Raw genomic sequence first — 144,179 nt, forward strand, 5'->3', positions numbered from 1 at the left:
AAAAACTATATAAGGCCACCTCTCATTTGGAGAGTGTGAGGTTTTTGACATATTGTTGCATGAAGGTCATTTTCGAATAATAAATTGCATGTGTGCTTTCTCTTAAGGCTTTGTATTCTGTATTGTTTGAATGATTAGCATGGTTTCAATTTCCTCAACACTTTAGTTAAAGTTAATTTAGATTTGCTTTCATGTTGTTAGAATTGAATGAAGGATTTGATAAGTGTTAATTGACGGTGTATCTCTGCTCATACTTTTGGTGAATGGATGATTTCTATTTCACTGTGCAAAGTTAGTCTGAGCCTATTCTCTGTGCATGCCAATATTTCCATCATAAGCACAACCCATTGAAGATTGCACCCGCTTTGTGTAGTTGTGCTCAGTGTGGCGAAGCAAAGTGCAGTTTCCTAAGAGCACCCAGTGGATACCGTCTCCGGAGTCCGTACGTTTAGATCAGCTTTCTCAAACCCTATCCCTTTTTCCCTTTTTTGAAAGTCTAAATCTCTAAAATCCCCCCCCAAAAAGAAGAGAGCCTAGAATTGCTAAATCCGTCTAAGTCAAGCAACTTCAAAGACAATTGTTAACGTAAGTCCCCCTTGAGATTTTCAGCAAACACTACCCGAGTAGCTATCCCACTAAAGTCGCTTGTTCGCACATATAGACCTAGGAATCAATAGTGATTTTTTAGGAGAGGATAGAATACCTTTGGGTATCTTATTCTAATGTTTGGTAGATGATAAAACAAACACCAACAATTTGTTACTTCAACAACTTGCATGGTCTTTACTTCTCAATTCATTTTCATGTTATTTAGATGAATGGAAGATCTTTGTGCGTTATCAATGGTGAAACTCCTAATCCATACCACTAGCCTCTTGCTGATTGTAAGTGTGCCTTGCGTGGTCAATTGGAACCTTTGAATGAGCTTAACTTCAATTGCTATTCGTACCTCAATATGCATCATCTTGATGGTATCTTTGTTATTGACAGTGATTCGAACATCATTTTTTACCTTCCTTAGAAGATCGCACTAAGCTTTGTGGAGTTGTTGCTTTGCATGTCAAAGCAAGGCTTAGTGAAGTTGCACCAAAGATTATCCATCGTTCCTACATTCTTAGACTTCCTAACCCTACATCTTTTGCTCTTTTCTTTATTCTCCCAGCAAATAGTTAGATTCTAAGTTCTAGCGATTCAAGCATTCAACAATTCAACATAAGTCCCCTTGTGATTCCATCATAATCACATCAAGCCAACGAGCTTATCCACACGTCGTGACCTGACATTGAAGAACCTTAGAGTTGTCTCAAATGACCCTTAAGCTAATCTTTAGCATTTGAGTAACTTTGTTAAAGAGAGGATAAGATACATTTGGGTATTTTATTCTGTGTTCGCATGTGCATGAAAAACACATCAACATGCACCACCTCAGGCACTTGCTCCTTTTAACTCATCACAAGTGTTTGTGATTCAGGCAATATCTCTTGGTACTCAACATTTCCAAGCTCAATCATGAATGACACGAAGGTAGGAGATATTCCCAAATTGCATCATCCTTGGTGATCAATCTTTCTAACTTTGATTAACTCTTTTGGAACTATCTCCCGTCTTGATCACCTTTGAATCCTCTTATCTTGGAAATGCGCCTTAGTGCTGCATTGGATGTAGACCTTATGATGTTTATGCTTGTTCTTTCCTTCTTGCTGTGAATGCATTGATCATACTACTCCTTGCCTCTTATCTTCACTTGTCTTTGATTCACCATCATCTTGGACCTGATCCTCATCACTTGTTACTAAGTTTTTCCATACCTTGAATCTCTCTCCCTAGCCTCACCTTAAGTATGTTGAAGTGTGAATATTGTTCATCTTCACATGGTTGTCTTCTTGGGCTTGGCCACTATGAGCTGATGTCATGTCCCCACTTCGAACTATAATTTAATAAATAATAATATCAAATACAAAAGAATATAAATTTGATTAGAGTTAGTGAATGATCTATAAGCATAGAAATATAATGTCACAAGAGTGTGTACTACCAGTTGTCACAAACTTACATTTCAAATGAATCCCTCGAACATTGCACGAAGTATGGGCGTGATTGATAATATGGCGAGGAACTTTATGGCCTATTCCAAACAGTCTCTTGAGAGCCAATACAAGACATAATCGTGTTACCCAATATCAAGATATTGTTACAACCATATGGAATAACTATACAAGAAAATGAAAACTAATTATAAGTGAAGAAATCAACTATCTCCTAGTCAGCGCCTACAAGAAATAATATTGGCAAAGATAGCAATATAATACGATAGATATGAAATATTAATCCTGACATAAGGAAGGAATACGATCTGCTAAGGTACCAATGAAGTTATTAAAAGATTGAGATTATTGGACAAAATCGATACCTCAATATTAAAGTATTAGAACAAACCATAGTAATGATATACAAAGATACCGTAATTCTGAAGTAATACAATATGTTGACGCGGTGAAGTAACTAAGGTGAAATCCAATAATACGATCTGGTCAAAGATAATGAAGAGGTGCAATTCATTAGTTTGCTGGAGAATTATTATCCATAGGGTGCGGTCACATAATCTTTAATTAGAGAAAGGGTGCGATGGGTTTAAGAGAGCCTATCTATTGTGAAGAGACGTGTCCCAAGAAATGTTACCAACCAAAGGTATATAATGAATATCAAATCCGTTCTGTAAAGAGGGGGGGATTGGTTTTTATCTTGTTTCCGATTTTGGGGGAAAGAATTCTAGTAAGGCGGAAGGCCCAAATATCGTATGCAGAATCCCATAAATGGAATATGTCAGAGATAACACCATTATTGCTGGCAGCTCAAGGTGATACCAGAGACTACGTCAAGGATACGGAAAAGGATGAAGACGAAAGGACTTCAATCTGAACTGCGGACTTCAATCTGCAGACGACAACTACGGTTTACGAACTTCAACAACAGGCTATGATCTGTGTACAGGTAAGAGGTGTTACGAGTCATAAGGTATATATGTGTGTGGACGTGTGTGCGACACACACACATATATATTAATGCATATTTATGAATATATATATTACTGAATGTTTACTTATATGTATGCGGCAATAAATATAGGTATCCATGCATAATATTTATGTATATCTAGGATCAATAACAAGGATTAAAGAATATGTAAATGTAGACGTAAATTATGGAATGGAAAATGATAATGAATTGTAAAAATGTAATATGAATAATGTGACTATATGATGGAGGCTATAGGAAGGAAATTCCCTTAGCCTAACGGAGGGATTATGATAATCCTTGGTAGGCAGTATATACTGAATATCTATATGCATATATGTTATGGCTTGGTTGAGAAAGTTCATCCAAGAAGAGACGGATCTAGCCGGTCCTCTCTGGTAGACTTGGATGGTGAGATGCATCATCCAAGGCAAGGAATTGATCATATATGATGGTCTTCCTTGGTATGGCTTGGGTGTAAGAAATTACATCCAAGATAGGAATCGAATTAACCTTCGATTTCCTGGTATGGCTTGGGTGTAAGAAATTACATCCAAGACAGGAGTCGAATTAACCTTCGATTTCCTGGTATGGCATGGAACCAAGATGGGTTCCAACAAGGCGAGCTTCACAGCCGCCTAAGGACATGTCCCAATACTGCACTCATATCCTTTTTATTAAATAAGAATTGAGATTAGTGTTAATTAAGTAATTGAAGTTTAATTGCAAATTAGATTAGTTATATATATATATTTGTTGTATTCTAATAGTCTTTTGTAGGACAGTGGTCTCTAACTAGTAGGGACATTACAGTGGTATCAGAGCATGATCCTGCCATCCTGCAGGGTAAAAAGATAAATCAGGAGAAGCACCCTCCCTAGATGAGTAGGATGACACAAAGAAGGTCAGTCCTCTCTAAGTATAAGGGCTCAAGGAAGCCAATATGGGGCCGCATGGCTCAAGGAAGCCAACACCCTAGATGAGTAGGATGACACCAAGAAGGTCAATCCTCTCTAAGTATAAGGGCTCAAGGAAGCCAATCCCTCCAAGTTGCAATACATGCAATAGAAACTAAGTAGTAATCTTTCTAACATTTATCATTACTTTTATTTATATGATTACATGTTTTTTACTACTAACTTGTGTGCAGAATCTACATACAAGAGTTCATTTTGTTTAACTTTAGAAAATTGTTCATTGGATCTCAATTTGATTCGATAGTTGAATCAAATCTTCTCAAGAGACAAGATTGTTGGTTGAAAATTTTGTACACTTGGGGAAATATACAAAATTGTGGTTTCAACCACAACACGTGAGTAAAACTCTCCTAATTAAGGGAAGGCAACCCCTATCTAACTACAACTTTGAAAATAAAATAGGATGGGACAACAATCTTTCTTCTTCTTTCAAGAAAGACAATATCCTTTTCTCTTCACAGAAAAAGATAGCGATTTGATATAAACAACAGCAACCACTTTCAAATGAAATGAGAGAAAGGAAATGAAGTTTCTTGAAAGCGCAAAGACTTCCATCACTTCCTTTGGGATGGGACGACAATATCAAGCTCAAAGGCTTGATTATATGAAGTCCTATCTACCCTTTTCTACACTAATGCTATAAACAACAAGTTATGATAGCTCAAAGACTGAAATACCTTGTTCTTTTCTTCTTTAAAACAATGAGAAGTAGTGTAAGCTCAAAGACTCACAGCTACTACTTCTGAATTCTGTTTAAGAACAAGTGTAAGAACAAAGGCTTACAACTTTTTCCAATAGAACTTCTAGTTTAACTAAATTAATTTTCAATACTTGCAGCTCAAAGACTGCAAATCAAATTCGATTAAGCTCTCAAAGAAACACTTGCAAAGAAGGAAATATGGAACACCAACTCAAGAATGTAGCACAAAGACTCAAAGCTTGAGTAATTTTCTTCTATTCTTTTCAATCTTTCAATTTACACATAAAAGCTCAAAGTATTCTTTGCTTCAAATTTGACAGAGTTTTTGCTTGCTTTCAAAAAGATAAAGATTTCAAAAGACCCCTCAAGTATTTATAGAAGAGAAATCTTGAGAAAAAGGTGGGAAGATCCTAACTAACTTGAGAGATTCTCTCAACCACCAAGACTTATTCAATAACTAACTAAGACCTATTCCAACTATAGTCCTAATTGGACACAACTTGTAGTTGTCTTACATGTAATTACAAAAGTGCAAGTAATGTGTTAACTTGCTTTTTACAAAAATACTTTTAAATGTAACTTGTCAAAACAAAATTACAACTAAAGATTACAAAAGTGGAAAAATACAACTAAGTGTTGAAAACACTTAAGTTGCATTTTGTGAAAACACAAATCCTTGAAATTTCTAGATGCTCGCTTGTAGTTCCTTGGGATTCGGTTCATGGGTGTTCTTGGCAACAACCATGGTCTTCACAATGATAGCGGAGGAGCGCAGAATTGTTTTTATCCAAGATAGATTGGATTTCATGCAGAAAGGCTTGGTGTTTCATCAATGCTTGAATCGAAGCTGCTGAGAATTGTTCGCTCCTCCATTCATTATGAATCCTCATCTGTAAATCAGCAAGAACTTCTTCTTTTGGAATCAGCTCTCCATCCTGACTTACTATGTTGCAAGAAGCGCTTTCACAATGTGAGACAATATCTCGGAAAACTTCACCCCAGAATCTCTTTGCATCACCGATCTCCTCAATGAGGGATTTAAGAACAAGGGCCTTGTTTTCTAGGTGTTCTTCAAATTCCAAGTACATGACCTTGGAAGAGATGATGGGATGCTCCTGTAAAACACTCAGCTGTTGTTGGGGCATGGTACGCCAGATTGTCAAACTCTCTTCAACACTTTCCAGATTCTTTTTGAAAGTATTAGAAGTCTGATCCAGTTTCTCCTCAATGGTCTGTAACTTAGACATCATCTGAAAAATGTCTTTCATTACTTGTGCACATAGATCGTGAAGCTGATCAACCCAGGGATCCAGTGCCTGTACCTTTTGAGCAGCCCTTTCCACTCCACGAATCGATTCTTGGGAACCAGAAGAACCTATGGAGTTACTCCCTTCAGCAACAGGTTTTGTGATTTTATGAATGGCTGCCATAAGTTGTCGGTTTTCCTCTTCTAGCTTGTCTTTCTTTGCTAGAAGTTCATCACACCTTTGTACCAACGAAGCTATGGAAAACTGGGCATCATGTTTAATGACCTCATGCGTTTGTTTGCCCAACTCTATCCTTGTAACCTTATAATCAGCAGTTGACATTTCTTCAAGTGGCTTACCTGCAATGGGTTCTACAATTTCAGCTACCTTCATCTTGTTGCTATCAAGAATTACTTTGGAGATAGTCTTGGGCTTCTTAGCCATTTTGGATCTGGACTGTTTCAATTGCTGATAATCAAAGGCATTAGGTGAGATTTCTTGCTTCTTCCTTTTTAGATTAAAAGCGCTGAGCCATGGAGGTAACAGTCATCAACTCCCCTTTAGTAGCAGCTGTAGGCAAAGGAGAAGCAATTTCTGTTTGGATCACCGTGGTCATCCTGGGAGGAATATTTGTTTGGACAGCGACCACTGTTTGCTCAGTTACCAATGGGCATGTAGATTGCCTCATAAACTCTTCAAAATCAGAAGTGGAAGTATCGATTTCTAATAACTGGATGCAAGGAGGAATATTCTCAGGAACTTCCAACACACTCTCTTGTTGATGATCAGGAGGGGGCTCGTATGCTGAAATGGGAATAGTATTTTGAGGAGATTCATCTACAAGCAAATCAGGAGGAGAAAGAGGCGTCTTAATGGAAACTGGAGGAATGATCTCATGAGGCGAGTCTGAAACTGGAGACTTAGGAGCATCATCAGATTGCTGCCCTTCTTCTGAATTATCTAGATCAACCACCTGAACATGAAATCGTGATTTTTCTTTCCCACGAACTGTCGATTCCTCAGGAGGAAGCACTACAACCCTACTAACTCGCAACTTGATCCTCGTGCCCAAAGACGATGCACCTTCCTTGTTGTCAACTTGAATTTCAGACTTACGTCCAAGAGGCCCAATAGAATCATCTTCTTTTCGAACCTTGATTTTTTTAAGTCTAACAACATTACTTTTCAGCCATGTGTTGGTGTTAGCCAAGTGTTGACGTGTCTAAAATCGCATCGCTACAAACTCCATACGGCCAACGCAGAATAGAATAGCCAACTGATTATCCTACTCTCTCTTGAGATAAGGAAGTCTCTAATGCTGTTTTCTAAGTTTGATCAAAGGAGACAACCTCAAGGTTTCTTTTGTCAGGTCTTGACTGCGGGATCTCTTAGTGGCTTGATGTGTTTTTGCTGGAAACACAAGGGGGACTTACGTTAAACTGGCAATTTTATGGATAAGTTCCCTGGAACTTTTATGATCTTTCTATCGGATGATATTGGTTAATTTGATGCTGTTTTGGTAGGACCGCAGATTTTCTGAATAAAAAGGGGAAAAAGAAGGGAAGGATAGAGAGGGAGAGAGAGACATGAACTGTAAATTCTAACTAAGACAACAAATTCAGTCAAGCAGACAGACACCTTTAGGAAACTAGATTAAACATCATCAGCCATTTAGACACAATGTTTGCATAAATCCAGTGCAATCTTCAAAGGAGAAACTAGATTTTCATATTATCAAGTACGATATTAGAACTTCTACATTCATAGTATGTATTTGATAACTGAACTGAGCATGAAAGGGGTCCAGATTAACCATGCTGAAAGAAAAGCAATCAGCTGTTCTCCAATGGCATGGACTGTAAAGATTCTATCAGATGCTTGATTAAAAAAAAACTGCTATGTAAAATAAATAGACATAACTGAAAGCTTTCTAAATTAAGTGAAGGAGACCATGCACTCACAAGGAAACTTTAAAATAGTCTTAATTCATTGTATTAATTCCTGCAAATTCCTTTAGAGCTTTCGCAACAATCCAAGAACTTCTTACAAAAAAGAGGGAAAACCAGTCCCTTAAATAGGCTTCAAAAAGGATGAATGGTCTAGATTTAATCTAAATAAGTGGCCCAGATTCATCCATAAAGCACTGCTGCCCATACCCATAAATGGGAGGCAAATATCAACAACTACCCCAAAATGGGCAATAACTACCCAAAAAGGGATAATTACAACAATTTGGAACAATCCAAAAAGGTGTATAAAAAAGTTTTACATTTGTTGACCAAAAGTCAACTGTCACCTTTTTGGGCAAAAGTGTATTTTTAAGATTTGGAGGGAAAAAAAACACTTTTGAGAGACTACTTTCTCTATTTCGGTCTCACACTCTTTCTCTAGAAACTGATCCTCGCCATGCAGGTATTCCCGCCATAAATCACGACCTGCTGCTCGTTCCTTGCGAACGTATTCCTAGAATTTGATACACAACTGGAAGAGCAGACTGAATGGAGGCATGGGAGGGTGGCGAATTTTGTACTGCATGCCCTCGAGATACTAGTCCACGTGCTTTAAACCGTCCTTCCAGCTGGAGCGATTACGCTCAAAGGATAATATATCTGCATGGAACTGACCAGCAAAACTCAAGTCCCTAGTGGAATAGGAAATCTTATCCGTCCCCAACCTTTCTTCCCAGCCCGTCTGGATTGCACTGTCGGACAGGTCATTTATCCATCCTGAAACCATTGATCGGAGGATGGTCTTACCTAGTACTTGCATGTTCCCCAGAATTACCTCACATGCGTCACTTTCTTTGTCAATAATTTCTTTGGTGTCATTCTTCATGGTGATGGTCCAGTACCACTCCTGGAGAACACTGATGCTATGAGGATCTAGGATGATAGACAATGTGGGAATTTGGGCATGTGTCCAGAAAAGAGCTCTCATGAGGGGAAGGGTAGAGGCTGCCACCTCGTGCATGTGAAGGGATTCCTTCTTTACCTCTAACAACTTGACTAGAGTGAGCTCTCGATGAAGGGCCATTTCTTTCACCTCCTTAAGGATCTGTTCTCCCCTTTTCTTGACGTCTTGCATCCACTCCTTGACAGCCTTTGCGATATCCCGAATTCCTTCAAATTCAGTTGTGGTCCTTTGCACCAACGTTGTCGGGGGAATATGGGATTCAGAGGGGTTGTGTAATGGCCTTAGGAGCCGATCGATGTATTCCTCAGCTTGCTCGGCACGAGCCCGATACATATCCTTTTCTGCTGTGATCTCTTCGAGTTGTTTGAGTATGTTCTGCACTGAATCCTTAAATTCTTCCTTTTCTTGCTCTTTGGTAGCTCGTCCGATGGGGATAGTTGTGATGCTATAATCTGCCAGTGTTATCTGATCTACTGGCTTGTCTACGGGCGGGGTGGCAATATGAAGAGTGCGGTTCCTTTGCTCATCCTTGGTCACTCTAGAATATGCCCTTGGTTTCTTCTTCCCTTTGGCTTTTGCTTGATCCATACGCGAGAAGATATCCTCTAGATCGATGGGTGCTTTGGTGGCGGCCCTGTGCTGAGCTCTGGCAATCAGCCACTCTTGAGGCACTGTCTGGGTTGATGATAGGGTCAAGTTAGCATTCTGTTCTCCCACGTTCTCAACCAACTGACAGTTCAGACTTTTAGGGGTGCATAGGAAGTTTGGGTTTTTGTAGGTGAACTTGCTATCATCAATAGTGATCGGGCCTTTTGATAGGCATTGACAATGCTTGCAAGATGATCATAGATTTAGCCCTTAGGTGGAAGTGAAAGCTTCCAACCTTGCCTTCTACACCATTTCATTATCTCCCTTGATCATCCATTCAATCAACCTTAAAAATTGCTCTCTTCCACATATTTGGTCAGACTTCTTAAAGCAAACTAGAAATTCACTCAGCATGGTCGGGCTTTTTGGACCCCACCGACAGTTTGTGGATTTCACTCTCAACTGGAAGTGACTTCATTTCTTAACAATTTGATCACCTTTTTGGCTTCATATTGAAATCATTCCCTTTCTTTTAGTAGTATGAACATGATTGATTATGTCTTTGGGCGAGGTTCTAAGGGCTGATTGGAAGTTTCCAAGACAGGTTGGACTTTTCGCCTTGAGGTGGCAATGATATCAAGAAGGTCAGACTTTTTGAGGTCCACTGACAGTGGTCATGGATTTTGTCTCCAAGTGGAAATCCTTCAATGTGGTCGTGATTTTGACCTTCAAGTGGAAGTGGGCGTGTATTTAGGGGTCCACTGGAAGTTCACTCCAAAACATCAATGTTACTTGCTCAATGAGCATTTCAAGGCATTTCCACTTGCTCCTAGCTGATTCTACCAATCTCATACATCATTATCACTCAAAACCCTTATGTATTGACTTCATTAACATCCAACTCACCAAACATATGAGCCTGTCAGCCTGATCGAACTTTGGGTAGGCGACTGGAAATGATCTCAAGGCAGGTCAGAGATCTTACCACCAATTGGCAGTGCTAGAAGATGTTAATGCATGGTAGCTTATGCAAGATAAGATCTTCCTAACCTTCCTTGTTCTATTATTTATCTACATGCTTCATGTCTGATTTATATTACATACTTGCTATCGGATGCATAAACATTGGCACCGACTCACATCTGTTATCGGGCTTAATTATATCGGGCATATTTGTTATCGGGTTTAATGAATACACCGCTTCATTTGGCATTAACATTGGTTAACAAATGCACCGGTTGGATTATATTTATCGTGCACTTTGAATCATTGGTGTTTATATGAACCGATTCATTAAATTGATCAGTCATTATATTATGATATTACAATATGCTATCGGGGGTTTTTGAACCAATAATCAGCATTGTGTTAATGGTATAATTGTAAAGGCACCAATCAATGGGTGCATTGATCGTCATGCCTAAAAGGCATGACCGGTCAATACACCAATTGACCGGTTGCCTAAATGATATATATGCCAATTGAATTCATTTGGAGAAGACATAGAAAATATTAAATGATCTCTCTCCTTCAGACTTGCAGATAAAAATCAAAATTATTAGACACTGACATAATTCCTCATATCCATATATAGCATTCATAGTTCATAACTTGTTCATTAATTAAAATTGAAATAACTTTACATGGTATCAGAGCCAAGTTAATCGAACCTAAGGCTATTCAATTTTGATAAAATTCAAGGACTAAGTTACAAACTACATCACATTTCCATAATGGCCAACGCTATCAGATTCGAAGATAGACTCGGAGGTAGCGAAGATTTTTCAGCTTGGAAGTTTAGAATCAAAATGATTTTAAGAGAAAACAAAGTTGATTCATATGTCCAAACTGAAAGTGCACAACCAGAAGATGTAACTGAGAAATCCACATGGATCGAGGGAAATGATAAGGCTATTAAAATAATAGTGGATGGGGTAAGAAATAATATAATACCCATCATTAGAAAGCAGGAGACGGCTTATAAAATGTTCAAGGCACTTGAAAGGACATTTGACATATCAAATGCAAGTCGTACTCTGGCATTAAAACGAGAGACCAACCATATCAGTATGAACAAAGGGGAGACAATTAACTCCTACTTCATGAGGATATCAAGCCTAAGAGATGACCTAGCTTCCCTTGGATACGACATCCAAAGCAAAGAGTTAACACTCATTGCTCTAGATGGATTGCCTAGTGGATGGAACACATTCGTCCAAGGCATCAGTGTTAGGTCCAAATATCCTAAGTTTGAAAGACTAAGAGATGACTGTCTACAAGAAGAATCTAGATTGAACAAGGTAGGAATAAAACAGAAGAATATAGATGAAGACTTGTCCTAAATACAAACATCAATAAGAAGTACAAAAAGAAACAATTCAGGAAAAGAAAAGCTAAACAAGGCAAGAACACTTTTAAGAAAGACCTATCACATGTTCAATGTTATAGGTGTGACAAATTCGGACACTATGTTGCAAACTGTTCAGAGAAAGGGAAGCAAGCCACATTTGCAAAAGTGAGGAAATCTAGAAGAGAAAATGACTCCGAGAACTATGTCCTCTACTCAGCACTTACAAGCCATGCTTCAAACAAATCTAACTCATGGGTGATCGACAGTGGTTCATCCAGACACATCACCAGCTTTAGAGAAATACTAGACTCCATGATAGAGAAAGATGATGAGGAAGTAACCATCGGAGACGATTCTTCACATCCAGTCAGAGGAATTGGAACCTGCACCATCAAACTGAAGACAGACATGTCACTACGACTTGAAGAAGTACTATATGTTCCAGGCATCAAAAGAAATCTAATCTCCATATCAGCACTAGAAGATCAAGGATACAGAGTGACCTTCATGGAAAACAAGGTGTTGGCTTGGCCAAAGAGATCCTCCATCAAAGACGCTAAGGTCATTGGTCGAAGACAAGGCTATTTGTATGAGCTATGTACAGAGCCCAATCTAGCATTGATCCATGAAACAACTAATGCAAATGAAGTATGGCATAGGAGATTAGGCCATCTGAATTATAGAGCTTTGTCAACCATGGAAAACCTTGTCACAGGTCTACCTAAGTTGAAGCAATATCATTCAGAGGCATGCAAAGGGCGTGCCTTAGGTAAAAATACCAAAAATGCATTTCAGAATAGTACTAGGAAAACTAGAAAAGTTTTGGAGTTAATTCATTCTGATGTATGTGGACCTATGTCCGTACCCTCGCTAGGGGGATTTTTGAACTATGTAATTTTTGTTGATGACTACTCTAGGAAGACGTGGATCTACTTTCTGAAATGTAAAGAATCAGAAGAGATCCTAAGTAGGTTTAAAGAGTTTAAAACATTAACAGAAAATCTCTCTAAAAACAAAATTAAAACCTTAAGAACTGACAATGGGAGGGAATACACATTAGGACTATTTAAAGACTTTTGTAAAAATTCTGGAATTAAGAGGGAGTTGACAATACCTTATAATCCACAACAAAATGGAGTAGCTGAAAGGAAAAATAGGACCATAGTAGAAGCTGCCAAAGCCATGATACTAGATCAAAATCTAAACTTGAACCTTTGGGCAGAAGCAACTAACACTGCTGTGTACATACAAAATAGATGTCCTCATTCACACCTTGAAGATAAAACTCCTGAGGAAGTCTTTACCAAGACAAAACCAGATATCAGCCATCTTAGGATATTTGGGTGTTCGGTCTATATTCATGTACCTAAAGAGAAAAGACTAAAACTAGAACCCTCTGGAAAAAGGGGAATACTTGTAGGATACAGTGAAACTTCTAAAGCCTACAGAATCTATGTACAAGGGCAGAGAAATATTGAACTCAGTAGGGATGTAATCTTCGAAGAAGATTTAGCCTTCAAAAGGGCCCAAAATACAATAGAACCTGAAATTCATAATCCTACTCCTAACCTAGAAGAAGAACCTACTCCTGAGCTTCAGAGGGAGTATCTTGAGGAAACTATAAGTGAAACACAAGACCCACCTATAGATAATCGCAAGAAAAGATCACTATGGGCCACCAAAACTATAGCAGAAGCTCAGAAGTTCGCTGCTCCTTCAGGAACCTTCAGGGAAAGCAAGAGGCCTAATAAATTCATCAACTATGTTGCACTTATGAATGATCTCTCTAAAGCTGAACCTAGCAATGTTTCAGATGCACTCAAACATCAAGTATGGATAGATGCCATGACTGAAGAATATCAGTCCATTATGAAGAATGATGTTTGGGAGATTGCTCCTAGGCCAACCAAGAAGTCTGTTGTGTCTTCTAAATGGTTGTTTAAAATCAAGCATGCTGCAGATGGCAGTATTGAAAAACACAAGGCCAGATTTGTAGCTAGAGGGCTCTCACAGAAGGAAGGAATAGATTACGAAGAAACATTTGCACCTGTTGCCAGGTACACATCAGTAAGAGCTGTCCTAGCCATTGCAGCAGCAAAGGGGTGGAAGGTACATTAGATGGATGTTAAGACAACATTCCTAAATGGCGAGATCGTGGAAGAAGTCTACTTAGAGCAACCTGAAGGGTTTGAAATTCATGATGCAAAATCTCATGTGTGTAGACTCAAGAAAGCTCTTTATGGGCTCAAACAGGCTCCCAGAGTCTGGTATGAAAGAATTGACACCTATCTCTCAAAGCTGGGTTTCTCTAAGAATGATGTAGATCCTAATCTCTACCTCAAAAGAAATAAAGGTGATATGTTAATATTAATTTTATATGTTGATGACTTATTAATCACAGGAGATGATCACCTAATAGATCAATGCAAGAAAGATCTATCCACAAAATTTGATATGAAAGACTTGGGGCTTCTTCATTACTTCCTAGGATTGGAAGTATGGCAAAATTCTGATAATATTGTACTGAACCAAGGGAAGTACACCTTGGACATATTGACAAGATTTGGAATGCTAAACTGTAGACCCATGACCTCTGCTATGGAAACCAACTTCCATAAACTTAAAGAAGCAGCAGCAGAATCAAGACCTACTGACCCCACTCAATACAGACAGATGATTTGGTCCCTGATGTATCTAGTAAATACAAGGCCAGATATCTGCTATGCTGTTAATGCCTTAAGTCAGTTCATGTGTGAACCTAAGGAGATACACCTGGTTGCAGTAAAGCATATAATGAGATATCTACAAGGTACCCTAAAGCTTGGTCTTAAATATGAAAAGGTTGACATAGATCTACATGGATTTACAGATTCAGATTGGGCTGGCAGTGTGACTGACAGAAAGAGCACTTCAGGGTGCTGCTTCAGTTTAGGGTCAGCCATGATATCCTGGATCAGCAGAAAACAATCTTCAGTAGCTCAGAGTTCCACAGAGGCTGAATATATTGCAGCTTCAATGGCTGCCCGAGAAGCAGTATGGCTAAGGAAATTGCTCGTGGGATTATTTGGAGAACCTATGAAACCTACAGTCATTCAGTGTGATAATCAAAGCTGTATAAAACTCTCTGTAAATCCAGTATTTCATGATAGGTCCAAACATATTGAGATTCCGTATCACTATGTACGAGATAAGGTTGACAGGAATGTGATAAAGTTAGAATATGTGTGTACAGGAGATCAGACTGCAGATATTCTGACCAAACCACTTTCCAAAGTGAAGGTTGATCACTTCAAAAAGGGTTTAGGTATGATAGAAAGGTAATCTGCTTTGTAATCTATACTTACATATATTTAAGATGTTTAAGGTGTAAACTTCTTTGTCATGTTTGGACTATCTCTTGGCTTCTTGCCACCTGTGTTCATATCTAAGAGGTGACGATCTCTCAGATACTAAACACTTGTATGTAGACATCATAAGGTGACGATCTTATGATAGTCAAACTAGTAATCATGTTGGATCACTGTAAGTCATGGATGTGCCATGACTATGTTGTGATAAACATTTATAAATGTTATTGCACTTATCACAACTTGGATATGATGAGAAACTAACCTTTCTCATAGACTTATCCTTAAGTATTGCATGTTAGGCAATACTGATATCATGTGTTAGGTGATATCTTGATGAATCTTACAGATCACATGTTTTGGTGATTTCTCACATGATCAGGTGATGATTCTCTTACTTTTATCACATGTTAAAATAATACTTTATGTCACATGCTCAGGTGATGTTCTTCTATTTTGTATCATATGTCTTGATGGTACTTCTCATGTATAAATGATTTTTGGTGACTGACATTATCTTAGTTATGAAAAGGAAATGTGATGCAGGTTGCCTTATCTATCTTCCAAAGCTAAGAGGGAGTGTTAATGCATGGTAGCTTATGCAAGATAAGATCTTCCTAACCTTCCTTGTTCTATTATTTATCTACATGCTTCATGTCTGATTTATATTACATACTTGCTATCGGATGCATAAACATTGGCACCGACTCACATTTGTTATCGGGCTTAATTATATCGGGCATATTTGTTATCGGGTTTAATGAATACACCGCTTCATTTGGCATTAACATTGGTTAACAAATGCACCGGTTGGATTATATTCATCGTGCACTTTGAATCATTGGTGTTTATATGAACCAATTCATTAAATTGATCAGTCATTATATTATGATATTACAATATGCTATCGGAGGTTTTTGAACCGATAATCAGCATTGTGTTAATGGTATAATTGTAAAGGCACCGATCAATGGGTGCATTGATCGGTCATGCCTAAAAGGCATGACCGGTCAATACACCAATTGACCGGTTGCCTAAATGATATATATGCCAATTGAATTCATTTGGAGAAGACATAGAAAATATTAAATGATCTCTCTCCTTCAGACTTGCAGATAAAAATCAAAATTATTAGACACTGACATAATTCCTCATATCCATATATAGCATTCATAGTTCATAACTTGTTCTTTAATTAAAATTGAAATAACTTTACAGAAGAGGCAGATCGGACCTTTTGGGGGTCATTGACAGTGAGTGAAGGCAGGCCGGGGTTGAGGGGTCACAAGAAGTGATGTCTTTTGTTCAATTTCATGGGTTGTGGCACTTACCTTACTCATTTCAAGGGCCCTTCATCATCATCCAAACCTCCTCATGATTGGCATTCATCAAACATCTCAATTCTCCTGATTGACCTCCACACTTACACTTATCATTTCTTCCATCTCTGATGATGATGATCAAATGAAATGATTATCATATATCGTTCATTTCTAAGGTGTTGAGGACTAACTAACTCTTTTCATCCTAAAGAGAAAGACATGACCTGGTCATTTCCTGGCAACCTGGGGCACTGCACCTCCTCAAGTAAAAGGTTAATAACCAGAGACACTGCTAGACAACTAAACAAAGACAACTAACCTAGAAAGATGGAAAAAGTAGGGGTCCCCATTTGCAATGGGACAATGTGTGAAAACATCACAACAGGTCCATATCAAATCTATCTATGAGCCTTTGTGTGAAATCAGCGTATGTCACCACACCTCGATGTCCTTGTGTGATTAACCCATGATGCCACCACTCATGTGCTATACCATCCAAATGGAGAATAGCAAACTTGATAGCTTCATCCTCTGTCATAGGGCTGATTGAAAGATATGTGTCTAGTTTTCAGACCCAAGCTCGTGTAGTGACCTTCTCCGATCCATCAAAAGTTTGAAGGGTCAACTTACTCACCCTTTTTTGTAAATCCAACTTACCCTTTTTTGTAGATCTCTGTTAAATTGTTGCATAGGTTGTCTCCCTCTTGATCCACTTCTAGCATTATGGAATTGTGTGAATAGAATTCAATACCCAACTTCCAGGTCAAGTCTTGAATGCAATGCCTTTGAATATAATTGGTGCAACTGTTGTCAAATTTTTATTCCAAATAATGACTCCAGGTTCATCTTCGTTTTCTTTGACTGTTCTACATGCAAGTTAAAATAAACTACTTTAAAAATCTACAAGTGCTGATGTTAGATTGAATGTGAATTCCTTCCATCCTCATTCTGTCCAGATGGCATTTCAAATTATCATGTTGGCTGTTGATGATGACAAAGTTCATCAGTGCATAAGCATGAACCAACATTGTTCTTGAACCAGCTGGTGCCATGCTATAGTGCTTACATGTTGTCATTCATGCTCTCCATTTTTCTTTGTGCCAGTTTCTTAGAAACCAAATTTCTTTGCAGCTGTGCATCTTTCTTTCGACTTCAAAAGATAGTGAACATAAGCACTTTCATGCTTGCCATGTTGTTCATGCTCTTGAAAGCTGATCAGACTCGATTGAATGTGTTTATGCTTGTGTCAACAGCTCCAGATTCATCAGTTGTTGTGATTAATCTTCCAGAGCATCTATGTAAATGTTATGAAACCTTTCTGCAGCACTTGTGTAACTGCTGCAATTGCCTTTCCATAGTTGTTGCATAGCTACAGCAATGTCTTTTTGTTGGAGTTGTGTACAGTGTAACTGCTGCAAATGTTTTTCTGTAGTAGCTGTAGAACTGTTGGAGGCAGCTTTCAGTAACAACTGGAAGGTTGCTACAAAATGTATTTATACTTAAATAATCACCGATACAGAAGTAAGTACTTCTTTAGTTGGTTCTATGAAGCCTCCCAATGCCCATGCCTAAGACTCTCCAGTTTTGTTTGGGTGATGCAAGATTGCACTATCCCTAGGATGCTCTTGTATCACTAACGATATTAAGATATGTTACCCAAAGTTTCCAGGACAGAGGGATGGGGAAACAGGTTTTCGGGGTTTTTTTTTTGGCCATTTTTTGGGACGGAGGGGATGCCTATATAAAAAATAGGGAAAATTTAAAATATATAGAGAAATTTAAAATATTCATATGATAACTTTGATAAATCATTCATCATATGCATTGTATATAGCAACTGAGTTGAATTGAGAGTTCAAATGAGAGTTGAAATTCATAAATTCATATACACGATGTAACTTAATAGTTAATACATGAGGGGCTGTCCCTTGCTGCCCCCCAATCCCTGGGATGGCCTAGTCTTACCTAGGAAATGCGTCTCTGGGTAACACTGCTATTAAGTTATTAATTACCACCATTTACATTTATTATGGAGTTGTGACATATGATCTCATTACAAAAGAGTTCATTTACACAGCAAAGTTGTTATGTTCCCAAACACAATACTTCTTTTATATCACATAAATGAGCTATTTTGCTTCAAAAGCTCATATTTTGTCACATATATAATATTTACAAAGGTTATGATAGGTAGTGATGGTTGGTAAATTATTAATAGTAGGTAATTACCACTCTTAATGTGGTTATGTAGCTAGCTTGTGTGAGGCTACTAGTAGTTTCATTGTATCTAGTCATTGTGGTTATATAGCAGCTTTTGTTAGAAGTTGCCCCAATTGTTATAGATGTTTATTCCCTCTATGTAGTAATCCATTTTTTCTATCACTGTATAACTGTACATGTTTATTCATCTGTTAGAGGAAGAGTATTTTCTCTCACTGACAGATCAGGTGTGAGTGCAGTCCATTTTTAGAGTGTGCAGGTGTCCCCAACTTTATTTAAGGGCTGCAAGTACAATCACAGCTTTTTTTGCAATTTTCAGTTTCTAGTTCAGCAGTATAGAATAACTATGCCATCTATTTCGCTAGGACATATATCTATTGGTCATTTAGGATAATCTAATTCCTTGGCAGTACTATATGTTATCAAATGAAATTTGTTGTCTTTGGCCAAGAACCAAATGAGTTACAATATATTTGTCATGTCAGTTTGAATTACCTTTTGGACTTGATTTAGTATTTTGGTTAGATCTTCAGAATCTGCAATCTAAATTTAAATTTTACCCTAAGTGCCATATCTGAGTCCATTAAGTGCCATTATAATTCCTCCATATTTTAGTTACTTGATCTCAGGATTAGAAAAATTATATTCTATCTGTTATTTTCCCTTTTATTTGCAACAGAGAATACCACTTGAAAAATGCTTCACATAGGTTTTCAATTTTGGTAAACAAATTAATAGATAAAATATGTGATAACGATGACAACTTCAAGTGTCCTTTAGACCAATTTGGTTTCTTGGACCTTGGAAATCATCATTCAGATGTACAATTTAACATGTCTTTTTTCTTTTGTTGTACAATGTTTCATTGAAGTTTCTTGTTATTGCATTTTCTCCAATCATTGATGTCTCCTAACTCTTTACAGGTGAAATGTCATCCTTGTGAGTTGTCTATATAATGCAATCCTCATGATTTTCTTTGTTCCTCTATGCTATCACATAGTGTCTATAACTTCCTACAAAGGAAGAAGATATACAAGATGGTAGCTACTCATATGCATATGGATGAAATATACACAAGACAGGAAATTCTTTATAATAGCATATACAGTACTCCTTAGGATGGTTTGTTTCTGCACAAACAAGCGGAAACCAGAGACAGAATCCCAGGCTTTTTTCCAATGAACTCGCTGCTTGTCATCTTAATGTATACAATTTGTGTGATATACATGGAGCCTTTTATTTTCTTGTGTGGGTAGAGAAAGAAGATTCCTGAACTAGGAGAAATATGAAAACTACAAGCTTTTCAAATTGTTTTTGAGTTCTCGATGTTCGTTACACAATTGATGCATGCATTTATATGTTTGATGGTTTTACAGGGTGCTTTCCCTTGAAGATGAAGTTTTCAATGCCGTAATGCTAGCTAAGGTAACATATGCCATTCCAGTATTAGCGTGCTTTGGTTCTGAAAAAAGTAAAATAATATTTCTTACTCAATTTATAACTGCATTTTTTAATGGCAGAAATTTGGTCCTGATGTACGTGAGGGAAAACGTAGGCAATTCAACTACATAGGTTAGCAATCATAAACCAAAGCTTCTTATCAACACCTACCTTAGTGCACAGAAGTATTCTTTCTCATAGGCAGATTAACAAGATTGACAGATTTTGCTGATATCTGAATTTTAATATGATATTTACATTATGTATTTTCAGCTATACTTCACATTTTAGAAGCATGTGGTGCCAAAGTCTATCTCAGTACAGATTTTAATGTTCCTATTTCCGTTAAAATTAAGAAAAGTTTTGCTGGCACAGTGTAATGCCCCCTTCCGCTGAGTAGCTGGAAGTGTCCCTTTTAGCTTATTTAATTCCTGTAGGCTAATTTCGGGCTTTATTAGGGATTATTTAATTAATTAAATTTTCAAGTCCTAAGCTTTTTGGGATTATTTATATTTAATTTTTTGGGATTAGTAGGAATATGAAATAAAAGAAAAGGAAATTAAGTAATTTTCTTAAAGATGGGATATAAAAGAGTTGGGAGCCAAAGAGTAATTCATTCTTGACTTGTTATTTCTTGGGAGTTTCTTTGAGAGCTTGTGCTTTCGGTTCAACAACCCTCGGATGGAAATCCTTAAAAAAGCCCATTTTAGCCAACCTTGGTGGATTTGCATAGGATTCACAGGTGCATCTATTGGATTGAATTTTGAAGTTTGGGTGTGAAAAAAATCTTTCTTATAGGTTGAAGTTTTGTTAATTTTTTTGAGGTTTGTAGGCAAATGAAAAATTATCGTTTTCTTTGATTTTGATAAAGATTTGTCATATTGTTGTTTTTTAGGCACCATTTTAATGATAGCCACAGTATGAAGACAGAATGCCAAATTAAGAAGATTGATTATCAGTTTTCTTATCACATTCATTTGGAAGTTTGGAACACCATTGTTTACTGCTATATTTGATAAATTAAATATATGAATTAATAATAAAGATGACAATGCATTCCAGACTAAGTAATTGGTTCGGGTTCGAGGACGTGAACCCAATTCGTGGGTTTGGGCAAATTGTTTTTTCTTTTTGTGTTCGTGGGTTGGGTTCGTCCGTATATATTGCAAATGGGGACCCCCACTTTTTCGCTTTTTAGGCTAGCTGTCTTAGCTTAGTTGTTGGTAGTTGTTATGTCCTTGCTATTAGCCTCTTATTTGTAGTTGCTCAGAGGTTGATTAAGTCTCTTTCTTTAGGATGAAGTGAGGTACAACACTTCCTTTGCCCTCCAAAGCTTCCGATCTGCCTTTCCCAACACTACAAGTGGATGCCCAAACCCGATCGTCTCCCTTCTATCTCTCCTCATTTCCATTTCCTTCATCCTTCATATCCCTTCCATAAACCTTTCCACTTCACCTTCCTAACATTTCATCCATAAACCTCTCCTTCCATTTACCATACCTCCTTTCACCCTACCTTCCTATCCTCCATATACCTTCCATACCCCCATCCCTTAACCTCCTTCACTTTCCTACATACCACTACCTTTCATTTTCTACAACATATCCTAAACTTCATTACCCCTTATACCCCATCCTAACCCCCCTACACCCCTAAACTGACTTCCTATCCCATCCCATTCCATCCCATCTCCTAGCGACTTCCTTTCTGGGAACTACGGGCGAAGCAGTACCTTCTCGGCTAAATGTATGGGTCTTTAACACATCCGGGTGTTTCTTGCATACTTGGTATAATGCTGCCCTACACAATGAACACATTATTTCAGAATGGGCAACATTGTGGACCCTGCACCAGTTAGGTAGAAGCAGGTCTTTAATGAAAATTCTGCAGTTCAAGTGCTGTATTTGTTCTGCGCATTGGTAGAAAAACTCTCTGAAGTTGCTAAACAACTCGTTTTCCTCTGGTGATGATGTCACATCATAATGATCCTCTACAATTCTTTCCAGATTTAGAATTGGATTCGAACATTGAACCAACTTCATTTGTTGAACTTATGGCATCAAACCTTTGGGAACGCTCATGGCACAAAAGGTTGTGGTTGGCACACAACCTTTTTTCCTTGACTTTGTGGTCATTCCATTGGCGAGAAAGGCCTATGATGCCCTCCTCAGAAGAGGTTGGTTGATCATGGCGAAGGCAAATCATAACTGGAAAAGGAACACACTCCATCGAAAGTGAAGGGTATAAATATGTGATTGACTTGAAGAACCAGGCGGTAAGCAAGGAACTGGCATCATTTGATTCTGACTCGGATGACTCGCATAATTGGGAATGGGGTTCACAAGATGGTAGGGAAAAGATGGAACCCAACGACGAAGGGGTATTAGAATTGGAGGGATGCTCAGAGGACGAAACTAGCTCTTTGGGCGGACTCTTCCACTTGCAGATGGAAGACTACGAAGTGTTTCACCCTGATTGCCACATGCTGCAAATATGTGAGATCGAGGAGTACCATGAGGGTGTCGCATGGGTGGATGATACACTTGCGCACCGGTTTGAACGGGATAAAGCCATCAAGGACGAAGAATCCAACGTGAAGAAAGTCAACTTGGGGGATGATGACAACCCAAAGGTGATCTTGGTTGGGGACGATTGTATCCCCGTACTGAAAGGGACAACATTTAATTTGTTTTTGGAATGCAAGGATGTGTTCGCATGGACGTATAGAGACTTGAAGGGAATACATCTAGAACTGTGCGTACACAGAATACCCCTAGTACCTGGCACCCAATCTGTATGGAGGAGGCTGTACAGAATGAATAAGAATTATGCAGCAAAGGTGAATGAAGAAATTGAGAAGATGCTCGAGGCTGGCATCATCTTTAAGGTGGAAACTAGTGATTAGGTCTCGCCAATCATTATCTCCCTGAAGAAAGAAGCAAATTAGATCAGGTTATGTGTTGATTTTCGCTGCTTAAATGCCGTAACAATTAAAGATCCCTTTCCAATTCCATTCATTGACAGTATTTTGGAGGAGGTGGCTGGCCATGAGATATACTCATTTCTGGATACAACCAAATCAGCATTGACAGAGGAGATTTCGAAGAGGGAGAGGATCCGCAGATGCACCAGAAGGCATTGGAGGCGAATAGGATGGTTTAGGAACATATGGGAGGAGAGGAATCTTCCTCTGCTCATGGAGAGGAACTAGTACTTTGGTTGGCGAAGCCGAACCCAATGGACCCACTCGACACCATGTAGCAATGCCTGTCTCAATTGGAGGGAATGGCAAAATTCTTGAATGATGTCAGCCACATTGTGAGGGATGTAGAGTTTGGACATGATCCCAGGGTGGCTCGAGTGGTTGAGCGACTTTTATCCTTTGTCAGGGAGGACTACGTGGGAGATTTTTTCAAATGTTTCACGGCCAAAGGATGGCCAAATTCGGAAACCCTCGAGATGATTAGTGCATGAATGGCCAATGTGATAGTAATTGAGGAGAACTACATTTATGGCTCTTTGCGTGGGGTGGAGACAACCTTCCGAAACCTAGTCCTGAAGCATCAGAGGACGGCAATAGTGAGGATGGAGGCTGTGAGAGCACAACGAGATCGGGCGATATGAGAAGCCAAGGGTGCTAGAAAAACTTTGGCCCGTCACATGCAGAAGAGCCAGGAGCAGTTGGCTCAGGAACACTCTCGGGTCACATCCTTGGAGGAGTGATGTAGAGGGAGTTGACTCTCACCTATTTGTGCTACCTTGTCTAGGTATCTCCTCCAAGCTACACTAGAACCATCCAATGATTCTACACCTCACACCCTCCAAGGGTCTACAAGACTTACCCTCTCTGACCTTCCCAAGGTTCTTAGTCTAGGACAAGCACTTGTTGTTTTGTGAGCTCCATTCTCTTGCTTAGGAGGCCTGGTTTACTAACCCCCTTTCTCACTCAACCTGAGAGTTCAACCCCTCTACCACAGGATCTTCATTTCCCACATCACACACATAAGGATGGATGATTTTGTATGGCTTTCGAACCCTACTCCTTCCTCAAGAAATTTGGTATTTACCGATTCCAAGTTTTACAAACAAACTGCACTTTTAGGCCTAATAGAAGACTTAATTCTTGTAGCCCTGCCAGCAGGCTATTCGACATTTATCTGCTAAACTTCCTTAACAACCCTATGAACTCTTTTACGTTCCAGACACCCTTTTGGGGTTTACATACAATATCTCAAAACCGGAGGTGGGTTTTGTCATTAACATATCTAACCCTTATAGGGCTAATTAGGCCTAATTGCCCCTTCCTAGGCCTAAAAAGTAGGGATTTGCTCAAACACCTTCACTAGTCCTATTGCCTAAGTGAATTGATGATAGTTTTGGGTTTGTACTTCCATGAGGTTTTCCAATCCAACCATTCTTCACCTCCATCCATCGGATTCACCCAGTTAGGGCTTTTTATCCATGTTACCTAATGCTTGCCAACTCAATGTGCCAAGCCTAGGGTATGGTGGCAAATCTTTGGTTTAGCTTCCCCTGTCTCAAAACCTAAAAGAAAACATAGAATACATTGCAACCTAACATTCCACAAGGTTTCAAAGTGAGTATCCACCATAGAATGTTAGGTTGGAGCCATTTTGGTCTCAAAACCCTGGTTTCTAGGACTTTTGAACCTGCCTGCAACAAAATGAAGATTATTTACAAACTGCACCACTTCAAGACTCCAAATCAAAAACAAAATAAAGGTAAGACACCAGTCTAGCAATCCATGTCCATGTTTTGGAAGTGTCAATCCGTATAGGCTGTACAAACTTGCAAAGAACAGGCAATAACTTGGAAGAACACACCAAATGGGGAACCAAACTTGTCTATTTGCTTCAGATCTTCAACAACCGATTATCATCGGTCTTTCCAAGCCTTATACTGGCCTTGGAGTAGTTACAACCAATTGTGACAACCAACTAGCTGTTGGTGTACAAGATTTAGTGAAAATGTTGCAAAGTTGCTATGAGCAACTTTTGCAATTTTTGCCTTGGTGAGCAACTTTGCTCAAACCCAAACTTGGTCACTTTTCAAATGACTCATATGACCTCAACAACTCCAAAATAACACCAACCAACCTATATTAACCCCAAAACAACTTATCCTAGCAAGTGCTCTACTTGGCACCCTGTTGTGACCATTTCACACATCGCCCCATTTGAAATGGGGACCCCCTCTTTTTGCTCTTTTTTTTTTTTTTTTTTTGCTCGCCTTTCGCTTCGTTTTTTAGGGTTTTGTTAGTCAGTCAATTGTCTGGATTTAGGGTCAAGCCTTAGGGTTTTAATTGCCGTCTTTTCAGGCCAGAATCCAGTCAGTTTTGAGAGCTTTTTGAGCCTCCTTTCGTAGGATGCAATTTTGAATGCAATGAATTCGCCAAAATGGTCTATTTTCAATTGGAAATTTTGAGTGCAGAGCTTAAATTTGTCTAAGTGTTGAAGATGAAATGTGAATTTTGTCCAATTGACTAATTTTGACCAAATTTTGACCCTTTTGATTTTTGATCCTAGGCATTTGAAATGATTTGTTTTTGCCTTGTGAAGTGATTAAATTTGTGAAATCTTGATATTTTGGCCTGTAGGAGCAAAATCGCTCCTGTCCCTCAGTGAAGGACCGGAGCTCGTTTTCAAATATCTTACTGTCCCTGCAGAGTCAAGATAAATTTTGAAATGGAAGTGATAGAGAAAGGCGTGATCTTTCCGTTGAATATAAATTGAAGAATTTCACAAACACGGAAATGCCTCCAGGAGTCAAAATCGCTCCTGTCCCTCAGTGAAGGACCGGAGCTACAAATCAAATATTGCTTCGTCCTTGCAGGATTTTGACGACTTGACGATTTGAAGAGATCCAAGGAGATGTGTTTTGCCAAATGAATATAATTGGAAATGCTGTCGTGAAGGAGAATGACCCAAAATGACAAAATCGCTCCTGTCCCTCTCCAAGGGACCAGGGCGAAATTCTTTGTAGCTCCCGTCCCTCTCCAAGGGACCAGAGCGAAATTCTTCATAAGGCAAAATTCGGGCAAAAATCAAGCAAGTTATAAGTTTGAAGGCAAGAAAGGAGGTGAGTTGAACCCGTTGAAGATAAATTGAAGATTATGAAACGTCAACAAGGGACTTAAATGCCTAAGTTCGCTCCTGTCCCTCAGGCAGGGACCAGAGCGATTTTTGTTTTAGACAAATTTCTTGCTAAGTTACAATCAATCCCAAGGCATGGATGAATGAAAGGAGGTACAACGGATCCGTTGAAGATAATTTTCGAAGATGATAAAGTGAGATGAAGCCCACAAGAGCAAGATCGCTCCTGTCCCTCTCCAAGGGACCAGGGCGATATAATGACTATGATGCCTTTTCCTCCAAGTTCAAGACACTCCAAGACAAAGAACAAGGTGGCAAGGACGTTTCGAAGTGTTCCAATCAAGCACAAAGCATCAAAGGTCGCCAACATCGAAGGACTTGCAAAGAAATACCCCAGTTCGCTCCTGTCCCTCTCCAAGGGACCAGAGCGAAATCCTTGTGAGGCTCTAAATTTTGAAAATTTACCAAGTACCAAGCGGCTAAGAAGGATCAAGGGACTTCATCTTACAATATGAAAGTGATTGCAAGTTGGTCGAAACAAGCACGAGCTCAAAATACCTAAGTTCGCTCCTGTCCCTCAAGAAGGGACCAGAGCGATATTAATCATATTGGCTAAATCTCTCAAAAATCACGTGAAGTCAAGGTTTTTGCGGATCACACAAGGTCTAAGGCATCATAACAAGGTGATATGCAAAAGGGTTAAACGTTAAATGATCATCAAATTGAACAAAGAGGCTATATCGCTCCTGTCCCTCTCCAAGGGACCAGAGCGATTTGCATAGGATCCTTCATTTTCCTTCAAATGCATGTCAAGGCAAGTTTATACAAGATCAAGGACGCCCTTTAAGAGGCAATGAACGAGGAACCAAGGTTAAAAGATAACGCATTTTGGCTAGAGTTTCAAGATCGCTCCTGTCCCTCTCCAAGGGACAAGGGCGATGATCCTTCCAAACGTCTAAATGCCTTGTAAAATTCAAGTGGAACAAGTACGGAATGAAGAAACAAGGTTATTATTCGCCTCGTGATGGAAATTTGAGATCAAAGATGCAAGATCAAGGAGAAAACACTAGGATCGCTCCTGTCCCTCTCCAAGGGACTAGGGCGATATTTGCCAAAGCACTTATTTTCCTTCGAAGAAAGTTGCAAAGGGTTCAAAGCGTTGTTTGAAAGGTAATAAAGGGGAGTCGATATCAAGAATGGAGAATTTCAAATGAAAACATTAAGATCGCTCCTGTCCCTCTCCAAGGGACCAGGGCGATATTACATCCAAAAGGCGCTCATTCACACATGCAAGTCAATCTAGCTCGAAGGACCCAACAAAAATAGCAAATTCAACGTGGAGATGGAGACCCTGGACGTAAAAATTGTAAGAATCAAGACAAAGTGATGGATCGCTCCTGTCCCTCAGTCAGGGACCAGGGCGATGAGGTATGTATTTCCCATCTTCAAAATTTTTGGCGCTAAATAAACATTTTTAATTTATTTTAAATGCTAAGTTCGAAGGGTTTTTGAAAAATCAATTAAATGGCATTTAAATATTGCGCTTGGTATTAATTAATTATTTTGCCTTGTAAAAAATCGAAATCTATTAATTTAAATAATAAAGGCATTTAATAATTAATTATTAATTTAAAAAAAAAATCAAATGGAGCGCTAAGATATGGAGGTCGGCCTTTATTATTGATTTAAAATCGTTTTTTTAATTGCTATATTTTTACAAAAGTCGGCCTAAGCAAATTAGAGGTAAGCGCTTATAAAGGGAGGTGAAAACCTTCATTCTTACATCATCGTTTTACCATTCAAGTGCGAGCTTTCATTACAAGCAAAGTGGTGCGAACTATTATTCAAAGGAGTTCGAACTTGAAGTTTACATTTGAGCGAACTTGGAGATCACATCAAGAACATATCAAAGGTGGCGAAGTTGATATTTTAAAGAAGAAATCACGTTGAAGAGAGATCTAACGTCAATTTTGGCCTAGGCGATTTTATTCATTTGCATTCTAGAGTTAGCTCTCTCGTGAGGTATGGCGATTTGGTTTTATTGTTTTAAGTTTTAGATCGTCGTGGCTTAAATTTTGAATTTTGAATTTTGAATTCCTAGCTCAATCGTTTTTTAGGAAATGATAACTCAAAGACTTATCATGAAGTTTCCTAAAATATTCTCTAATCTATGTTATACATTGCAAGATTTAGTTTCTCATTATGAAATGTTGTGTAGGTATGGCGACCCCGAAGGCGGGAGCATCCACCAGTCGTTCAGCTCTGATGAAGGAAGATCAGAAGACCGAAGAAGTGGAGACCAAGATCGTGTCGAAGTGGAGCAACATTGGATATACTAACTTGGGTAACTTCAGCACGATGAAGTTTCGAGAGATCCCTTACATTGGCAAGCCATCACCTGTCGCCCGGAGAATAATCGAGAGTGGCATCATTAAGGCGGCCGGCTTTCCTCCAGCTGTTCAGTGCCATGAGTTGATGATCGAGTGTGCTCGTCACTATGATCCACAGTCCAGAACGATCGTGTCCAATGAGGGAAACACTTTGGCGTACCTTTCAGAGGAAGCTATAAGTGAAGCTTTCCATCTTCCAGAACACAGGGACATGATATACAAGAGCATAGAAGGAGCCAGGTCAATGTACGAAGATGATCCAGATGCTTGTTTAAGCATAATTAATAAGAACTGGTTACTCAAGAGCCGTCCCCGTCTAAGCAAGATCCCGAACACACCGCACAAGATTGATTTCCAGGAGGAGTACAGAGATTTGATCACGATGCTCAACCGAGTTACAGGAGCCCCTCACGCCTTCTACTTTGAGAAGTGGATGTTCTACTTCATCCAGGTGATTGTTCAGGGAAAGGGTACGATACATTGGACTAGGATGATTAGCCATTGCTTGGACGTACAGTTGAGGAGACTCAAGGCTACTAAGTCCTTCCACATGAGTTCATACGTCATCTATGCCTTGATCAGGAGTTTTGAGTACGCAGGACTACCTCACAGAGGAGTGATTGGAAGAGGACCCGGCGAGGTCAGAGCTTGTGATTCCTATGCCTACTTGCATCATCCGCCAGGAAGCAACTACAAGCTAGTTAATGATACCTTCACGATGAACATCACAAGGACATTGCAAGGTGGGATTCACAACAGATTATCTCAAGATGCACAGGAATTGGTGAAGAGGTACGGTGCTTGGTTTATTCAGTTTCCGAAATTCACTTATATTAGAGTGCATGGATGTCCTTTACCTCCATACATGTTGCCGAGATATCCGACAGACAGAATTGTGTTACTTGAAGTAACAAGACAGTTGGCAGCGTATGCGAAGGCATTCAGACACAGACATCAGAATGGAGTTCCAGTACCTATCATTTTGGGCAATTTAGTTGAGGTATGTCCTAATGCTTTAGCTATGGATGACGCAGAGAAGGAGTTAGCCTTGTATTCTTTTTCAACCTTTGCTTTGAGAGAAAGCTTTGATCCACATGGACATTTAGAGGAAACTGTCGGTAGGAAGTTTAAGCATGAGTACCAAATAGAAGATTTTATGATGAATCTCTTAGATGATCTTGAAGTGAAACGAAAAATGCATTCTAGATTGCCTTTGGATTTCATCAGGAAATGCAGGATTTACAGAGTGGCCGACCAAGCACAGGACAGGCACAACAAGGGTCACCAGATGGATCTCTCCAAGATTATGAGTTAGATGAAGATAAAGAAGACAATGAAATGACATCTCCTCCCAGACAAGAGGAAATAGTGCATAAAGAAATTCAAGTTCAAGAGACAAGATCGGCTATCCCAGATTGGTTGAAGGAAAGATTAACCAAGGTGATCGTAGTAGAGGACGAGGACAATGCAATTGATTTAGAGAGCCTTGTTGGACGTTCTCACGAAGTAACAGAGAAGAGAAAGGCTACCAAGATGTCCAAGATGATTCGAGATGAGACTGGATCCAGAAAACTGCAGATAGCTACACCGGCAGTAGACAAATATGAAGGTGAGATCCTGGCAGAGGAATATGATATACAGACTTTTGAGCTAGGACCATCCACAGCAGAGCAGACGTTGGATGATGCCACCGATTCATTTGAAGCATTGAAAGACAAGCTTAGAGAAGAAATGGAGAAGAATAGAAAGCTTGAGAGAGAGGTCGGTGCATGGAGGACATATTTCAGTCACATCAATGAACCTTTGGGACGTCAGGATCCAGCTAGATCACCAGTGCAGGCACTTCCACTTCAATCAATCAATGAGGCAGAAAGATTCAGGAATATGGTCCAGTGTACAAGTACTTGGATGGATAAATCTCATACAGTGGCCATAGAATTTGTAACAAGGATGATGAAGATTATTCATCAAGCTATCCAGGTTCTTGAGATAATCCACAATTTGATGATAATAGTAGCCGCATTTGCCCATACCAAAGATGTTATCATCCCTATCTTGAAAGTAATCAGACACACATCGAGGAAGGTCTTAGCGCAAGAGAAGATCTTGGATGGAGGATCTCACAGTTTGTTTCAGTGGTCAACCTTACTCCATATGAAGAGTGTTTTCTTTGAGGACATTAGTACAAGATGTAGCCAAGTTGAGAAGGTGATCAATCCGATCCAAGACAGAGTATTTGAGGTACTTCGTACCATTCTTGGCAGAAGGATCGAGGTTGAGACAGATGTGGATATGCAGGAATTAGAGGATAGAATCAAGGTCATCTTTTGCAAGGACGCAAATGTTACAGACGAGCAATATGATCAAATGTTTGCCACCATGCTCCTGATTGAAAGAACAAAGGAACTTGAATCTACTTGGGACGCAGCTCTTCTAGATGCATTCGATCAGGTCATCCACTTGGAAGAGAGTATGAAGAATCTTCCCGAGATTCCAATTGCAGAGATTGAAGGAATCGTGTCAAGATTCATTGCATATGCTAAAAAAGAGAATTGGAAAGGGAATAAGATTCTAGATGAGAGGTTGTTATAGATGACATGGCATCTTATTTGTCATTGGTTTATGTCTCCTAGGTTTTTGTGCCAAATTTAATATTTGGCTATGCATTTAATGTTGTTCAGTAAAAAGGAGGCCATTTGTAACAAACCCTAATTAGGGTTTAGGTGTCATGATCTTAACCGTTGATCTACTTTCAATCTGGACCTTTCATTGTAATTGAGGATGCTATTTATACCCTCATTTTCATTTCATTTGAATGGTTTTTTTTTTTTGTAATAGAGAAGAGAGATAGCTAAGAGATTAGAAGTTAGAAGCAATTTTATTTTGTTGCAAGATTGAGTTTGAGGAGAGGAATTCAAGCAATTGTTGTACATGATGACTTTGAAATCAATGAAATATTGAAGTAATGGTGTTTTGTTGCAACTTTCTTGGTTATCTTCATGGTTGTTAAATTTACTTGAATCATGCTCAATCAAAGTAGTGTGTTAATTTGAAGGACATAGTGTGAGACTTGATCTTTGGTAGGATTCGTAATCCAAACCACTAGCTTCTTGCTGATTGTAGGAACGCCTTGCGTGGTCGACTGGAGAATACCTTGAATCACTTAACCTTCAATCATTATTGTGTCTTGGATATGTACCTTCGTGGTAGTGTCTTTGATCTTTGATGCATTGAAAATCATTTTGTTACCTTAGAAGATCGCATCAATTTCAATTGAGTTGTTATCTTATGGCAAAATTGAAGTTGGTTGAATCTTGCCAAGTCTTGTTCACACGAAGTCATTCTTAGGGTTAGACTAGATTATACCCCTTGAAAACCCTATCCTTTTGTTATTTTTTTTGAAAAGTTTCTTTAGTTTAGTAAAATCTTGAACTTTCGGAAGCGTAAGACCCCTTGAAGGATACAACAAATCACATCGTACCGCTGGAAGCTTGTCCACACGTAGAGACCCTACTAACCAGAACCTTGGAGTCTTCCTAACTGATCCTTTATGCGAATCTTCAGCAGTTAGAGGCTTTTTCTCAAGAGAGGATAAGATGCCTATTGGCATTTTATTCTGTGTATGATGGTGTATAAAATACACGTCAACACACCCTTAAGAGCTCACTTGCCAAAATTGGTCAAACAGAGTCTCTTAGGGCCCTAACAATCATTTGAGCACACACTCAATGGCCTCTTGGCCTTATTACAAAGCTAAGAACATGATTCCAACATCCTAGAAACAAACTCAACAAAAATTGCTAAGTGCCCTTGCACCAAGGAGACTATGGCTAATTATGTCCAGGACTTGGAAGCGAGTGGCAAGGAGAAGGCCGAGTTGGCGGCCAAGGTGGCGGTATTGGAAGTTAGCCTGGCATAGAAGGATAAGGAGTTGCACGGACAGGGCGAGGAGCTTCAAAAAGCTCGCAACAAAGTACTTGAGGCGGCCCATATGGTGAAGATGGCACGAGAGCGGGAACTTGCGGCCACCCAGCGCCTGTAGCAGCTTCAGCAGTGGGTTGGCACTTCTCAGTCGTCTGTACTTCCAGGGACGCCCTCTCATCCCTCTCCACATTAGTTCCAATTTTTCTTTCATCAACTTCCATTTTGTTCAATTGTCTAGAAGACTTCTTTTTTGGGAGGGCTGATGTTAGGCGGCAATTAGGAATAAAACTCTTAAGTTATAGTTTATGTTATTTTTGTTATGTGTGGAGTCGGCCATGTGGGTTCTCGTGTCAATTATGATGGTTGGTACCTCGGCCAACTGCTAGGTAGTATATATTGCCATGTAAGGGAACCCCAACAATAATTATGATGTACTAGTTTTTGGAATGCAATATAGGAAACATCTTTCTGCCATATTGTTGTGACTGTTAATGTTAATTTATGTTTTGAATATAATTGGAGTTGCTGTTATATGTTTTGTGTGTATTTCTTGTTTATTCTGTGAACTTGAACAAATCACCGTAGGAAGTAAACAATGCATTATAGTATAATTCCATAAAGGAGATCCTCTATCAACTTTAAATTATTGGTTTTGAGTCTTGTAAACCCCCACCCACTGAACTCAAACTCGTTGCCATTTTGTTTTTTTTGTTATTATAAGAAATTTAACATTTTTAAATTATAATTTAAAAAAAATAAAAATGCAAGATTGTAAATGTAAAATAGACTGTTATTGTTTATGTGCAATCAGATTTACTGTAGCTTTAAATTTCTGTTATATTAGAGTCAGATCAAAGAAATGAAGAACCGATTAAGTCTCTTATCGATTTGCCTCTGTAGGTATGAAGGCAAATGCATATATATGTCACCTATCTTTATCTGTTTTGTTATGTACTACGAACACCAAGTAACAATATGGAGGATGACATATATATGCGATTGTCTTCATGGAATCGTGCCCCCACAGGGGGTCGCGATCCTATGTGGAAACACGTGCTTCCACATAGGGTCATGACCCCTGTGTGGAGCCACAATCCTCTACACCGGCGTTCATAACTTTAACCAACTTAAATGTTTGCAAGGTTAATCTGTTAGTTAAACACTAACTAAATTCCAATCTTATTTAAATCGTTAATAACAGAATTAGTATTCTGTACGCTTGATACAATTTAGTTACGACTGAGACTATAATTTAACAAAGATTACACAATGTAAAAATTAATGGAAGTATGAAAAAACATTATAAAAAATAGTAGAACTTGTTTATCTTTTTCTAAATCATTTTTTTATTTTAAACTTGAAAAATTCGTTAAAAGATCAAATAATAGGGATAAATGATTACCTTAAGTGCTTGAATCTCCTTTGTGCAAGCTCTCCACCTTCATCAAGCACTCCATGAACGATCTCCTTCAAAAATTATCACTTGCCCTTCAAAATGCCAAAATGAAACCAAGAGAGAATAGATGAGCAAATGAAGTTGTTTTAGGTTTCAAATGTATTTAGCAAGGGGAAGATTAGGGTTTTTTGATTGAAAAAGGCAGATTTTTTTATTTTTTTAATGTTTAAAAGTCACTTTATTTGACTTAACCCAGCCGACGAACCTGGGTTCACCCGGGTTCGCTCGGGTGTGACCAGGGTTCACCCATTGCGAACCTAGGGTGAACTAGGATCTATAGACCCGGTTCGGGCTAGAGCCTTCAGATAGGCGAACCTGGTATCACAGATACTAGATAAAGGAGTAAAATATATATTTATTCAGATTCAACTAGATCATATTACTTTCCTTGATGATAAACAATATATTTAAACGACTCAACGGTTGCCAAGAGGAACACAACTATCAACCAACCAACACTTATAACTACCCTATGTCGACAAACACTTAATATGAACGATTAATACATAGCCAGATAACCAATACCATTGAACAGTAGACATTGTACGCTAACTACATCAGTCCCTCTCAAAAAAGAAAGTCGTCTTCTAGACGATAAGTAAACATCAAATAACATGAGGGAAGGCTGATAATGATAGTGTAGACAATGGCTGTACTTTGCAAGCTCAAATCTGGACCATGCTTGGAAAATCAAATTAGTGCAATGGAGGTTTGGGGGCAACACCCCCAGTGAGATGAAGGGTATGCACCTAGCGGGCTCGAGGGGCAGCCAAAGACAATGTCTTAGTAAAAAAGAAGTGCTGATAAAGCTTGAAAGTAGATATTTTGGAGTGTTTAACCAATGTATGCAACATTTAAGGTTGATGTTTCGTGAAGAATCCACTTCACCATACTATGAAGGAAGAACGTCGCCGAGTGGTAAAGACAAACACTTGCTTCTAGATGATGTTATTGAGCGGTCGTAGGATGTTATGACCCCCACGTTGTACATTATGTCAAGCAAGGTGATGAGTGAGGTGTATGACTTGATGTTGTGCGAGGTGAATTATGTGCAATGATACTATGTCTAAACCTTGCCGTATGAAACACATGATGGTTGGTTGCCTTCATCGATGATGTATCATGTGTGAGGGTCGCCATACAATGTGGAAGTGGTGGGTGGTCAATGAAAATAGATTGTGGTTTCTGTACAAGGGGTGGAGACCATACAGTGTGAATGAATGGAGTCTGTCGTATGTTTTGATAGATCAAGTGACTATACAAGGAAGTCTGACATTGCAAATGACACAAGCAAGTCGTATGATGCTAGGCCATTGATGAACAAGGACCAATTTTGTATGTTGGGAATAACACATGAAGGTTGTACGATGTTGAGGATAATAGGTTGTATGATGAACAAGGACCAAGGTTGTACATTCGTTGCCAAAGTCTAAACGCCAAGGGAGATTGACGAACGTATTGTGGAGTGGGATACTTCTTGTACGTTGAGGGAGGCCGAACTTTTCCATATGATGATATGAACTTTCTGCTACTGTATGATTAGTAGTGATGGATGTACGGTGGCAGTGAATGTAGATCGTACAACTAATTGAGTATTTAGTTGTCTTTGTTACATTTTATGTTTTATTTCCTTTTTCGAAAGCAACTTCACTATGCTCTGCTTTATGGATTGATAATTAAGTCATTGCACTTTATAATCATCCCTCTTATATTGTCCACTGAAATTTATTTTTTTCCTTTTCCTTTCCAATATATTTTTTTTCTTCTAATTTTCTTTCTCTCCCCAAATTTTTTGTGAAGTTGATTTCCCTTGACAAGTATTTGTACTCTCCATGTTAAATATTTTGCTCTTCATACTCTTAGACTTATAGTCTATAATTTTGCATGCTTTCATCGATTGCTCTTCACTAAGAGTGGTAGCTTAAAGAGAATTACAAGTTGATGAAAATACATCATAATCCTCTATTTGCTAGTGAAATAGGTCACAGGTAGAATTTGTTTCATCCTTTGAGCATGACTGTAACTCCAAAATTCCTTTGTTGTTTAGTTCCATCGAAAATTGAATCTCTATTCATTCTTAAATAGAGTCTGAAAATGATGAATTCAAGGAAGTTGTTTCCTCACCGACGACTTTGTTCTTTAAAACCCATTAAATACATTTGACCCTTGTTCTTAATGGAGATTGTATTCTTTTTCTAGTTGTGATCGGCTTCGGCTACCAACAACCATCCTCTCTCGAGTAATGCATCATACACTTTCTTTTGCAACAAGATGACCACAAAATTCAGGAGGAATTGTTGGGTCCTATTGCCACTTTCCCTGCCATCAATGTTCTTGATGGCTTGATTTCTTGTTGGTCGATGCTTACTAGTTGGAATTTTGGTGGCCAAAGAGTTGGCTTCTTGAGGCACTTCCATGTATCTTTAGGTAGTACGTTGACTTTTGAGTGTAATGTCCCTTCCTTAGGCATCTCAGACTTTAGTGGAGGTTGACCTACTATTAGGGTCCCGTAGGTCAATAGGGTGGTTTGGGGACCCAAACGGGGTTTGTGGAGCCCAGCTCGGAGCTTTACGAGCCTTTCAAATCAGAGTTCTGGAGTTGTATCCATGATTAGAATTGAAATACTAAAGTTGGCCTTATGTGAATAGTAAAAAGTGAATAGGAACGGAGAAACATAAGATGAATAGTGAAAAGTGCCCCCATCCTAGTAACTTAAGTTGTTTTTTTAAAAGGGGGCCAAATTCACAATGAGGAATTAGATCCTCAATGATATTTTATGTTTTTTAACTAGATTGCCGGTTCGGGTTCGGACACGGATTCGGGTTCGGACACGGATTCGGGTTCGAAGAACCCGGTACGCCGGTACGGCAAAATTTTGAAAAGGGGTTTGGGTTCGTTAGTACAAAAACATGTAAATTTTTTTTATATATATATATATTTTGATATTTGTGAAGCCTATAAGCATGAATTAAAATTTGCATGTCACATAGCATCATATAAACAACAAAACAAACATAAACTTGTAATCATAGCATCATGATCATACCATAATAGCATCATATACATCAAGTTTAATATCAAAATGACAAAATATTCAAGTATCATTGTTTCAACTTTCAACAATATAAACTTAAAGTTTAATCATCAAATGGATCATCTAATTCATCCTCCTCCTCCTCCTCGTTGACATTGACATTAGATGAGCCAATGCCACTTGCACTTGCACTATAAGTTGGCTCAATTTCCGAGTCATCAAGTGTCAATGCAAGAAGCTGAGAAGCAGGAGCATCCAAATTAGTATGCTCTGGCTCTATATCCCACGTCTTTGTTTCCCCTTGTGTGTAGTCATGTTGTTTGTGTGAAAGAAGATGTAGGTTTAAATGCACATATACTAAATTCTCCGCTCTTTTTGATAGCAGCCTATTGCGCTTTACAGAGTGGATGAAAGAGTATGTGCTCCAATTTCTTTGTGAAGCAGATGAACTAGCAACCTATGAAGACAAAGTAAACAATTAAAGTTATACATTAATAAAAATAAAATTACTAGCAACCTATGAAGACAAAGTAAACTATAAATAAACTAAAACTTGTAAATTAAAAATTTTAATTAATTAAACTTACTTGTGATAAAACTTTTATAGCGAGGGGTTGTAGGTGTTGGAAGCATGTGCCATGGAAGTACCACCAGCTATGAGCATCCTTATTGGATCTATGACGAAGTGCATCAACACTTAGACCATTCCCATTTGCGAATTCTATGAACTCATTTGTAACAACATCTCGCAAATCATCATCGGGATATAGTCTAAGAAATGCTGCACCCATCAGATACTTCTAGATCTCTCCATGGTGGAATCCTTCTTGGTTTATCAAGAAACTGATTGCTATAGTACTTAGGTGTCAAGGCATAGGCAAGAAGGTGCAAAGGAGTGGTCATCTTATTCCACCTTTCTACAATAATTACTTCCAGTTCTTTGAAGAATTTCTCCTGAGGATCATTCTCTTTTTCATTTATAGTGACCTTTATTTTTTCAAGCATTGAGTCAATGCCATCATAAATCTCACCTATGCAAGGCCTATCCATGTCTGTATAGCGAATCATGCTCATGATGGGCTCAGTGATACTTAGGAGATATGTAACAAGATCCCACCATTTCTCACTCAATATTCTATCCCTAATTTTTTCTGCCCTCTCAGTGCTACTTTGCTTCCATATAGTCCAATTGGTGCTGATCACCATATTGCTTATTGCCACTCTAACTTTCACAAGTTGTCTTAAGACGATTGTGTTTGATGCAAAACGGGTCTCAGCAACCTATAACACAAATTAATGCCAAATGATTAAAAAATAAAGCCAAACTTTAAAGAAGAATACACAATATAGCTTACACAATGATATTATGAACATTGAAAATTAAAAAAAATCAGAAAATGTAAAATTAAATTACTATTTCACTTACCTTCAATAGCTCCAAATTTGAATAGGTTCTAAAAATCCCTTGAGACATGTGGTGGTTTGTGATGAACATCTGGATGTCTTCAGCCTTTGCATACACATCTCTGATCCATTTTATTTTTTGCCCAATCCTTTGTAGCATAAGATTGAGTGAATGTGTCGCACAAGGTGTCCAAAAGATGTGATCATAGCTTGCTCAACCAACAAACCAGCAGCTCTACAATTTTTTGCATTGTCCGTTATGACTTGGACAACATTGCGGGATCCCACAGACTCAATGCCAGAGATGATAATTTCTGCAATAAATTGGCCATCTTTTATTTGGCCCTCACAATCCACAACTCTCAAAAACATTGCCCCTTTAGGGGACACCGCTATAACATTGATCTAGGGATGGTTTTTAGCATCTTTCCACCCATCTGAAACAATTGTTACACCTGTCTCAACCCGTGAATCCCTTATGGGTTTCAATGCATCTTCAACCCTCTTCACCTCTTTCTCCAATAATGTTCCACGTACCTTCTCATAACCGGGGCCCTTATACCCTTTTGGAGCCTCATTAACACTTTTTATCATTTGCTTCCAATATGGGGAGCGAACAACATTGAATGACAACCCATTTGCATAAATGCACCTTACTATATCTTCGTCAGCATTGTCTTTACTCTCATTTTGGAATGCTGTTTTTAAAGGCCCCTTTGTTCTTTTACATGTCAAGGGTGATTCACTTTGAGGTTCATTTGTGGGAAAGAAGGGGTGGTCTTCTACTACAATAGTGGGATTAGAATGGCCTTGCATTCCCTTTGTTTTCTTTGATGCGGTTTGGTTCAATCTACGGGCTTCCCTCTCTTCTGCTGCCTCATGCTCACTAATATATTTCATCACTGTCTCATCTGGTATAGGTTTACCATTTTTTCCAGGGCATTTTTTGATGCCTCTTCCTTTTATTCCACACAAATGGCCTACCACCCGATAATATGAACTATTACGTTCAATATCACATCCATGGCATTTCCAATGGAATCCCCCACCTCCCGGAAGTTGTTTTATAATGTCCACATATTTCCATAAGGGAGAATTTGGATCATTTCTTTGTTTTGCAATTATTTGTTCATTGCCAATGGAGGAAGATGTAGATGCCATTCTAGTTCCTATGGCAAGAAATAATATAAACATATTCAAAAACAAAAACTAAATAATGAAAAAAAATTCAAGTTTCATGTTTGACAATTTGTGAAACAAAAATAGTTGGAAAAAAATGTTTAAAAACCTACCTCTTGCAGCCAATGGAAGCTTGAAAATGTATGGAAATGATGCTGCAACACTTGTTGAAGCTTCAAAAATCAGTCTTCAACTCCTCCTCTTTGATCTTGGAAGCCAAATTTTGTTCACCCTTTCTTCAACCTGCTCTCATAAAACTTTTGTTTGCAACACAAATGAGGTGAAATGAGTCAATAAAATGATTTAGAAGTCAATTTTAGGTTATAAATTTCACTTTTTACAAGGTGGAATTGAAAAAAAATTTAATTTTGCAATGTTTTTTGACTTTATGGGCCGCCCAGGGGCTCGGGTTCGACTGGGTTTGACTAGGGTCGAACCCACTCTAGGTTTTTCGAACCCAGGTCGAACCGGACCCGTACCACAGACCCGGTCGAACCCGGACCCGTACTAGGGCGGCCCAGGGGCGAACCCAGTAACCTAGTTTTTTAAGGCCAAATAGTAACTCCAAATTAGATCGAACTTCTTGGGGAGGTTATAACGCCATTTTGCCTATCTTTTGCATTCATTCTTATGTCATCAATTTTTAGAACAATAGCAAGCTTGAGGGTTTGAGCAGCTTGGAGCTTCCAGGAACGCAAACTTCTGGGAGAATTTGAAGATTTTGATGAAAACCCATCTCTCTTGGTGACAGGTTTCATCAGTATCCAGTTTCAGTGTGCAGTTGGCAGCCTTAGTCGGGGTTTTGAGTGCAGATTTATCAGTTGGAGGGCAAACTTTCTTCAATTAATTGCAGGGCAGACCTTCTAGAGGTCAATACCACTCATTTTCAGCTTATTTTCAGCCAGCCGCTCCATTTACGAAAGAAGGGCATCAAACCCTAGGTTGTATTTGGGGTTTGTAGCTAATATTGGAGCTGATTTTTATATTCCATCTGCTGGAAATTTGTATCAGACCTATATGCTCAATTAATGGTATGTACACCGGTGTTTTTAAGTGAAAGAAAGTTATTTTATTTATCTTCTTCATGTGTTATGCTTTATTTTAGTTTGTATTAGTAGTTAGCTTCATTTAGCATTCAAGAATCTTTCAAAAAACACTCAAAAAACCAAACAAAAGCAAGAAAACCAGTCAAACCCCTTTCATCATATATTGGCCAAAGACTTGTTAAGCTAAAAAACAATAGCAAATAACCTCAGAGATTGGATCAGATTCGGTTAAAATTGGGTTGGGGATCTTTCAGTGGTATTAGAGCCATGACCCTACTAGCCTGAGGGTTTTGTGGCTTATTACATGCATCGTAGACAGTTTGGACCTTACAGATACTACACTCGTAGTAGAGGACCCCGTTAGTTAGCCATTAATATCGGTGACCCCTCAAGTGGAAATATGGGTGATCATCAGGAGGGTAGTAGGAGCCTTAATCACAGACAGAACTGCCTTGACTCTGATGAGGTGTTGAGAACATTGGCTAATGCTCAGCCTAGGAATGTGCAGGCTCTTGACAGGTTACAAGATACTTTGGATAGATTGGATTTGGGACGCCATAGGGATAGGTGTGACAAGCATGACAGGTCGACATCTGTAGCTGGCACTCGTGGCAGTAGTAGAGCTCCATCATCGTTTGACAATGCTCATGGGTCCCACAGACACGAGAGGGCTCATACTCGGACAGTAGACAGACCCATGCAACCTCATTTCCCTCCTAGAGATGAGCCACCCCTAGTTGACCCACAGGAGGGCGTTGCATTTCAGGATATGGTGATGCAAGCCAGTGATGAGTGGACCTAGACACCACACCACCACCCACTTCTTATCACTTGGATAAGAAGTTTTCTAGAGGCTCTAAACCTAATCAGAGGTCTTCTACACAACACAGGGGTATGCTACCTCCTCCTAGGATGGATCAGGAGACACAAAATGAGTTGAGGAGGAAGAAGCTTTGCTTCTCTTGTAAGGAACCTTGGGAGCCCAGACACAGATGCCTTGGTAAAGGCAAAGCACATCTCATAGAGGTTTATTCAGATGCAGATGATGAGCATGCATACGATACAACATCTGAGGACAGTCAGGGTGATGATGAGCAGGAGGTTCCATGGATAGAGCTTGGAAAGGATGAGACTTTGGATACATCAAAGGTCGCTATTGCCACACTTTTGGGAGTCCCTAGGATCCATCCCTTTTGGTTGAAGGGAGTGATTAAGGGACAACGAGTGATTTGCCTCGTGGATAGTGGTGCCACATATAATTTTGTTGACGAGGGTTTGGTGGCTATGTGTAGGTTACAGGTAGAGGATTTTATGGGTTTTAGTGTGATAGTTGCAGATGGGTTTTCTATGCGTTGCACTAGGAGGGTCCCACAACTTTGTATTCAGTTGGGTGATTACACTTTGACCGATGATTTCTATGTTGTGGGTCTTGGTGAGATTGACACAGTGCTTGGCATCCCTTGGCCGATATGTTCAGGATTTTAGGCGGATGGAGTTGGAGTTCATAGCGGATGGCAAGAAGGTTGCGTTGAAAGTTGTCTCTGATGGTGGACCTATTGTAGTTTCAACACATAGGATGGAGTCTATTTTCAGGCATGGGGATGTTGCTTGGGCGACGTAGTGTTTCGTCTCGTCCAAGTCACCTTCTGTAGACGATAGACCAGCACGGCATGCAGATATCTAGATGGTATTGGATAGGCACAACATAGTATTTGGAGACCTTCCTTCTGGTAGACCTCCTGACCATGGGTTTGAGCATGTGATAGAGCTAGAGGAGTGTGCCAAACCCGTGATTACTGTCCCTTATCGTCATCCTAAGGCATTTAAGGATGAGATAGAGAAGACCATCCAAGAGTTATTGGACATGGGATTCATCAGGCCGAGTTCTATCCCCTTCGCTTCTTCTGTGGTGTTGGTGAAGAAGGATGGCACTATGCGCATGTGATTTGACTACCGTGCACTCAATAAGAAAACAATTAAGAACAGGTATCCAATCTCATGCATAGATGAGTTACTAGATGAGCTCCATGGAGCAGTGTACTTTTCGAATATTGATCTTCGATTAGGATACCATCAGATTCGTATTCATGAGGACATCCATAAGACTGCCTTTAGATGCCACTACAGACATTGTGTGTTTTTAGTGATGCCATTTGGTCTCACTAACACACGTGCTACGTTTTAGTCATGGATGAATTATGTGTTCAATAAGCGGTTGTGTAAGTACGTGCTTGTGTTCTTTGATGACATTCTGATACACATTAGGTTTGTGAAGGGGTATTCGCAACTAGCAACCCCTTTGACAGATCTTACACGGAAGGGTGCATTTAGCTGGACAAATGAGGCACAGAGTGTATTTGACAGGCTCAAGCAGGTTATGAGCACATGTCTTGTCCTAGCTCTTCCAGGCTTCTCTTAGCCCTTTGTTCTAGAGTGTGATGCATCAGGAGGCGGTATAGGGGTAGTACTTATGCTGAACCGCCATCCCATTGCATATGAGAGCAAGAAGTTGAGGGACAATGAGAGATTGTACTCCACCTATGATAAGGAGATGCTTGCCATCATGCATGCTTTGGCAAAGTTTCGGCAGTACTTAGTGGGTGGGAAGTTTGTGGTGAGAATTGACCACAATAGTTTGAAATACTTCTTGGAACAGAAAGAACTTAATGAGTGCCAACATAAATGGGATAGCAAGATTCAGGCATATGATTTTGACATTGAGTTTGTCAAGGGGAAGAAAAATGTTGTTGTTGATGCACTTTCTAGGAGGCCTACAGTTGCTGCCCTTTGTTCCATGAGTGAGATTTCAGCTGATTGGAAGTCTCAACTTTTAGTTGAGTATTCGAAAAATCAATTTGCATGTGAGGTTATGGATGGACAGCTCCAGGATGACAAGTACGCTGTGATTGATGGTGTGATATGCTACAAGGATAGAATCTATTTAGTTCCTGGATCAAAGCTGAAGGAAAAGATTATACGTGCCATTCATGATACACCACTAGTAGGACACTCTGGGTATTTCAAGACATACATGTAGGTTCACGAGAGAGTCTCATGGAAGGGTCTCAAGGATGATGTCCTACGCTATGTTCGCAAGTGTGTGACTTGTCAACAGAACAAGTCGGAGCATACTTTCCCAGCTGGACTTTTACAGCCATTGCCTATTCCAGAGCAGAAGTGGGAAGGTATATTGATGGATTTCGTTACGGGTCTTTCGGGAGTTCAGGGGAAGGATTGCATATATGCGGTTGTTGATAGATTGATGAAGTATACACACTTCTTTCCTATTGTAGCCGATTTCATAGCCTCATAGGTGGCAGAGTTATTCTTTCGTGAGGTATTCCGTCTCCATGGACTTCCCAGGACCATTGTCAGTGATCTGGATAGTAGATTCATGAGTATATTTTGGTAGGAACTATTCCAACTTACAGGTACAGAGTTGACCCCTACTACCAGTTACCACCCTCAGACTGATGGGTAGACGGAGATTGTCGACAAGAGGGTTGAGGGATATTTGCGTACCTATGTTTCGGGTCAGCAGAGAGCATGGGTGCGTTGGTTATACTTAGGCGAGTATTGTTATAATACTACACATCATATGTTTATTGGCATGACTCCCTTCTGAGCTTTGTACAGTTATGATGCTTTGTCATTTGTGGATTTGATGCTAGGTGATAGCAGAGTGCCTAGAGCTTGAGAGTGGCTTTAGGACTGTCAGGATATCTTTAAGGCACTTAAGGATAACATTCATCATGCATAGAATCAGCAGAAACTTTATGCTGATTGACATAGGATTGAGAGGACCTTTGAGGTTGGTGATATGGTTTTGTTGCGTCTACAACCCTACAGGCAGAGTACACTCAAGAGGAGTGGGGTTGAAAAGCTGAGGCCTAGATTTTATGGACCATATAGAGTTCTCCGGAGGGTTGGAGAGGTTGCTTACAAGCTTGAGTTACCTTTAGAGAGCAAGATACATAATGTTTTCCATGTGTCTTGTTTGAAGAAGGCTTTGGGCTAGCATGTTACTTCATCACTAGATTTGCCTCCCTTGGATGAAGAAGGCCGGTTGATGCTGATTCCTGCTGAGATTCTTCATATGAGAGAGAGGAGATTGAGGAGCAGAGTTATCAGGGAATATTTGGTGTGATGGAAGGACTTGCCGTTGGAGGATGCCACGTGGGAAGGTGAGAGGATACTTCAACATCCAGCTTTGCAATTGCTTGAGGGAAAGCAATCCCGGGACGGGAGGACTGTAATGTCCCTTCCTTAGGCATCTTAGACTTTAGTGGAGGTTGACCTACTATTAGGGTCCCGTAGGTCAATAGGGTGGTTTGGGGACCCAACCAAGGTTTGTGGAGCTCAACTGGGAGCTTTACGGGCCTTTCAGATTGGAGTTCTAGAGTTGTATCCATGATTAAAATTGAAATACTAAAGTTGGCCTTATGTGAATAGTAAAAAGTGAATAGTTATAGAGAAACATAAGATGAATAGTGAAAAGTGCCCCCATCCTAGCAACATAAGTTGTTTTTTTCAAAAGGGGCCAAATTCACAATGAGGAATTAGACCCTCAATGATATTTTATATTTTTTAAGGCCAAATAGTAACTTTGAATTAGATCGAACTTCTTGGGGAGGTTATAAAGGCATTTTGCCTATCTTTTGCATTCATTCTTATGTCTTCAATTTTTAGAACAAGAAGAAGCTTGAGGGTTTGAGCAGCTTGGAGCTTCCAGGAACACAAACTTCTGGGAGAATTTGGAGATTTGGACGGAAACCCATCTCTCCTGGTGACAGGGTTTATCAGTATCTAGCTTCAGTGTGCAGTTGGCAGCCTTAGTTGGGGTTTTGAGTGCAGATTTATCAGTCGAAGGGCAGACTTTCTTCAATTAATTGCAGGGAAGACCTTCTATAGATCAATACCACTCATTTCCAGCTTATTTTCAGCCAGCCGCTCCATTTTGGAAAGAAGGGCATCAAACGCTAGGTTGTAGTTAGGGTTTGTAGCTAATATTGGAGCTGATTTTTATATTCCATCTGCTAGAAATTTGTATCAGACCTATATGCCTAGTTAATGGTATATACACCGGTCTTTTTAAGTGAAAGAAAGTTATCTTATTTATCTTCTTCATGTGTTATGCATTATTTTAGTTTGTATCGGCAGTTAGCTTCATTTAGCATTCAAGAATCTTTCAAAAAACACTCAAAAACTAAACAAAAACAAGAAAACCAGTCAAACCCCTTTCATCATATGCTGGCTAAAGACTTGATCAGCAAACAAACAATACCAATAACCTTAGAGATTGGACCAGATTCAGTTAAAATTGGGCTCGGGATCTTTCATTGAGCTTCCATTGACGATGTTGTTCATCAGAGTCTTCCCAATGATCTCCATTTGAATGATAGTCGGTTTCTTCTTGATGTTCATCGTCAATAGCATCGGGTCAATGAGTTGTTCGCCCTCGTTGGTAGCTCTACTATCATGTCTTTACTTGGGTCTTCCTGTTGCTGACTTTGGTCATCATCAACTGTGTTGGCTATTGCCTCTCAGTTGTTGTATGGTTTGAATAAGGTGTGTCACCTTGATTGGTATGGTTGTCTATAGCATCTATCATACTATGTTTATATCTGACTCTGATCGCAATGATGTACTTGCAGTTTCAATGGAGGTTCTTTGTTCCTTTGACTTTGCTTGTTCTACTTTTGCTTTGGCTTCTTAGAGTCATTCCTTCTCCATACAAAGTTTTGAGTATATCGGTTTCTTTGTTTGTGCTCTTGTTATTGCTAGAATTGCCTCGTCTTGTTTCTCTACATCTAGCATATTAATACCCTTTTGCTTTAGGTAGTTGACATCTTCATGGCCATGTAGTTTGCACCATTTGCACAATAATTCCACTTTGTTCTACTTGTTCTGACAGTTTCTCACAATGTGTCCCCATTCTTTACATTGTAGGCACTGTATGATAGGACCTCCTTTGGAGTTCTTACTGTATTTGATTTCACCCTCTTTAATTTTGATAACCGCTTGGAGATGGATTCTGTGGCTTCGATGGAATGGACTCTCCCTATGTGAAGAGTACTTGTGTGTTTCTAGTCTTCAAATTGTATGGGCAATCCTTTATTGAATGACCCATAACCTAGCAAATCTCACAAAACATCATTCGAGGACAATTACCTTTTGTGTGCCCCTCAATTTTTCACTGAGAACACCATTTTTCTCATTAGTTTCTTGGTTTATTTCTTCACCTTAAACTTTTTCATCATTTGGAGCATGCCTATTTGGAGTTCTTGAACCATTCTCAATTCATTGTCACTATTGTCATCGAAACTTCCATCTTCCTCTTTTTTTGTTTTATTGCGCGAGGACATTTTATCTTCACTTTCTATGTTCATTGCCTGATTTTAGGCTTTAGAATAGGACGACAATGATACTACCTTCATGTTTTTCTTAATGATGGGAGTAAACCTTCAATGAATCATTGCTTTTTTAGACTGTTAGCTAGTTTTTTTCCAATTTTACCAGCAATTCTTTAAGTCTCCAATTACAAGCTTGTACATTTTTGTGCTTACCTTGTTTTGTATTGTAATTTTCTTCTACTATTTGGTTATCATGACAAAGCAATTTAAACTCTTCTTCTAAGGCCGCCTTTAATGTCACCCATGTCTTTATGGAGGCTTGGTCAATTTCTATATACCAATCAATTTCTACACCTTGCAAGGTAGCTGGAAAATATAGTAACCAAATTGCTTGATCATCTTGCCTATTTGCTGTGCAGGTTGTCTCACAAGTCTTGCAGTGTTTGACGAGATCCTCTGATTCATTGCTTGTAAATTTGGGCAACTTTTGCTTTTCTCCACTAGGGCTTGCCATTATTTCATTCTGATGCAAACCTGGCGCTTGGAATTTGCTTGCTCAGGAGTTTTGATTTTGATGTTCTAATGCTTCTTTCACACTCTCAGCCATTTAGGAATCCTCAACTCTTCCCTCGGCTTCAGCCTTTCGTACACTTGTTTCACCTTCAAATTTTCTTTAATACATCCTTTGCTCAACTTCTTCTCCACAGATTGACAACCTTTAAATGCCCCAAAGGCTACTCTTGTACAATTCTGTGAGGGAATGTGACTTCGTCTCGCAACTTCCCTCGTTCAAGAAGGTTGTCTTGTCTTTTCAACTTGATTACATTCTCATGAAGGACTTCAATTTTGGAAATTTTCGGTGGTTTTGTCCTTTAGCGTTTCTTGTAATTGTCTCCATTCCGTTTGCCCAGTGATCCTTACAGATGCCTGATCTCATGGTTGACCGTCTTGTGGCCTCATCTTGCCTTTATTGGGATCTAAAGGCATCAATCGCTCATATTTGACCCAATTTCTTTTAAGGGAATGATGCCAAATGTTTATTGCTATATTTGATAAGTTAAATACATGAATTAATAATAAAGATGACAATACATCGAGATACAGGATTAAAATATATCTTTATTCATACATGAAATTTTTACAGAAGAAGACTAGAGATGATCAATGAAGGATTGGAGTTGATCAAACTAGATAATACTACTTTCCTTGATGATATACAATATATTTAAAGGACCTAAGGGTTGCGAGCACACAAACAGATATATTGTTGGTCGATGGAAATGTTCAAGGATTTGGGTGAGTAGAAGACACATTGCTGGCCGCTATACAATTGCACAAGCTTGGTGTGGGATGTTGCCGAGAATAATCATTATGTTATGTTGTCATATTATGTTTATGTTGTTGTCAGTAATAATGAGTTACGGCGGTCAGTTAGTTAGTCGTCCCGAAGGGTAGTTGGACGCGACGGTTGGTTGCACCCCTTTGGGTATTATATATTGCATATCGTTCCTTCTTAGTAGGATCATGATAGTCGTGTCCGGGTTTAATATTACAAACACTTGATGTACATGGACTGTTGAATTAATACAGAGACTGGTTATTTAATATATTTCCATTATGTTCTGTGCATTTACTTTCTGCATTTAATTGTTTATCGTATGAGGCAAACATTTGGTGCCGTTGCCTAGACATACTCAGGAAGACGCGGATGGCGCACGGACACGATGGGCCTACCCGTTGGTGAGATAAACCTAGAGGCCGACGACGCACAAACAAAGCTCTACAACGGAGAAGACACTGCGATGAGGGAATTTTCAATTCTGGTCCAGGTAGTTATCGAGACCTATGTTCGACGAGAGGCCATGGAGGCGGAAATCCCACCAAGTGCCATGTGGACAGCGCTGGAGGTTAGCCCGACAATAAATCGGTTGATGAACCACCTTCCCCGGTTGCTTGCACAAGCATCGCTGGCACAACAAGCTCACCTGGAGGAGATTGCCCAGGAAGAGCGACGCCAACAAATCCTTCAACAGTACGAAGAAAGCAGCTATCAGGAAGTGGAGCGGGATGGCATGAGGCCAGGAAGGAATTGAACCCTGAATCCCATAGGGATAAAGGAACATTCTATATTCAAATAAAGGTGTCATAATATTGACACGAGTTGTATTGACGAAATGAATTAGTAAAGGCGTGTTCTGGTTTATGTGTTGTGAATTATGGAAAATTAATGCCCAACCTATTAAATAAAGATAGAAATAAGTAAGCAGAAACGGACGAGTGGGAGGCCGCGTAGAGGGCCTTAATTCTAGAACAGCAAGTAGAACATAGATGGAGGCTGAGGCAACTTGCCGAAGGACGACCTGCCGAAGGGTGGCCCGAAGGAAACCAAGGAGGTGTCACGGAGGGTGCAGAAGCCGAGGGAAATTTCTACTTGTCGCCAGAACACTGTAGGGTGAGAAGCCACGAAGAGTTTCTGGAGGAAACAAGGTTACGGAGGAATCTAGTCGAAGAGACCCGGGATCAGTTTAGAAACTTATCCCTTACGCCACGAAGTGAGGATCACCAGAGAGAGCTAGGAGTGGGTGCGGGTGAGAACGGAGGGGAGGACAATCGTACGGTTGTAGGTACCACACACAGCAGGCAAAGCACTGTACCTCTAGTCACCCACGCAGGACACACCACTAGCGTCGGAGGGAGCGGCGCATAGACGTAGCCACAGCTACCTCCAGGAAGACGACCCCATCGATGGCGGGCAAACAGAAGTTGCCTAAATTCAACGGAGATGGCAACGATGACCCTGTACGGCACTGCCGTACATGTGAGACAATATGGTCAGCCAACGGGGTAGTTGACAAAGTGGATTGGGTGGTGCAGTTCCCCGCCACCCTGAGAGGAGTAGCCATTGATTGGTACTTTGATGTGGATAAAGCAAAGGTGGGAACATGGGATGACCTACAGAAAGCTTTCAAGAAGGAGTTTCGACTCCTTCTAGATGATAATGAGATCGTGGTGGAGATATTAAGCACAAAGAAGGGAAAGCACGAGACAGTGCGAACATACAGCCGACGGTTAAAGGAGTTACTGGGGAAGATGGAGAACAAGCCGACTGACAGACTAAAGAAGAGGTGGTTCATGGAAGGGTTGCAGTCATCCCTGCGGAGAAAGATGAAAATTGTACCGCCCACCTCATACGATGATGCGTACAACCGTGCAATGGATTTGGAAAGTGAAGGCAAAACATCGCGGAAGAAAAAGGAGAAGTTCTCTACAGAAGAGGAGTCCTCAGGAGAAAGCAGCAGTGACGAATCATCAAGTAAGAAGGTGCAAGCTCTTCAAAAGGATATGCACCGTATGTTGAAGTAATTTAAGAACATGAAAGGAAGCACGAGCAAAAACAAAGAGGTGTGGTGCACTGATTGCAAGGAAGAAGGTCACACAAAAGGCACCTGCCCGAAGAAGGCCTTTTGTGAGATTTGCCAAGTGATGGGACACTCCATCAAGGAATGCCCATACAACATGAAAACCCGAAGTATGCAAATGAGCCAAGTGTTGTTCACTGAGCAGGTCACAACATCCGCACCAGCGGGTACGACCTAGCAAACCAACACAACGGCATCATCTGGAGGTTACTGGGACAACAGACGCGGCGGCGGAAGGAATAACAACAATAACAATAACGGAAGCCGTATCCAGTATGACGCCAAAGGCCGGCCAATGATCCAATGTAGGGCTTGTAATCAGTGGGGGAACTTCGCCCATGATTGCACGAAGGAAGCCACTCGTCAGCACCTTTGCCGATGGTGTGGGCTAGGCGACCATGAGGACGCAAATTGCCCAAAGGTAGGGGTTAATCTCCTCAACATTGAGAAGGCTGAGAAGACTGGTGAGAAAGAAGTACTGGCGATCACCCGCACTCAGACGAAAAAGGCCACTTATCCCGACCCCTGTACGGAGAAGGAGAGATTACGGGAGGCAAAGGCCAATATTGAACATGAGATGATGGCCGAACGACGAAACAACGAGGTGGTGAGTACATCATCCCGTACGGAAGTTGAAAATAACATCATTGGGCAAGTACTACAGATGGAAGTACCTATAAGGGTAAAGGACCTTCTAGAAACAATTCCACAGTTAAGAACCGCCATTTTTAGTTCCATACAAACCACTGCGTAGCCACCTTTGCGTGCCACACGGGCGGAAGTTCCGGTCAGCCCCTCGACTGACCCAATGTTGTTGGCCTTAAATAGTGGTCAGCATCCTGCTGTAGTAGAGATGGGAATTCTCGGGGCTATCCTCAAGGACACCATCGTGGACGGAGGTTCGGGGGTGAATTTACTGCCAGAGGATACTTGGAAGAAGCTGGGGAAGCCAACACTATGGCCACCCACGTTCAACTTGGTAGGTGCAGACCAACACGACATCAAGCCACTCGACACCCTGATGGCCCAGCCGGTCACCATCGGGATGCAACCCTTCATACTGGACTTCGTGGTAATCCCACTAAAGAAAAAAGGGTATGATGGGATCTTAGGGAGAGGTTGGCTGGTGGCAGCCAAGGCCACCCACAACTAGAAGAAGAACACTCTGTCTATGGAGAATGGAGGAAGGAAGTCTATCATAGACCTCGGGACACAGTTGGTTAGTGAGGAACTGGCATCATCTTCAGAATCGGAGGGTGAAGGAGAAGGTGACCTGAGGAATGAAGGACGGGGCTGCAGGGAGCCCAACGACGAAGGGATTCTCAAACTAGGAGAGTGCTTCGAGGATGAGACGGGGTCATTGAACGGGCTCTTCCACTGGCAAATGGAGGATTACGAAATGTTCCAAAGCTACAGGTTCGAAGTAGAGGAACCAGAGCAAGCAACAAAGGAGGTGTACCTGCCGAAATACAGAGAATATTGGAAGGGAGAGGCCCCAAACCTCGGTGACATAGATAATCCGAAGATCATTCGTGTCGGTAATGATTGGAACCCTATGTGGAAGGCCACAACCTTCAAAATCTTTATTCTTCTTCTTCTTCTTATGTACGAGAAGGAGACCGTGGTCCATGTAGAATTTGTGGTTCTAGGTCTTTGGATGGCCATTGAAAATAGACTTGCCACCAACAGGTCCAAATTGAAACCCTACCACGAGAAGCGCGCAGGGGACTCGAGAGGCTAGAAGGACACCCGAGAGTCCGGAGGGGAACCCGATAGGATGGAAGGGGACCTGAGAGGCCGGGTAGGCGACTTGAGAGGCATTGGACCAAAGCGGGAGACTCTCGGGCGAGGCAAACTGAGAAAGGGCGATCCCAGAGGCACGAAATCCGAGCTGAATCTGGACACTTAGGAAAAAAATAAAAATTAAAAAAATGAAGAAAGCCACTGTGGGACCATCGTACGGTGGTACACCAACGGTGGCAACATCGATGGTGGCAACACCGGTAGTGGGACCACCGTATGGTGGGACCATCGACGGTGGACCACCGTGCGGTGGAAACCACCGCTGCCACAAGGAATAAAGGCGCGGAGACATAAAAACACAGCCCCGCACAAACGCACTCCGCCCAACAACGCAACGCCCATGCAAGCATAGGGCAGGCACATGCAAGGCATACGCAGCCATACACAGCCATCCAGGAGGTAGTTAAGTGTTCAACATGCAAAAGGAGGCCTGTACGGTGTGTATGGTAGACGGTTGGTCGTGTATTCCATATGGGGTGATCCGTACAGTGGACGGGTGTTGACCGCACGGGAAGGTGGCCGTACGATTGGAGGTGTCAGTGCTATTGTTCACTGTACGAGGAGGTTGTATGGCCGAGGTGCCATCGGGGACATTACAAGAAAAACAAAAAAAAAAGACGACGACCAGATTGAAAAATCATTCGATGACATCTAGAGCCAGGACGCTAAAAATATTAGAGTGGAGAAGAAGGGTTTTGAGCCAGGATGCTGAAAATATTAGAGTGGAGAAGAAGGGTTTTGACATCTTAAAATATCGCTGCCCCTAGACCCCGCGAGGGGCACTGCCCCCAAACCCCTAGTTTATTTTTGAGCTACAATACACTTGTTGGAGTTGGGCGAAGGGCATCAGAGATGTCACGGTAAGTGTTGTGGTTGTCCGTACTGTGAGAATGAAGCCTGAAGCTAAGCATTGGTGAGGGAAGGCATTGCAGGTCCGCACAGTTGTATGACACCAGGGAGGTATTCAGTTCAGATTTTAGCCTTTGGGGAGTGTGATGGAGGATTTGAGGTGTCTCCTAGCCTTTGTGCTAGAGGGTTGTGGCCACCTCCAGGCAGGAATGGTACGCTTTGAGGAACTTGGAGTATGTCTCGGCTGGACGTGAGGTTGCCTTGGTGGATGCATAGAGGGCTCGGGAGGAGTTGACCACTAGGTTGGAGGCAGTAGTAGCATGAGACTCAGCTCAGCATACCCAGGTGTTGGATGCTGAGAGGGTAGTGTGGGTGGTCATCGAGGACAAATTGGCTAGGGAGACAGTATCATTTGAGTAGCAGTTGGTGGAGGCTGAGACTAAAAAGCGTGTTTTGCAGACAAGTTTGGTTTAGGCACAGGAGGATTGTGATGTCAAAGGACGCACTTGAGCATCAAATGGTAGCAGAAAAGGGTTTTCAGGCGAGGATGCAGCAGGTGTATGGGTTCTAGGCTCGACTGGTGTCAGCAGTTCCCTACCTTGGTTTTGTTTAATGTCATTTCTATTTTGTATTAAGTCATCCGGAGACGACTTCTTTTCTTGGGGGGGATGATGTTGCCGAGAATAATCATTATGTTATGTTGTCGTCGGTAATAATGAGTTACGACAGTCAGTTAGTTAGTCATCCCGAAGGGCAGTTGGATGTGACGGTTGGTCGCACCCCTTCAGGTATTATATATTGCATACCGTTCCTTCTTAGTAGGATCATGATAGTCGTGTTCGGGTTTAATATTACAAACACTTGATGTACATGGACTGTTGAATTAATACAGAGACTAGTTATTTAATATATTTCCATTATGTTATGTGCATTTACTTTTTGCATTTAATCGTTTACCGTATGAGGCAAACATGGGACATGGCACGTTGATTGCTGGCCGCTTATTCATTGTGTATTGAGCGCTGACTTTGGAAGGGAACGCAGGTCATAGAAACCCACCTTTATTCTGGCTGCTAATAACCTTCAGCCAGGTGTAAGGAAGATTCAAGGGAGCATCAGTCATGGAAAAGGAGCGTGTGTGACTTAAGATTTTTAGGCATTTCCTTTGCCTCCTTCAAGCAGCGACTTAAAGTTTTGATTGATTTCCTTCGCCTCCTCCAGGCAGTGACCTAGGATGACTCATTTCTTTGAGGATTTTGATCAGCGAACTAAGTGATTTTGCTTTCAGTCAAGCTTCAAAAGGGTGTTTTCCTTTGACCCCTTGGAAGTGTGACATAAGAGTTGAACGATTTCCTTTGACCCCTTGAAGGTGCGACTTAAGGGATAAGGTCATTTGTTTTGCTATGTCAAATGTGCGACTTAAGAGATTATGCTACTTCCTTTGCCATGTGAAAAGTGCGACATAAGGATTACATTATTTCCTTTGCTACCTTGAAAGTGTGACATAAGGTTTTTATCACTTCCATTGACATGTGAAAAGTGCGACTTAAGGTTTTGATGACTTCCTTTGCCCCCCAAGAAGTGCGACTTAAGGATGAATTGATTTGACCCTCTAAATCAGTGACTTAAGGGAAAGATGTTTTTAAGATGATGCATTTAACGTGTTTTGCCACCTTGAATGGGCCCCACGATTTGGAAAGAAAACATTTTATTTGAATTCAAATTTGTAATCACAAGTCGGCCTCTTGATGTTAATTGCAAATCATTAAATGGAATTTGCAAGTCGGCCTTGTGATGGACTATCGCACCCTTCCAAGCAACTATAAAGAGGTGTTTGATCATTTCATTTGATTAAACATAAAATTGATATTGCAAGGCTCTCATGAAGGCAGTGATTTAATCATACATATCAGTCAAGTTTATCATTCATAGGTGGCGAATTCTTTTCTTGTTGGCAGTGATTTTCATCAAGGTAAAAACGAAATCGTTGGAGGTAGCAACTTTGATCATCTTTCACAGTGAACTGACCTTTTCACAGTGAATTTGTCATTGAAGGCAGCGATTCCACTAATAATCAGATATTTTGTAGATTGTTATTGCAAATCACAGCCAATCCTTTCATTGTTGAAGACGATTTTGACTAAGACAAGGCAAAGTCTTTAGAGCATAGCAAATTCATTGATCCCAAATAGCGAATTGGAGGAAGATCACGAAGATCACCAAGTCTACATCAGCAACTTGACAAAATCCAGTGATTGACATCAGGAACGCATTGATATAAAGGATAATTTCATCAAAAGAGTAATCAAATTGAAGTTACCAGTCTGTTTTAGAAGCAATTTGCAGGTCTGAAATAGGTTTATTTGATCATTTTTTACAGAAGGTCAGACTTTGTTTAATTGCTGGTCCAGCTTCTTGCTTATTATTTTCATGTGGTTTTGATTATAGGAGGTTTTAATCTATTACATTCTAATCATCTAAGCATATTTCAAGGCATAATTCACTAGTTTAGATGGTTATGTTCAACTAGAGTCAAGTTTTGCAATCTAGGGTTTTGGCATAGACACCTAGAGTTTTAAGTAATATTGAAGATTTTGATGAAATATCAGCTATAGGGCTGAAATTCTTAGCCTAGGTGGTTGATTTACACTTGCAAGCATTCATATCATATCATAAAACTAACTTGGACAATTCTCACAGGTAGAACATGGCCGGATCACGATGACTCTCATAAAGGACTCAGGGAGATGGGATGGATTCCAAGATCGTGTCATTCTGGGGCAATGTAGGAGATACCAATCTCGGCCAAATTAACATGAAGAATTTCAAGGACTGTTGTATACCACCAAGCCTTTCGGATACTCAAAGATGATGATCGAGAGCAGAATAGTGAGATCACAGGCTTCCCTCTCGCTGTGCAGTGCAATGAATTGATGGTTGAGTGTGCCAAGCATTATGATGCAAGCAAGAGGATGATAGTGGCACCTGATGACATAGAACTTGCCCACCTCTCTGAGGAAGCTATTAGTGAAACCTTCCATATACCTAAATTCAATAACATGATTTACAAGAGCAAGGAGGCAGCACGGGCATTCTATTATGTTGATCCTGACAAATGCCTAGGCATAATCAACAAGTACCTATTGACGTGGCTAAAATTGTATCGCTACAACTCTATCCGGCCAATAGAGAATAGAATTATTTTGCTGAGTATTCTATACTCTCTTGAAATAAGGGATCCCTAATGCTGTTTTTAATTGATCAACGGGGACGACCTCAAGGTTCCATCTGTCAGTTCATGACTGTAGGATAACTCAGTTGTTTGATGTGTTTTGCTGGAAACACCAAGGGGACTTACATGGTTAGATAAAATCAGTTTTGGTTGTACGAGTTCCCTAAGACTCTACAGTCTTGACTTCATCGAATGTCTCTTTAACTTGATGTTGTTTTGGACATCAACTTTCTGATAAAAAAGGGAAAAAAGAGGGGAAAAGAGAGATAAAGCAACTAATTAATCCACCTTAGACAACATATTCAGGAAAATAGACTGAAACCTTCAAAAACCACATTCAACTTTACCATCTAATAAAGCACAATTATGTAAAACCTGATGCAGTCTTCAAGGAGAGTTAGATTTTCATGCTATTAAACTTAAATGTAGAACTTTTACATCCATCCATTTGATATTTAACAACTGAACTAAGCATATAAGTGGGTTCAAATTAACCATGAAGGGGAAGTGACAATCAGTCAATCCTTAATGGTATGAACTCCAAGGTTTCTACCAAATACTAACCTGAAAATACTGTCTGAAAATGACATACTTGACATGAAAATTAAATAGTGAAGAATGAGACCATGCACTCACATGAAAATAAGACAGCTTTAACTTCCATTAAATTCATATAAAATTCGCCAGAGTTTCAGCAACAATCTTAAAACTTCTTACAAAAAGAGGGAAAAACAACCCCCTTATATAGATTTCCAAAATTGGATGAATCGCCCAGATTTATTCTTACAAGTGGCCTAGATTCATCCTCTAAGGCATGGCTGCCCATACCTATTAATAAGGAGCAAATATCTCCTTACCAACTATTAACTAACTAATAACTACCCAACATAAAGCTGTCCCCCAAAAAGTGCACTTGCACAGGGTTCAAAATCTGCAAAAGCACTTTAGTGGGGAGAAGAAATAACTATTTTGGAAAAGTTCATTTGGGAATGGGAAAGAAATAACTATTTCTAGAAAAGCACATTTGAGAATCCCAAAGTGGATTCTCTCTCCAAAAAGTCACTCTCTACATCCAAATAACCCCCTGTTGTGACGTTTTCACACATCGCCCCATTGCAAATGGGGACCCATGTTTTTTTGCTCGTTTTGCTCGTTTTCGCTTTGCTTTTTTAGGGTTTTGTTAGTTTGTTAGTTGTCTGGATTTAGGGTCAAGCCTTAGGGTTTTAATTATCGTCTTTTCGGACCAAAATCCAGTCAGTTTTGGGAGCTTTTTGAATTTCCTTTTCTAGAATGCAAAGTTTGAATGAAATGAATCCGCCAGAATGGTCTATTTTCAATTGGAATTTTGAATGCAGAGCTTAAATTTGTCTAAGTGTTGAAGATGAAATGTGAATTTTTGTCCAATTGAATATTTTTGACCAAATTTTGACTTTTTTGAATTTTGATCCTAGGCATTGGAAATGATTTGTTTTTGCCTTGTGAAGTGTTAAAATGTGTAAAATCATGATATTTTGGCCTGTAGGAGCAAAATCGCTCCTGTCCCTCAGTGAAGGACGGGAGCTCGTTTTCAAATATCTTACTATTCCTGCAGGGTCAAGATGAATTACGAATTGGAAGTGATGGAGAAAGGCGAGATCTTTCCATTGAATATAAATTGAAGATTTTCATGAGCACAGAAATGCCTCCAGGGGAAAAATCGCTCCTGTCCCTCAGTGGAGGACCGGAGCTACAAATCCAATTTTGCTTTGTCCTTGCAAGATTTTAACGTCTTGACGATGTGAAAAGGTCCAAAGAGGTGCATTTTATCAAATGAATATAACTTGAAGCGTCGCCCAGGAGATCAATAGGGTGGCAAGTCCGGCTTGAGTGAGGCCCTGATCCTGAAATTTGGCTAAGTCTGGAATGTCCTGACCCTGAAATTTGACTAAGTCTGGAAACTGAAAAAACCTCCAAAAACTAGATTTTGCAATATAACTCTTGGAGGTCTGAAACCACTCTCAAACATCCTGAAAGTATATATGGAATATAACTTAAAGTATACTTATACTTAAATGTTATATTCCATTAAAATTATCCTGATAAAGAGTGCGAAAAGTCAAATTTCGCTCGTGTCCTTCTCCAAGGGTCCACAGCGAAAAGCGCTCTTGTCCCTCTCCAAGGGACCAAGGCGAATCGCTCGTGTCCCTCACCAAGGGACCAGAGCGAAAATGCTTAGTTGAACCATTCCTGACCTTGTTTGGACGAATCGAGACATCATAGGCATGGTGAAGGACGAAATGAGCATGATAGAGCATCCAGACTTGATCAAAAACAATGAAATGATGAAGTTTTTGCCTAGAGGGTCAAATTCGCTCCTGTCCCTCACTGAAGGACCAGAGCGAAATTCTTCATAAGGTACGATCTGGGCAAAGATCAAGCAAATTTTATGTTCGAAGGCAAGAAAGGAGGTCAATCGAACCCGTTGAAGACAAATTGAAGATTATCAAACGTCAACAAAGGACCAAAATGCTTAAGTTCGCTCCTGTCCCTCAGGAAGGGACCAGAGCGATTTTTGTTGTAGATGATTTTCTCGCCAAATTTCAACCGATCTCAAGGCATGAATGAATGAAAGGAGGCATTGCGAATCCGTTGAATATAATTTTCGAAGGTGATGAAGTGAAATGAGGCCCACAAGAGCAAAATCGCTCCTGTCCCTCTCCAAGGGACCAGGGCGATATGATAAGTATGATGCCGTTCCTTTAAGTTCAAGACACTCCAAGTTCGAATACAAGGTGGTGAAGACATTTTAAGGCGTCCTAATCAAGCGCAAAGTATCAAAGGTTGCTAACATTGAAGAATTTACACCAAGATTCCCAGTTCGCTCCTGTCCCTCAGGGAGGGACCAGAGCGAAATTTGCATAAAGGCTCTAAATCTTGAAAATTGATCACGTTCCAAGTGTCCAAGGGAATCAAAAGGACATTCAATCGCAAGGATAAGTCAATCAAGTTCGAAGATCCCAAGGAAAATCGCAAAATCAACGTGGAGATGAGGACCTTGGACGTAAAAATTGCAAGAGTCATGACAAAGTTGATGGATCGCTCCTGTCCCTCAGTCAGGGACCAGGGCGATGAGGTACGTATCTTCCCACTTTTTCATTTTTGGGCGCTAAACAAACATTTTTTGAATTTATTTAAATGCTAAAATTCGATAAGTTTTGAAAATTCAATTAAATGGCATTTAAATATTGCACTTGATATTAATTAAATTATTTTGCCTTGTAAAAAATCGAATTTGTTAATTTAAATGACAAAGGCATTTAATTAATTATTTATTAATTAATAGAAAATCAAAAAGGAGCGCTTGGTATTTTATTGGTTTATAAAAGTCGGCCTTGTTATTTATTAAAAAATCGTTTAATTTGCTTTATTTTCACAAAGTCGGCCTTAAGGTAAGTGTGAGGTGAGCGCTATAAAGGGAGGGTGAGAATCTTCATTTTCACATCACCATTTTATCATTCAAATGCGATCAAAGGGAGAAGTGCGAGTGTGTTTGAAGGAGCGAATTTTATTTCAAAGCAAGGTGGTGCGAACTTGAAGTTTCCATTTGAGCGAAGTTGCCTAGGACGTCAAAGACATATCAAAGATGGCAAAATTGCTAACTTGAAGAGGAAATCACGTCCAAGACTTCAAGGGTGGCGAAGTTGATAAGAGGAACGTTCTTTTGAAGATCACATCAAGACTATCGAATTTCAAATTTTGCCTAGGCGAATTCCTTTATTTTGCATTTTAGAGTTAAGCTCTCAAAGAGGTATGATGATATGGATTTATTGTTTTGATTTTGAACGTTGATCGTCATTGCCTTAATTTTGAATTTTGGAATTTTGTTTTGCCTAAGCTCAATAGTCGTTTTTAGGAAATGATTAATAAAGGACGTATCATTAAGTTTCCTAAAAGTTGCTCTCTAATTTATGTTATGTATTGCAAAATCATGTTACTAATTTTGAAATGTTTTGTAGGCATCAAATGGAGGTCTCTTCAAGGAAAATCAAGCCGGATCCAGGACGGTCTTCGCCAGGACGGTCTTCGCCGGGACGGTCTTAGCCAGGACATGGGCGACCTTTTTCAATCCAGCGTTCCAAGGCGAGGTACATCATCTTCCTGCACATCAAGGACACAAGGAGTTAGAACAAAGGGCTCGTTGAAGAAGTAAATAGTTCCAGATGGATTATTTAAAGCAAGCTTCTCAACAACATCAAGTTGAATATCTACCAAGTTCCAAGTGTCAAATGAGGTGGCGTCCTAGTCATCATTTCTCCAATCAGTGAGGTCCACCTCAGCATGTACAGATTCAATGTACCTAATTCATGGAAGGTGGCACAAACTCCGATGTACCTACCCCGGCTATCCATTGGTCGATTTTTCTAAAAGGGACATGTGTCCAAGCAATACAATTTTATCATTGGTCAAACATTAAATGTTATGTAATGGTTGTAACAAACCCTAATTAGGGTTTTTCATTGTTGAATATTGGCCATTGATCTTGAATTGATCTAAGCCATCAAATTGTATTGTGGGCACTATATAAGCCCAGACATTTCATTTGTAAAAGAGTTAGAGAGATTAGAGGATTAGAGATAGTATAGAAATAGTTGAAAGTAGTTAGTAGATAGAGAGTAGAATAGGAGGACAAGGCAAGAAATTGTTGCCATTGATTGTAAACAAACTCCATTTTCATTGAAGTAATGGTGAAATATGTCGTTTTTCTTGCAATTTGCATGGTTTCTTGTTGAGTCTTCAATCTTAGATGGTAGATGATTAAATGAATGGAGGGAATGTGATTGATTGATGGTGGAATTCGTACATCCATACTACTAGCAGTTTGTTGATTGCAAACTTGCCTTGTGTAGTCGACTGGAATCGTTCAGCTTAAGCTCAATTTCAATTTGTCGCCTCTTCATTGATATGCATCAACTTGGATGGTATCTATGCCTGCGGTGATGATTTGAACATCATAAAGCTTCCCTAGAAGATCGCACTAGCCTTGTGTAGATGTTCCATTGATGTCAAAACAAGATCTAGTTAGAGTTTCATCAAAAATCAATCATTGCTCCTACCTTCTTAGTATTAGGATTAGATCCTCTCTTCGCCCTTATCCTTTTTCCATTTTTTTAATCTAAGTTAGTAAGAGCCTGTGTCCAGCAAAGCAGATCGGAAGTTCAATGTAAGTCCCCTTGTGATTCCAGCAAATCACATCATACCACGGCAAGCTTATCCACATGTAGAGACCCTACCAAAAGGAACCTTGGAGTCATCCTAACTGATCCTTCATGCGAATCTTCAGCAGTTAGAGACTATTTCCTCAAGAGAGGATAAGATGCCTTTAGGTATTTTATTCTGTGTATGATTGTGTACAAAATACACGTCAACACCCCCCCAGATATCCCAGTTTGCCGCGCGCTCCACCCGAACATGCTCTAGAAACTTTATGCACACAACCTTCACCAGATCGAGGGGAGGCATAGGCGGATATAGCATCCGATAAGCAGTGTCCTTGCAATGATTATCCACCTCTACCACCTGGTTCCAATCAGCTCCTTTGGTCCCATACTCTCACAGGGCTGCCTGAAATTTGCTGGCACGTGTTAAATCATTAACAGTGTACGCACCTTCTTTCTTTATGTGGCCTTCCCATAGAAGTTTGGATTCACTCGGATCCATGTCTGGCCTCCAACTGCCAATTAGAGCCTTCAAGAGTTTCGTTGACCACTGCTCAACATAGAGTAGAGTTGCCTCGCTATTTTCCCAGTCATCATTGAGGTTGTTTAAGACATTGTTCTTCATTGATATAGCTCAGAACAAATCTTCGAAAATACTGAAACCATAAGGCTCGAAGATTTGCTGCGCACGTGGAATTTTTGAGCGGGTTCAAAATAAAGCTCTCATGATTGGAAACAACTTGCCAGTTATCTCCTGTTTCTTTCTAATGTCGTCTTTTAGGGACTTGACTCTTTGTTAGATTTCGTCTGCATTCCGCCTATAATCAGCCAAGTGGCTAATCATCTTGTCCCCATCTTGTGATCTCCTCTATCCACTCCTTGATTGCCTTTGCGGTGTCTCAGGCACTCTCAAACTCAGCCGTAGTCTTTTGCGCTAAGGCCAATGGAGGAATGTGAGATTCAACATGTTGCAGTGGTTTTAGTAAATGATCAATGTACCCCTCATCCTGGTCGGCACGAGCTCGACACATGTCCCATTCAACAGTCATCTCATCCAGCTGTCGAAGTATTTTCTGAACAGAGTACTTGAACTCTTCTCTCTCCTGTTCCTTTGTCGCCTTCCCTAGCAGGATAGATGTGATGCTATAATCAGCCAATGCGACCTATTTTGCTGGTTTGTCCTTGGGTGGAGCAGCAATATGAATTGTCTGATTCCTCTGTTCGTGCTTGGTGATCTTGGAGTAAGTTCTTGGCTTCTTCCTTGGGCGGAGCAGCAATATGAATCATTTGATTCCTTTGTTCGTCCTTGGTGATCATGGAGTAAGTTCTTGGCTTCTTCTTTCCTTTGGCCTGTGATTCTCCTATCCGAGAGAATATGTCCTCTAGGTTAATTGGCGGCTTGATAGTTGCTTTCCGTTGTGCCCGGGCTATCAACCAGTCATGAGGGATGGTTTGTTCTAATGTAACCACCAGCTCCCCACCTTGGCCTCTAGATGTCTCAGCGGACTCGCTGCCTATCCGTGGCTGATCGGATGTAGAAGGTGGGTTAGGCACTGTATCTGGTCCTTTACTCACAATTGAGTTTTCTCCCACCTCATTGAGCAACTAATGTGTAGCTTCTAATAGTGGTTGCTCCTCAGTTCTATTGGGTTCTTTGGTTTTGTCTTCCTCCTTTTCTTCCTCAATTGTGGTGTTATCTCTGGTATCACCTTTTTTTTGCTGCACCTCATGTCTGCTCTTTTGCGTGGGCTCTTGTCTGTTAGTCTCCTCATCTGGCACAATTTCTCCATCGTCAACCCGATTTTCAGGTCTCTCCAAACTAATGATCCATGTCTTTGTTTCTTGCTCACTTTGCGTCTGCGGATCATTCGTCTTTGGTGCAATTGGATCATTCTGTGAAGGTGGGGTAGGTAGATGATCAAGCTTGACTACATCATCTTTCGAACTGGGATCCTTGGACAAGATAGTGACTTCTAGCCTCCTAATTGGTATTTTTTCCCTTTTTGTTTTCTTTGATGTTTGGGTTCCCCTGCTGGCCTTTGCCTTCTTTCTTTTCTTCTCAGGTTTTTCTCTTCTTCCCTTGACGCACTTGAGGCTCCTTCGTCCTTTGAAGAATGGGAATCAAGATTGCCCATCATATTATAGGTGAACTGAGTCCCTTCATGAGTTAGCCATTCTATCTGCTTCGATAGCCAGTTGTTTGTATATCTCCTAGGACCTTCCATGATGGCCTCGAAGTCTATGATCGGGTCTTGAGCCTAGTTAATGGCTGGTCGGAGGTCCTTGCCTACCTCATAATCTTGGGTCTGCAGGCAATCTCCATAATCAACTACTTGATCCTGGACCTAGCGGTACTCAAAATCTCTCATTTGTTGAACATTTAACCTTGAGTATTCCCGTCGGCGGACCTCAAAGTCATCTTGGTAGTTAGCCCCCAGTAATCTTCTATGGATGCCTTACCCTTGTAATGCCTGCCATAGGCCTTCTTTCCTAGCCCAGCGGGGTCAAAATTTTTCCTGGGGAGATGCTCTTGCAATCAATATGTTGCTAATTCATCAAAGGATTCCTCAGCCTGCACAGAGTTTTTGAAATACACATCATTCGTTTGTATGACCATTGGGAATGTGAACCTTGACTGCCTCTTCTCTCTGAGTATATGTCTTGCTGGGTGTGCCTGTCTTGCAACTTCCAAAAGGACCATTTGTTTGATGGATATTGGGGAAGTCGGAATGGTGTTCCCTCAAAGCCTGAAATTCTGATGTAGGAAAAGTGACGGAACTGGATGAACCATGCTCCGTAATTCCATATTATTGCGGTAGCCTGTTTTGACAGTCTTATGTGTAATCCCCCCTGCATCATCCTAACCATACGCATTGTGAATGCATCATTTACGCGCTCATATTGACCGATTGCATAAGCAATATTAGTTTTCTCCTTTTGAGCTATGTTATAATAATGCAGCTGGGGGTAGCAGTCGTACACTTTCACCTGATTTGGCCCATTCCCAATTTCACCTTTTCGTATCAACCCTAGCAGATGTTGATGCCTAGCAAACATATAGACTCAGTAGGAGGTCATGGTGAAGTATTTCTTTTCCTTGAGCTCCACTAGCTGCGTTTGAATTTTATCGCTAATGATCTGAGACCAGTTGAACTTAGCCTTTCCATTAAAGGCTGTCATGTCCCTTCTTTAGCTCTGTCTAGCAGAGACATGTGAGTCAGCTTATTATGGGGTCTTGTAGGCTGACAGTGATGGATAGAGACTCAGTGTGGTTATACAGTGTCTGGGACTTGGTGTTTTGGCAGTAGTTGATCAGTTTAGAGCAGTTCCTTATTTTTAGGAGACAGTTCCTACATTTATGGAGGATATCTCTACTATTTAGGAGGTTATGACCATACCCAGGTTTGGGTCTCCTTGAGATTATTCCTTGGGTTCAGTTTCAGAGGATTTGGGTTTGTTTCCTAGTTTCTAGGAGCATCCCTAGATTTTAGGGATGAGACTGCCAGTGGATCCTTGATTTCCGACTTCAATCACAGACAGGTGGCAGGTTGACTTTCTGGTTTGTGGTGTCATTTGAGCATTTTGCAGCTATTGGGGTTATATTTTTAATATTTCCTAAGTTAGCGTTTATTATTTATAGAAGGCTATGTTTATAGCCATTTTGGAGTAATAAGGGGTTTTTGGCCTCATCTGGATGGGTATCCCTTGGTGTAATAGCTTGTTGGAAAGGTCTTGGACTTTTCTAAATATTTCTCTTTTGACTTGGATCCTTTCGGTGAACGGATTTCTTTATATTTGAAAAAAGGTCGTTTTTCTATACACTTGGCAACTTAAAATGAGAAATATAACATTTTAACCCTAAACGCCCCATTGAGTCACTTTTAGGGTTTGAGCTAAGTGGGAAGGGGTTATAAGGAAGTTGTGACCTAATTCTTGCATCTTTTTACACATTCAAAACTTGCTTCTTGCGAATTTTCTCTGGTAGAGTGATTCTTCATCTGGGACACAAACCCCAGGTTGGATACTGGCTGGGACGTAACCCTTAGCAGTAGTTTGTCAGTAAATACTTCAGGGTGTTGGACATTGGTTGATAGAGATTGGGTGCGCTATTGATTGCAGAGGATTCAAATTGCATTTAGAGGGTTTCATCAAGGCAGCTAACCTTATTCAGCCGGCACGTGACTACAGCTGCAACCCATTGGGAGTTGTGGTGTCGTCATTCTTCTTTGCTGTCCACGTTTGGTTTGTTGCTGGTGTGAAGAGCTGGAAATCTGCATATTGTGTCTTGCTTATTCATTGCTGGTCAATTCATTTTGTAGCAGCTCCAAATTGGTAAATGATAATTGCTGGAATACAAGGAAATCAGATTATTGTCCTGGTACGAGTTGTAGTATTTTGGATTGTAAGAGTTCTAATTTATGAACATTGTTTCCATTCTTATTTTGCACTATTATTGTTTACTGTTTCTTTATATATATATCTTCAAAACTTCAAAACAAAAGAAACAAACTCCCTTTCTGCACTTCTGTCTATTCTATAAGATCACCGGAAAATTACAAAAACCTAGTTTATTAAATAAAAAATACAACAGATCAGAAACAGGAATCCAGCAGGGATCTTTCAAAGACCTACTCGGTGGAATAGAACATCCAATCCTGTGATGTCCCCTTCTAGCTAGAGACATCACTCTAGGTTGTGATTAGCCTATCAAAGACCCTCGTAGGCTAGTAGGATTGGATAGAGGGTCACCTTGGCGTGGAGATCTTCTGGGGACAGAGCAGAGTACACTTCTGGGTTGCCAGAGTTTGTTTATGATGAGTTTTGCTTTGAGTTTGGCTTGGCCAGGCTATTTTTAGTAGTTGGAGATGGACCCCTGCTATTTTTAGCAAACATCACGGTCATATGGGTGGTCAACTGGTGAGCTCTAGTTTCAGACGGCATAGCTAAATTCAAAATATTTGTGGAGTTGGACAAGTTTGAATAACTTAGCATTTATTATTAAGTGATTTAATAATAAAGTTATAAAGTGACTTTATATTATAATCACTTAACTTGAGGGTCAACTCATCATTAGACGGGGCCATGTTTTTAATTAAATTATTTGAGCCAGACTATTGAAATATTAAAATTAAATGCCCATTTAATGATTAAATCGTTTTGACACCCAAAGTGAAATTAAATGAAACTACAAGCAAAATTGTAATTAAGAGGATTAGGGTACGATTTGCAAAAAAAGGATATATAGCATTGAGTTTGGAAAGAAGAGGATGGCTATTTTATTTTGACATTGTGAAATTGAAAGGGTTTTGCTCTGGAGACTAGGGTTTTCAGCCACTATTGGAGGACGTAGTTGCTTCAATGTTCACCATCTGAGCTGATGAAATATTCAATGATATTTGGTTTCAGGAAGACTTCATTCAGAGGTCTTATTTGCATCTAATTGCACAGAATTGAAGAATAAATTCATGAGAAATTATTGCAGATTTATTGAAGAAATTTTGGTGATTAACAAGTACGGTACAGATTGCTACAGTACCGCCGTACAAACTGCTACAGTGCCGCCGTACGGACTGCTACAGTACCGCGTGAATAGTAAAAAAATTTTAAAAATCAAAATTTGCAGTTTGCAGATTTTTCATCTACTAGGACAGCAAAAATCAGGTTTTTATCTTACATTGTAATGAATTTGTTTTTCAGGCATATTGGCCATAAAAACAGAACAAACATTCCCTTGATAGTCTCGTAAATTAATTTCAGCAGTAATATATTATTGTTTCAGTATTATTTTAAGCATAGGAGTTTATTTCAGTATTGTATCATTGCTCATGATTACCAAAAAAACACAAAAAAATCCATAAACATTCAAAAACCAAACAAATTCAAATCTACTGCATTCAAAAGAAACAGTCAGCAGAGGAGAGCCAAGTTGGGTTCTTACAAATCCTCATACAGGTTAGATTGGGGGAGCCCTATAACTCGGCTAAGCAGCGTGACCATGTTCCCGTACTCATCATTGAATTCGCTTCTGTAAGTCTTTTTGACAATCCTAGTGATCGGGGCTCTTCTTACTTTAAACCATTCTTCGTTTACTAATATCTTGCACTTATTGGGATCCTTGTCAACAGTGAGCCGAGCCTCATCAATGGTCACTGCGGTGGCGCGTTCAGGCAACGAGATGTCAAATGCTTCCTCGATAGCCTCAAGTATGAAGTTGGCCATTACCATTCCCTTTACCACCACCATTCTTGTTTCCGGCTAATAGTGCCTTGCGGCCTCGACCACAAGCTCATAATTTTGTATTGTCGGTGGGAAACCAGTAGCCTGCGTGATGCCACTTTCTAGCATCTACCTGGGTTTGCCATACGAATTTGGAGCATACACTCTATCTCCGAAGTCTTGAATGTCTATATGCCCAAGGTCTGTATCCCCAACATTATCCCAATCACTTTGGACCTTTGACTCTTTGATCACCCCCTGATACTGATATTTCTTTTTTTCCAGCTTGCGGGGAATGTCGGCTTTGGAGGTCTGTGATGTTCCTGGTGCGCTAGGTGCCCTTGAAGACTTTCCCGCCTAATTAGGCATTTATCCTGCACAACCAGACATGGATTACGAGATAGGTTTAAGGCGAAAAAGCGGGTCAGTAGTACCAGAAGACGGTGTTAGCACAAAAATTGTTAAACGGCGAGATAGCTTAAAACTTGAAAGTGCGTTAAAAAAGGCTATTTAAACAATTTAAACTTTGCGTTTTAAATATGAACTGGACACTGAAGCTTAGTTGGTTTTGGGTAATTGTTGTTCTCGAAGCGAATTTTCAAGATGTTGCTCTCTACGTTGCTGAAGAGTGAAAAGTTGCACATGTTATTGGTTTGCGTGATTGAGCACTTGAGTTTTCAATTTTGGTTTGTGCTAATTGTTTCGAAGATGATTTTGCGCTTTGCAATTTTGGAAAGATGGGTTTATGCCTTTTGCGGTTTCGGACCAGAATTCCTAAATTTTGCCTAAGTATGAAGATTTTTGGCTAGATGGCCAATTTTGACTGTTTATGGTTGTGTTGATGTTTGCTCTAGTTTAATCTTCAAGATTTTACACAATGCAATCACATACTAACCTTAGGCAAAGAAGAAAAAACATGATTCTTTTGCAAAGTTTTAGTCATCTGAAGGGGAAATTTCAAACTTACTTGGCAATGATTTGAAGGAGCTAATTGTTTCGAAGATGATGAAAGCTTTCTGTTTTAGAGGAGTTTGCTGTTTTGGCGGATTTGAAAGCACAAGGGCATGTTTCGCTTCCCTTGATACAAGTTAAAATGCCCCCTTACTACTAACTTTGGGATTGTTGAATTTTCGGCTTTTGAAGCTGATTTGGACAATTTTCGTGCTCCTTTGTGTGAATTTGAACCTTGAATGATTTTTGGCATTTAATAAAACCCCTCACATTTTTGGCTTGCTTCTACTATTTGGCTCGATGAAGACTCCTCTGCACGACTTGGTTTTTTGAATGACTTCGAGCCAAATGGAGACCCTCTTGCGCGATTTGGTTTTTTGAATGACCTCAGCCAAATGGCTTATATTGCGCGATTTGGAGGTCCTTGAAGACTCTTCGGTATTTTGTTTTAAAATGCGAACTTAGTTTTCTTTTCACTTTTTCGGCTCTTTGAGCTATTTCACACGATTTTGGTCCTTTGATCTTTTGGGCCTCGAGGAGATTTTTCACCAATTTGGAACTTACCCCTCTTCAGCATTTTAAGACGATTTGCGAGTTTAACTCTTTTCGGCCTTTTGGGCCTTTTTGCGAGTTTTAGGAGTCTTTTGTCATTTTTCAGCTAAAAAGGGGGATATCGCACGAATTAGAGCTTTTTCGTGGTTTTCGGCTTAAGGAAGCCGATTGTAGATGTATAATTCTTTTCCTTTTCCGGCTTAAAAGACCATTTTGTGAGTTCGAACTTTTGTTCTACATTTTGGCCTAAAAGACCATTTTGCAAGTTGTGCACTAATTTCGGCCTAAAAGACCATTTTGTGCGAATTTAGACTCTAGTGTTGTTCGGCTTAAAAAAAAGAATTTTGTGAGTTAGCTTCTAATTTCGGCCAATTTGGGGAGGTTGTGAACTTGACGTCCTTTTGCCATTTTTGGCTTCTGAGCTTACTTTGTGAATTTGGGTGATTTTCGGCCTAAAAGTTCAAAATGTGCGATTGTCATGTTTTGTTCATTTTTGGGCAATTGGTTTAAAATGCGAATTTGTGAGTTTTTTTGTTTTTAAAATTTTTTTTTGGCGCATGAAGTTTAAAACACGAACATAGGCTTGTTTTAGCTTTCGGCCTTACAAGGCGAATTGCGTGATTTACTTGAAGTGAAAATGCTCTCTTAGTCCAATTCGGCCAAATTGGACATTTTGAGAGATTTTAACTTCATGCCTGTTGCCTTTTCTTCAACAATTTCGAGCAAAATGTGTTAAATGTGAGATCTTTTGATTTGCCTTGAGTATCATGCTTCAAACTTGCTGATGATCTATCTTGGGTTTGTCAACTTCTTGGGACTTCACCTGATGGTCTTCCTCACTTAGGTAGCCAATTTTCTTATCAGCTCAAGACCCTATGTCAGCTTGGCAATTTGATTCAAATGCAACATCTTACTTCTCATTTTCAAGATGCAAATTGTCATGTCCCCTAATAAAAAATAAATGATAGACGTATGTATAAAAATATTAATTCTTTTATATAAATCTCCCATTCATTTATATAAAAATTAATATTTATATATATTATAATGAAAAGGCATTATATGTATTTTTGTTAATCACCGTAAATAATCCTAACCATTACGGGATTTTTTTTGAACCAACTGCTATCACGGGATTTTTGAACCAACTGGTGAAAATAAAAGGATGGGCATCCGAGTTGAGAGGGGGAGGAGATTTCTTTGATAAGCATCATACTTGAAGATGGAAATTGATCATCTAAGTGATATCAACACTTGAAAATTGAATTCCTTTCATCAGCCTGTACTGGCCTATTGGAACCAAAAATATTGAACCAGGCATTGATCCAAGAAGTTAAACTTTAGCGTGGATCTTTGAAGATTGCAGAGACTTGTGTGTTCCTAACACCAGTCGTAAGGGAGGAAAAGACAATAGTGGTGAATGCGGGTAAAGTCTTTCACACAGTCTACATTCCATTCAGTGTGAGCGTTTGAAGACTCTACAAGTCACGTGCATCACCACCACGCAACAGATATGGTCGTTTTTCATTGGCAGACCATTAGAAGGAAGTTGCGTAATCCGTAGAGGGGAGACGGGAGTCAGCTGGCAAACACCGAAGAATGTTACAACAACATCAGCCCTCGACAATGCAAGTTTATGCTGAGACGAGGTGATGATAGTCCAACTACAAGGGAGGCGTCATTGGCAACATATGCAGAGGCCCGATATCGGGTATAGCCCATTCTGTGTAAGATTAGCAATCAGCGGAATCAAGTCCTGAGCAGAAGACTGTTACGCAGCCAATCAATGAGTCTGCGGTGACATTTCAGGAAGATCACCATGGCAGAACTGGTATCAACAATACTGCAGATTAACAGGTGCACCCAGCAATGCTTAAATCAACAGTTATTTAATGTATTATTTGTTCAATCTATGCAATGTTGAATATTGAATGTATAAAATGGTAGTCCAATCAATGGGATGTGGAGCAAGAAGGTTAAATTGCCTACACTGGTAATATTAACGAAATCCATAGACATTTCAAAGATCAACTAATTAAATTAAATAGTATCTGTTTGCACAATTTGGTCGTAAACATTACAGTATTAAATAGTATCACTCTGCACAATCTGGTCATAAACATTACAGTATCGTCAGTCCCCAATGAGGATTTTTACACAAATCCTTCAATATCTAGGATCCAGGCTGGATCATCTTCTCAATGCTCGAAACCTTTACTGTTGCGATTTCCCTCTACTCAGCCACAAAATTTCACTCATGACCTCAACGAGGTAACAAGACGCGAAAAAATGGGGGGACCCGTTGGTGTCTGTTTTATCATCTACCAAACATTAGAATAAAGTACCCAAAGATAATTTATCCTCTCTTGAAAAATCACCGCTTATGCTAAGATTGCTAGAAGATCATATGGCGATTCCAAGGTTTCTTTTGTCAGGTCTTGACGTGTGGATGAGCTCAATGGGCGGTGATTTGCTGGTAATACACAAAGGGACTTACGCTTGGATTGTTCAATTCACAATGAAGGTTTAGACAATGAAGCTCTACCATTTGGGACTTGGATCATGAAAAACTAAAAAGGAGACAAGGGTTTAGAAGTTCTAATCTATTCCTAAGAATTCCAGAGACGGTATTGGTTTGATGACCTCAATAAATCACACTTTGCTTCACCTCATTCACGACAACTACACAAAGTGGGTGCAATCTTCAAAGGACGTGCTTATTATTTGGAAGTTAAAGATGCACAAAGGAAAGCTTAGACTAACTTTGCACAATGAATGAAAATCATCCATTCACCAAAAGTATGAGCGGAGATACACCATAAACCATTACTTATCAGATCGTTCATTCATTCTAACAACATGAAATAAATTCTAAACTATTGTGTTGAAGAAATTGAAAACCTCGCTAATCATTCGAATAATAACGATTACAAAGCCTTAAGAGAAAGCACACAAGCAATATATTATCTGAAAATGACCTTCTCGCGACAATGTTTCAAAAACCCCACACTCTCCAAATGAGAGGAGGCAACCATATGTAGGAGTCCAAAAATTATGAACGACCGAGATCGAACAATGATCAAGGGCTTAGATTGAAAGATAAAACCTTAATTAGGGTTTTCTTAAAACTAACTACCCCTCGACCAATGAGAAAATTACATTTGGGGACACTTGTCTTTCTTGCTAAATATGAACCAATAATAAAAATAGAAGGTTGTTGCATTGTGAAGTGTGTCCTCTAGAAGTTTCGGTGGATAAGTCAGGTTCATTGAACTTGGACATGTTGACTTGGAACAATCTGATTGGTTGGAAGATGACGAGGCACCACCTCAGCGTGTTGGATGTCCTCCTTGAATTCTCCAATTTGTGTGAAGAAATTGTTTAACTATGGAAATTTGTTTCTTCTTGTCACCATCTAATTCTGATTGGGAGCTTGTCTTTAATTCTCTAGGAGATGAAATCCTTCAAAAAGTCGGAAATTTATTTAACTTTTCCATATCTTCACCAAGTCTGAGAATCTTTCTTTCTTGATATCTTGAAATTCTTTCAAGTGCCTTGAATTTGGAGAATTTCTCTATGCCTTCACCACAATGGAGGAATTTGGAGTTTTGAATGAAATAGTTTTTTCCATACTTAGCCAAAACTTGGCCATCTTTATGCTCGGATGAACCTTGCTCGTGGTCCTGTCTTCAATTCTGAATTTGGCTCGAAACTCCATTTGCATTTTCTGCGATGATCCCGCCTTAGCTCTCATCCAAAACCTGCAAAACCAAAATAAATTAAGTTAGAATCCTCATTTTGAGCGTGAATTTTGATGGTTTGATAGCTAAGTATATCATGATTTTCACTCTTTCTCCAATACTTAGCCTTAAAATGGGGTTTTTCAAAACTTGGATATTCTGGAAATCTCAAGAAAATCCCTTGAATATAACCAAACTCAGGAAGCTGCATGTCTGATTTCAATCGAAAATCAGAACCAAGTCCAAGACAGCTTGATTGAGATCATACTGACTTGCTCATAAGGCAGAAAATGAGAAAGAAGAGAAGGGTAATCTATTGGATTCCTTCTTTCCTTTTTAAAAACTTTGAAGAAAACCAGGTTGAGAACCCAATACTCTTCCCATAGAATCCATATTTGACTGCCAAAGAAAAAGTGCTTTCAGTTTGCTGTTCCAATTGTGCACCAGGTTCCAGGAGTATGTTCGCGAAGAACGTGCAGCGGGTTGGGACCTTTGGAAAGAGTATTTGCATGGCAAAGATGAATTTTTAGAAAGAGAATCTACAGCTGGGAAAGAAAAAGTGCTTTCCTAAAGTGCTTTTTTCTTTCAAATTTGAAAAAGTCGCTTTTTGGCCAGAGTTCATATTTGGCTGCCAAGTCAACTGTAAACTTTAAAACTTTTGTGCATGTGCACTTTTTGAATTATTTTGGATAAGTTTTGATTACCTTTTTTAGGTAGTTATTGCTCCCTTTTGGGTGGTTGCTGATATTTACCCTCCTGTAATGTCCCAACTTGGCAAATTTGCGTCTGTCTTTACTTCTACCGCTTTTCGTTTGTTCTTCCTTTTGCTTCTATCGCTTCCTGTTTCGTCTCTTCGTTCGCCTGATTTTATTTCCTGCGTGCTATCTCCTATGCGTTTCCTTTTTTCCCTTGTCACCCGCTATGCGTCATGCCTAAATACCCACGGAAGGGGGTTCGTGTGGACCTGACCATGGGTCGTGGCTATTGAGGGAGGGGTGACCATGGGTCGTGGCTCCTGGTTCCACCCGCCACTTCTTTCGACGCCTTAAAACGATGCACCGCTCCGCCCTAAGTCCTTCGCACCGTATGCAGTGTAATTTGCGGGGTTCAACATACCCGATAATAGTTAAGGATTATTATTTATTTAATTGGGTACCGATCAATATTTTGCATATTAATATGAGGTTCATTAATATTATCGTAAGGTAAAAGAATCTCATTTCTTAATAATAATGTTTTATAATGTATTAAGTTTTTATATAGTTTATATTTATTTAGTGACATATTATATGCATCAATAATTATATATTAATTAACAACATTTTATGGTGAAGTTAAATCGAGAAATAATTTAAACATCATTATTATATTAATATAAAATAAGGAATCATTTTCGATTAAATAATGGAAAGTATAAATGTTTATCTTTTATAATTTACAAAAATGTGGGGTTATGACAGCCCTCCCCACTCAAAATTGCTTGTCCTCAAGCAATCTGGGATTAAGATGATTAATGGTCTCACCTCCCTCCCATGTGGCATCTTCCCTAGGAAGGTTCTTCCATTTGACTAAATACTCTGTTATGGTCCTCCTTCTTAATTCGCTTTCTCGCTTGTCAAGGATGAGCTCAGGTTCCAAAATCAACTTCCCTTCATTATCAATTGGGGGTAGCTTGGTACAAGGGGAAACGTGTAGACCCAAAACCTTTTTTAGTCGAGATACATGAAACACATTGTGTATTTTACTGTGATCTGGTAGCTCCAATTCATAGGCCACTTCACCTATCCTTCTCAAAATTTTATAAGGACCATAGAATCGTGGTTTCAATTTCTCAGCTCCACTGATTTTAATGGATGACTGCTTATAAGGTTGAAGTCTTAAAAATACCAAGTCTCCTACTTCAAAAGACCTTTCAATTCTTTTTTTGTCCGCATACAGTTTCTGTTGATTTTGTGCTTGGTGAAGATTATCTTTAAGGGCATTCATGATATCTGTGTTTTGCTGGAGGAAAACTTTTGCACCTGGTACATGACTTTCCGATCGGATGAGATCCCCAAAGGATGTTGCTTCATACCCGTAGAGGGCTTTAAAGGGACTCATTCGAATTGACATATGATGGGTTGTGTTGTAACAATACTCTCCAAGATGCAGCCATTTTACCCAAGCATTCTGTTGACCTGAAACATAATTCCTTAGATAACCTTCGATCCATTTGTTTACGATTTCCGTTTGCCCATCGGTCTGTGGATGATAACTGGTACTTGGTGTTAACTCTGTTCCTGCTAGTTTGAATAGTTCTTGCCAAAATATGCTAAGAAATCGTCTATCTCTGTCACTCACAATATTCTTGGGTAAACCGTGTAGCTTAAAAATTTCCTTAAAGAAGACGTCGGCCACTTGTGATGCTCCGAAACTTGAAGGAATGGCCTGAAAATGTGCATATTTTGTTAATCTGTCCACTACTACAAAAATGCAATCTTTATTCTGTACCTTTGGGAGTCTTGTTATGAAGTCCATGGATATACTCTCCCACTTTTGATTTGGGATTGGTAGTGGTTGGAGTAATCCTGAAGGGAAAGTGTGTTCTTCTTTATTTCTTTGACACACCATGCATTCTTGGGTGTGTTTTAGTACATCTTCCTTTAACCCCTTCCATGAAAATCTTTCTCTGATCTGCTTGTAGGTTTTATAATACCCTTGATGACCTGCTAAAGGAAGGTCATGATAAGTCCTTATAATGTCTTCTTTCATATTTGACCTTGATGGAACATAGATTCTGTTTTTGTAGAGGATGAGGTCATCAATTACTCGGTAATTTTCATCTGTTTCTTTTCCCTCTAGGATGTTGCTAGAGAATTTGTCTTTGGCATATTCGGTACTTAGAGCTGCCTTCCAATCTATAGATAGGACTGATAAGGACCCCAAGTAGGGTTTCCTTGAGAGGGCATCTGCCACAACATTATATTTCCCTTTCATATATTCTATGTCGAAATTATATGCCTGAAGTTTACTCACCCATTTCTGTTGTCTATCATTCAAATCTTTTTGATTGAGAAAGAACTTCAAGCTGTTATGATCAGTTTTAACTATAAACTTCCCGCAGATCAGGTATTGTCGGAACTTCTCTAATGCATGCATAATAGCTAGCATTTCTTTATCATAAACTGAATAGGTTCTTTCTGTGTCTCTAAGTTTCCTGCTTTCAAAGGCTATGGGATGTTTCTTTTGCATTAAGACAGCTCCAATGCCTTCTCCTGAGGCATCACAATAAAGCTCAAACGGTGCTGAAAAGTTAGGAATTGCTAGAACGGGGCAAGAGCTCATTACCTCTTTAAGTTTTTCAAATGCGGATTGGGCTTCATCTGACCATAAGAATGCTCCCTTCTTAGTTAAATTGGTTAAGGGAGAAGTTAACTTTGAAAATCCTTTAACAAATCTTCTATAGTAACTGCATAAACCTAGGAAACCTCTGAGATGAGTGAGGGTTCGGGGCCTTGGCCAATTTTTGATGGCTTCAATTTTTTCTTCATCCACCTTAACTCCATGGGTGCTGATCTTATGACCAAGATACAAAATTTCTTCCATCCCAAACTCACATTTTGACATTTTGGCAAAAAGAGAATGTTGTTCAAGTAGGCCCAATATTTCATCTCTGTGTCTCAAGTGTGCTTCCCAAGTTTTGCTGTAAATCAATATATCATCAAAAAATACTAACAGGAACTTCCTCAACTGTCCCCTGAAGATGTGGTTCATGCATGATTGGAAGGTGGCAGGGGCATTTGTAAGGCCAAATGGAAGGACCAAAAACTCAAAGTGGCCATAGTGGCATCGGAAAGCTGTTTTGGGAACATCTTCCTTCCTCAATCTTATTTGATGGTATCCCGATCTCAAATCTATTTTTGAAAAGTATACTGCTCCATGTAATTCATCTATAAGTTCGTCCACCCTAGGGATAGGGTATCGGTTCTTTATAGTCTTCTTATTGAGTGCTCTATAATCAATGCACATCCGCATGGTCCCATCCTTCTTTTTTACCAATACAACAAAGGAGGCGAAAGGACTGGAGCTAGGTTGAATGTGCCCCATTTCTAGAAGCTCTTTGATAGCTTTCTCAATTTCTTCCTTATAGCCCCTTGGATGGCGATAAGGGGTGGTGATTACTGGTTTTGCACCTTCTTCAAGTTCAATAGTGTGTTCAAACCCTCTCTTGGGTGGCAGTCCTTTTGGGATGTCTTCAAACACCTTTTTATGTTTTTTAATAATGGGTTTAATATCAATATGAATGGCTTCCCCTTGGTTTGAATTTTTGTCTAGTACCATGCATTGGGCAGCCCACTCTCCTTGGCTACGTCTAAAAATCCTCTCCATTTTTTTGGAGGTTACCATTCTGGTTGTGCCATCATGCAACCTTTTGATTAGTACTTCCTGTCCATTTTGAGTGAAACATAATTCCAATTTGGGGTGATCGAGGTAGAATCTTCCCAAGGAATGTATCCAAGGAATTCCTAGGATTACATCTGAATCCCCTAACTCTACCACATAAAAATCTTCTTTGGTAGGGTATTTCTCTAATGTTATGTTTAATTGAAGGATCTTTTTGTTACATGAGGAAGTGGATCCGTCTGCAAGGGCTACTTGGAAACCCTTAAACTCTTGTTTTGTCAGCTTCAACCTCTTAACCAAGCTTTAATCAATAAAGTTGTGGGTAGCCCCGCTATCCAGTAGTGCAATTACTCTCTGCCCTTTGATCGCACTTTTGATTCTGAAGGGATGGTGTTTTGAAGCTACAGAAATTGCGGCTAATGATACTTGCACATCTTCAGTAATTTTTTCCCTTTTGCTTGGGGGTTCATTGAATTCTTCTTCTTCATCACTAGATAAGGCTTCCAAGTTATGGGCTTGGCTCTTCCTCCCACATATGTGACCCGGTTGCCACTTTTCTTTGCACTTAAAACAGAGATTTTTTTTCTTAAGCATATCCCTTTCATTTCCCTCTTTGCAACTGTGACCATGTTCCCATTTTTCATGACAATGGTCACATATGTTCTTTCTCTTAAGCTCTTCCCTTTCTTTAAAGGTGTTTCCCTTCCTAGGCCATTCTTTAGTATGTGTATTTTTAGTGAATGTTTTGGAGGGTTTCTCCCAAGTTGAAGTGTCTTCTAGGCCCAAAGCTTTTATCTATGGCATCGTCTAGGGTAGGGGGTTTTAATGCTCTCATCAATCCTTTAATGGAGTCTTTGAGTCCCTCCACAAAAAGATAGGTGAGTCTGTCCTCATCTACTCCTGAGACCCTTACAGAAATTTTTTGAAATTCAGTGATGTATTCTTCCACTGTTCCCCTTTGTCTTAAGAGGGTTAATTCTTTGAAATCTTTTTGTGGGTGTTTCCTCTCAAATCTCTTAATGAGTTTCTGAGTGAACTCGTCATATGTTGTTATACCATCATGACCTTGTGTGAGGGTGCCATGATACCACCACTCATGGGCTAAACCTTCTAGGTGTAAAATGGCAAATTGGACTACATCATCTTCTGTCATGGGGCTGAGATTTAAATATGTATTTAGTTTTTGTATCCATGCTTGAGCTGATATTTTTCCGGAGCCATCAAAGTTAGGTATTGATAGTTTATTTACTTTGTGTTTTAGATCCCTGCTGAATGGTCTTCTCCTAGGGGTCTCATTTTTCTTTGCTTCACAAAACTCCCTAAAAGATACAACTTCTCTTACTTCTGGCCCTAATCTAGCATAGGCCATGGCCATTTCTTCTGTGTTATTCATGGAGGAGTTATTTGTTTCTTCCCTATTATTTCCCTCTCTAGGTAGGAAATTGGGTTTTTGTATCCTGGAGCTGGAAGATGTGTTATGAGTGTTTTCAGAATGATTAGAGTTTTCTTCTCTGCCATTGGAATGATTTCTAAGAGTGTTCATGGTGGTATTCATATCTTGTAAGGCTTGAAGCAAAGCCTGACTTGTTTTTTCATTTTGCTCTATTAGAGCTTGAGTTTTTCTATCATTGTTTTCCATGAATGTTCTAAATTCATTTTCCAATGGTTCACCCATGTGGTTACTACTTCCTCTGGTTCTCCTTTGACAAGTTTGCATTAACAACCCTTAACAGGATGGCAGAATCAGGCTCTGATACCAATTGTAATGTCCCAACTTGGCAAATCTGCGTCTGTCTTTACTTCTACCACTTTTCGTTTGTTCTTCCTTTTGCTTCTATCGCTTCCTGTTTCGTCTCTTCGTTCGCCTGATTTTATTTCCTGCGTGCTATCTCCTGTGCGTTTCCTTTTTTCCCTTGTCACCCGCTATGCGTCATGCCTAAATACCCACGGAAGGGGGTTCACGTGGACCCGACCATGGGTCGTGGCTATTGAGGGAGGGGTGACCATGGGTCGTGGCTCTTGGTTCCACCCGCCACTTCTTTTGATGCCTTAAAACGACGCACCGCTCCGCCCTAAGTCCTTCGCATCGTATGCAGTGTAATTTCCAGGGTTCAACATACCCGATAATAGTTAAGGATTATTATTTATTTAATTGGGTACCGATCAATATATATTTTGCATATTAATATGAGGTTCATTAATATTATCGTAAGGTAAAAGAATCTCATTTCTTAATAATAATGTTTTATAATGTATTTAAATGTTTTATAATGTATTAAGTTTTTATATAGTTTATATTTATTTAGTGACATATTATATGCATCAATAATTATATATTAATTAACAACATTTTATGGTGAAGTTAAATCGAGAAATAATTTAAACATCATTATTATATTAATATAAAATAAGGAATCATTTTCGATTAAATAATGGAAAGTATAAATGTTTATCTTTTATAATTTACAAAAATGTGGGGTTATGACACCTCCATTTATGGGTATGGGTACTTTTTTGTAAAGATGAATCTGGGCCACTTGTTTAGTTTAGATCTTGGCCATTCATCTATTTTTGGAAACCTATTTAAAGGGACTGGTTTTCCCCTATTTTGTAAGAAGTTCATGGATTGTTGCTGAAGCTTTGGCGAAATTTACACAGGATTTAATGCAAAGTTAAGGCTGTTTCTATTTCATAATGAGTGCATGGTCTCCTTCTTCACCATTTAAATTATTCTGTTATGTCTTTCATTTTTCTATAGCATCTTCTAGATAAACATCTGATAGAATCCTTGTTGTTCATACCATTAGGGACTGACTGATTGTCATTCCTTTTGAATGGTTAATCTGAACCTTCTCATATGCTTAGTTCGGTTATTGAACACTTAGTGAATGAATGTTAAAGTTTTGAAGTTATGTTCAATAGCATGAAAATCTTAATTTTCCCTTGAAGATCACACTAGATTCTTACAAACATTGTGCTTAAATAGCTAATAGTGTTTAATCTGGTTATTTGGAGGTGTCTGTCTGTTTCTTCTTGAAAATGCTATCTTAGTTAAATAATTAGATTTTCTATATCTCTTTTCCCTATCCCTCTTTTTCCCCCCTTTTGTTTTACCAAGAAACCCCACAGTCCTGCTGAATTAGTATCGATCCAATTGAAACCAACCGATAACGAGACTGTTAGAATTTTAGGGAACTCATCCAACAATTGCCCATCTCACCGTAAGCCCCCTTTGTGTTTCTAGCAAAACACATCAAACCACTGAGCAATCCCGCAGTCAAGACCTGACAATCAAAACCTTGAGGTCGTCCCCTTTGATCAAATGTAAAAAACAGCATTAGGGATTTCCTTATCTCAAGAGAGGATAGGATACTCAGCGAGTACATTCTATTTTGCATTGGCCGGATGGAGTTTGCAGCGGTGCGACTTTAGATACGTCAACACAATGTTAATTGGTGTTAGTTAAGAACCCGATTGTTAATGGAAGGTTATATATATGAATGAAAGGATACGATCACAGCTAGATCATGTATCATGCACATAATATATAATAGCTGAATCGTGATCATAATCTCATGTGTATATATAAGATAACTGGAGTCTCATCATAGTCTATCGATGAGATAGATGATTGAATGAGATACTTCATTTATCTCTCATTCAATCATTTATCTCACCGAGGCTATCATGTATCAACATGAGTGAGTGAGTGAGATTTAGTAACCCTTTTTATGAAACTGTCAAATCTCTCTATCAAATTTTAAATTCTCTTTTCACATCCCTAAACATGTTCACCCAAAAACTCTTTCCTTAAATTCTAATGAATTCCAAATCATTGCAATTAAAGTAAAATCTGATTTGATTGTCTTTGAAACCCTTTTGTATAAGTGCTTTTTATGACAATATGCCAGCAAATATATATGCCAGCAAATATATAATTAAAATTCTGAGTCCATTAAATTGAGGCCCAAGACCTACATCAACGTAAGGCCAATAAACTGGAGTTGCCAGCATTATTTTTTGGGCAACAAGATTTGGAAACCACAAATGGTGGGGGTGATTGGTCTTTGGTTTCCGATCAGAAACATGGTGAATCTAAGAATATTACATCATGCATGCTCAGAGCTGGCATTAAGGAGCATGTCATGTGACGGTTTTATGTCTTTTCTTTAGCTTTTAGGTAGTTAGGAACTTTCTGTTGATATTCCAACTGAGTTTGGCCAGAGTGTAATTGAATCGTATATCCAAGATTGGCTGGCCAGTTATGGTAGCCACTTGTTTAATTTAAATTTTGTGTACTATATTTTAATGGGAGTGGGCCTTATCCCACAGTTCATGCATAAGGAAAAAAACATAAGGCCGATAAACTTGAATTTCTCCATTGCATCTTACCTCATCTCAAAAGACTTTATGGCAAGGTTTGGTCAAGTTCAATAAATTTAAATGACTGGAATCAAAATCTGATTTTCAACATTATAGTCACCCTTTACCAAAAAGGTCCCTGATGGTGAATTTTCTTTAGCCTAATAATTTTGGAAACTAAATAGTAAATATCATAAACAAACATTATAATATCCAATTTGCTATCCAACTAGCTGCACTTCCTGACAAATCCTTATGGCAAAACAATACATTTTCATGTCTAATATTGGGAAGTGTAAATGTCACACACAAAAAATAATCACAATCAAGGCCCACTTGAAATGATCATGGGGTATTTCACTTTAGGAGAATGAAATTTTGTTGGAAGGTTTGTGCTGATCATAGAACTTTCTTAACTTGTATGGTTTATTAAGCATTCCATTTTATGGGTTGCATATGCGTAGGTTTATGTAAGATTGAATTGCATTTCTTTTTTTATTTTTAGTATCAATTTTAATTTAATATCATGGTTGATAATTGGTAGTTTTCAGTGGTGTGGTTTTTAAATGTGGAAAGACAATTTATATAGGATATACAGTGTTTTGACAGTACATACATGTATGTACATGTTAAAAAAATTATTTTTAGACTAGATATCCTATCAATCCATACTGGTATGTTCCTCTAGGTGTTAAACATCTGTTGTATGCATTATTCTTGAGTCAGGCTGCCTTAAAAAGCCCATCATTTTGACAGTGAAACATTCCTTTACGTCCCTTAACTGAGGTTGATTTTGTTATGCTAGAAATACCACTCAGGGTATAGCCTAGGCTACGAATAAATAAATACACTTTTAAACAGAATTTTAATGTACAAGATATATCTTTAGTACTTTAGGGCTTCCAGTCTATAGCAGGAAAAACAAGTACTTCATATATACTAGGTTCTTCCACTTGAGTTTGATTTTGACTACTTAGTATGTGGATCATGTAAACATATCCCTTGTTATATAGTAAACATTCGTGTTCCAGGGTGCATTTTTTCACTATTTCGACACATGAATATTAAATCACATTTTCCAATAGTACAATATGTTTAAAGAAAATTCATAGCTAAAATAAGAAAAAAAGATGTTTGATTTGGTTCTGCTTTACTTCAATTTCACTAATTACTGTGACCAAAATATACAAATACAAGTTTGATGTACAGAATACAATTTTAATACATACCAACTTTAAGAACCTAAGATTGTTTTGCCATCATTGTCAAAATAACGTTTTAGGATAGTCATTCTAAGTTAATTGATTGTAATTTTTATGTTATGATGCTGGCCGAATCTATCTTAATGTCTGCAATGCTTAACTACCTTTCAGGTGGCCTTTTGCGAAAGGTACAACCTGACTTGATGGAGGCTATACTTCAAGCTACAAAAGATGGGGAGATGGATAAGTTTCATACCCTGCCTGGAAGTGACAAAGAATCCATGGATGAAAGTGTGGAACTTGATGGAAATGACATTGAAGAGGAAGAAGAAATGGATGAAGAGGTTTGTTTATTTCAAAAAGGCATTTGAAAAGTGTATAATTTATTCTAATTCTATCTCATATCTACCTTTAAGTGCTAACCAAAAAAAAACAATGCTTTCATTCCCTTACAATTGAATGCTTTGTAACCAAATATTGATTATTCTATTATTGGAAATGCTTATAGGTGTTAGTGGAATGTGAGGAGACTGCAAAACGGTGGTTAGAAGGTTTGATTTTGGGGGATAGTTCCATTACAAAAGAAGTATTTTCAATATATAACGTCGATTTTGATCGCAAGGTATTTTTCAAGTATATTATCGTACTTTTAATTTAGGTTTCCCTTTAAAAGAAAAAGAAAATATAAAATTTAAGTATGCCACAGTTAAATTGGAATAAAAGAACAGTGGAATATGCTATATACCATAGTTCAAAAATTCTGATTTGACTAGAACTCAGCTGCCTAAAAATTTTGATTCCGAATTGGACTTAGTAAAGAACTCGACAAATAAAATAAAAATTACATAAATACACAAAACAAACCAAGTAATGCACGAGAAGCATCAACAATAATTGTAGAGAACAAATATGCCTATTTTGATTATTGATTTGTAACGAATCAATGATTTCATATGTCATATTCCTCAAAGGCTGAAAATTGAAATTTAAAATATTATATTATGGTGAAACTACATTCTACAAATTCTTTTGCCCTTTGAGCAGTATTCAGCCTCATGGTAGAAGGTAAATCTAAATTCTCAAGAGTGAATGATGTTTCTACTATTGTTGCTTCTCTCAGCCATAGTTGGTAGACCTTGACTCGCCAAAAACTCTGCAACCTAAAAAATTGGTTAAATTAATTTAGAAACATATTTTTTGGAAAATTCAATGATAAGATGTATCCAATGTGTCCATAAATGATTTCAAAAATGTTTTCTGTTAAATTTGATTAATTTGAATACAAATTGAGTACAAAATCACATCATCATGTAGAAGCCTGATACAATAGATAATTGACAACCATTATGAATTTAAGATGATTGCATTTTAAAATCATTATGATAATTCATAAATTATATATTACAAAATACAACATTTGAGATCTGCCTCTTCCCTAATCTAGCGAAAACTTGGGGAGAGTTGTGAGATTTTGATCCTTGGAGTTTGCTGCAGCTCCTTACTTGGCATGGAAAGTTGTGCTTGTGGCATTGGTTTGACCTCCATCCTACTAGTAGATGGCATTGACTTCTCCTCAGCCTCATCAGTGTCATCATATCCTTGAGCTCCTTTAGCTGCAACCACATCCTTCGTAGCCTACCTCTCATGGAAATCAAGAATTTCATCTTTATGAGACAATGGGAGCTGCTCATTCCACCTTGTCCAATTGTTATAAAGATCATTGTCATCCAAATCAATGACCTCCTTTGATTTGTCCTCTACTCTCCTTGTGCGAAGTTGAAGGTTGTATTGGACAAGACAAGATCATTGACACTTTCTTAAGTTAATTTGTTTCTCTTTTTGTGTGGATGGCCTTAAACAAACTCTAGTTGTGCTCACAGATGGATGAACTACAAGGTTGGAACAAACTGTGGAGGGCCAACCTTTGAAGATTTGGGGTATTTGCACCCAAATCTATCCATCAAGAATCTACATAATGAAGCATTGAAGAGTTAGTAAGCAAACCATATTTTATCGAATCCTCAATAGTTGTAAATTTGAAATTTGTAACTTGTAAGATGCATGTGATTTAAAGAGTCCAATTTTAATTCTCTAGTGATTGAGTGGTTCTTCCTCAGCTAGCTAGTTCTGAAGAAAAGACCTTATTGTTGTGCATATCGCACACACACCCCGTCTTTGCGATAGGGGCCCCCTCGTCATGTTTAATCTGCTCGATAGGAGAGAAGGAGCCCTGAATTTGGTGGACAGAAAGGGCTAGTAATGAAATCATAAATTCCTCTTAGATGCCCGAATTTGCTATGGCTAAGAATCAAATCGCCCAAAGTCTTCAAGTTCGCGAAAACTCCAGAAGTTGAAAACTTGCAAAATAAACCAATTACCCGAAGTGATTCACAGTCAAAATCGCGTGGAAGGGGTGAATGTAGCAATGTAAGGTCGCACGTTTCAGTTGAAATGCCCAAAAGTTAGAAAACGAAATCCAAAGTGTTGTGCAATAACCCTCAGTTGGCCCGAGAATCACAAACTTTTACAAGACAAAATCAGCATAATAGGCCAAAATGCGAGCAAAAATATGGAAGAGAAAATTGCACAAAGTGAACACTCAGGCTGAAGATCATGTGAGATTTGAAAAGGCGTTTTAACAACTTTATTTGCAAAGGCCTTTCATAACCCAAAAATGTCATAAATCGTGAAAAAATATGCTTTTTACCCGAAAATGGCCTTCTAACTTGAAAATGTGAAAAGAAAGGGCGTTTAACTAAGTCTTGCAAAATGGCCTTTTAGGCTGAAAAATGTTGAAATCGTGCGAAAACCATCTTCATAGGCCTAAAACGAACACCAATCCAAAGTATCACAAAATGTTCATACCACTCGAAATCGCTGAGAGAGTGAATATCACAAGTAAAAAAGGAGCTCAAACTAAATCGCACATTTTCTCTAAATAGCCCAAAAATGAGGAGCTTGTCGTTTTGAAATAAACCCTAGGTTGCACGATATCATCATGAACTGAAAATGACAGAAGACATTCACGTGAAGAGGATGAAAAAACCGAAAACATAAAGCTCACAAAGCATTTGTAAATCTTGCAAAAAGGCCCAAAAGGCCAAAAATAGTTAAACTCGTAAAGGAAGTATTCACATATCGTGCAATCCACTTCATTTGGCCGAAATACTGATGAAAGGGAAAGAATCGCAAAATAGCTTCATAAGCCGAAAAAGTTTAGAGGTTAGAGAAAGGTCTATTTAGGCCGAAATATAAAAATTTCACAAAATAATGTTTCAGGCCGAAAACCTTCTTCATAGGCCATAAACCAAAGGTCTAAATTCACCTCTATAAGTCGAAAATCACCGCAATCTCTCATATCTTTTTTAAGGCCAAAAATCGTTCGCAGGTCATCCTCATTTAGCCAAAGCTTAGGAAAGTGCCTCTATTATGCCCGAAGGTCACTTGCAGATGGGCAAATAAAATCACGCAAAGTCCATAGAATGCCCGAAAATGGCTCAAAGGTAAAATCGCGCGGAAAGGCTCAACAAGCCGAGAAAGAGAAGTTTCAATCGCACTATTCACTCTTTTAAGGGTGAATCAAGAAGACAGATCAAACTTCATGTAAGAAGTGAGAGATTCAAAAGATACATCTCACAAAGAGCTTCTTGAGCCAGACGTTAAAAAATTTAATGTTTGATAAATTAATTTAATTAGTTTTTCAAAATTAATTTATTTAAGTGAGATTGATTGTTTGCTAGGTCGAAGGCATCGTCCCGAAGAACCAGGAGAAATCCTGAAACGACAAAGCCAGGCATTGAAAGTTGGACAAGATGTAGGAACGCGCTGTAGGAGCGCGAGATCTGAACCGAGCATTGGGAAGCATGCCATTGGACAACAAGCTAAAGTCCACCACTGGGACCAAAGACCAAAGAACACTCCAAATGCAGCAATCATGCATTCTCAAGAAAAGTGCACAACTGGATTTAATTCCAGAAGTTCAGTTTCTGAAAATTGAAACTGTTTTATTGTAAAACTGCTTGTGGGCCCCACTTAGGATATTTAAAAACAGAGGGGAGACATGACAGTTATGTTCAACTACCAGATAGACCTAAATTAAAGCCAAATAGTGGTAGGTAGTTGAGATAGTGGTTGGATAGATGACTGAGAGTTTAATGGGCATGGGTTAAAGGTGTCAGCTTCTGGAAGGCAGATCAGGACCCTTGGATGCAATCCATCCTAGCCTCTGACTCAAATTGTAAATCTATAAAAGGTAGAGGCCTTCCTTTTGTAAAGGGTTAGATTCTAGATAGAATTTTGTAGTTAGATTTTACAAGTTAGAATAGGTTAAATTTTAGGAATAGCATAGAGATGCTGCAGAAATTGTTGTAATGGCAGCTGAAGCAAATATATGAACATTGAAATATGGTGTTTGTTGTCTTTGTTTTAGCCTGTTTGCATGGTTTCTTTCAGCTGGTTAAATTTTAAAGTGCAGAGATTTTAATGGTGAAGTGTGGAGGGGTATTTGATGCATTTCTGGTTCATACCATTGGCGGTCTGCTAATTGTAGGTCACCGTGCATGGTTAGTCTAAACCCAAACTGTGCTTAGTTCAACTGCAGGTGTTCGTCTTAGGCTACGCCAGATTTGGGTGCCTAAAATGAGCGTCTTCGATCTGAAAATCCTTCATCCCTTGGAGCTTGCACCGTTTTTGTCTAGTTGTTAGGGTATCTCTGGCAAAACAAGAACTGGTTTATTGAAATTTGTCTACCTGTTGCATCATCTGTTATCATCCTTGTCCTTAGGCTTCCTGAACCCTTCCCTTTTGATTTCATTTCCTAGTCCGAGAATCACAGCAGACCATCTTGTTGCAAACTGTAAGTTCCCTTGTGCTCCCAACAAATCACATCGACCATTGAGCTATCCTGCAGTCAAGACCTAACAACCGAAACCTTGAGGTCATCCCCCATTGATCAATTTAAAACAGCATTAGGGATTTCCTTATCTCAAGAGAGGATAGGATACTTAGCATTCTATTCTGTGTTGGCCGGATGAAGTCGTAGTTCCGCGATTTTAGACACGTCAACACTTACCCCTATTAGTCCTGTAATCATGCAATTCTTGAATAGTGAGGTCTGTCATCTCAACTTGGTGTGTCTTCTTCTGAATGCATGTTGTTTGGCCCTCCATAACCTCTTCATTAAGATTTGAAAAGCTATTTGAATAGAAAAAACTGAGGTTGAGGTGTTGGAGTTGATAATAAACCCCATAGCTTCCAAAAATCACTTGCAACCAAAATGCCTATCATATCTGAAGAGTAAAAGCCATGATTATGCTATGCAACCCTGAGATAGATTGATCCAAGAAAACATGGTGGAGTGTGTATTGATTGAATAAATTTGAATTAACTTGGAGAGATTCCAATGAGTACAATGAATGCTTATAAAAGCATAAAGCTAAAACCCTAGATCTAAACCTAGGTGAGGATTAAATTAAAGCATGACAAGTTGTAATGTCCCCGTTCGGGATTCTCCTTGATTTAGACCTGAAACAACATTTCTAATGAGAATTGTAATACATTTATAAATATAATTTTCATTAATTCTGAAGACATTTTACTATAATATTTAACTCATAATGCTAAGAATAGTTTTTGGAAGAAAGAACTTATCTTGATAAGTTTTCCAACATCCCCTTTAAACCATGTGTTGACTCTTGTTGTTGTTCATGTTTTACTACAGCTTTTATCTGATTGATATCTCACAATTAGTGGAGAATCTGTAAAAAAACACATAATTTTCCCAAAGAAAAATATGCATTCTTCAACATGTTGTTGACTCCTCTTATACCATCATTGACCTTTTGGTAATACTGATTGTTCAAATCACAATCAATAATCTGCAAGGCTTAAGTGGGGCTAAAATAAAACCACAACCCATATTCAAAAGGCTTTCAAGTGGGTCCCATTCCCTCTAGTCGAGCTGCTGCTAAAAGCACAATAATAATTGTGAAATCTCCAAACCTTTTCTAATTGCTGGAAACACTGTTTGAAATTCTTTCATTATAGGAATATGAATAAGTATTGTGTGGGGCCCACAAAGCACTTTGGCAAGCTTTTTCTAATACTAATTAATCTGAATTTCTATTGAAGTACTATTAACCTTCACATACGAAGTGAAAAGACAAAGTTAATATTTTAGTTTAACAATTTAGCAAACTATCTAAATTAGTTTAAATAATTTTAGACATCATTCAAAGTTGAAAAAATAAAAAATAAACTTTTAGGGTTTGATTTTTTTGAAAAACTAGAAATTCTTAAAAAAAATAGTGAAAAATTCAACAAAACTTGTCAAAAATGGTGTTAAATCTTGTTCCAATCACTCAAAATCAGTTTTGACTACTTAGGAATGATTTTGAATTCATCTAGATGGAACAAAAAGAAAATAAAATGTTTTAGAAAAACATAGAAAAAAATCAGAAAACCTACTTGGGAATCTGATTTTTCTTCAAAAACCACCTCAAATCCACTTCAAATCTGCCTCAAATCCACTTCAAATCGATGGAAATCAGTTTGCAAGTGTTTGGAAGAATAGTTTTCCCCCTCTCAGCAAAATACAAGTTAAAAAATGATGAAATGAATGTGTTTTTTGACGTTTTCAGCCTTTATTGCCAAGCGGCTGAGTTTGCAACATGGACTCACCGAGTTTTTGGGCGAGTAATTTTTGCAAGTAAAAGTGGCAAAAACTCATTGGCCATGATTACTCGCAAGTTTTTCACTACTCCTCAAGTTTTCTGCAAGTAGTCCGTCTATGGTTATACTGATTCACCCCCCCTCCCTCTCAATGTAACCGTGTGCTCTTTAGATACCTCAAATGAAAAAATTAGACCAATAACCCTAATGCATGTAAAACAGATCAAATGAAGTCATCTCATGCAAACAAATCCTTTCTAGGTGCTAAAATGTCCAAGTAATTGATCAAAATGTGAAACCATAGAAAAACCGAATAAAATGTACTAGGGGCAAATTCTAGAAAATGTGGATGAATATATTTGAAGAGCTCAGAAATACTTTTCCAATGCTACAAGAGTTGTTAAGACTGGAAAAATTGTCAGAAGGTTGTAAGCTTGAAAGTAGAAAATGAAGATTTGACTTTGATTGAGATTAACAAGAACCAATAGAAAAATCTAAGTATGACCTACACCACTGGAAATTTTGACTCCATATGCCCAAGTTATGGCCAAAAGAAGAAAAACCCCCCTTTAGGCATGGATGAGTGGACTAAGGGCCGTTGATGTTAGTGATCCAAATCCTAATGTTAGCAAATCTTGACCGCTTGTATATTCCAAAACCTATTGGAATATTTTGTGAGAGTTGTCGAAAAACAAAAGTGCTTGTGTTGCCATAGTATTCAAAAGAGCAATTGAAATATTTGTTTCGTGGTTAGGATATTGCGCTAGGTTTTTGATGGACGAGGGACCGGATTTTTCATTTTGGTGGGTGTAATAGGGTGTTGCTTGGAGTGGAAGGCCATGAGCAATTGGTTTCAAATGCCACCGATTGTAGGTGGATGCTAGGTGTTGAAGAAAAAAAGGGTTGTCAAGATTTTTATGTTGGCCGTTAGCCGAATTAAATAGACTACCACACCAATTTCACCATACTTGCTTTGAAAATCATTGTTGTTGCATTGGTTTGATTGTTGACAGCAATGCGAGCCGATAGAGATGGCACCTATGCCTTTTTTTACTTTTTTGTTCATTTGACAAAGTTGTTGATTTTTATTTATTGAAAATAATTTTGGACAAAATATCAAATAAAAAAACTACAAATTTAATAACCCTCATACCAATCTACCACACAGGATATTTCGACCTGCATTAATGACCATAGGGGTTTAGATTCATTCAACAGTTGTACGGGTTATACGAAATTTTACCTCAGATTGTCCCTCTAATTTTTTTTTGCGTTTTTTTCAACTCTGATTTTGTCCCTCTAATTTTTTTTTGCTTTTTTTTCAACTCTGATTTTGGTTTTTGAGCAAGCAATCTTGGAATTCTAGATCCAGTGCTCTGATACCATGTTGGAATTGAGAGCTAGCTCTAATGCCATGTTACAATTGATAGTTAACCCTATAGCTCCTAGAAATCATCTGCAACCAAAATGCCTATCACATCGAAAGAGAAAAAGCCATGATTACGCTATTCAACTTTGAAAAAGAGATTGATCCAAGAAAGCATGATAGATATGCTTGTATCAATTTGGGTAAACCTATATTAACTTGGATAGATTACATGGAGTACCATTAAAGCTTATAAAAACATAAAGATAAAACCCTAGATCTAAACCTAGGTTAGGATTAAATTAGAGCATGATAAGTGCCCTCATGGTATCATATCAAATTTAAAGTCATTGCCCTTGTAATAGTTTTGGATGGATTCTTAGGTCCTATCCATGGCCTTGTAAATGTACCCCATTTGGTTTTTAACTTGATCTACCATACATAGAACTCTAACCAAGGGCTTGGATTTAGGAGTCAATTGTAAACTCCCAACATTCCAAGATCAATCGCTAGACCATAATATCTTCCACAAGAGAGAAAGTGGCAAGAATAGCTTGCTTCAACAATGCAAGATTGATTGATTGAATGTGAAATATACAATGAATGCTTTTCTTATAAAGACAAGGCTGGGACATAGGATAAGACAAGATTGTAACATGTGTCTTAATCCTATGTTATGACACAACTATCTCAAACGAATACCATATGACCCAGGTAAGAAGAATTAAATATCAAAAGATAAGATCTTAGACAACTAAGACCTTCTAGAAAGATTCTCTAGGACCTAAGTAAACTTATGTGAATAGGACCCACTAATGAACTAGTTGGGTAAAATACCTTATTCACACCAACATCAAAAACCTATAATTTACAAATACAAATAAACTAAGATTACAAATTTATAATGAAAGACAAATTAAAAAATAAAATATTCAATTTGAATTTATAAGCAAGGAAAAGATAGTTGTAAAAGAGATATCTTGGAACAAAGTAAAGGGATCCTTTGAGGGATGCATGGAGGAAGAGATCTTTATCCAAAGATATTCACCTCCGAAAATGGAAGTGATATTTGATAAAGAAAACGTCTTTGAAAAGGAGAAGGAAACTAAGAATACACACCTTCTCCCATTGCTAGGAAAAAGTGGATTCTTAGTAAAGGATTGCACACATTCACTAAGGAGAGATTGTTCATAAGAAGACAACATTTCAAGCAAATAATAGGTCCTAAACAAGGAACACATGTACTTCAATGGAGGATAATTCTATGCAAGAAAGGACATCAAGTTATGAAAAATGCAACTCACAAAGGAAAAGACAATGTTTGGAAAGGAGAGAGAATTGAAATATTGTCCTTTCCTCCCAAGTATAACAAATATATTGCTATCCAAGTATGATTTGGAAAATTAAGTTATATCGCCACTCATAACAAAGAGCCCCCAATAAAGGTAAACTAGCAATCTCATATGGTAAGGAGCAACATGATAGGGGGAATGGAGTGCTAAGGCACTACTTCCAAATTTGGATTGAGAAAAAGCATGAGAATAGTTGTAAGAGTAATATGAGCTCTATCATATTGATCTTGAACAAATTCCTTAATAGATTTACAACTTCCAAGAGAATGAGAATAACTATGATGAAAGAGACAATACACATCACCCTCTTTGTTCTTATAATTATTGATATATCTTATGAAAGAAAAAGTAGCATTCTTATCATATTTCAACCTCCAAAAGATTCTTGTAGCTAATTTATCATGGATAGGTCTTGTCTCTTGAGATGTAGGGCAAGGTATACTAGTGGAGGAAGAAGGATTGTTTTCTTGTGGTAAAAGAATTGTTAAGGAAGGAGAAGGATTGTTCTCTTGTGGTAAAAGGATTGGCAAGGAAGGAGGAAGATTTTTTGATAAAGAAGCATGTTTAGAGGGACGATAGCTTTAATGTTTTGCAAAGTACTCCTTAAGCATTTGAATCTTAAGATGATTATCCATAGATGTTGATGAATTGAGATATTCTCCTTTTGTAGTAGATTGTGAGGGAGGATCTATAGGAACTTTGATTCCTTGTTCTTGTTTTCCAAGTCCTTGTCCTCTATAGCCTTTTTTTGAAATTATATCATAACCAACCTCATATGAAGTTTTTAATTGTGAAGGATTTTGATCATGAATTTCCTTAAAATTTGTTGTGTAAGGGCATGTTGAAGGACCAAGAGGATGAATAGACAAAGAAGGGACATCCATTATAGGAAGATTCTCCTTTCTATCATCATTATTCATGTCCTCTTTGGTAGGGCGGGGGGGAGGATCCTCATCATCTAAGGCTTCATCTTTTCTCAATGTTATTTTAGGAGATAGGTCATGAATAAAATGCATAACATCATATTGCCTACAAATATGTTGATGATCAAGATAAGCTCTAGGAGAACAAGGAGGATCTAGAGGGATTGAAATATCAACATTTTGACCTTGCCCTCCTTGCACTAATGTATGTATATGAGAAGAAGATGGTGTCATGCTGCTCTTCAATGCTTCATCTCCATTAGAGAGATAATTGATAGGAGTATTAAATCTTTCCTCCTCATAAGATACCCTAGGAGAGGTACAAGTTTTAGCCTTATCAATGCCATCTCTAGGATTATCATGAATATTGTCCACTAAGGATGAGATCTACATTGTCCATCAATTTTTTTTAGTAATGTCATTATGTAACCACATGAAATATGGATAACAGCTTTGAACAATTATTTATAAGAGGGAAATATTGTTGAAACCCTTATTATGCAATATGTGAAGGTACTATGAAAGAATGCAAGCAACATGAAGTGAAAAAGGCTATTATCCAACACATGGTTTTGATAAAAATAGCGAATAATTAATGTTATCACATGTGAAATAGCAAACTAATCAGATTTTGTCAACTCCATTAAGAAAGATCAGATCTGAAAACACCAAATCAGAAGTGCATATTCATGTCGGGTCCATCAAAATGTAAGGTATGAGAAATTAGGGCTTCAACACCTTAATGGATAATAAAGCCACTAACTTCTCTTGGGACCAACCTTACATTGAGGGAAGGGAATTTGATTGATCCAATCCTAAAAGGATTGAATTCAGAGGTTAATCCATCCCTTGTTAGATTTGAAATTGAATTTGAGTTAGGGTTGAATCGCAATGCTAGATCTAGGACAAACAATGGGAAATTGACATAAAACAACAATAACAAAATGTTCCAGATATCATGCAAAGCTGTAAAATAGGAAGGATGAAAAATAGACCAGAACTTATGGTGGAAAGATCGAGTTGAATTGTTGGGACTGAGGGGAGCAGGTCACCCTAGTCCTCCAAATGTCGGGGGCGGATAGACTAGATGTTTTTTGGATTAGGATGACGCATGGAATCCGCTGCCAGAAGGTCGTAAAAAATTCTCAGGACCGAGGGGAGCTGGTTGTCCTGGTCCACTTTTTGCGCCTTCAGAAGCTAAGTCTAATTGTCATCATCTACACTGTTAGATTTCTCACTCGCAATTGTTGAGACAATTGCCTACACAGAAAGAAGAAAATATTTAAATATGTTTGTTGATGGGGGTTTGCCTTAGGTCAAATCCCAATTTAGGAATTAACCTTTAATTGAATTGAAATAGTAATTGAAATATTGAAGTAAATGTTATATCATGATATCTTTAGATCTGCAATGGTCGATTGAAGATTGATGATGCAATGCTTTTTGAATGTGATCACAAATGTTGATGCAATAACATGACTTGACATAACATGAACATGACCTAATCAAACACACATGCTTGCATGAGAATTGATGTGATTTGCTTCATGATGCTTGAAAAACATGGTGGGATGAAATATTGCCTTGAATGCTTGATGGATGCACAAATGATGGGGTATGAAAGTGATCTCAAAATGAATTGATAGGGTGTCTTTATATAGGGTTCTATAGGTAAATTACCAATTAGGCCGACCTCTAATGGTCACATTGAGGCACGGGGACCAAAATCCATCGATCGAGGAGGGAAAGTTATCCGTATATTCCCGTTAGCCAATTTTGATATTTCCTTTTCAGCTCATTTTTTCTTTATTGATTTTTTCCTTTCATTTTCTCACTTTTTCTTTTTTTTTTTTAAATTGCTTTTTCATTTCGTCAATTCTTTTGGCTCGTAAGCAGTGAAGCTTACTAGGGTTTGAGGATTGCGGTGGCGCTGAAGCCAGATTTTAGATTTTTCACCGATCACAGCTTAGCCTGAAAACCACAACGACTCGGAGATTATAAGTGTGAAAAGATATAATAACTGAAGGACAATAATATCTGAGTCCAATAAGCCAATCTTACTTCGTTGCAAATACAGCCTGACTCAAAATTTTATCAAGAAAAACTTCTTTGTGCTTCTAAAAGACTTCATAATTGTCCAAATGGGACAAACAATCTAGCGGGGGTCAGAGTGCTTCATCACAAAATCGCCCATTTTCAAATGGATACCCCTCAAAACAAACCAACCAACCTAACCTAAGACACCAAAACCACCAAAACCAAGACCCAAAAAACAAAACGAAGGACAAAACCAAAACAAACCAAACCAAACAAAACCAACATGAAAGAAACTAGACTAACTATGTACAAAGGCAGACCTCCTGAACTCTAGGACTGGAAGTAATGCTTAAGATACCTCCCATTGACAGGCAATGAGAGGTGAACGCATTTTCTCCTAGAATCTTAGAGATTTGATAAGGGCCTTTCCATAATTTATCAAATTTATCATGCTCTCCCTTTTTTTCGTGTGCTTTATCCCAGTATAAGACAAGATTTGAGATCCGGAACGCCTTGACTCTAGCTTGTCGATTGAACCATCTTTTAACAATTCCCTGATGTTTCGCAAAATTTTCTAGTGCTTGATCCCTCTTTTCCTCAAGATTCAATAGTTGCGTTAATCGGGCTTGGACGACGTCGGTGTCTTCCATGTATTCTTGGATAAATCTCAAGGTCGGGATCCTAAGTTGCATAGGGAATACCGGTCTTGACCATAAACTAGGAAATAAGGTGAAATCCCTAATGCGTTCTTGGTCCTGATCCGATCTGCCCAAAGGGCAAATCTCAGTTGGGTATGCCATTCTCTTGGACTTCTCTCCAGCAATTTCTTGATCACACTGAGTAGGTTTTTATTTGTTGACTCAGCTAACCCATTACCCTGAGGGTAATAGTTAGACGAAAATTTAAGGGGTATACCGTACTCAAAAGCCCAATTTGAAAATCTTAATGATGTGAAGGTTGAGCCATTGTCGCAAACCAATGCATAAGGACACCCAAATCTTGTAATAATGTTTTCCTCTAGGAATTTAATTATGGCCTCAGTAGTGCATACCTTGAGAGCTTGAGCCTTTGACCATCTGGTACAATAATCAGTAGCAGTGATGATATACCTGTGTTGCGCCGAGGATGCGGGGTTGATGACACCAATAAAATCCATTCCCTATTTTGCAAATGGTCTTGCTTCGATCACTGGATTCAGTGGCATGGCAGGATTCTTTTCTCTGAAAGCGGCGACTTGGCAAGTGTGACAAGTCTTGACATGATCAAATGTATCTTTGAATAGTGTGGGCTAGTAATATCCTGCCCTCAGGATTTGATGAGCTGTAGCCAGGTTAGCACCATGTCCTGTCCCAAATTTGGAGTGAAAATGTTCAATTATTTGCTTGGCCTCTTCTTTGCCAACACACCTTAGATATATTCCCTCGTGATTCCTTCGATATAGGACGGATCCTTGAAGCATATAATGCTAGCACTTTATCCTCAATGCTCTTTTCTGAGTGGATGTCATATGAGCAAGGCATTTGTGGTTGAGCAGGTAAGTCACAATTTCCTTGTACCATTCATCTGGGGTGACATCATCCAATTCATAAACTTGTTGGATTAACCCGTGCCCGTCAACTGCCAGTGTCTGAGCTAAAGCTTGTCCTCGAACAAGTTTCATAGGCTAGATTTCAATATCAAATTCTTGAATAATGGCGACCCACTTGCCTCTTCTCTCTCCTAGTTCATTTTGCATGAGGGTTTTTACAACTGCATCTGGTACAATTGCATAGATTTGGGCCCTTAAGAGGTAATGTCTAAATTTTTTAATGGATTTGACCAATGCATATGCCTGTTTTTCAATATTGGGATATCTGAGTTCCGCATCTTTCAACGGGGTACTCATGAATGCAATTGGGTTCTCGTTCCTCTCTTCACTCCTTTGGGTGAGAATAGCTGCACAAGTGTATTCAGAGGCAAATGAATACAGGTAGAAGGGCTTCATATAATTAGGACTGATCATTATTGGTGCTTCTGTGATTGCTGACTTTATCTCCTCAAATGCTCTCTTGGCTTGCGTCGACCATTCTATTTTTGCGTCCTTCTTCAACATCTCATTCAAGGGCCTAACTATCTCGGCAAACCCTGTGATGAATTTTCTGACAAAATTGATCTTGCCGAAGAATGATTTGAGTTCCTTCTTATTGGCTGGCAGGCTGATGGTTGATATAGCCTTCACTCTATCAGGATCAATAGAGATTCCTTTCTCTAAAATGACATGTCCCAGCAGCTTTCCTTCCGTCACCCCAAATATGCATTTCTTAGGATTGAGAAAAACGTCGTATCTTTTGCACCTTTGGAAGACTTTTCTTAGATCATCCACATGATCTTCCCTTTTCCTAGAGAAAACTGTGATATCGTCCATGTATATGATGATGCATTTCCCAATTAAGTCTCTAAAAGCGATATCCATGGCTCTCTGAAAGGTGGCCCCGGCATTGATAAGCCCAAAAGGCATCCTTTTGTATGCAAATGTTCCCCACTTGGTAGTGAAAGCGGTTTTCAGTCGATCTTCAGGTTCAACCAATACTTGATTATAACCTGAATATCCATCCAGAAATGACATCATCTGTGACTCGTTGACAATCTGTAATACTTCATCCAGCGATGGCAGTGGATAATTATCCATTTCTGAGGCTCGGTTGAGATTTCTGAAATCGACACAATCTGATCTCTCCATTCTTTTTCCTGACAGGAACCAGGTTGGCGACCCACGTCGAATGTCTTACTGGAAAGATAATTTTGGCTGAGAGCAACTTCTTAACCTCTTGATATATTAAAGGTTCCAGTAAAGGATTGACCGGCCTTTGTCTTTGTCTAAACGGCTTGCTTCCTGGCTTCAAAGGGATTGTGTGAGTGATGATTGCAGTATCATAAGTCTTGAGATCTTCATAACTCCAAGCGATGACATCTGGGAAATCTCTTACATTTTTCAAGATACCATTTCTTTCTTGTGAAGTGCAGGCCTTCCCAATGAACACATTCTTAACTTGTCTATCATCACCAACATTGATTGTGTCGCATGCATTTCCTTCCATGCTATGGCTTTTCATCTCTCTCAATTTGTCGGGATCAAAAATTCTTTCTAACTCTACCATTCCTTTTGGAATAGTGTTTGTTTTCAAATTCAAAACTCCTTCTGCATCCAATTCTGCTCCTTCCACTTCCTCTTCATCAATGATTTGGGCTAGGAAGACATCCGTGTTGGTCAAAAAATCCAATATATCTTCAAAGACTTGAAAGTTGGTAATGTTGTCTGGTACTGAGGTCAGCTCTACTGTGAACTTCGTCAATCCTTCCATTGTTAATGGTATCAAAGAGCTCGTGGCTTGTGCAAGAGAATTAGCCACTTGATTCTGATGTCTGTATATAGACTTGATATTAAAGGCCTCAAAACTTTCAATGAGATCCCAAACTCGATTTCGGTATCTAGTCAGCCTTTTGTCGTGGCACACATACTGCCTTCTGATTTGTCTTATCACTATTTCTGAATCTCAATATACCTGCAGTATTTTAGCTTTCTTTCTGATAGCTAGCAATAACCCATGAATCAAGGATTCATATTCAACCACATTGTTGGTGCAAGGGAATTGTAGCCTATGGGCGGCAAGGTAGGTTTCTCCTGACGGACTGACTAATTCGAAGCCAGCTCCAGATCCTTGCTTGGATTTAGATCCATCGAACCTTAATGTCCATATTGAATTCCCTTGGTCTTCTGACTCTTGGACCTCTTGGCTTTCCACTAATGTGTCGCATAGAGTTTCATCTTCTGAAGAGCTTTCAACTTCTGGGTCTTCAATTTCTTCTACAATCAATGTCAGTGGGACCCTCTTGTATACTTGTTCTAATGCAGTCTGGCACAAAGCACAGGATAATTCTGATTGGACGACATTATGTATCCTACACCAGTTGGGGAGGAGCAAATCTTGGACATATGCCAAGTTTCCAAGTTGCATACTTTGTTGCACGTTCTTGTGGACAAATTTTCTAAAATTTTCAAACATTCCATCATCATCCTGATCGTATCCTTGGTCACTTTCCACAACAATTTCTGTAGATTCCATCACCTCTTGTTGATTGTCTTTGTCTTGCAGGTTCTGTATCATCAAGACTTCTTCTACTTTAGTTTTGTATGTCCCTAAATCAGTTTCTAAGAATAGGACTTCATTATCTTCTCCATACTCGGTTATCATAAGTCTCAATCTTGGAGTACTGTCGATTTTAATTTGGTTTGGAACTCCTCTCCAAGGCAGCCACATGTGCAAAGTCCGTTGACACATACCCATTCAACTTTCGTGACCAATCTCTACTCAAAAGCATCCCATATGTGTCAGGTATATCCACAACTGATATGTCTATGAAATTTTGAACCCTCGGGTCTGCAGCTAATTGCATGTGGATATTGTTCAATTCTCCCATGATTGGAACTTTTGTCTTGTCTAATTGAGTGACTTTCCTTCTGGTGGGTGCAGGAGTTATACCTAGCTTCTGACAGACAACCAAAGGCATCACATTACTAGAAGCTCCTGAATCATATAGACAGTTGTGCAATAATTTTCCAAAGATTCTGACTGACAGCAGGAACGGGGCCGACTCATCTTTTCCTTGGCAAAGGATTGAGGAATCCTCATCGTGTTCTTGATTCTTTACTTCATTGACCTTTGGATTGTCACTCTTTTTTGATGTTTCCTCTTTTGAATTATCCGTCTTCTTTAGAGGCTTTCCTTTCTTGATCGCATCTTTCTTAGCCGCACCCCCTTTTCCTGGAAGAATCTGACTTGTAGTGGGACTTTCTTTGACGATGGGTTGAGTTTTCTTAACCTCGCCTCTTTTGAGTAACACCTTCCCTTCTAACATATCTTCCTTTTTGGTTGGGAAGGCTACGGTCTCGACCATACATTCGTCTTGTTCAGATTGTTGCTTGCTATCAGCTTCATCTTGAATTACATTGATGGTGGCTTGAACATTGTTGGCCACTTCTTTGGACGTATTCTGAACATTTGGCCCTACTGTGTTTGAATCATTCAGGCTATTAGTCACAACATCTTTAATCTCTGACACCTTCAATAGCTCATAAAGCGGCAGGCTAATTTTAACCTTCTTGAGTTCTTCCAACACCAACATAGCCAGCCTTCTCATTTCATCTCTTGCGGGAGGAGAAACGTTCCTTTGCCTATATTCTCGCGCATCTTGTGGATAATCCGGATTATTGCTAGCCTTTGGATCTGGAGGAGTAGAGAAATTGTTTGGAGGGATCGATGTTGTCAGAGGTTCCTGATTTCTCTGATTTCTTTGGTATACTCTCGGACCTACGCCTCCTGAGGATTGATGGAATACTTCTTTTATCCCTTCAACTAGGACGCTATTATTCAAAGGCAGGAAATAATACTCTGAGTCTTCAACAGGTTCATTTGCTGATGCAGGTGGAAACTAGGAACAAGGAGGTACCATTGGTCCATTAGCCCATTCTGGTGGAAATCTCCCATTTTGAGCTTGGTTATTTTCTCCTTTTGGTAAATGTTTGTAGCTTTCCACAACCATGGCTTGATCATACCAGGTAGTTGGGACCATTTCATATCCTGTTGTAGGAGGGTTTTCAGGTGGATCATTGCTACGCATCTCCTGCTGGAATATGTCAGCTGCAATTTTGAATTCAGGACACTGCAACTCAGAATGTTGGTTTGTATTGTAGAGTCTACACCAGTTGGATAAGGCCGCCTCTGCTAGAAACACTTTGCTGGTAGGATGATTTTCTTGATTCTGTGAACTTGATGGGTTGTCTAATGGCGTCACCACGTTTCCATTATTAGGAGCTGTATTCCATGTTCTCCTTTGAAAGCCTTGATTGTTGTTTCCTTGATAGTTGTTCCTGAAACCTTGATTATTATTTCCTTGGAAATTTTGATTGTTAGCTTGTTGGCCTTGGTTGATCCTTTGCATGCTTTGAAGTTGATTATTCTGATTCCTCAAATGAGTTACCTCAGTTGACAGCTTCTTGACTTGTTCAATCAATTCTTTCATTTCGTCCTTTTCTTCCTGTGTTCTTGAAGAGTTTGTTGCATTTTGCAGGTACACAGGTTGTGTTGGTGGGGCTTGTGAAAGTGCAACTCCGGGATGAAGCACCAATTGGTTTGACGGCTGCATATTAGGATATGTTGCTTGCGGAATAGGATTCATGACTGGGGTCTGATTGGCCAAGGCTAGACTAACTGCTTGGATTTGGTTCGGTGCTGCAGTAGGTCCCATATGAAGTAGCGGCCCAGTAATATTCTACCCCATGTGCTTACTGACCTCAATAGCTTTTGCTTATGCTGCGTTTAGATCATTCGGGATAGGATGAGTTCTTACGAACATGGCAGTGAGATGATCTAATGCTCCATAATAAATCTCCCTTGGGTCAGCAATGAGATAGGGATGTCGTAACATCCTGTAAGCCCTATGGAACCTGTTATTGAAAGAAGTGATTGGCTCATGTTCTCTTCTTCGAATCTCAACAAACTGTCTATACAGCTCAGCTGGTGTGGTTGGGATACCGAACGTTGCAATAAATGTATCCTTCATTGCATCCCAAGTCCTGATTGACCCTATTGGTAAGTGAATGAACCAAAAGTATGCTTCTTCTCCTAATGAGTAGGGAAAGAGCCTACATGCTACATCTCCATATTCAACTCGCCTGTTACGAAGAAGATCTTCGAACATCTTGATATGATCCTCTGCTGTACGATTGAAATCACTAACATTGAATTTGGGATAGAAATTCTCAGGATTCTTTGGCATGTCATGATAGATTGCAAATTCTAATGGTGATGGGTTATTGATCATCCATGTAGTGCCGTTGAGTACATGAGCAGGAGGAGGAGGAGGAGGAGCATTGTGAGCCATCGTGCTTCTCGAAGGTTGGAAACTTGATTGAGAACTTGATGATCCGACCTGGCTTGCTGGTTGAGAAATTGCCTGGATACTTGTGTGAATTGTTGCTTGTACTTGTTCTTGAAGAGATGGAGCTTGTAATGACTCAGAAGTGCCTTCTAATCTTGATTCAGATTCCCTTGGAGTATCTTCTCTTTTGGCCCGCTTCGACCTTGAAGTGAACTAAAGTTCGGTCAGATTTTTGTTGCCTGGTGTAGACCTCAATATTCTTTGGTGTTTTTCGGGTGAGAAAGAACCAATACGATCCAGCGTGATGATCTGTTTTATGGAGATTACTGCAGGTTCCTTTGGTTGCGAAGTTCTCTGGCGGCGGGTCTTTGGCGTTCTTTAGCTGTGTATGCTTCTTGTTCCAAAATGATCCTGACCCTATTATACTCAGCTTCACTTCTCCTTAAGTTCCACGCTAGGTCATTCAATCCTGAAACAATGTCCTCTTGAATGTTGCCTATTTCCAAATTAGGTTGCATTACCTCATTCAATCCTTCATGTGGCAACAACCATCGTGATACATGTTCATGATGAAAAATTTATTTTTTTTTTGAATTTTCTGGATAGTACTATTCCTTTTGATAATCAAACTTTCGTAAAAGAGCCCTCCTTCTAGCACCAATTCTGTTGATGTGTATTTTGTACACGACCAAACACAGAATAAAATACCTAGAGGTATCTTATCCTCTCTTGAATAAAGTCTCCGAATGCTGAAGATGTCGTGAAAAGGATCAATTGGGATGACTTCAAGGTTCTTTGTTGTAGGATCTCTATGTGTGGATAAGCACCAATGGTCGTTGTGTATGCTGTTTCTTCAAGGGGCCTTATGTACTTTCAGAGAAAGCTTGTCCACGTTACTTTCTTTCCAAATGCAGGAACAGGATTTTCCTAACACTAACGGATTTTCAAAAAATGTCAAAAGATAAGGGTTTTAAAGAAGGAATACTTGAACTAATCCTAAGAATGACTCAATGAAGACTAGACTTGATAAGATTCTACCAATTTCAGTTTCGCCAAGAAATTACAACTCTACTGGAATTGACGCGATCTTCTAAGGGGATTCAATAACTTTCAAATCATCAAGGATATAGATACTATCATAGAGATACATATCAATACTTCCAAGAATGATTGAATTCTTAATCAATCTCAATGCTTCCAGTTGACCACACAAGGCGTTCTTACAATCAGTAAGAAGCTAGTGGTTTGGAATGTGAATCTTATCAAAGATCAAGCACAACACTTCGTCCTTCAAACTTAAAATTTAAATGCTATTTCAACTGAGAGTGATTCAAGAAGATAAACAATCATAAAGATAGCCACAAGCATTGCAATAAAACACCATAACTTCAATGTTTTATTGATCTCATAGCCAAATGGACAACAATTGTTCAAAATTCTTTCTTCACTACTCAATCTTGCTACAACAATAACTTTCTCCTCTCTAAGCTCTCTCTCTTTTCTCTAACTTCTCTCTAACTTCTTAAAATGAAATGAGTGAGGGTATATATAGCATCCTCAAATACAATGAATGGCCCGGATCAAAAGAAGATCAACGGTTGAGATTTTGACACCTAAACCCTAATTAGGGTTTGTTACAAAAAAAGTCCTCATTTAGATAAACATCACTAATCCATAGCCAATAAAGAATTGGCACAAATACCGAGGAGACATAGACCAATAAGAATTAAGTTGCCACATCATCCTATAACAACTTTTCATCTAGAATTTTATTCCCTTTCCTATGCTCTTTCTTAGCATATTCAATGAATTTGGACACAATTCCTTCAATCTCAGCAATGGGAATCTCAAGAAGATTCTTCATTCGTTCTTCCAGGTGAAGGACTTGATCAAAAGCAGTGAGAAGAGTCGTTTCCCATCCAGGTTCGAGTTCTTTGGTCTTCTCAATCAGGAACATAGTAGTGTACATTTGATCTTGTTGCTTATCTGTGATGATGTTCTCCTTCTTGTAAAAGATGACCTTGATTCCATCCTCCAACTCTTGGATGTCCACATCTGTCTCGATCTCGATCTGCCTATCAAGAATGGTACACAACACCTCAAACACCTTATCTTGAATTGGATGAATGATGCCTTCAACTCGGCTGCATCTGGTGTTGACGTCTTCAGAAAGGACCTCCTTCATCTGGAGCAGAGCTGACCACTGTAGCAGGTTATGGGTTCCTCAATCCATTATCTTTTCTTGTGCCAGAATTTGTCTTGGTGTTTCTCTTATCACTTGTAAGACTGGGATGATAACATCTCTAGTGTGAGTGAATGCAGCTACAGTTATCATTAGATTATGGATAATCTCAAGGACCTGGATAGCTCGATGAACTGTCTTCATCATTCTTGTTGCAAATTCAACGGCTACCTTGTGAGATTTATCAATCCAAGAACTCATAAGTTGAACCAAGCTCTTCACACTTTCTGCCTCACCTATTGATTCAAGAGGGAGTGCTTGTAAAGGAGATACTGCTGGATCTTGACGTTTCAAGGGCTGATTAAGATGACTAAAATAGTTCCTCCAAGCACTGACCTCCCTCTCATGCTTCTTATTCTTTTCCATTTCTTCTTTAAGTTTGTCTTTAAGTGCCTCAAATGAATTAGTTGCTTATTCCATCGCTTGCTTGGAGGTAAGTGGACCAAGCTCAAATGTTTCTAAGTCATACTATTCTGCAAGAATCTCATCCTCATATTTGTCTACCACTGGTGTAGCTACCTGCACTTTCTTGGATCCTGTCTCATCTCTAATTACCTTAGACATCTTTGTGGCCGCCTTCTTCTCCATTACCTCATGAGAATTTCCTATAAGGCTTTCCAAGTCAAACACATCTTCTTCTTCTTCAACCACAACTACCCTTGTCAGTCTCTCTTTCAGCCAATCAGGAATGGCAGATCTTGTTTCCCTCACTTGTATTTCTTTAGGTAGTGGTCTATCTTCCCGGAAAGGAGATGTTGCTTCATCATCATTCTATTCTTCATGTTGCTCATTAGCACCAACTTGGGGAGATTGACTTGATGAATGCTGAGGTGTTTGTCCTTTCTCCTGTTTATCATTCTGTACCATGGATTCCATAGATTCATCAATTTCATATACTATCTGCCTCTGATCTTCCCCTTGACTTGCTTCCTTTTGATGCCTAGAGGATGTGCTTGGTGGGCGATCAGGATTCGTTTTTTGCTTCTTCTTGGACGGTTCTCTCTTCTCAGGTCCTTCTTTCCTCTTTGAGCCTTTGGAATGAGAAGTATTCTCACTCACACTTGCTTCTCCTTCTTCTGGTCTTGCCTCCAAAGTGAATGTCATAGATACATTCTGCTCCTTCAACTATTGATGCTGTACATCCACCCATCTGTGAGTGCAAGATAAAACAGGAGCCATCAAAGCTCTCAAGTCTAAAACCTCAGGCTCATTCCAATCTATCTTTACTTCTTTGTCTTCCTTCTCATAGGATGACTGGAGGTATCTACCATTATCCTGGGCTTGATCAGCTATTCTATAAACTTTGCATTTCCTGATGAGATCTAAGGGTAGCCTAGAATGCATCTTTCTTTTGACTTCTAAATCGCCTGGGAGATTCATCCAAAAATCCTCCACTTGAAACTCGTGCTTGTACTTCTTGCCGACTGTCTCCTCCATATAACCATGAGGGTCAAAATTCTCTCTCGAGGCAAAGGATGTGAATGAGTATAGAGATAATTCTTTTTCTGCATCCTCCGCGGCTTGAGTGTTAGGACACACTTCTATTGAATTCCCTAGTATGATGGGCATGGGAATTCCATTTCCATGCTTGTGTCTGGATGCCTTCGCATAAGCTGCCAACTGTCTAGTCACCTCAAGTAGTACTATCCTATCTGTTGGATATCTTGGCAACATGTAGGGAGGTGAAGGACACCCATGAACTCTGATTTATGTGAATTTTTGAAACTGAATGAACCATGCACCATGCTTCTTCACAAGCTCTTGTGCATCCAGAGACAGTCGATTGTGAATCCCACCTTGCAATATCCTGGTAATGTTCATCATGAAGGTGTCATTGACTAACTTGTAGTCACTTCTGGGCGGATGATGCAATTGAACATATGAATCACAAACTCTTATTTCTCCGGGTCCTCTTCCAATCACTCCTCTGTGAGGTAGCCCTGCATACTTGAAACTCCTGACCAAGGCATATATAACATATGAGCTCATGTGGAATGATTTGGTGGGTCTTAGCCTTCTCAACTGTACGTCCAGACAATTGCTAATGATTCTGGCCCAATGAAGCATTCATTTTCCTTGGACTATCACTTGTATGAAGAAGAACATCCACTTGTCGAAGAAGAAGGCTTGAGAAGCACCTATAACTCGATTGAGCAAAGTTATCAAGTCTCTGTATTCCTCCTGGAAGTCAATCCTATGTGGTGTATTGGGAATTTTGTTCAGGCGAGGCCGACTTTTGAGCAACCAATTCTTATTGATGAAGTTCAAACTAGACTCAGGATCATCTTCATAGATCGACCTTGCTCCTTCCAAGCTCTTATAGATCATGCCTTTATGGTTCGGAAGATGAAGAGCTTCGCCTATAGCTTCCTCTGAAAGGTAGGCTAAGATGTTCCCGTCCTTGGTTACGATCGTTCTTGATTGTGAGTCATAGTGGCGGGCACACTCGATCATCAACTCATGACACTTGACTGCGGGAGGGAAACCTGCAGCCTTGATGATGCCACTCTCAATTATCCTCTTCGCAACAGGTGATGGCTTGCCAATGTAGGGGACCTCTTGAAACTTCTTCACATTGAAGTTTCCTAAGTTGGTGTCTCCGATATTATTCCACTTGGACACGATCCTAGTCTCCAATTCGTCGCTCCTCTGGTCTTCCTTGATGAGAGCCTGCCGGCTAGTAGATCCTCCGGCTTTGGGGGTTGTCATTTGATGCCTACACAAAAATTTAAAATTAGTCTTTAAGCATCATACCTTAAAGCATAGAATTTAAGACCTTTCAAAGGAATAATTCAAAACATTAATTTGAGAATGACATGGTAAATCAAGAATTATAAACTTTGCAAATTAATGAATGAAAATTAGATTTTTCAAGACTTAGACTTTAAAAGATTGCTATGAAATCAAAATAAGTCTTGAATAAGAACTTCAAAAAGGATTCTTCATACCTTCTCCTTGAATGCTTAACTATGAACCTTGGAAAATGGAAGAAAGAAGATCAGATTTTGTTGGACAAAAATTGAATTTCTGGCCTTCTTTTGGATGAACTACACCTCAATTAACCTTCAAAAGAACTTCACCTTCACTAGCCTCCAACACTTAGCAAGGAATTCGCCTCCAATCTGCTAGATTTCGCTCCTCCAATCTGCTCCTCAAAATCGCATAAGAAGGAATGAATGAATGATTTGAATTCACCACAAAGCATCTCCCTTAAATAGGGCGCTCACCCTAATCCTCATGAGGCCGACTTAGGTATTTAGCAATAAAATGAAATAAAATCCCTTTTGAAAGGGGGCCGACTTGCTTGTAAAAGCAAAGAAATGAACTTGAGCACTCACCTTTTATTTTTAAAAATTTTTAAAATTAATTTCAAGGCCTCCAAGGTGGATTTTATATTTATATTAAGGCTTAAAAATTAATTAATTAAATGGTAAGGCCCTAATTCATGCGAATTTGATCTAGCTTCCCCAAATGTCTTGAATTTGGCAGATTTGGTGAAAATTTAGGAATATGGAGGTTTGATTGAGGCTTAATGAAATTTCCTTTCTCCTTAGGCTTTGAAATATTCAAAGTGATGAAGGTCTAGATTCACTTCAAGACTTGCTTGAACCCCTTATCCATGCTTATTTTCTTGATGAAATTGAAATTTTCTCAACCTACATTTGCAAATTTCCATGTCTTTGTCTTTACAATCTCTAAACTTAATCAATCAAGTTTGAATGATAGGTTTTTTGATGATTTCGCCCTGGACCCTTTGGAAGGGTCAGGAGCAATTTTTCCCATTAGGTCTTGAATATCTCATTTCTTGACTCCAAAATCTCCCGGAAGGTGAGCTCATGTTTCCTTTGACCTAATCAAAGTCTTGCATTTCGAATTTTTATCATTTTTCATGAGGAAATTAGGTGAAAATGTGAATTTTGCCCTGGACCCTCTGGAAGGGTCAGGAGCGATTTTAAATTTTAGGCCAAAATTCACCTTAGTTTGATCATTAAACTCCTCCAAGGCAATCTCCAAGGTTCATTTATCTCCATCACTGGGTTAGCTCATCAAAACTTTGAAGGAAATATTGCATTTTTGGGAATTTCGCTCTGGACCCTTTGGAAGGGTCAGGAGCGAAATTCTCTCCTGGGCTCAAAATTCTTATTTTTGAAGGTCCAAAACCTCTTCAAGGCATTCCAAATAGGTTCTTTCATTGTAGTCCAAGCTTAGCTTTACTTGAATTTTGGAGGAAAAGGTGACTTTAGTGTTTTTCGCCCTGGACCCTCTGGAAGGGTCAGGAGCGATTTTCCTTGCTTGGGCTTACTCCTTCATCATTTTGTCTTGAATCCTTCACTCAAAGTTAGGCAATGGTCTTCTTCATTCACTCCACCCAAGCTTGGTTTGTTCTTGCAAGGCAAAATAGAGGATTTTGAGATTTTCGCCTTGGACCCTCTGGAAGGGTCAGGAGCGATTTTCCTTCTCTTTACCTAGAATCATCAAATTTTGAAACAAACATCTACTCACAAGTGGTCTCAAATGCCTTTTCTACCTTGGTCTAGTCTTGCCTTAGCACAAACTTGAAAGGAACATGTTGGTTTTAGGATTTTCACCCTGGACCCTCTGGAAGGGTTAGGAGCGATTTTTAGGTTTTAGGGCAATTCCTTCATCCTTTCAACTTCAAATCATTTCCAAGGCATAGAACATCATGCCTTACTCCTCTTTGAGTCTTGAAAACCAAAATCTTATCTTGAACTGCAAGGAAAATAGGAGGATTTGGAAATTTCACCCTGGACCCTCTGGAAGGGTCAGGAGCGAATTTTCCTCTTGGCTTTAAAATTTGCATTCTTAGCAGTCCAATTCCACTTCAAGGCAATTCAAATCTTCTCACACCCATGTCTAAGCTTAACTTTGCCCAAACTTTGGAAGAAAGGATAGTTTTGAGGATTTTCGCTCTGGACCCTTTGGAAGGGTCAGGAGCGAAAATCATGTTCTAGGCTTAATTGCTTCCTCTTGACAATCTCAATCATCTTCAAAAGGCATAACACACTTCCTAACACCCATTCAAGCCATAATAACTAAAAAGTTGCCTTGACCTTGCAAGAAAATAGGTGTTTTTAGGAATTTCGCTCTGGACCCTTTGGAAGGGTCAGGAGCGAAATTCACCATTTGGCTCAATTCCTTCACTTTTTGATGATTTCTTGCAACCTCAATTCACTCCCAGGGGTAATTCTTTCTATATTTGACCTTATCCCATACTTGGCTTAACAAAATTTGATAGCAAAAGGTGATTTTGAGAAAATTCGCTCTGGACCCTCTGGAAGGGTCAGGAGCGAAAATTACAATCTTGACCAAAAATCTTCATTTTTTCACCTTAAAACTTCTTTGCCAAGTGGGATTTCATGTTTCAGCATGCTAGGATTAAGGTTTCATAGCCAAGAAAGGCTAAAAAATGTGTTTATAAGGAATTTCGCTCTAGACCCTTTGGAAGGGTCAGGAGCGAAATTGCCTTTCCTTGCCAGAATCCTTCATTTTCTTGATTTCTAAACATGCCCAAGGTTTTCAACATGCTCATTCTTCCTTTCATCATGCCTTTGACACTTCAATTCGACCAAAACTGAGCAAGAAATGTCTCCTATAGAGATTTTTGCCCTGGACCCTCTGGAAGGTCAGGAGCAAATTTCTTAATTCAAGCTCAATTCATCATCATTTCAAGTTGATTTCACCTCTCAAGGAAAAGGACACTACTCTTCTCTCATCCAAGCCATAAAAACCAAAACTTGACTTGATTTTGCAAGAAAATAGGTGGTTAGAGAAATTTTCGCCCTGGACCCTTTGGAAGGGTCAGGAGCGAAAATTAGTTTTTAGGCAAAATCTTTCATTTTTCCAAGTCAAAACAACCTCAATAGGTAAAAGCAAGATATTCTTGTTTCATTCATGCCAAAATACTGACCTTTTTCATTGCAAAATGAGAGCATTTGGGAATTTCGCTCTGGACCCTTTGGAAGGGTCAGGAGTGAAATTCTCCATTTGTCCAAAATTCTTCATTTACTCATGCTTTCCAAATCTTCAAATGTGTCAGGAACGTTCAATCCTCCCTCCAAGATACCCTGCACATCAAAACTTAGCCAAAGTTAGTGAAAAATAAGCTCTAATAAGATTTTCGCTCTGGACCCTCTGAAAGGGTCAGGAGCGAAATCTCCATTCCAGGCCAAATTGTTCAGTTTTCATGTTTCAAACCACCTCATCAGGCAAAGTTAGGTCATTTTCTAAGCTAGGAACAAGATTGCAAATCTATCCAAGGCAAGAAATAGTGTTTAGGATGAAATTCGCTCTGGACCCTCTGGAAGGGTCAGGAGCGAAATTCCTCTTTCAGGCATCATCTTGCTCTTCAAAAATCAATCAAATCCCTCTCCAGGCAAGAACATATCAGTTCACCTCCAAACATGCCCTAGAAAGCATCACTTAGTCAAAAATAAGGAGAAAAAGAGGTTTACAATGATTTTCGCCCTAGACCCTCTGGAAGGGTTAGGAGCGAAATTGATATTTTCAAACTAGATGTTACCTTGATTCGCTTCATCCTCCATCAAACTTGATCAAACCAACTTCTTTTCTTCACTGGTTCTGTTCAACTGACTTAGACAGGGAAACAAATAGGACCCTGACAAGAAAAACCCTCTTTCAATCCAGACCTGACCTGAGACCTATTCTCCCTGTTCCTTGATCTAACCAACTTGACTCTCCTGAAAGGCATGCTTCATTCTGGCAATCTTGAGGCTTCAGGCAGACGACTAACAACCTCCCTAAACAAGACTAGACTTAGCTTGAAAGAAACCCTAAAATGAGCTTCCAAGGTTTAGCCCTAATCTAGCCAGCCCAGGCAGACCACTCACTCACTCAAAACCCTAAAAAACAGAGAGAAAAACAAGCAAAGAGAAAGCAAAACCCAAAGCAAAAAGAGGGGGTCCCCATTCTATTGGGGCGATGTGTGAAATGGTCACAACAGGTCCCAAGATGGGGTCCACTCAGCCATGCAGCAGGGTGACATCAGATTTGTAGTAAAATGGGCCAAAACAGGCCTAGGGGAGAACTAGGATGGGACATGCTAAAGCAGGGGCACAAGAATGAGGTGTGCATTGTAGCTGGTTACAATTTACAACGGTACAATGTGTATTTTATTTTTAATATTAATTAATTCAATAAATAAAGAAATATTGGGAACTGTTTTTACAAAAGAAAAAATATCTCTGTTTTGATATTGTTAATTGTCTAAAATTTAAGTTATGATATTGAAAATTAAAAGCATTTATTAATATTGATAAATAATAATTTTATAAACTCTTTATTAATATTTAATTTATTTAAGTTAGATTTAAATTTTAAATTTTATTATTTATATATATACACACACACAGTTGTACCTGTACTTGGGAAATTTTGTTTGTTTGCCATACTGGCATTCCTTAACCCCAAACCTGTACCCAAACTGGCAACTTAGGTTTTTAAGTCTATCAAATCTATGTTTGCATTTGCCTAAAGTCTAAATCATAGTTCTGACCAAGTTCAGGTTAGTTCTTGAAGGTGCATTTTGTAGTTATGGCCCTTTTGTCTGGTGTTGTGCATACTTTCATGCCAAACTTTGTGCGTGGTAATGGAATTGGTGATGGATGATTTGTATTGAGTGGCACTGGATCTTTGTGAAGCAGTTTTGAAAGCAAATCAAATTTGTTCCTACTTGTATAGTAATATCATCCGTTGTTCATTGTTAAGCAATGAAATTAACAACTTCTTGAGAAACATTTTTTAATATATATATATATATATATATAGTTTAAATATATCTTCTTGTAGGGTATCCTTCAGCTTAAATGTCAAGACTGGGGTATCTCTTTCATTAAATTTACGAGGACTTGCAGCTGGCCATCTCCATTGGAGTAACCACATCCAGAATTTAGATATGGTCTTGTCCATTAGGGTAGCCACATGCAGAGTTGGATGTGGTATTTTTGATTCAACATTCAATATTTGTATAATAAGTATGTAAAATGTTTCTTGGAGATTTGAACCTGGGTCTCTATTATGAAATCTCTGATGATTTACCATTTGAGCTTGTGCTGTTTGATATCTTTTAAAATTTATTATATTGTTTTTAGTAGGTAGTTTATGATTTTCAAAATTTAACTCTGCATAGTTATTTTAATATTTGTTGATAATTTTCTAATTTGCACAAATTTATATCCAATTTAAAATTTATAAGTTTTTCATTTCATCTTGTTATCTATATCTGGGAAAATATTTTCAGCATCATACCTGTTTCCCATGTTTTATCCAATTTAGTTCTAAACAGATAATCAGTACTGATTGCAAAATCTGTGTGCATCTGATTTAAGATAGTACTAATTTAATTTATTTGTTTGGCTTATGTAGGAACTTCGGAAGCTTGTTCGTGAAGTATGTGCCAAGCAAGAATACAAATTGCCTGAAGAAAGTTCTACAAAGATAGAAGTGGATACAGCACTATCTCAAGCAAACAAATCATTGTACAACTTTTTATTCTTGCTTGCAAAACAAAATCATGTTGCTGGCTATTGATTTTAGCTTCAGCCATCACTACTTACCGTACAATTCATTGGGTGCTACCAAATGACAACAGACAACAAAGCACCTCTTCTGATGAAGTCCAGGCAACTGGCAACGTGACACGATTCATGAAACACCACCTTACCCATTTTATTACAACAAAAAAAGGGAATGTAAATGGTTGGTATGAAATTTCTGCAAATTGGTTCAAATCTTGTAACTATATTATTATTATACTCTTTCAGTGCTCTCATGTAATTGATCAGTCGGTTTGTTAGAGATACAGTGAGTGGGATACATAAAGCCTCTATAACATACTTTTGATACTATCACAATTCTTTCTCAAGATTCGACCTAGAGGAATCATGCAGCTTCGGGTACCCATTTTATTCGTGTACTCATACTGCACATGGTGAACATAAGAGCATTCATTGTTTACTATGTTGTTATGCTATTGAATTTATAGTGGTTTTTGCACTTACATTAACATTTGCGTTACATTTTTAACAGAAGTTTCTAGTTAGTTTGGGTTGATCTCTTTGCTACTTTGATGGTTGATCCCCCTACACTTCTTGGCTGTAGCACATATCATTGGTATTAGTTTAGATCCCTCACACTATCTGTACGACCTTTCTTTGTTCTTACACCATTATTTTCCTTGTCATTGCACAACTTGTTTCAAATATTAGTAGCAAAGAAATTCAATTACATTCAATTTCATAGTATCTTGATGAGTGTCATTCTAGAGCAGCAATGGTTGATAATGCAAATAAGCTTATTAAAAAAAAAAAAAAGTCTAGGTCATCCAAGAAGCTTTGGAGGGGTATGTGATTTTTTTTCTTCAGTTTTAATGACCTAATGCTTGAACCAGGTCAAACAGTGCCATTTGAGATACCTAGTTCAATTTTCTAGCACAATATTTGTTCAAGATGCAAGTAAATCTTGATATCCTAGTCTTCTAAGACAAAATTGATGTTAAGGTATTAGGTGAATGGCTTTCAAATTTGGAAGCTTACTACAGCAATAAGTTATATAGATATCAAACAAATTATCTTTACTACTTTGAACGTGTCTATTTTGATTCCCTATTAGTAGTAGTGCAAAGAAATAAATGGATTTGTACATGTCAACACATGGACCATCTACTGGAGCATCACCATGATGCATGCAAAGAGTTTTACTTTTGATGCAGGAGCATCCCCTGTTCATAGCAATCTTGCATCAACCAAAAACATTTTCCTTTCTGTTCTGCTTTTTGTTTGCAGTTTCAGCTTTTCTTTCTATGTGTCTCGGTTTTGGCTCACCAGATCCTTGAAGACTTGATCATCTTTTTTAGTTCTAGACTGCATCACATTTGGATCATTTTTCCAGTAAGTTATCGCTATTGGTTTCCTTGACAGTTTCCTATTACCGGTTGACAATTTCTTGTTCGTGGCTGCCTAGACCTATTTTGGTGATCTACCGGAACCCCTTCCAAAGCTTGCGAAGCCTTGGGTGTTGATTCTGATGTTCCTTGGTGTGTGGCCGACTTTTTCCTATGATCTATGTTTCTTAGCAATCTTGCATCAACCAAAAATATTTTTCTTTTTGTTTTGTTTTTTGTTTGCAGTTTCAACTTTTCTTTCTATGTCTCGGTTTTGGCTCACCAGATCCTGTGGAGTTGGATTCTACTTGAAGAATTGATCATCTTCCTTAGTTCCAGACCACATTGCATTTGGATCATTTTTCCAGCAAGTTATCGCTATTGGTTTCCCTGACAATTTCATGTTATCAATTGACATTTGCTTGTTATCGGCTACCTGGACCTATTTTGGTGATCTACTGGAACCCCTTCTGAAGCTTGCAGAGCCTAGGGAGTTGATTCCAATGTTCTTTGGCGTGTGGTTGACCTTTTCCCGCGATCTACGTTTCATCCTTTGGATTTTCGAGAGGAATCTCTTGGCGGAGGCCGACCTTGTTGAATTTACACATTAGGTTTTGTTCTTCGGGTTTTGATCCCTTTTTGGGCCGACCGGATCCTTTGGATCGTATATATATTTCTAATTGCGCATTAGAATGTGATCAATCGAAGAATCAAGTAACTAGACTGAGCGTAGAAGATAGATCTTAAGATTCAAAGTCTCGGTTGTGACCTATTATGTATGTTCTACCAGGGCTGTGAGTCGGTTATGTTGTAACCCGTTTGTTACCGGTTGGTTGTAATCAATTTTCGTGAAATAAATCAATTCGTTCTACGTTGCCTCCATCATATCTTTGTGTTTCCGTTGTGTTACTCTTGTTGACCGGTCCTGATTGATCTCTTTGAGGTACCTCCTAATCGGTGACTGCTTCAAGTGGTATCAGAGCGAGTTTCATTCCGAAGGTTGTGTGTCCCGAAATTTTTGTTGTAGGGTGGCGGATTGTGGATCCGACCTGCAGCTGTAGAGAACCAACGTGAATGATGACGTGAAGAGGATCTAGGAATGGTGGAGCACGTGGGAATGCAGATCTTGTTGTGATGGAAATGTTGCGAGGTATATATAGCAGCACGGTTGGAAGTTGTGGAGACAGCCCAGAGAAGAGGCCGACATATTGAAGATGTAAGTGAATATGAAGGAGAAGAAGCCCCGACATAACAAGTAAGCCCATTGACAATTGATCCAAATGAGGAAAGGTTTTTGAGGGTTTTGAGTAGGGCTAATACTAAACCTCATTTTACCCCACCGAAATATGATGGGAAGTTAGATTCAGATGAATTGATGGATTGGATCTCGGAGATGGAGAAATATTTCGATTTTGAAAACGCTGTAGAAGAGAGGAAGGTGAAATATGTCTGTACTCGGTTGAAAGGTCATGCATCTTTTTGGTGGGAGCATTTGCAAGTTGATACACAGAGAAGAGGTAAAGAGAAGATTAAGACATGGGATTGGATGATTACTAAGTTAAAATCAAAGTTTATGCCAGCTAATTATCAAGTGAATCTGTTCCAGAAGTTGCAGAATTTGAGATAGAAGGAATCTAGTGTGAAGGAGTACGCTGAAGCATTTTACAAGTTGAACATCAGATCCAGACATGATGATGAAGTTGAACAAGTTGCAAGATATTTGAATGGATTGCAGATGTCTATACAAGATGAACCTAGTTTGATCAAATTGGAGAGTGTTGAAGAAGCTTACCAGTATATCCTAAAGGTAGAAGAGAAGTTAAATAAAAGACATGAGCATAGGCAGAGAGGCAGAGGTGGAAGGTTTACCGGAGGAAGATTTCGAGGAAGAGGATATACCGGAGGTAGATGAACCTATACAGATCAGAACAAGGACAAGGAAGTGAACAAAGAAGGTAATTCATACTAGAAGGATGGTAGAAATTTCTATTGGAGGAGAGAACCAGATGGTTATCGGAATGAGAATTTTGGAAGACCAGACAAGAGAACATTCAAAGGAATTTGCTATAAGTGTGGAGGAGAAGGACATCGTGCTTTCAAGTGTAAGAAGATAGAGAATACCAAAAGAGCAGCAGTGGTGGAAGAAAACCCCACCAGATCAAACAATAAATCGGAAGATGGAGAATTGTTGACGATGAGGAGAGCTTTGTGTCATACCAGAGGAGATGAAGAGCCCTTGCAGAGGAAGAATTTGTTCAAGACCAGATTGTAAGGTATTTGGTAAGTGTTGTAAAGTTGCCATTGATAGTGGTAGTTCAAATAATCTTGTTTTAGAAGAGATGGTGAATAAGTTGAATTTGAAAAGATTGAAACACCCTAAGCCTTATTAGATAGCATGGATTCAGGATGAACATAAGTTGTTAGTAAAATTAAAAATTGGGAATTATCATGATGAAGTCTTGTGTGATATTATGCCTATGGATATTTGTCATCTTTTGTTGGATAGACCTGACAGTTTGATAGACAGAGAGTACATGATGGGAGGAAGAATACATACACTATTATGGCCAATGGGATGAAGCAAATCTTGTTGCCTTTGGAGGAACCTTTGAAGAATGAAGTTTGTACGAATGCTAGAATTTGTTTGGTAAATGGAAGGAAATTCCTGGATGGATTGAGACATGAGAATATGTGTTTTGCCTTAATTCCTAAGAAGATTGAGAATCTAGAGCATGAAGAGGAACAATCGGAAGAGATAAAAGATTTGCTGATAGGATATGAAGACATCATTTCAGATAATGTAGTTGATGGATTGCCACCTGTGAGAAGTATCAGCCATTGCATGCACTTGGTTCCCGGAGCTAGTTTGTCTAACAAAGTTGCACACCGAATGACACCGACAAAGAATGAAGAACTGAATAGACAAGTGCAGGAGTTGTTGAAGAAAGGTTTGATCAGGGAATTTTTGAGCCCTTGTGCAGTACCAACAGTATTAGCACTTAAGAAGAATGGAGAGTGGAGAATGTGTACTGATTCTAGAGCAATAAACAAGATCACAGTGAAATACCGTTCCTTTGCCTAGGATGGATGACATAATGGACTGTTTGAGTGGAGCAAAATACTTTACAAAGATAGATTTGAAGAGTAGATATCATTAGATCAAGATCAAAGAGGGAGATGAGTGGAAGACAACATTATAAGACAAATGAAGGACTGTATGAATGGTTGGTGATGCCTTTTGGGTTAACTAATGCACCGAGTACTTTCATGAGGCTGATGAATGAGGTATTGAAGAAATTCTTAGGCAAGTTTGTTATTGTGTATTTGGATGACATTCTGATTTTCAGTAAGACAAAAGATGACCATTTGTTGCATTTGAGACAAGTTTTGCAGAGGTTGAGAGAAGAAAAAAAATTGATAAATATTAAGAAGTGTACTTTCATGAAGGATGAGTTAGTCTATTTGGGATTTGTGATATCTGAGGATGGTTTGAAGATGGACCCTGAGAAAGTAAAAACAATTGTTGAGTGGCCTACACCAAAAAGCATTGGAGAGGTAAGATCATTTCATGGATTGGCTATTTTTTATCGGAAGTTTATCAGAAATTTCAGTTCATTTTGTAACCCTATGACTGAGACCATGAGAGGAGATTTGAAGGAATTCAAGTGGACCACCGGAGAAAACAAAAGTTTTGAACTGTTGAAGCAAAAAGTGGCTGAGCAACCTGTGTTAGCTTTACCGGATTTCAATAAAGTATTTCAAGTGGATTGTGATGCAAGTGGAACAACAATAGGAGCAGTCTTGAGTCAGGAAGGGAGAGCGGTAGCTTATTTCAGTGAGAAATTGAAAGATGGTCAGAGGATATATTTAGTGTATGATTAGGAGTTTTATGCCATAGTTCAAGACTTGAAGAAGTGGTGACATTACCTGTTGCCTAAAGATTTTGTGTTTTATACAGATCATCAAGCTTTGCAGTATCTAAATAGTCAGAGTAAGTTGAATAAGAGACATGTGAGATGGGTAGAGTTTTTGCAGAGTTACACCTTTGTGTTGAAGCATAGAAGTGGAAAATCTAACAAAGTTGCTGATGCATTGAGTAGGAGAAGAAATTTGCTGACAGAGATGAGAGTGACAATATTAGGATTTGAAGAATTGAAGACCTTGTATGATGATGACCCGGATTTTGCAGAACCTTGGAAACCATGTAGAGGGCCGGTTATGGTAGATAGAAGCAAGTGGTTGGATTACTTCATTCAGGATGGGATGTTATTTAGAGGAGTTCAGTTGTGCATACCTAAGACTTATATGAGGGAGAATCCGATAAAGGAGAAACACAGTGGAGGATTAGCTGGACATTTTGGTATTGACAAAACAGTAGCATTGGTGAGTGAGTAGTACTTTTGGCCCCAGATTCATAAGGATGTTAAGAAATATGTGCAAAGTTGTAGAGTTTGTCAAGTTGCAAAGGGTAGTAGTCAGAATGTGGGATTGTATAAACCTTTGACAGTACCGGTAAGACCTTGGGATGATATAAGCATGGATTTTGTACTGATGAATACTAAGAGGGGGGGGAGAGGGGAATTAGTATACCAAAAAATATTGAACTCAAACACTTTATCAGTCTAGCAGCAAACCGATATAACAATTTAACTAACAAACCGGTTAACACAAATGCAAACCAAACAGCAAGTAAGGCATTCACCCACAGAAGCACAATCACCATAACACAAGAGATTTTGACGTGGAAACCCAAATGGGAAAAATCACGGTGTGATGAAACTCACAAGTAACTATCTGCAGAATAGTAACCAGACCAGTTAAGGTCATACAATGTTCTTTACCAGAATAGATTCTGTTAGAAATCTCAATCTTTATTAGGAAATAAGTCCGATTAAAGACTACCTTGTGAGGATTTCAGATCCACAGATGTGAATCACCTTGTTAGAGGATTTACAAAGGCTTTTCTAGGCCTACCCGGTTAAGGGTTTCTAACTTGTCAAAGATGTGAGTAATCAACAAGTGAATGATCTAACAAATAGCACAATCTGTTTGGTTAGATCCATGATAGCTCATTGCTAATGCATTTCAGCATTACTTCAGTCTTCAGTAAATCCACACTCTGTTACAACACACAGACTTGATCTTCTCTGTTAAGATCGCACATACAAGAACTCATCAACCACCAAAAACCCTAACAACTACACACATTCTAAAACCCTAGACATGATGTCCTTAAAAGGAATCTAATTTCATGTCGGTCCAATAGGATTACATTGCAAGTTCCTAGGTTCATTGTATCTAGACACATTTGGTAACACGACACAAAATCACGGTCAAAGTGTCGGTGGATGGTAACTCATCACAAAAATATACCGGTTGGTAACTCATCACAGAGTATTGCCGGTTTATACAACTTTACCAATTACTGGTTGGTAACTCAGAGTAATACCGGTTTAACTAATAAACAAATTACCAGTTGACAAAAATGAACACTGAGAAAATGATAACTGTTGCTTCTAGTTCCTTCGCTCCGTTCCGCTTGAGATCCTCGAACCGCTTGAGGTCCTCATGCCACTTGAGATCGGTAACCACTTTCTACAAAACACTGATAGTCTAAAGACTACAACATAATACTGGTTTGAAACAAATATCGGTTGAGCATAACGCATACATACAAAAACTGATCTCATAGCAAGTGTGTGTCCATCAATGACAATCACAACATAATCATCAAAAATGTCAACAATCTCCCCTTTTGGCATTGATGGCAACACTTAGGAAAAATTTTGACATCTAAGTGTTTTATAACAAAAATATGCCATAATCAAAATTACTCCCCCTAAGCATATACACTATCCCTTTTGAGAAAATACAATGTATACTACTTCTTTACAGAGATAAACATGAGAGTATACATAGCATGCATCAAAATTTTAATTACTAGAATACTTCTCCCCCTTTGCCAACAATGACAAAATATAGCTGAATAACCCCTGTTTCTATTAGCTGAATAAATGTTTATGACAATAAAGAGTGAAACTTGTCAAAAACAGATTTAAAGCCCTGCATAAATTGCTTCATGGATAAGGACCATGACTCAAGTAATGAGGTAGCAACCTCACTCTCCGTTTGCATCTATGATACTTGTTCCTCCATGGTGTCCAAGGTGCTCATCTTTTGAGTAATCGTCGAGGCATCCATATTGAGATAACATTTCTGAAGTATTTGCAGTCTGGGTAGTAGAACTAGTTGTAGTTCCTGCAAATCCCTGGTTCGGTTGCTGATCTTCAAATCAATTCTTGCAGCCTGAAGTTGAAACCGGTGAACGGTTTGCCCATAAGCGGTAAAGGAATCATATGGGGTCTTGAAGGTGCTTATGAAGGTCTGCAAATCAGTTTGCAGTTTGTCTTTCTAAGCAAGCACATCATCACAGAATAGATGGGGTTAAAATATCTTACTGAGCAATAATTTCCCCTCATCCATTGCATCTCTGATGTCCTTCTGTGCCTTTTGCAGATCGGACCAGAGCTCATGTAACTTTTTCACCAAGGTAGTGTTCAAAGCCTTTTGATGCTCCTCCTTGGCATTCGCTTCAACAATCTCTTCCAAGCATTGTACCTAGTCCTCCACAACTGTGCATAAGAGTTTCAATTGAGCTAGAGAGGAATCGATACTAGGGAGGTTGGTTCCGGGTATCAAACCGGTAAGAGTGTCCACTGCAACTTGGATCACGTCTTGCTCCTTCTTCCACTTTATCACCTCTAGGCGTTCTTGAGCAAGCTTAATGCTTTGTAGCAGCTCCGATTTGTTAACAGATTGGAGGTCAATGCGACTGGTAATGTCAGCCGGTTTGGCTTGACTACCGGTTGCCTTTGGAGTCTCCACTTGAGTGCTTTGCACCACTTCCTCCTCTTTCGCTCTTAGCTTGTCCTCTTGTGCCTTCTTTTTCTCCTCTTCCTCTGTCTTCCTTTTCTCTTCTTTCTTCTTCTCCTCTTCTTTCCGCTTCTCTTCATCTTCATCCTTCTTCTTCTTTTTCTCTTCCTGCTTCCTTTTCTCCTCTTCCTTTCTCTTCTCCTCTTCCTTTCTCTTCTCCTCTTCTTTTTTCTTTTCTTCTTCCTTCTCCACTTCCTTCTTCTTCTTCTCTTCCTCGTCTCTTTTCTTCTTCTTTTCTCTTTTCCTCTTCATCTGCATGTTTCTTCTTTCCTTCTTCTTGTTGCTTCTTCTCTTCCTCTGCTTGTTTTTCCTATCCTGCCACTTTCATTGGTGTACCTGGAGTAACATCTTCACCATTTAAGGCATCAACATCAATGGGTTCCATTTGATCAGTGACTGGTACTCCTTCACTGTCATATGCCTCATCCGATTGATTGATTTTCGGTTCTTGCTCAACTTTCATGTTGGCTTCTGCCACTTGGTACAACTTTAGAGCGGATTGAGCAAGGGAGTGGGTATCTTTTACCACTTCCGGGACTTTTCCTTCTAGCAACATGAGTCTCCTTCTTCTCATGAAGAAGAGGCCCTTATATCTTTCCACCACTTCATAAAGTTCAGTTTTAGGCACATCAGGAAAGTATTGTGCAAATACTTCCTCTCTTATTTCCTGTTCCTTCTCTATGGCAATGCCCCACTTGTTATCTAAAGAATTATATAAAGAATCAGGTGTCTTAGATTTAATTTCTGATGGCCACTGGTCATTAATACATAAATAATTAATGACTTCTTGATCAACTTCTTCCTTTTCATCATCATTAAAATCATCAAAGCACTCTTTCAAATTACCAAGCACTTTTCTTCTAATATTCTTAATAGTTCTTTGACAATGTGTCAAAGGTTTGTAGGAGGAAATATCAATATTTACCAGTGCAAATGTTGCTGGTTCATTCTTTGTCTTTTTCCTCGTTTGCCTAGTCTTCTTAGGTTGTTCTTCAGACACAGTGTCCTCTGAGTCCAGTGTGTTGTATTTTGTCTTCCACTTTCTTTCGAAGACTTTGGCGAGTGCAGCTTCCGATCTCTTCTTTGCTGGTGACCGCTTGGTCACTTTGGGACTAGCTGCAGTAACCGATGCCGATACTGAAGGCACTGCCTTTTCCTCCTTTATTGATGGTTCTTCAACCAATGTAACCCTTTCCAAATAGGTGTCGGTTCTCTTTGCCTTTGGATCAAGGGGCGAGACGAGTAGGGTAGAGGCATACCCATCTAGCATGTCATACATTACCTCATATCCCATGGGCTCCACTTCTTCCTGTCTAGGCTCAACCGCCTCCATTATGCACTCATCAACTTTGATGGTGAAGCAAATGTCATTTTCATATTTCTTGACAATATCACCTGATATTTTCACTCTTTGGCTCATTTTGCGTTTGAACTCATCAAAGTATTTGTTCAAAACTTCTAGATAACGGTTCCAATCGCTTGAAGGCTTTCCTTGATTTGTTTTGTAACTGGTTGGTCAACAGGCCACTGAATATCTCCGACTCCTTAGAAGTAACCTTGGAAGTAAAAGAACAACTCAACCAATAGTTGTCCAAACTTAAATCTCAAGGTGTTGTCCTATTTAATTGACTTCAGGTTCCCTAGAAGTTGCCTTTGCATATAGGTGCATAAATCAAATGATGCATCTTCTTTGATCATCCTATAAGTAGCATTTACCACTGCAGTAGAGATAGAGTTGATCCTGCTAGCATAAAATGTCCGATAACCTATTACCATGTAGGCATATTTGACTAGATCGTTCTTGATGGGATTGATGGTCATTGTAGGATTTTGTGAAAATCAAGGGCACAATGAAAAGCATAAAAGAGACAATAGAATGACAAGAACAAACTGTATTCTCATCAATATGCAAATGATCAACTGGATTAACCAATACAATGAATATAGGCCTGCTTATATAGGCAAGGCTATATGGATGTATGAGCACACAAATATGACATGTGCCTCAATGAGAAACAAGGGTAGGTAGGAGAAATAATATAATATTCCACAAGAGGTGGATGACCCACTGAATGTGGAGTGTAACAGCAAAATAAGACCACAAAAGGTGGAATTTCTCCTACAAGCTCTATCCCTATGTGCACACTTCCCTAAGTGTCTCAAATCCAAACTATGAAGAGATGCATTATCCTAAGTTAACTTAAGTAAGTGTAATAATATCCAAAATGAATATTTATTTACACCAACACCCCCCCTTAAGTGCAACTTAGGGGAATGAAGACTCAAGTCAACAATGCAAGATGGGTCCCGGCTACTAGGCCATGATAGGTACCCATGTACAATATGCAAATGCAAGCAAAACTATGCAATGCAATCTCTCACAAACGGAGAAAGGGAGAAAACCCAGTGGGAATAAACTCCCCCCAAAAAGAGAGATGAATGTACAAAAAGACTCAAAGAAGAAGGACAAAACCTCAAAGAGGAAAAAGTCCCCCCCATAAGGGAGGAAGGAGAAGTCAGCTCACTCCCCCTAATGACACATCCCGCACCCCCAAGAGAGCTCGCAACTGCTGGAACTTACTCACGGTGAAAGGTTTGGTGAATATGTCAGCAACCTGCTCTGCTGTAGGACAATATTGCAAATCAATGACCTGCTCCTGGATGAGCTCTCGGATATAGTGCATATGAATCTCGATGTGTTTGGTCCGCTGGTACTGAACCGGGTTCTTCGAGATCGCAATAGCACTCTGATTGTCACAATGTGGAACTGTCGGCCGTGGAGTGGTGAATCCAAACTCTGTGAGGATCTACTGGAGCCAAATGGTCTTAGTTGCTGCGTTAACAGCGCCTCGATACTCAACCTCAGTCGAAGAGAGAGCAATAGCATGTTGCTTCTTGCTCTGCCAACAAATGGGGCCCGAACCAAGGTGAAAACTGTAACCAGAAGTAGACTTACGATCAACTAGATCGCCAGCCCAATCGGAGTCTATGTAACCAACCAAGCGAAGTCCTATGCCTGCTGCATAGTGAATCCCATAGTGATGTGTACCCTGGATGTAATGAAGAATGCGTTTGGCGGCTTTCCAATGAAGCTCATGTGGTTCCTGCATGAAGCGGGAAACCATGCCAACTGCAAATGAAATATCAGGGCGTGTATGAGTCAAGTAGATGAGACTACCCACAAGCTGACGATACTAAGTGGCATCAACTGGTGGAGAAGAACACTGAGCCTCAAGCTTGACTCCTGAAAGAAAGGGAGTCGGAGCAGGCTTACAATCAGCCATATGAAAGCTTGCAAGTAGATCAAGAGCATATTTGGGTTGCAATAGTGTAATCTCGGAAGGTGACTGTGAAATTTCTATCCCGAGAAAGTAGTGCAAAAGACCCAAGTCAGTCATAGCAAATCTATCATGCAAAGCAGATTTGACCCTGCTAATGATGGATGAAGTACTCCCTGTAATGATCAAGTCATCAACATAGAGCACAAGGATCAAGTGAGAGTCATCCTGTCACAAAATGTAGACATTCGGATCGGAATGACACCTGGTGAACCCTGCGGAGAGAAGAAAGGAATCCATCTTGGCGTACCAAGCCCTATGGGCCTGCTTAAGGCCATAGAGAGATTTCCTTAGTCTGCAAACCAAGGAAGTATCCTGGATGAAACCCCGTGGCTGCTCCATATAAATCTCCTCATCAAGATCACCATGAAGAAAAACACTCTTCACATCCATCTGATGTACAGCCCAACCATGAGCTGCAGCAATAGCAAGTGTCAAACGAATGGAGTTCATCTTGGCTACGGGTGCAAAGGTCTCAGTATAGTCAACACCTGCAACCTGCGAGAAACCTTTCGCAACAAGCCGAGCCTTATACTTATCCACACTACCATCTGCTGCAAACTTGGTTCGATAGATCCACTTACATCGAACCATCTTTCTCCCCTTAGGGAGATGGACTAGATCCCATGTGTTGTTCCTCATCAAGGAACTATACTCTTCCTCCATAGCTTGGTCCCACTCAGGAACCCCTGATGCTTCCCTAAATGTTTGTGGATCGGAAGCGGTAGCAATGAATGCATGTGGAAGATCCTGATGTTGTGATCGAGTTCTCCGTGTATCCGAAGGATCTCCAACAAGAGAACCCGCGGACTCAAGTGTCTATCGAGCCCAATGAGGTCTAGGTGGAGGTGGAGAATGAGGCTCCTCAACTTCAAGTGGACCCTGCGGAGGTGTAACCCTGCGAGTCAAAGTTGAAGGAGTCTCATCATCTGAATCACTAACATCACTATCCACAATGAAGGAAGGTGGAGGAGGTAGAGAGGCTAAGCTAGGAGAGCTTTCCTCAAAGTGAACACTCCTCTCAATGAACACCTCATGTGTCTCTGGATCGATCAATCTGTATGCCTTAACACCCTCAGGATATCCAACAAATATGCAAGGCTGACTCTAAGGTTCTAATGCCTTGCGTTTCTGCAGAGGTATGCGAGCCCATGCTGGACACCCAAAGACTTTGAAACGCCTCACAATCGGTTTCCTACTAGCCCAAGCCTCAAAAGGAGTAATACCTTGCAAAGCTTTGTGAGGAACCCGATTCTGGATGTGTGTGGCACAACTGATAGCCTCTGCCCAAAAGGCGGGATTAAGAGAACGTGTATGTATCATACATCTAACCATTTCTTAGAGAGTTCTATTCTTGCGTTCTGCAACCCCGTTCTGCTATGGGGTGTATGCTACAGAATGCTGAAGATCAATTCCCTCAAATGTACAAAAATCCTCAAGTCTTTTGTTCACATATTCCCTTCTATTATCTGTGCGAAGAATCTTGACCACTTTCCCTGATTGCTTCTCCACACGAGTCTTGAAGTCCTGAAATTTGTCAAATACTTCACTCTTATGAATGAGAAAGTAGACCCAAGTGAAGCGGGAGTAGTCATCAATGAAGGTGCTGGAAATGGACCTGCTACATCGCTGTGAACAAGTTGAAGAACTTCCAAAGCTCTCCAAGTTTTTCCTTTATCAAACTTCTCTTCGGGATGCTTGCCCATGGAACAACCTGAACATACACCCTCTGAAAAACTGATTTGAGGTAGACCTGTGACCATGTCTTTAGTGCTGAGCTGCTGAAGATAGCGGTAGTTGAGGTGACCAAACCGCTCATGCCATAGCTTACTTTCTGAATTTGAATGAGTAAGCAAGGCCCTAGAAGGGGAACTTGGCACAAAGTGGGAGAATGAATAAAGCCTTGAGTTGTGATTGACTTGTCCCACTGCTACCAAGGCATCATCATCAAGTTCTTTTACCACAATTGAATCTGGTGTATACTCAACCTTTTTCCCATTCCCATAGTGAGTGATTTGGTAGATGGAGAGAAGGTTGGTAGACAAGTTAGGAACATAGAGAGCATTCTCAAATGTTCCATCATCCATGTCAACTGAACCTTTCCCTTCAACCTCTACTTGTATGTCATCACCTATGTAAATGTGAGGTACCTTAGATGGCTCCAATGAAGAAAACTACTCCTTTGTAGAACCCATGTGATATGAGGCACCCGAGTCAAGTATCCATTGCTGTGAAGAACCTGTTGTAGCCACAAATGCTTGCCCTTTTCCCTTAGACTGTGAGGAAGAGGAAGGAGATGAATCCTTCTTTGTGTAGGCGGATGGCAAGTTGATGTTGTTTTTCTTGAGAAGATTAGTTAACTCATCAACTTGCTTTGCGTGGCATCGATGCTCATCATGACCATACTTCTTGCAATATGCACAAGTTGGTTTATCCTTCTTAGGTGGTGTCCCCTTCTTGGAAGAGGATGAAAAATCGCCTTGTGATGGAGAGGATGATTGTCCTTTTTCCCGGTGTGGCTTAGACTTAGATTGCTTCTTCTTCTTGTTGGAATCTTTGCCTTGACTTCCTTGATTCCCTTGATTAGCCACCAAAGCCTTGGACTTTGAAGACTTGAGAAACCCCATGTTCAACAACTTAGATTGTTCCAATATTAACATTTCTGTGAAAACATCAAATGAAGGCATAACATAAGAACTCCCCATTGTGAAACGATGAGTTTGAAAGCTAGATACAAATGCTGCATATTCTGGTGCAAGCATGTCCAACAAGTTGAATATCAACTGAGCATCCTTTTTGTCAATTCCACAATCCTTAAGCTTTGCTCTTAGCTCATTTGCTTTGGTGACATAATCTTGGATTGCATCAAAACTCTTGGGATCCAAGTTGGTGAGCTCATTATCAATCTGATAGCCTCTGATTTCATCAACTTGTCTATACAATTTCTGAAACATATCCCAAGCCTCTTTGATTGTTTTACACTTCTCAATGTGAAAAATGAGGTCATCTGATACATACTTGTGCAAGGTTCCAAGAGCCATGCAATTCTTTGTGAGCCATTCTAATTGAACATTTGGATCAGCCTTAGGATTAGGTGGTGCTGTTATTGTTCTATCTATGTAATGTGTGAGACCCTTTTCCATTAATTTACTCTATACTTTAATTTACCATGATGCATAATTATGTGGAGTTAAAGGTGGAAATTTATTAGGACTCATTGCAACAAAAAATGGAAAGAGCACAAAGAGAGGTACAATCACACAAGACACCCCCCCAAATTCACTCAATCAAAGAACCCCCCCAAATGTGATGATTTGACACTTTATAAGTAGTGTGTATACAATGGGCCACTTGCAAAAAATGGCAAAGTGGACTTCTGATTTATAATTTTACAGTTGCCTCAATAAAGCCAAAAGAGTCTCAAACTGATAATGCAAGAGATCTATCTAAGATCCAAGCAATTTACAAGTACCTAATAGGCCAAATAAGACCAATATCTGAAAGTACAATTTTCACTCAAAATCTCTGAAATCTGATCATAGATTATGAAAGTAGACGAAAAAATAAGCACTTTAAAAAAAAACGGCACCTGAAAAGGAGGTCGTATGAACTCAAATGAGACCTTTGAAGTTGTAGAATTGAGGATTGAACAGGTACAGCTGAGAGAATCTGAAAATTTTGAAAAATTTGTGCACCAAAATCAGAAAATAACCACACCACTGCGAAGATCACAAAATTTTAGCCCATTTCAAAAAAAATTGCACCAAAAAAGGAGCAAAAATGAGCAAGATATGGCTTTTCAAAGTTGGACTACAAAACTGAAAAGCTCAATGGAGAGGGATCAAAAAAATTTAAAAAGTTGCTGATGTGGCGCTAACATCAGCAATTCATTGTGTTAAATTTGATGGCCGTATGACCGTCGCGAAAACTTCGCCTCCCTGCTGATTGGGCGTTCGTACTGTATGGACAGGCTGATGTGGCAGATGATTGTGCAGGCCGTACGGATGATGTGGCGCGGTGACTGTGTGTACCGAGGTCGACCGCGGGCCAGTGGCTACCTGCCACATGGCGGCGCGGGGTCGTCAGTTTTGGTGGTCATCGGAGAGTAGGGAGTGGCCGGAGCCGAGGGGGCCGGTCGGCGGGCTGGGAGCCGAGGCTGCCGCCGGCGGTGGCTGGGTCTCGGTCGGCGGGAGGAGACCTAGGCGCCGGTGACTGAGGGGGGCCGACGGCGGCAACGTGGACCTACACGGGTGGCGGTGGCGTGGACCTGCATGGGCGGCGACGGCGGGTGATGTGGACCTATGGCATGGGTCACGACTCTGACAGCAGGTACGTCCTGCAACACACAGCACACGCAAGTACGGGGGGGTCTGCAAACCCCCAAACACAGCGCCAAAAAACTTTTTTTTTTTTTTTTTTTTATTCGCCTTTTAAAAAAATTTCAAATTTTTTTTTTCAGAAAATATGAAAAAAAAATTTCCGAAAAATAATTAAATTTTTTTTGAAATCCGTACGATAATAGCCAAAATGGGGAAAAAAAATTCTCACCAAAATAGGTCGACTTTATAGTCGAAATTTATGGAAACGACCTCTCGAATTCAACGTTGATGTCCAAATCGTTGTACAACACCCCCAAAAAATGAAGATCCCCAAATCCGAAAATAGAAGCCTTCCACGACGTCTCCAAAAACCAATCAATGAAACCCCAATAGCTCTGATACCATGTAGGATTTTGCCAAGATCAAGGGCACAATGAAAAGCATAAAAGAGACAATAGAATGACAAGAACAAACTGTAATCTCATCAATATGCAAATGATCAACTGGATTAACCAATACAATGAATATAGGCCTGCTTATATAGGCAAGGCCATATGGATGTATGAACACACAAATATGACATGTGACTCAATGAGAAACAAGGGTAGGTAAGAAATACTAGGGGTAGGTAGGAGAAATAATATAATATTCCACAAGAGGTGGATGAGACACCGAATGTGGAGTGTAATAGCAAAATAAGACTACAAAAGGTGGAATTTCTCCTACAAGCTCTATCCCTATGTGCACACTTCCCTATGTGTCTCAAATCCAAACTACGAAGAGATGCATTATCCTAAGTTAACTTAAGTAAGTGTAATAATATCCAAAATGAATATTTATTTACACCAACAGTCATTCCCTGTTGGTCGCTCACAAAACTGGTGAGCTTGGTCATTTCCGTTTTGCTAATCTTCCTTAGGGCTGGCACTTTACCGACATTACAGAAACTGGTGACAGCATGAATCGCTTCTGGTGTGATGTCATGCGTCCGCTCTAAGTACATTTTATCGCCGTGCACTCTGCTCCTAATGATGCGGATGTGATCATCTGAAAACTCTTTAAGGAAATAGACTGCATTATGAAGCTTCTTCTTTTCCAAGATGTTGAATTCTGGTTTGATCTTCTTGTCCTTTCCGTAGAATAAGATTAACTCAGAATGGATCATTAGAGATCCTAGGTCTTCAGTTTTACAATCAATATAGTCTAAAATACCTTCCTCCACTATAACACCAGTAGGTATTTGAGATAGGGCATTATATTTTGCCTTTCTTTGGATGAAGTCTATTGATTCAATGGGTGCACTAGAGCTAGAGTGTGATGCGGAAGCCATGATAAACAGAGAAATTTGAAAAATACCTTCGTAAATCAGAATTTAGGGCTTGCAAATTACACTTCGCCATGCACTCCTTCGATTGCTAAAATATCGCTTTGTGTTCTACACTTGACCGATTGATATTCACTTCGGATTATTCTTCAAGGTTTTGAAAAATTCTTCGAATCGCAATCCAAATCGCTTTTCATCGCTCAGTGCTTAAAAACTTCTTCGCTCGAGAACTGATAAGTGAAAAATGACTTGAAAAATCTTTGTAAACAAGTTCTTCACCTACCATAATAAATGTTCCACTATTAGGGCGTAAACCCTAATTTGTGTTTTATTGTTTCTGGTCTTTTGCCATTGACAGGTATCACATACCAGTTACGGTCTTTTATCGGTGTAAACCAGGGGTTCGAAACATTTCATTGTTTGCTCCCCCTAAGTTTTTTTGATGCTTAGTTTGCCGGTTCAGTGACTTCCACACTAGGTGCAGAAACTGGCTCTTCTTGAGACACTTCTTCTGGCTTCTTCTTCCAGGTTTTCTTCATATCTGCTTGAACAGTTTCAACATCAATCTTTCCTTCCGAAGTGACCAGTATATCATCCGATATGTTCTTTCTCGTTCTGCAGAATCTTGTTGTATGACCCGGTTTGTTGCAATAATAGCAAATCATTCCAGGTGCTCTCAAAGGTCAATTATTCATGTTTCCATTCTTTCTTCTGCATGTTGTAGCAGTGTGACCACTACCATGACAAATCAAATAGGTTGCTCTCCATCCGGTTGCCGCTTGATAGCCACTGCTTCCTGACTAATGATTATAGGTATTAAACCGGTTTGGGTTCCAGTTCCCAGAGAGTTCAAAAAAAACTCTTTGACTTCTTTGAGGATACCTTCCGGTGTTGTGCATGACAGACCTGCATTCAAATGCTCTATGCCTAAACTTGTTGCATGCATAACAATTACCATTGAATCTATTGGGTCTAGGCTTATCATTTAGAAAATAAGGAAAAATTATTGTAAGCCTTACTTCTACATACATTAGCAGTGTGTCCTTCCTTGAGACAATTAATGCAAATAGGTTTGAACTTTTGCTTACCTTTATCCTTTAGTGTCAGTTGCTTCTTTGCTGCTCCATCTTTTGTTTCAGAGGTCTCACCTTCCTCATAATCAGAGAAACCAAGTCCATTGGTATTCTTTACCGGTTTAGTTGATTCAAGCTTCTTCTCTAGCTTGACAGTGCTCTTATTGAATTTGGCAAGTATTTCCTTTGACTCAGTAAGTTCTTTGGCAATAGCAGCATTGGATACCTTTAAGGTTGCATTCTCAGAAATAGCCATGTTTATTTCACCTTGTATTTCTTCCTTTTCCATTTTGCTTTCATGAAGATGAGCGGTAAGTGCACTGATCTCTTGCTTCAGCTTGGAGATCTCATTATCTTTGTCTTTTACCAGATCTTCAACTTTCCTTTGGTTCTCAAGCTCTTCACACATTCTAATAGTCGGTTCTTCAAGTTCCCTTCTTAGGTTGGCATTGGATTCATTCAGTTTTTCAACTTCTTGAACTAGGGCTTCCATGTCCGCTTCATCAGAAGAACTGTTTTCAGTTAGCTCCATTAGTTTTTCAGCATGCTCTCTTCTTTTTACCTGAGAGGCCTTATGTTTGACTTTAAGTTCATCATAGGCTTGCTCAGTCTAAGTGAGTCGATGAGTAAGTTCCCTCACAGTGTATTCCCCCCATATCTCTTTCCAAGGGGTTAGACTTATAGAAAGGTTGGCTCTGATACCAATTGATGAATACTAAGAGAGGGGGGTGAATTAGTATACCAAAAAATACTGAACTCAAACAAAAATCAGGGACCACTACATGAAATTTTTGTGAAAAATAGAAATTTTTACTCTATGACATGCTTCCCGAGGCAGAATTTTGATGAATCCTTGGATTGGCTTAATCCTCAGTCTATCCTCTAACTACATTTCGAATTTCGTCAAATTTTGGATTCGTTTGCTATGTCTTTCCTTCAATTTCGGGTTTTAAAACCCCGACTGCAGGTGGAGAATTTTCTTCAAATTGCAAGTTTTAATGATATTCATTGTTTTGGATGTTGTAGGGGAATTTTTAGCTTATTACATATGCATTTTTATTAAAAGATGTTACTTGCAATTTGTTTTAAATTTCTTTTTCTTCTTTTGTTATTTTTAATTATTTTTTGGTCTTGTTTAGTTAAAATAGGGATTTTTTCGCACAATTACAAGTAAACTTGTAGTTTGGTCAAAAAACCCCTACTTTAATGGTTTTTGCATGTAATAGGGATTTTAAATCCCTATTCCATTTGTGCAAGTATTTCTAACTTGTTGTAGGGATTTTTATTTCCCTTTTACAAGTAAATAAAACTTGTATTCCTCTCCAAAAAACCCGATTTTACCTTGCAAGTGCATTTTTGACAATTTTAAACTTGTCATTTGCCTAAAAAATCCTGATTTTGACTTGCCAAGTGAAAAAGTAAATTTTAAACTTGAAGTTTGTCTAAAAAAACCCGATTTTGGCTTGGCAAGTGAAAAAGTGAAAAATCGAACTTGTCTTCCTCTTCCAAAAACCCGATTTTCACTTGTTATGCAAAATCGAACTTGTCTTTCATTCCAAGAAACCTGAAATGCAAAGAAAAAAAACGGTTTTTGAAGAATTCAAAGCAATTTTTTGTGGAGATTTTTTAGGGAGGAAAGGTGTTTTTGCTTCTACCCTATTTTCATGCATTCATGGACATCTTTCACGCCAAATGGAGGTTGCATTGACTGGTTTTTCGCCCTAGATCAGCAAACATGTTTTTCTTTAATGCCACATTTTGAGGGATTAGAACTTAATGAAGCTGCATTCTCCTAAAATGTTTTGCCCTCTCTTACCTATGCGTGGAGTTTGAGAAGAGTTTTAAGCTATTTAATGATGCCATTGAAGATGCAAATGATGGCCACGTGACTCCTTTGGCTACGCTTTGCAAACGTTTGTCATCATTTCTTCAACTCCTCCTTAGGTGTTTTGTTCCAATCCTCTTGGTTGTGCTCTTATTGGCGTTTTAATCCTCCAAATTCGGGATTGCTGCTACATTTATCAATTTGGGGCATTTTTGCAAAAACGTGATAAGGATTTGACATTATGGATTGCTTCTATTTATCGGTTTTCCTCCTTTTTTCCAAAGATTTTTGCATTTTTGGAGAAGCATTTGCATTTTCAAGAAAGGTATGGCTTCTTTCCTTTATCTCCTTTATTTTATTATTTTCTTGCTTTCTTATTTTTCTTTCTTAGTTGCATTTTTGTAAATATGTGTTGTTCTTCCCCCAAAAATCGGTTTTTGTGAGAGGATTTTTCCCCTTGGTATGCAATTTTTGAATTGCATTGTTCTTCCCAAAAATTTCCTCTTTACTTGTATTCGGGATTTTTAATCTCGATTACAAATTCGCTAGAAACTCTTGTCCTTCCCCTACGGTTAAGAAATTTAACCATTTTTTGTTAAAATTCCAAGTTGAAAAGTGTGAAATACCCCTCCCTTGCAAATTCGGGTTTTTCAAACCGAATTACATGTTGAAGAGTTCTTCCCATTTTCACGCAAATGACTTTCTCAGATTTTCCCATTTCTATCCATTCATGTTCCCCATATCCGTACTTCTCATTTCCGTCATTTTCTGCAAGTCAAAATCTCATTTTTCGTCCATTTGTCCATTTTCGAATTTACAAGTGTACTTGTATTCGAGTTTTAAAACCCCGATTGCATGTATGTCCTTTCCAACTTGTATACTTGCGAAAATTCTCCCAAGATCCGAAATTGGTCAAAGTCAAGATTTTCCTCTTTCTACATATTTCCCCTTTTCCTCTCACAAAATCGTGAAATTCAAGAAATGATATTTTTCCCATTTGGAGAAGGAAGAATGATATTTGCAACTAACTATGATGTTGTCTTAACCCTTTTAAGTCTTCATCACAGTATTCCAGGTTTACAATCAATGTCAGATTTGTCGGCATCTTCAATTCCAAAGAAGATGAAATACAAATATGACAAATATCATAATGAAGTTGCACCTTCCCAAATTTCTTCTCCTTTGGATCGCATTAGAGATACGAAGATAGGGCACATTGATATGGCAGAATTCGTCAACAAGGTAGAAGATCCACAAGATAATAACTTGCAGCGGCTGCTGGACAACCATATCCATCATGCATCTTCCTTCCCAATGGCTGCCCTAGAACTTGAGTTCGTTCTTACATGCGCCCATCATTTTGACAAGGAATCAAGAGTCATCAAAAATGTTGATGGTGAAGCTATAATTCCTCTCAATGCGGATACAATCAAGAAGGTCTTCAGAATACCTCCTGCACCTGTTTATATGGAAATCTCCAAAGAAAGTGCAGCAGAGTATTATGTGAAAAGGGAAAAAGATTGCAAGCGACACATCAAGAGGTGGATCCAAGAACCACGACCTTCCTTCTCAAGGTGGGCAAAGTTGTATCACTATGATTTCAAATGGGAGATAGGGGACACCATCACTCTTCTTAGCAGGATGATGGGCCTTGAGCATTCCAATGTCTTTGAGCCATGGATGTATCAATTCATTATGTTCATACAACAGTCACATCACATTTCATGGGGCGAAGTCATCAACGATGCCTTGTGCGAACAACTTGCAACAGTTCCTACCACCATGACCTTCTTCATGAATTCTTATTTGGTATAATTAGCAGCATCACTTAGACACTTTTTAGGTCTTTCTACCAAGGGTGATCGCTCGCTTATACCAGTTTGGAAATATTATGACCAATTGTCGTTGAGACCCAGCAGACTGCATTTCAGAAGGGTCCAAAATGCATTCTTTGGATATTTCATGTGTCAATTTGACATGAATCTCAGGAACAAGAAAGTATCAGATGAGGCATGGGTCAAGGTGTCTGAGTATGGGTGTTTGTTTCTACAATTTCCCACCTTCACCTATATGAGGATAGGATGCTATGATGGTCAACCATACATGCTTTCGAGATACCCAACCGATAAGATAATTCTTATGGAGTTGGGAAGACAGATCATGGCTATTCACACTTTTCAGTCTGCTAGACACAAGGTTGGAATAGGGATCTCTACCACAAACCCATTGAAAATTGGCCGATACTCCCTTGTCACATCTATGAAGGCTAAGGCCATGGAAACTGAATTGCAGGAAATCAAGCTCAAAAGGTTCAAACCTAGAGCTGATTTTGATTATAGGGGTATGAAAGAGAAGATCAAAAAATCCTTTGTGCATGTTCATCGCATGTAAGACATTGGGTAGATCTCTGCACAGAAGCCGAAGTTCTGAAGATGGATTACTGCTGGCTCACTGTTGAGCAAATTGTTGATTTGAACTTGGCGGATATCCCACAAGGGATGATTGATGATGGGCATATACTTGATCTTGAATACACTTCATGGAGCGTTGAGGAAGCTCCACTTCCTTTGATCCAATGGTCGCACAAGGAGTGCATATCCATCCTTGACAGATTTCAGCCTATCTTGGCCAACACTAACGCATGGCTGAAAAGTAATGCTCTTAAACTTATAAAAATCAAGGTTGGTAAAGAAGATGATTCTATGGGGCCTCTTGGACGAAAATCTGAGATTCAGATTGACAACAAGGAGGGTGCTTCATCTTCCGGCACAAGGATCAAGTTACGAGTCAGTCGTGTAGTAGTGCTTCCTCTTGAGAAGATGACTATTCATGGGAAGGAAAAATCACGATTCCATGTACAGATAATTGATATGGATAATCCAAAAGAGGGGCAGCAATTTGATGATGCTCCTAAGTCTCCAGTTTTAGACTCGCCTCATGAGGTCATTCCTCCAGTTTCTATTGAGATGCCTGTTTCTCCTCCTTATTTACCCGTGGATGAGTCTCCTTAGAATGTAATTCTCATTTCAGCATACGAGCCATCTCCTGGTAATCAACAAGAGACTATGTTGAAAGTTCCTGAGGATAATCCTGCTTGCATTTAGTTGTCAGAAATTGATACTTCCACTTCTGGTTTTGAAGAGTTCACGAGGCAATCTTCATGCCCATTAGTAACTGAGCAAACCATGGTCGTTGTCCAAACAGATATTCCTCCCAGGATGACCACAGTGATACAAACAAAAAGTGCTTCTCCTTTGCCTACGACTGTTACTAGAGGGGAGTTGATGACTTTGCCTCCATGGCTTAGTTCTTTCACCCTGAAAAGGAAGAAGCAAGAGATCTCACGTGATGCCTTTGACTATCAACAACTGAAACAGTCTAGATCTAAAGTTGCTAAGAAGGCCAAGACTATCTCCAGAGTAACGGTTGATAGCAACAAGATGAAGGTAGCTGAAATTGTGGAACCTATTGCAGATAAGCCACTTGAAGAAATGCTAGCTGCTGATTATAACGTTACAAGGATAGAGTTGGGCAAACAAATGCATGAGGTCATTAAACATGATGCTCAGTTTTCTGTTGCTTCACTAGTGCAAAGGTGTGATGATCTTCTAGCAAAGAAGGACAAGCTAGAAGAGGAAAACCGACAACTTATGGCGGTCGTTCATAAAATCACAAAACCTGCTATTGAAGGGAGTAACTCCATAGGTTCTTCTGGTTCCCAAGAATCGATTCGTGGAGTGGAAAGAACTGCTCAAAAAGTGCAAGCCCTGGATTCCTGAGTTGATCAACTTCATGATCAATGTGTACAAGTAATGAAAGATTTTTCAGATAATGTCTAAGTTGGAGACTATTGGGGAGAAATTGGATCAGACTTCTAATACTTTCAAAAAGAACTTGGAAAGTGTTGAAGAAAGTTTGACAATCTGGCATACCATGCCCCAACAACAGCTGAGTATTTTGCAGGAGCATGCCATCATCTCTTCTAGGGTTATGTACTTGGAATTTGAAGAACTCCTGGAAAACAAGACCCTTGTTCTTAAATCCCTCATTGAGGAGATCGGTGATGCAAAGAGATTTCAGGGCGAAATTTACCGAGATATTGTCTCACATTGTGAAAGGGCCTCTTGTAACATGGTAAGTCGGGATGGAGAGCTGATTCCAGAAGAAGAAGTTCTTGCTGATTTACAAATGAGGATTCATAATGAATAGAGGAGCGAACAATTGTCGGCAGCTTCGATTCAAGCATTGATGAAACACCAAGCCTTTCTGCATGAAATCCAGTCTATCCTAGATAAAAACAATTCTGCGCCCCTCCGCTGTCATGACACTATTGTGAAGACTATGGTTGTTGCCAAGAACACCCATGAACCGAATCCAGAGGGACTACAAGCAATCATCCAGAAATTTCAAGGATTTGTGTCTTCACAAAATGCAACTTAAGTGTTTTTCAATACTTAGTTGAATTTTCCCTCTTTTGTAATCTTTAGTTGTAATTTAGTTTTGACAAGTTACATGTAAAAGTATTTTTTGTAAAATGCAAGTTACACATTACTTGCACTTTTGTAATTACATGTAAGGCAACTACAAGTTGTGCCCGATTAGGACTGTAGTTGGAATAAGTCTTAGTTAGTTGGAGTAACTCTTAGTTAGTTAATGAAGTCTCAGTTAGTTATTGAATGAGTCTTGGTGGTTGAGAAAATCTCTCAAGTTAGTTAGGATCCTCCCACCTTTTTCTCAAGGCTCCTCTTCTATAAATACTTGAGGTGTCCATTGCAATGATATTTTTTTGGAAAGCAAGCAAAAACTCTACCAAATTTACAGCAAGAAGTCTTTGAGCTTATGTATGTGAATTGAAAGTTTTTGAAGAATAATAAAGAAGGATTACTCAAGTTTTGAGTCTTTGAGCTACATGTTTGAGTTTGAATCTTTTATTTCTTCTATGCAAAGTGTTTCTAAAGGAGCTTAGTCCAATATGATTTGAAGTCTTTGAGTTGCAAGTAGAGAAGATTAATTAAAATAGGAAACTCTCTTGAAGGAGCAGCAAGTCTTTGAGCTTGCGTCTATTTTTGAGGAAAAATTACTGTTTGATAAGAAATAGCAGCAAGTCTTTGAGCTTGCATTAGTTCTTATCTTTGTGTTGAAAGAATAGATTATTCCAGTCTTTGAGCTGTTATCTTTTATTCGTTGTAAAATTTAGTATAACAAAGGGTAGATAGGACTTCCAATAGTCAAGTCTTTGAGCTTGATATTGTTGTTCCGTCCCGAAGGAAGTGATGGGAGTCTTTGAGCTTTCAAGAAACTTCATTTTATTTCTCTCATTTCATTTTAAAGTGGTTACTGTTGTTCATATTCAATCGCTATTATTTTTTGTGAAGAGAAAAAGATATTGTCTTTCTTGAAAAAAGAAGAAAGATTGCTATCCTATCCTATTTTATTTTCAAAGTTGTAGTTAGATAGGGGGAGCCTTCCCTTAATTAGGAGAGTTTTTACTCGTGTACTGTGGTTGAAACCACAATTTTGTATATTTCCCCAAGTGTACAAAATTTTCAACTAAGAACTTTATCAATCTAGTAACAAACCGGTATAACAGTTTAACTAACAAACCGGTTAACACAACTACAAACCAAACAACAAGTAAGGCATTCACCCACATAAGCACAATCACCATAACACGAGATTTTGACGTGGAAACCCAAATGGAAAAAACCGCGGTGAGATGAAACTCACAAGTAACTATCTGCAAAATAGTAACCAGACCGGTTAAGGTCATACAATGTTCTTTACCAAAACATATCATGTTAGAAATCTCAATCTCTGTTATGACATAAGTCCGATTAAAGACTACCTTGTGAGAGGATTTCAAATCCACACATGTAAATCACCTTGTTAGAGGATTTACAAAGGTTTTTCTGGGCCTACCCGATTAAGGGTTTCTAACTTGTCAAAGATGTGAGTAATCAACAAGTGAATGATCTAGCAAATAGTACAGTCTACGTGGTTAGATCCATGATAGCTCATTGCTAATGCATTACAACATTACTTCAGTCTTCAGTAAATCCACACTCTGTTACAGCACACTCACTCGATCTTCTTTGTTAAGATCGCACATACAAGAACTCATCAACCACCAAAAACCCTAACAGCTACATACATTCTAAAACCCTAGACATGATGTCATTAAAAGGAATCGGATTTCATATCGGCCCAATAGGATTACATTGCAAGTTCCTAGGTTCATTGTATCTAGACACATTTGATAACACGGTACTAAATCACCGTCAAAGTGTCGGTGGATGGTAACTCATCACAAAAATATACCAGTTGGTAACTCATCACAGAGTATTACCGGTTTATACAACTTTATCGATTACTAGTTGGTAACTCAGAGTAATATCGGTTTAACTAATAAACAAATTATCTGTTGACAAAAATGAAGACTAGGAAAATGATAACTGTCACTTCTAGTTCCTTTGCTCCATTCCGCTTGAGATCCTCGAACTGCTTGAGGTCCTCATGCTGCTTGAGATCGGTAACCACTTTCTGCAAAACACCGATAGTCTAAAGACTACAACATAATACCGGTTTGAAACAAATGCTGGTTGAGCATAACTCATACATACAAAAAGTGATCTCATATCAAGTGTATGTCCATCAATCACAATCACAACATAATCATCAAAAATGTCAACATGTACTTGGATTACCTAAAATACTGAGAGGGAATGATTCTATATTTGTGGTAGTGGATAGATTCTCGAAAATGGCTCATTTCATTCTTTGTAAGAAGACATCAGATGCATTACATGTAGCAGACCCATTTTTCAAGGAAATAGTGAGATTGCATGGATTACCTAAGAGCATGTTTAGTTGGAGTTAAAACTAGAAGTTGGGATTTGATCCTTGCTCAAGCAGAGTTTGCCTACAACAATTCAGTAAATAGGAATACCAGAAGAACACCTTTTGAGATTGTTACCGGAGTGCATCTTAGAGGTATATCAGAATTAAGAGATATTAGCAGTGAAGACCAGAGAAGTTCAGAAGCAATAGAATTTGCAGATCACATGGCAACCTTGCATATTCAAGTTAAGCAGTAGTTGAAGTACATGAATAGAAAATATAAGGAGAAGGCAGATGAGAATAGGAGACATAAGGAATTTGAAGTTGGCGATGAAGTGATGGTATATCTAAGAAAAGGGAGATTCCCAGTTAGAACTTATAACAAGTTGCAAATGAAAAAGTTTGGACCTTGTAGGATTTTGAGGAAGTTCAGTTTTGGAAATGCATATGAAGTGGAGTTACCGGATAGCTTAAGTATTTCACCTGTATTTAACATTGCAGATCTTCATGAGTATCATGAAACAGAATTCAGTGAGGACAATATTGCAGACTTGGAGAAATAGTTACCCCGAAAGGAACTGGATCAGATTGAAAAAAAATTGGACAGTAAGATTGGGCGTAGTACCCAGAGCAGTCAGTATAAGGAGTATCTTGTGAAGTGGAAGTATAGACCAATTGAAGATTCATCTTGGATTTCTCAAGCAAAGGTAGACCGCCTTGGTTTTCCTTTGACCCCAACAAAGTGAGAGACGCACTTTTTCAATAACCCTTGATGTCTGATGCAGGGGCATTTCAGTTCATAGCAATCTTGCATCAACCAAAAACACTTTCCTTTATGTTTTGTTTTCTATTTGTAGTTTCATCTTTTCTTTCTGTGTGTCCTAGTTTTGGCTCACCGGATCCTATGGAATTGGATTCTAATTGAAGACTTGATCATATTCCTTAGTTTCAAACTGCATCGCATTTGGATCATTTTTTCAACAAGTTATCGCTATCGGTTTCCTTGACAGTTTCATGTTACCAATTGATAGCTTCTTGTTACCAGCTACCTGGACCTATTTTGGTGATCTACCGGAACCCCTTCCGAATCTTGCAGAGCCTTGGGAGTTGATTCCAATGATCCTTGGCGTGTGGTTGACCTTTTCCTGCGATCTATGTTTTATCCTTTGGATTTTCGGGAGGAATCTCTTGGTGGGGATGACCTTGTTGAATTTACATGTTAGGTCTTGTTCTTCGGCTTTTGATCCCTTTTTTGGCCGACCGAATCCTTTGGATCGTATATATAATTGTAATTGCGCATTAGAATGTGATCAATTGAAGAATCAATTAGCTAGACTAAGCATAGAAGATAAATCTTAAGATTCAAGGTCCTGGTTGTGACCTATTCTGTATGTTCTACCAGGCCTATGAGTCGGTTATGCTATAACCCGATTGTTACTAGTTGGTTGTAATCAATTTTTCATGAAATAAATCAATATGTTTTGCATTGCCTCCATCATATCTTTGTGTTTCCATTGTGTTAGTCCTGCCGACCGGTCTGGATTTATCTCTTTAAGGTCCCTCCTAACCGGTGATTGCTTCAACTTCCTACTACAAAAATGAGTGGCATGAATGTTTTCAGTGTGAATCATACGAAATAGAGGTGTCCGAAATTTTGAAGTACATAAGTGGACTTTATCCCTATATTCAAGTTATAACAGAATATCTACCCTATGGACCTTGAGAGGAGCCTACCTATTGACAAGTTGACAACATTAAGAAATATGTGAATAAACCAAAACTGGTGTATATGGTGAAAATGGATTAACAATAATTGAAAGACTAAATGAATTCAACCACAAAACCTTAGCCTAACAACAACAAAGATCCACCATAACATATGAAGATTACCTAAGACAATGCAAATCAAATGAAATCACAAAGATTATACCATCACATGCCCAATAAGGTTTGGATCTCCATTCTTCCTATCTCCATTGATCTTGCTTGATATATTTGCTCTCAGATTTTATATGTGCACAAGAGCTCAACAAAGAACGGATTAACAATAATTGAAAAACTAAATGAATTCAACCACAAAACCTTAGCCTAACAACAACAAAGATCCACCATAACATATGAAGATTACCTAAGACAATGCAAATCAAATGAAATCACAAAGATTATACCATCACATGTCCAATAAGGTTTGGATCTCCATTCTTCCTATCTCCATTGATCTTGCTTGATATATTTGCTCTCAGATTTTATATGTGCACAAGAGCTCAACAAAGAACGGAAATATGGTTGCAAGTAGGATTGATTTCATATGCAAGTTCGAAAGTGTAGTCGGGGGTTGAATGTATAGTTGAGATTGTAGTCAAGGTGCATAGTTGAGGGTTTGCTAATGAAGGAAGCATCTCCTTATATAGAAGACACTATATGAAATGAAGGGGTAAGATTGAGAGGTGTAAAAGAGGTCGACTATGATTAGAGGGTAGGTAGAGAAAATAAGAAAATAATAAGAGGGTAGGTAGTGTATGAATTAAGAGATGAATGACATGTGTCATGGGTAGAAAAGGTTAATGAATTAATTAAATAAATAAATATTCATTTAATTAATAGAGGAAGTGGGATCAATTAAATAAATAAGATATTTATTTAATTTAGGAAAAGGATAATTTAAATAAATAAAATTATTTATTTAAATGAGAAATAAGGCTAGAAGAGGATAAATGAATTAATTAAATAAATAAAGATTTATTTAATTAATAGAATAATTAGGCTAAAATAATTAAATAAATAAAGATATTTATTTAATTAGACATGACAATTTTAGGTGTCTACAACTGGTAACCTCATTTTTAGATCATCTCGTAAACTAAAGACTTTAGGGAACCAAAACTCTTATTGCACAACACAATCTCATCACAAATGACTTTTAGTAGTCTTCACTCAACCAAAAGCTCAGTCTTAAAGCAGGGAAAATGGATGTAGTCATCACAAGTTCAAAAACCTTGACAACTAAGTGTGATGTATGTGTAGACGTATAAAAATGACCATATTCCTAAATGAATATTTAATGTTCATTTTATTCTCATTCCTCTATTTAATTAAGTAAATTATTCAATTTATTTAGTTAAATTCACTTAAGCCCTTTATGTCATTTAATTGAATAAATCATTTTATTCAATTAAAACCCTTCTTCTTACCTTTTAATTAAATTTACATTTAATTAATAGTTTACCCCAAATTGAATAAATCTAATTTATTCAATTTCCCAAATTGCAACCAAATTGAAATAAAATAATTTATTTTAATTAATTCTATTTTCCCTCACCCACTTGCATTTTCCTACATCTCCCACTTGCCTCCTAACCCTATTCCTAATTTCTTCTAGAATCCATCTAATCCTAATCAATTAGCCTAAATTCATCCATATCCCCTTTCCCTAAATTTGAGGAGGTCACTTCTCAAATTTGGATTAAAGTTTTCAAAAGGCATTAAAGTCTTTATCCATTGAACAAGCTAACTTGTTGAATACCCCCAAATTTGGAAGGACTCTTACAAATTTGTCCCCAAAATTCTTCAAACTATTAATGGTTAACTAACCCTTAGTGGCATGGTTAGAGACTTTTTTACTAACTTAACCTCCATCTAACCCAAGGGTCTCATCAAGCATTTATTGCTTTGACCATGGTTATTCCTTTAACTTTTGCACAAGAGTTTACCCCTTGGGTAAAACCTTTATCCATTGGATAACCCTAACCTAACCTTAACCCTTACCTCCTAGGGTAACCATGAGGTCTTCTCAAGCATTTAATACTTCTTACCTCTCCTCTCAACCAGCCTTATGTTGACAATTGTCACCATTTTATTGGTGAAAATTGAAAACATGGATTGACAACTTTCAAACTTGACCCTTGATTAACTCTTTCAATCCTGACCATCCATTGCCCTATTTTCACTATAAATAGAGCTCTCATTCCTCCATTTGAAGGATCCATGGAAGCTTTAGTATCTCATTTATACTTAATTTTATTAACACATCTAGCTTCTCTTTGTTATAGGAATAAATCTAATAAGCATTTTAGACTATTTCCTTTATCATTAGCTTAACTCATAAACTAGAATATCATGTTAGGATAGTATTGCTACTAATCTTGCCATCTTATAATCTAGTTTATTGCATTTGAAGAATCA

At 39.0% G+C, this 144,179-nt stretch overlaps 1 protein-coding gene across 2 annotated transcripts; it reads left to right on the plus strand.

Annotated features, from left to right (window-relative positions):
• The first annotated feature begins 19,560 nt into the window (after nucleotides 1-19,560).
• On the plus strand, nucleotides 19,561-113,472 carry LOC131046277 (uncharacterized). 2 transcript variants are annotated; one of them, XM_057979976.2, is made up of 5 exons: nucleotides 19,951-20,104; nucleotides 20,200-20,251; nucleotides 83,094-83,266; nucleotides 83,431-83,544; nucleotides 112,833-113,472. In XM_057979976.2, exons 1-5 carry the CDS (start codon nucleotides 20,093-20,095, stop codon nucleotides 112,995-112,997), a joined length of 516 nt encoding a protein of 171 aa, XP_057835959.1. In that variant the 5' UTR covers nucleotides 19,951-20,092; the 3' UTR covers nucleotides 112,998-113,472. The 2 variants fall into 2 exon arrangements, with proteins under 2 accessions (XP_057835965.1, XP_057835959.1); XM_057979982.2 differs by lacking the exon at nucleotides 83,431-83,544 and having other exon boundaries at nucleotides 19,561-20,104.
• The last annotated feature ends 30,707 nt before the right edge of the window (nucleotides 113,473-144,179 follow it).

The sequence above is a fragment of the Cryptomeria japonica genome, chromosome 10 (assembly GCF_030272615.1).
Source record: "Cryptomeria japonica chromosome 10, Sugi_1.0, whole genome shotgun sequence".
Taxonomy (NCBI): Eukaryota; Viridiplantae; Streptophyta; class Pinopsida; order Cupressales; family Cupressaceae; genus Cryptomeria; species Cryptomeria japonica.

Bases quoted from the DNA above. Each gene is read 5' to 3' on its own strand.
- LOC131046277 (XM_057979976.2), top strand. The intron at 20,252-83,093 runs GTTAGCAATCAT...ACTACCTTTCAG, and splicing joins TAGGCAATTCAACTACATAG to GTGGCCTTTTGCGAAAGGTA. The intron at 83,267-83,430 runs GTTTGTTTATTT...AAATGCTTATAG, and splicing joins AAGAAGAAATGGATGAAGAG to GTGTTAGTGGAATGTGAGGA.